Raw genomic sequence first — 143162 nt, 5'->3', positions numbered from 1 at the left:
CTAGCTCTAACAGCTCCAACGGTTTCTGTGCTCACTGCAACACGCTTTACATTTAGATGGTACCATAGGGATGAAGTGCTTCAGTAGTATTTTTTTACCTTCCATCAGTCGTAGCGACGTGCTTTCATCCGATTCCTCCATGGTGGTAGCCGTTAGCAGAGCTCTGGTGTGTGCGTCAGTGTAATCGGTGTACCAGGAAATCATGCACTGATAAAAGTTCTGCGTCATTTGGAATGAAAACAACGATTAAATGTAGTTTAACTTTGTTTAAACTGAACTCTTTGGATGCCATAATACACACCATGTTCTATTATGTCAAATATCAAATGTCTCTGCACATCACCCCAGAATCACCATAGCAACAGTGAAGCTTGGAGGTGGGGGCTGTAAGCTTCACTGTTGCTATGGTGACAGTGAAGCTTGGAGGTGTGGGCTGCTCTTCAGCATGCAGCACTGGCAACCTTCACATAACTGAAGGAAGGATGGAAAAATGCACCGAGACGTTGTTGATAGAATTCTGCTGCCATCTACCAGGATGATGAAGAGGAGACGAGGGTGAACAATGATCCTGAACACACAGCCGAGGAAATAAAGCTGCTGGAATGACCCAGCCAATCAGCTGACTGGAAACCAAGAGAAAAATCTATGGATAGAACTAAAGATCAGAGTTTATAGATGAGGACCACGTGAAGATGTTATTAAACCTGTTATTACCAACAAAGGCTTTTGGAGGAAGTATTAAATACATTTAAGTGTGTTTAATACTTATCCCTGTGTCATTCCACGTTTTAACACGTAACTTAGTTTATGGACATCTGAGGTTTGACTTCTTTGCATGTGGGTCTCATGGATTTCATGTCAGTTGCATCTTTAGAAATATATTTACTGAGAGAAACAGATAAGAGACCAGTAGAAAGAAGAGAATTAGAGAATAAAGTCTGAGAGTAGAAGAGTTCATCAGGTCTGACCAATGAAACGTCAACGGGACACTTTCAGTCAAATCATCTACTTTATATACGTAACCCTCTATCACATATACAGATAAATGTATATTAGAATCACCTTTATTCCATACTATACATCTGTAGATCTTATTTTACATCCTTGTATGCACATATTGCAGAATAACAAGTTTTCTGCAAATGGTTTTATTTGGGGTTTATAGTATAGTTATATATATCTATTAAATATTTATTAAATATATTTCTTCCTCTGTGCCTGGACTCTAATAAAGTTCTTGAATCTTGAATCACCTCAACGACTCTTCGTCTCCTCTGCCTCCGACTCAGAGCTCTGTCTGTCTGGGACTGAGCGCTGCACTTGACCTCCGACCTCCGAATCATTTTTTTTTTTCTGATGCCCGTCCCGTTGCTGAACGCAGCCTCAGGCGATGAGGCGGCGATGAGGCGGCGTCTCGCCTCGGCCATATTTGGAAACGCTGCGGCTGAGTGTGAACGTTGAGACTGTGTCAGGAATGTCACGGCCTCCAGAGAAGAGACGGTGAAAGTCTTTATGACACATCCTCCTGCCACGCTGTCCTCCACCCAGAGTCCTGGTCCTGCTGTGTGTGTGTGTGTGTGTGTGTGTGTGTGTGTGTGTGAGCCTGTGAGGGCTTGTTTAAGTTGTACACCTTATTCTGGGAAGATCATCTTTACTGTATAACCTGTCGCCTCCTGTCGGGGGGGGGGGGGGGGGGGGGGTCAGGCCCTGCAGGGCTGTCCCAGTGTCCTAGTGTCCTAGTGTCCCAGTATGTGTGTGATGTCATGCCGATGGCGTCCCTGTCACTTGGGATGTTTAAGATGTTTAAGATGCTTCTGATGCTTCTGATTGTTGCAGCTGAAACAAAAGGAATGGAAAAAATGTCACAGGTATTTGAAACATGTGAGAGGTGAAGGTCGGTTTCACTCCGAGAGAAAATGCTGGAGGAAGAAGATGCCATGCACATTTAAAGAGTGATGTGTAATAATCGGTTATGCAAAAGTTCCTTTGTTCACAGACATTCCTTCACACTAAAGGAAATAAAAACACGTTGGGTAGGTTTGGTTCCCTTGAGAACGTTGAGAACATGAAGAGATGTTTCAGTGAAGGAATATTGGCTCACAGCCACGGTCACTCTGGACGATGCATGAGAAAGTAAAGACGTTGCTGCAGGTTGTAAAGGTTCAGGTGTTCGATCAGAGCAGCTCATGGAGGTTTGTTGCAGGTCATCTGCTGCTGCTGCTGCTGCTGCTGGCCTCTTTTATTTGTCTGTGTTGGTGCTGAAGCAGCTGAGGTTCAGTTGTGTCTGATCCTCGTTGTTGAGTCTCTGTAGTTAATCTGAAGTTCAGCTGAAGATCAACTCTCTCCCGTCCTGCTCTGTGGATTTAAACAAATGTCATTTACTGTGATGCAGCTGATAACACGTCTTTTATCAGTATAATCACTTGATTGCTAGTCTTGCAGACAGACCAGTGAGCAGCGAGCGAACCAAACTCAGAGCCGTCCAAGCGTTTAAACAGTGTTTATTTACCACCGCTGTACTGTGCTGTGATGTGTTGGAGTCTCTTCCAGCAGATCAGCGAAGCGTTCACTGGCTCCGCTGGAGTTTTTCTTTCCTGACACCAGACAACAATAAGAAGAAAGAGAAACCGAATGTCTGCTCTGATTAAAAAGACTAAATGTTTGGTTTAGAGCTGGTTTGAGAATAGCTGACATGCAGACTGATGCAGACTCTGTCATCTGGAAAATACACAGAATACACATCCATAAAAAACAAGGTGAATTTATTTAGTTTTTCCAGTTAACTCCACTCAGCCCTCTTCATGTTGGTTTGTCTGTTCTGAGCAGCTGCAGAAACAAGACCCCCTCAGTAACTATTACTGTTTACACATGATTCAGAATTATTCAGTTCCTGCTAACAGATCCATCTAGTCCTTCCTACTGGAGCTCCTGATGTTGGATGAATCTCAAAAACCTCTACTTACAAAGAAAGTACTGTCTAGAAATGTTGTGGTCAAGGTTAAAGGAACGTTCTGCTGTATTTCCTGTAAGAGCCTCGTCTGTGACTCACTGGACTATTTAAAGTCTTTTGAAGAAAAGTGTCAAATGAAATGAAGAAAAAACATGTGGAATCTGTCTTTCATGTCCTTAAACCTGAACGAAAACGTTAAACTAAAAAACTTTGGAACAATATTCAGATGTAACTTTAGACTTTCTGACTCGAGGTATCTGGTCATCTGGATCTATCTCTGAATGTGGAGAAGAACCAGATTTATTTAGAGCTGAACACAATGATCCATGGACCAGAGAGACCTGGACCAGAGACACCTGGGTTAATGGTCACCGTGGAGACTACTTCCTGGACCAGAGACACCTGGACCAGAGGTCACTGTGGAGACTACTTCCTGGACCAGAGAGACCTGGGTCAGAGGTCACCGTGGAGACTACTTTATCTTTGTTTTTGACTTGCTGAAGTTTGTATTTCTTTGAGTTGTTTCATTTTACTGCAGAACAGAAGAACTGTTGTTTCCTTTGTTTTGGTTCTTGATTAAAGATCAAATAGTTTTTAATCAGAGAGGGGATCGCCCAGAGCCGTTTATCAGAGGGAAGTAAAATAAGTGGCCGGCAGCGGACACTAATGGTCTGGGATTCATTTCCTTGTATTGTTTGATTTCTTCATCGTTTTTTTTTGTTTTTTTCTTATCAAATTCTTGTGAAGAATACGTTCAGACTTCAGAGGCAACAGATCTGATATCACTGAGTGTTGATATCAGTCTGTGAGGAGTAGAAGAGGGTGGAAAAAACAGGCTTCTTCTAAAACAGAAGCTGTTTTCTCTGAAGGTGTTGACACCTTTTCGTCTGATTAAACAGATTAGATGGATCATTAGGACATTTCCGTTTCAGACAAGAGTTTCTCTGGTATTCCACCAACCTGCTGGCAGAGCTGCAAACCTTCAGGTCACATTATATAAAGATCAGAGCGTACAGTTGTTGTAATGTTTGTGATTTTATTTCAATGCATTTCCAGACCTTTACCTCATGATGGTGGTTAAATGCAGAAAACAAAGTCCTTGCATGTGCACACATTAAATAAATCTAATGTTCAGAACGAAGCGTAAACGTGAAAGCGTTTGTGTATCTGCTCTCCTCTGATACCTCGATAAGCAGGGAGCAGTGACACGTGACAAATTGTACAAATGAAGATAAGGTGGTGATTCAGAACTTCAACACAGCTAATCAGGGCACAAGGTTTCAGTGCCATGAAGGACGTTTCAGAAGCTTTTCAATGATTCTCCAGACGTCCTGACTGGTATGAGCTGGTTTAAAGCTTTAGAACCATTAGAACCACCGTACACCGCTGGAGTGTTCTTCTGATTCAGCTTACAAGAACCAGAGCATGAGAAGAAAAACAGAACGTATTCAAATAAAAAATGAAATAAACTACAGAGTTCAAAGGTCACACGGTAGGTTCTTCTTCTTCTTGTGTTTCATCTTCACCTCATCTGAACGTTTAAATTCATAAATATTTCCACATCTAGACTAGAAGTTGTTCTGGAGTCTCTCTGTTAGGAACTGATGGTTAGGGTTAGGGTTAGTTGGTCTTTGTGATTCGTTCAGAGATGAAACCCTGACAGTGAATCTGCTGTAAAATCAAATGCTGAAGCTAAAAGAAACCAGAACCGTCCATTTACTGTAACACTGCAGCTTTCACATTTACACGGAGCTCTGAAAAGAAAAATAATAATAATTCTCACGTGTATAACTCGATGCAGAATTATCTGATTGAAGTGTTTTCCTCAGAGAGAAGAATGAAAATTCTTTCAGCTGTTGCAACACAGCTTGGCAGCGTGGTGAAGTGAAACTAGGCATGTTGGTACAGAGCCACCTCAGATTCCAGCGAACCGCAGGCAGCATTTACAGACTTTCATCATGATGCTCACTGAAATCAATTATTTCAGAAGTTAAATCAAACAAAGAAGAGGAAAAATACTGAAGTCAGCCTGAGCTTAAAGAAGACGGATTCTTTTTAATTTAACATTAAACATGAACCTGATTCATGCTGTATTCACACTGTTTACACTAATTACTTCCACATTATTCTTTACACTCTTCATTTCCGAACATTCAACAACTTTTTTTCCCAACTTTTCTGTAATGAAATCAACAAAACTGTCTCTAGTTTTGTTCTTGTGAATCGGAATTTGTGTGAATCTTGTAATAAACATGCGCGGCGGTGCACGCTGCAGAGATAGATTCATGAATTACTCAGACGCTGCATCACTATGTAAGGATTTCATATGACGATATGACGTCTTCCTCTTAAAGACTTTCACAAAGTTCACGTCACCTGGTTTCATCATTCAGACCAAGCACACGGCTCAGGGAGGAGAAGAAGAAGAAGAAGAAGAAGCTAATCACATGTTGGACAAATACCAAAAGTCCCCTCCCTCTGTCCCTTCATGTCCAGTTTTAGGCAAGTGGACATATTTTTAGAGCAGATTGAGCCTGGATGGAAGATTTTGTTGTAACTGTTTGTTATGTGATAATCCTCTTTTTGACATGTTTGATATTTATACCATCCAGCAGCACAAATATTTCAGAATTTGTACATCTTACAAATTACATACCTTATGTTTCTCAGATATTTATATATATTGTTTCATACATTCTCTGGTCTGTATTTTATACTTAGTGAATTTTAAAAGTTTCCTTCTTTTCCAAACATGACCAACCTGACCCTGTTATACTGTTCTATTTCTAAGTGTGAGTCCAGCTGTGGGAGGGACGGTGCAGTTAAATGTCTTCAGCTCTGTTTATATATTTTATTCATTTCTCATCACCTGTGACACATCCAGCATCCGGCTGCAGGTGGAAGCCAAACAGGATGAGAAACACACCTGCTCATTCTGTCATTTGGTTCATGTGTTCATTCTCATGGGTCCAGGTTTAAAATAAAATAATAACTATTAAATATCAGCCTGTGGTTTATTGTCACATGTAACTGAGCACATCCTGCACCATGAGAGCAGTTTACAGTAAACTGAATGAAGCATGACAATCACATGTGAAGGTGGTGGTGGTTGGTGGTGGTGTGAGGAATTTAAAATAATAATAATAAAGAGCTAAATCAGCCACCACATTAACACTGATCTTTATCCAGATAAACATCATTTCCCACTGAGCTGAGGTTTTCTTTTCCTTCCAGCAGCTCTCTGGTGATTCAGCTTCTCTCCGCAGCCTGATCCATCCGCATTCTCTGCGGCTTCCGCAAACCACAAGAAAATATGCAAATTTTTCTGTTATTTTCCCACTTGAGCAATAAGGTGCGTTGGCTGAACTCAGGGAGTGGCCTGGTGGTTATGGGCGTTTCTAAAAAAACACACAACCTGAGCTGAAAGAGTATATAAGACAGTCTCCGAGGATCGGGACTTATCAGACTCTACAGAGCCCGCAGAGAAAACCCGCAGAGAACCACACTAAAGCCAACAAGAGAAAATGTACCCACGGTCAAACAGCATGACTCTGACTGTTCAGCAGGAGAGCTTCGCCTTCTCCAGGATGGCGGCTCGCAGGACGGAGCCGGAGGTCTTCACCTTCGAGCGGATCCCGGCTCAGGCCACCGCCGTGCGCTCCTTCGTGCCCATCCGGCCGAAGAAGCGCTGCACCCGGGTCATGTACCCCGCTAAAGTCCGCATGCACCTTCCACCACCGGAGAAGAGCCAGGCCAAGCGCTGGCTGGTCATCCTGTGCCTGGTGGTGCTTTGGCAGATCTACACCGAGGAGCCCTGCGCGGACACGCCGCTGGGAAGCTCCGAGAGCCCGATCAGCGACTACCAGGGTTTCCGCTTCCAGTCCGCGGAGGAGCAGGCTCGGCAGCTCTCAGACTCCGAGCTGCTGTCAGCCACACACAGCGGCTGCGAGGAGCACGACTCATCCAGCGAGCAGATCATCCCGAACACCACCTGCACCAAGCCCAGCCTGGACGCCGACACCACCGGCTCGTTCGAGCAGAGCGCCGGGAAGAGCTACATGGTGGCCCTGCTGGTCTACCACAGGCTGGGCAGCGACAACTAAGCGACAACACGGAGACTGGTGTAAACGCCCGAGTCTGGGCGCCAGAGATCCACGGTGAAGACGACCTGGAGCTGATCCCGAGCAGATTCTGGAGAACAGCGGTGCGCCCTGCGCGGCGCAGCCGGGGAGGGAGCTCCAGGCGCCGGCTTCTTCCAGACAGCAGCCCCTCAGAATGGAGGAGGCCCAGCAGTCTGGACTGACACTTAAAGAAAAGAAAAGAAAGAAAGAAAGAAAGAAAGAAAGAAAAGAAAGAATGAACTGTGAACTGAATCAAAAAGACTGAAACTTGAACCCTTGAAAACTTGAACTGTCCTGTGTGACCCTGACGGTCAGCTGCAGACTGGATGATCTACCAGATGAACTCTTAGAAAACTGTCACTACTGTAGACCAGCAAGCTGAAACTGACACTGTCTACTACTACTATTATTATTACTGTTGTCTCTCGTCTACATGTCTTATTTAGTTATTTATTCTATTTGCTATTTATTGAATAATGATTTTTAATAAAAAAAGAAAATGTCTCAAAGAACTTTCTGTTGCACGTCTCTTCTCTCTTTATTGTTGGTTATAAACACATCTGGACTAAATGCTTCTCAGAGTAGAACGTAAACTGCACCAGATCAATATCAGCACATGTGCATCAAAAACAAGTTTTAAATAAGTTTAAGAATTTGAAAATGAGCAAAGAAATAAATGCTACGGCTGCAAATATATCCAAAGGTTTTTTATTATTCCTCAGGAAAATAAAACGTCCAGATTCTCTGAAGCTAAATTATTTGAATAGAGTCATTTTATTTGTGGGCACCATCAGAATAAAACAATGCATTAAAATAAAAGCAGATTTAAAGATATATGAAAACGATATAAAGGTTAAAAAGATGTGTTTTGAGTCTAATAATGATTTGAATCATGAGAATTGGCCCAAATCATGACAACGTGCATGAGGTAGTGACTGAGCAGGAAACTGTGCAGGAAATATATTTTGTTTTATGGCATCTTTGATGCAGAAAGCATCGTCTGATTCCTGCAGGTGAACACAAGGAAGAAGGAAAAACCTTTAAATACACAAAGAGCCGTAGATGAGACGATGAGGCAGCTCCATACAGGAAGGATTTCCCACGTTTGAGCCAGAGTCTCTGCACACAGACACATGATAACGTGGACATGCAGCATCAGTCCAGACTCACTTCTCTCATCAAAACTTTCATTTTTTCCTCCGTTTATCCTCCGAGCCAAAGAATCTGAGTCATGAGCTCATAAGTTGCAGCGGCGGGTTGCATCACGGCTGCATCGTTCATGGATGAGCAGCGTCTGAAACGTGTGAAGACCTCCTTGTTATTCTAATGATTAATTCACAGCAACTGGTCTGGTTGTGTGTACACGGAAGATGAGCTCATGGCTGAACGTGATGAGCTTCACTGAGTTTATAGTGACTCTGCTCTCAGGCTGAGGACAAGCGTCGCCCCGGGGCTTCTGGGGAAGACCTGTTGATGTTAGTGTTGGATGTTGCCATGCAGACGTCGCCAGGTAAATGTCACGTCCTCTCCTGTAGGTAATGCATCAGGTATGAGAGGCGTGGGAACCCCTGCCGTGTTCACATGAACCACCTTCATACATCGGTCTGATCTGGTCTCTGGGTCTCGTTAGAGTCACTGTCACATCATCTAGTTTTCCCACAGACGTGGTCCAGACTGAATCTGGGCTAAACTCTCTCGTATTGTTTCTCCTTCTTTCTGGCTCTTTCTCTTTCTCCCTCTCTCTCCGGTTCAATCAGCTGACTGAGCTCGGCCTCGCTTCTTTCCAGTTCAACCAATCAAACTTTGCCACAGCCTCCAGGAACGAGGCACCGCTGTCAGAACTCATCACCCGTCCACAACTCCAATCATTCTTCTGCCCTGCTGCAGCTTTTTAACAGCTGAGAAGCTCTGAGACTGGACGGAGGCCCAGTCCAGGCGCCAACGCCCTCCTGACCTTTAAACATGTGAAATGACGTCAGTGAACGGCTGCTTGGTAGCTTTCACTAGATGACCCCTTCCACTCAGACTGTAGCTGAGATAACGTATGTACTCAACCAGTTTATGCACATTCAGTACGTATACCTAGGAACCTTTTGCAAGAACTAGATTCTTGTGGGACCTGTCACAGTGAGAACATCTGGTTAATGAATAGGACAAATTAATGTTTTAAAGTTTAGAAGGTCCTGAGTGAAAAACTTGAGCTCAGATTTAAATTAGATTATAATAGTTGGTGTTATAGTGTGTCATTTTATCATTCATGCCTGTTATTGCTAATTTGCATCACACCTAAAATTATATCTAAATGCATCAGCTTGAAAAGGCGTCAAGGATAATATGGAGAGCAGTCGATTAGAGAACGGTTGAACAACACTTAAGAAGGAAAGAATCTCCACAGATTCACAGGTGACCACCTCATAGACATGAACCAGAGACATTAGACTGAAATGAGCCAATACTACATATCAGAGAGGAGCTCCTCTAGGATCCAATCAGAGTCCATGTGTTCAGAAGTGTTTCCATCAACGTAATGAGACTCAGGTGTGGTTCAGTTCCTGGTTTAGTTTCAATAAATCAGGGATTTGTCTCAGTCTGATCTTCACAACACATGTTTGTGGACAAAGGAGCTTTCTGAGGAGCTCAGAGAAAGAGTTGTTGTTGCTCATCAGGCTGGAAAAGGTTCCAGAACCATCTCTAAAGAGTTTGGAACCCACAAATAATCCACAGTCAGACAGATTGAAGACGACTGTTCCCCTCCACAGGAGTGGTCCACCAACAAAGATCACTCCATAATAGTCTGAGAGGTCCCAAAGGAACCCAGGGGAACAAGGATGTGAACACACGTGGTCATTTAAAATGTTTAAACATCTTATACAGTATTTAATGACAGAAGAATATATTGCAAGTGTAAATATACTATATATAGATAATGTGAGATTATAAATTGTGTGTTTATGTAGAAAAATATATGATATGAAGGTGAGTTTATGAGTAAATGTGTGAAACTATACAAGATATATGAATACTGGAGTATTTAATCAATATATAATAATGCATGAAGGACAAGAGTTTGAAAAGCTAAAACATATCGTGGTTGGCTCTGATATCTCCAGTATTCATCTATGTAGAAAGTAATACTAATAAATAAATAAAGAATGAATGTGAAGGTGTGTCCTAACGTCAAAGGTCTGAGGCTGCGGACGTCGTTCAGTCTGACGACAGCTTCAGGAATGTGACCTGGGTTTATTTAAAGCTCAGAGCTCAGGTGAACCGTAGCGCTCTCTGCTTCCTGCCTCGTGTTTACAGTCAAACCTAGAACACATCAACATGTCCTCAAGTACAAGCAGCTTTGTGATGCCGCTGCATCTTCAGTCCACAACGGGTTTTTAAAAAACAAATTAGTGGAAACAGAGAGAAGAGAAGAGGAAGAAGAACTGCAGCGTCTGATCAGCATCTAATCTGCATAATCTAAATTCCTGCAGAAGGAAAACGTCTCAACCAACTGAAGGAAATGAAAACACTTAACGTTCATGTCTTTGTCCTCAGCCAGAGAGCTGTGACCGACCTTCACTTTACAAACTATAACGTTTAGTTGGAGTCCCTGCAGACGGCAGCTGCAGATGTTCTCAGTTAAGAACGTAAATCTTAATTTTCATCAACTTTATGAGTGCATGTACTTCAGTGGAGTATTTCACTAATGATGTAATGTCAAACACTAATGTGAAACACTCTCTCTGTTCCTGGAAGCTGATGGCTGGAAACTAAACGACCTTCTGCAGTTACAGTAAAACTTTTCCCTCTAAATGTTCCCGCTGATGGTGAAGAGGTGGCATTTAACAAGAAAACCACTTTAAGAGACGAGTTTTATAACTATTTAAATAAATACACTGCCTGGGGGAGAAGAAAGGTCACACTCTAATATTCATTGGACCTCCTTTATCTCTGATTCCAGCTCATTCTCTGTATCATTGTTTCTAGAATCTTCTCCAATGTCACCAGATTTATTTCCATCCAGTGTTTCATTCATTTTTCACCAAGATCTTGTATTGATGACGGAGAGTCTGACCACTGCACAAAGCCTTCTCCAGCACATCCCAAAGATTCTCAATGGGGTTAAGGTCTGGACTCTGTGGTGGCCAATCCATGTGTGAAAATGATGTCTCATGCTCCCTGAACCACTCTTTCACAATCTGAGCCCCATGAATCCTGACATTGTCATCTTGGAATATGATCCATTGATGGAATAACCTGGTCATTCAGTATATTCAGGTAGTCAGCTGACCTCATTCTTTGGACACATAATGTTGCTGAACCTAGACCTGAGCAACTGCAGCAACCCCAGATCAAAGCACTGCCCCCACAGGCTTGTTCAGTAGACCCTTCACATTGTACGTGTGGAAATGTTCTTACTTTCACTATTAAACAGCCCTGAGTTCTACTGTTGTTTTTCTTCCATCTGATTTCACCAAACGTTTAAGTGATCACAGATCACCATCAATCAGGATTTTCTTCCGACCACATTTCTTCCTGGAAGACGATGGTTCTCCACTATCCTTCCAGATTCTAATAATGCGTTGGACAGTTCTTAACCCAGTTTTAGTAGTTTCTACAATCTCCTTAGATGTTTTCTCTGCTTGATGCATGCCAATGATTTGACCCTTCTCAAACAGACTAACATCTTCTCCACGACCACAGGATGTGTCTTTAGACATGGTTGTTTAAGAAATGAGAAGCTACTCATTGCATCAGTTGGGCTTAAATAACTTGTTGTCAGCTGAAAGATAATCACCCATGCAGTAATTATCCTTGCAGGTTGTGAATGACTCCTGGTGTAAAACATCCACATGCGCCCTCGTTCAGACGTTAAATAATAAAGTCTGATCGTGTCTGAACGTGTCCGTTATCTCATCGGGTCTCATCCAGCTGTAGAGACAGTGGAAAGTTACTTTATTAACGTTGGGTGTTCAGAGCAGAGACTGTTTGTGACTTGTTTGTTAACCAGATTCCCTCAGCTGATGTCTGAGCTCCAGAAAACACCGGTTTTATTTTTAGCTCTGAAGATGATTATCGAGTCGTGTTGATGATGTGCTGCAGAGCATAAAAGAATAAAACACAAAGCCGTAACTGGAACGAATACATGTCTCCAAACTTATCTACGAATCTTTTCCATCAGACCAGATGATAAAATGATCAGATCAACATTAATCACTGTAGAACTTTATTGATGAAGAGGAGCGTCACATCTACTGGAAACAGAGCAGAAGAAGAAGAGGAAGAAGTAGTGACAGGATGAAGAGGAGGAGTACGTGTTAGTGTCTAGTCCTGAACTGATAAAGAACAAACCAAGATGTCTCCAGAGGACAAGCAGAAGAAAAAAGAGAGGACGAGGAAGAGAAAGAGGAGAAGAATAAATGGGAAGAGGACGAGATGAAGAAGGAGGAGGAGAAAGGACACAAAAGAAGAACAGAGATCAAGATGAGGATGGAAAGAGAAGAAAGAGTAGATGGAGCTTGGTTCATCTTTTCAAACACTTGTTTTTCTGCCTCCATGTTTCTGTCCCTTCCCTGATGTTTACCCTTTAACCGGCCTTAAATATAAAACGTCTAGATATCAGTGGTTTGTGACTGAAAGCATCACGTCCAGCTGGTGACTCTAAGGAGACGTTGTAGGAGACACTGTTAATTTCACTACTTGTTTGTTTGCAGAGATCAGTGTGTTTGTGCAGCCAAGGTTGAAATAGATTCAGTTTACTCAACAAACCTTTATTCACTGTGAGCCGCACTGATAACACACTGACTCACAACACTATCTGCCGCCAGGAGCCTTAAGTTATTTATGTCCTCATATACTTAACGTCCTCCACTTATCTGAATTAGTTTCTGTGTTTGTTCAAGTCCGATCTGTCCATGTAAAGAGTTCCGCTGAGTGATCAGCTCGTTGCTTTCTCTTTACTTCAGTCTAACTTCCCTGAAGTGAGGTGTGTTCATCTGGATCCAACCAGACTCAGAGAGCAGATGGTCCTGAGGCCATGCTGCTGCAGCTGAAGCTGAAGCTCAGCCAGATACCTGTTCACTCCTGCTGCTGCTCCTCAGACTTCTCTTTATTCACGTCAGTAAAACACACAAACCAAAGTTCACCTGCTGCCTTTGAAATGTGAGTAAACTGAAGGAAATGTCTGGTTCAACTCAAAAAGCTAAAAAGTTATAATTAATAATCACTTATTAAATTAAAACAATGTATTAGGTCACATTAAAACTCATTTTATTGTCTAATTAACTGACATTTCCAAGTTAAGATCAATTTAAATTCATACCAGCTGCCATTTTACATTGAGAGCCCTAATGTTTTAGTTTCTACTTTGATTTCTCATCTTGATGACTAATGATTAGTTTTAAAGTTTATGTAAACTTCAAACAGATTCATCTCACATATTGTTCATCCAGAAATTTAACTTTTGTTTTATTTAGGGAGGAGGAAATTAAAACCTGATCCACCAACAACGGCCACACCAATTTAATCCTGGTAGAGAAACCTGTTCTAATATCCACTCATCTATTCCACTAACGGTGCCAGATGTTTGCTGACGTTGTAATAACCTGATTTAGTCCTCTGTGTAGAGCCTTGTTACAGAGGTATCATCATTTTATAGTAATAGTTCTGTCTAATTAAACAATGTGAAAGCCTCTATGTTGCTCAGTATTTATATCATATCCTCCTCCATCACTTTTTACAACTCAGAACTTAAAGACATGAGTTAAATGATCATGAATGAATGAAGTCAAGACAGTGGATTACTTTAAGTTTAGAAAAACTCATTAAATTGAGTTCAGCATCAAAAACTTGTCCTGACTGTTGGAGTTAAAGAGAAGAACAACCTTCATGGTAACTTAATAACGAGGCTCTAATGTTTTACAGCGCAGAGAGAAAACAGAGCTACATAAATCACCACCAGTAAAAGTTTCTCTGTAAAGAAAGATTTCATTCATTTACAGACAAGACTCTGGATTTTAAAAGTTTTCTTTTATTTTGCCTTTTATTTAAACATTCATTATTTAGTTTCAACATTTAATCATCACATATAAAGAAAACAGTTTAACTGGCTCACGCTGGAGGAAGACGTCTCTCTTTACAAAACGCTTTAATACGACATCAGATCGTTGAGTCGTGCCTTAGCTTCCATTCATTTCTGACCAGTGGACGATCGTGTTTCATCACCTTCTAACGACAACGTTATGTTAAACTGATTCAGTTCAACCGTATTCATCAGTAACAAGTTTACAACATCTGGTCTGAAACCTCCAGAGCAAACATGAAGGCGACGCTGGCAGGAAGAACTCCCTGTTAACAGGAAGAAACCTTGAGCAGAACCTTGAGCTCATATGGAGGAACCCATCTGCCTGAGGCCGGCCGGGTAGAGAGACAGAAGTTAACATGCTAGAGAGTAGTATGACTAGTAATGGAGAGGAAATTAGAGGATAGGAGCTCAGTGCATCGTCCCCCAGCAGCCTAGGCCTATAGCAGCATCACTAAGGGATGGTTCAGTCCAGCTCCATCAGCTTGATCTAAAAGGAAAGTCTTAGTTCTGACCTTAAAAGTAGAGAAGTGTCTGTTCCTGGTTCCACAGGAGAGGAGCCTGATAGCTGAAGGATCTACCTCCCATTCTACTTTAGAACCTCTAGGAACCACAAGTAGGCCTGAACTTTGAGATGGAAGTGATCTGTTGGGATGATCTGGTACAATGAGGTCTTTAAGATACGATGGAGCTAGGCCTTTAAGGGCCTTGGATGGAAGGTAACATGATCTCTCTGGTTAACTGCTGCAGCATTTTGAATCAACTGGAGGCTTTTTAAGGAGTGTTTGAATGAATCCAGCCTGGAAGACATTAATGCATGATGAGGACTTGATGTTGTCTGAAGGGCGTCCAGCAACAAGTTGCACTCTCAGCATGAAGAAACAAATGCTGTCTATTAATAAATCTATAAATAACTCTGAGCAGTGTGTTGTAAATAAAAGGACGACTTGCAGCATCCTGAGGTTTGGTTGCAGCTGCATGAGCTCATATGGAAGATGTGTGTTGTTGTTGTTGACGATGTTCACGGCTTCGTGTTGTCGCTGTGGTTCAACTCATTGTTAGATCATCTGTGAAGTGTCTGAGTCACGGCCTGTATCTGCTGAGGGTCAACCGCGGTGGAGATAACACACTAACACACAATAACACACACCCACACACACACTCCTGCCACCAGCCCACGTGTTGTAAATGTACAACAAACAGACGTAGGGGAAAAACTCTTGGTTGCGTGACAGCAGCTTAAACACAACAAGCAGCTCCTCCAAACACACTTCATTCGTATCATCTCTAACACACACTCAGGGACATTTTTGGTTGTTTGGATTGTTGAGGCCGAAGCTCAGCGCAGGTTGAGACCTGTTCAGATTCCTGCTGCTCCTCTAATGAACATCGACACAGGAACAAAGTTAAAAACCGTGGGCGTAGCCGGATTTAACTCTTCTCAGAATCAGAGTCTGGATTTTATGACTGGACAATCCTCCAACCAATCAGAGCAAAGACGTATTAAACGGTGCTGGTTTGGAGTCTCTCTGTTGGGAACTGATTCTGCCTCAGCTATAATATCATCATATCATACACTGATCAGCCATAAGATTATGACCACCTTCCTAATATTGTGCAGGTCTCCCTTGTAGTGACTCATCAGAGAATGGACATGGACCTTCTGAGGGTGTCCTGTTGTGTTAGTGGGGGGGGGGGCCTTTGAGGGGAGGGGCCTCTGTGGATCATCCCACAGATACTTGATCAGTTTGGGATCTAGTGAATTTGGAGGCCAGGTCAACACCTTGTGCTGTAATAAAAGGACTGAAGACTATAAGTGCTGAATGAGGATATTACAAGAAGACTTGAGACGCTGAAGATGTTTCATCTAAGTGTTGGGTTCTAAGGGTTCTGAAGGACTGGTGGGGAGTTTGGACTTTAAATAACATCTGTGGGTGTTAGCCATCAGAAACTTACATGAATTTGATCTGTTAATGACAAGATAGTCACCTGTTACAACACTAGTCTATTAGAGCTGAAGACCTGGATGAAACGTCTTCAGGAATGTTCAATTACCCTTGCTTCAGCTTTTATGATAAACTATGACCTGGACAACTGAGAACCTTCACCAGGCTTGTTCCAGTGCATCCCACAGAGACTCTGGAGGCAAAGGTCAACACCTTGTGCTGTTTTTTTAGTTGTTCCTAAAGTGTTTTTGTGGCTGCATCCTGCTGGGGATGGCTGCTGCCATCAAGGAGTGTCATTGCTATGGGGTGGGGGTGCCTGGTCTGGTCTAGGTCTAGGTGGGGGTGTCTGGTCTGGTCTAGGTGGGGTGGGGGTGCCTGGTCTGGTCTAGGTGGGTGCTACATGTCTAAGTAACATCCACACCAATGAATGCCAGGTCCAGAAGTTTCCCAGCAGAACATTGGACTGTCACAGGATGGTCAATGTTATTCACTCCTCCTGTCAGTGGTCATAATGTTGTGGCTGATCGGCGTAACACGTGTTAATGGACGTCACAGTTTTAAAACCAAATAATAAACAGTTGAGTCTGTCTCAGTTGTAGTGAAGCGGATGCGTCAGTGAACTCTGTTCTTTCTATTTTAAATCCAAACAAATCAAACACGACTCGACCGTCGTTGCATAACCTGATCGTTTAGTTGCTGCTGCAGCTCTCAGCTCTCGTTTCACTCTGCAGCTTCTTCCTGTTTCAGCCACGTTGTCGACTCTGTAATGACGTGTTTCCTGAGTCCAACGTTTGAATCGCCTGCGGGCAAAACACAAAGACGACAAGAAAAGAAGAAACTGGAGAGTTTTTCTTTCTTGGACAGTAAAGTGGGAGGAGCAATGGTGACGAGGTGAATGGGATAAACAGACGGTTCTCCTCCTCCTCCTCCTCCTCCTCTCCTTCTCCTCCTCCTCTTCTTTCTGTTCATACCAACACAGTGAGTCACTGCTGGCAGGAAGCATCCAGAAACTTACTAGCTCAAACCAGAGAGCAGACGAAGGGGGGAGGGGGCTGAATCTGAGGTAGGAAAGAAAAGAGGAAGAACAGGAAGCAGGGTGTTTGGTGGGAGATTCCCTGGCTGCATCAGAGAGGGAAGAAGAAACAGGATGAGTCCGGTCTAGAACCATGAACCTGCTGGTGACACAAACAAACCTCTAAGAGAGATGAAGACAAACTCATCTGATCAGGCTCCTGCATCTTCACAATAAAGAAGAACGTCTTCATCCATGAGTAACTCCACTGTAAATCATTAATGAGTTATTTTTAAACCTCCTTTGACCTTTTAGCTCCAGAGACATAAAGGATTAGAAAAGAATGTGAGGTATTTCTGTGGTGGGTTCCACCCAGAAAGGCCCGGCCTCAGCCGGAAGTTCACACAGGTGCACAGTCATACACCTGTCCTGTGAAATCAGTCTTATACCAGACGTGGGATTGGTCGGTTCATTCAGAGATGACTTCATCATCCTCTGACACAACGGTAGGATGTTTCACATTCTGTGAGCGACAGAGAGAGAGAGAGAGTGTTTCACTCATAACAAAGGAAGGTGAGGCTCATTCTCATTCCCCGCGACGCTCCTGAACACATCACCTGCTGCTCTCACAGGATACCAGCAGCTGCTTTCTCACGGTTTGTCAAAGTAAAGACGGGAGGACACATGAGACCAGGTGAAGGAATGAGCAGAACGTCCAGTACATCAACATATCTCAGCCCATGTTTGACCTAGATACATTAATGAGGGTTGATGGTGGAGATAGATGTGAAGTCAAACCTTAACCCAGTTGACTGTTTATGACTATTATTGGTTTTATCTTTAGTAACATGTTGGATGTAAATACACAATAAAAAAATTAAATCCAAGCAGGAAAAACTCAGATTCTTCACTGTGAAAATCACAAACATGTTTAATGAAGCATTTTTATAAAGGTCTAAAGGTCACAAATCTCTCAAATCTCAAAACTCGCTTCTCTCTTTCGCCATCGTCATAATGTCATTCACAAATAAAAACTGGTTTATAGTTTAAAGTTAGAACTTTCTACACAAGTTGAAACAGAGATTCAGTCAGACTGCATCTTGCTGCTACATCGTCTTAAACTGGTCATGTGATTTGGACACGGCATGCGTCCGTCGCCTCCAGAGGGTTACATTTATAATAGAGGGGCCACGAGCAGAAACACGTCTAATGAAGTTGTTCCGTTTACTTCACACCACAAATACAACTGTTTTTAATCATTTAATGTTTGCTATTGATTATTATTATTGATTATTGATTAATGATGCAGTAAAGGACACTTAAGGATCTTTTAGAGTACAGCGGGACATAGACGCTGTAACCTATGTACGGAGCCTACGACGACACCGGCCATTGGCTCGCTCTTTAACAACGTCACCCAAACACTAGACGGCACTGTGTCTTTTTTGCCAGTCTGGTTCATTTTTGTTTCTACTTCCTGCTAGGATCTAGGGAGGGGCTTGTTTTCCCTGATTGCTGACACCTGTGACGTTCACCTATAAATACTGGGGCTGTGGTTGTTGTGGACACACAGGTCTGAAATTTCAGACAATTTCCCTGAGAATTTCAGATTCTTGTGTCGGTTCGTCGTTCTGCTAGAAAAAAATGTTGAACAACTTTTGCTAAATTCTCAGCAACAGAAAAGAGAGAAGACGTCTGAGCTGCAGAGAGATGTTGAGATCTTTGTATTTACATTTATACAACACATATCTAGCACCGGGCGGCTCAGTGGTGTGGTGGTTAGCACTGATGCCTCACAGCCAGAAGGTTCTGGGTTCTAATCCAGGCCGACTGGTTCCTTTCTGTGTGGAGTTTGCATGTTCTCCATCCAGGTACTCCAGGTTCCTCCCACCGTCCAATAACATGCTTGTTCATTAGTGATTCTGTCTCTGCCTCCTCCCCCCATGACTCTCCAGAGGACAAGCTGTTACAGAGAATAAATAAATGAATGATTTCATCTTTAACAGTGAGAGTGTCTTAAGCCTCTGTGATATTGTCATGAGAAGTGTTAAACTTGTGAACTCAGCTGAAGCTAGGCAACAAGTCACAAACCAAACATACACATGTACACCCGTCCCTCCGCCCTGACCTCCTCCCTACAGGCTCTGCTGAGCTCATGTCATGCCTCTTTTGTAGAGAAGAAATCTGGATGATGACTTTGTTCTTATCAGCATATTATAAAATGAAAAGCTTTTCCCAGGCCTCCAGTGCAGAGCTCTTAGCTCTTACTCAACGTCTTTATGTGTTTATCAGCGAGGCGTGGAGACACACCCCGCTACTCAGAGGACACACCGCACAGGAATTCAGTTTGAACGCTGAGATGAAAACGGATCTTCCCTGCTCTGATGAAACTTCCTTTTCTCTTCTCTTGTCGACATCCGCTTAGTCAGCGGAAATCAAGAATGAAGAAGAACGTGAAATTCCCACTTTCCAGTTTATTTTCTTTACGTTAATGTTTCATAATGGTCATTGTTCATTGATGATTAGTAACCCTGCAGACCCACATGTGAAACAATAGTTAGAAAAATGTACTTTTTAAAAAAAAAAATAGAAGTGCTCATAGGACCTTTAAACTAATCAATAAATAAATTTGTTTTATTTGATAGATCAGACATTTGGTTTTGACAGAACAACAGTTTCTGTCCTTGTTCAGACAAAGATGGACTGAAAACTAATGTTTGTGTCTCTGAACTGAATATATATTATATATTATATTCATGATAGTCATTTAACTGTGTCGGTGGAAACTGAGGACGTCAAAACACAATAATTACCAAGAGAACCTCTGCAACTTTAGGCTGTCTAGAAAAATCACATAAACAAAATCTAAAAAATCAATAAATGAATGCATATTTAATCTTTTAAATTTGAATTTCTTTCAAAAGAAATGGCACTGTGGCGGGTATAATGTAGACTACTTCATTATATGCATTACACTAATGCATACTGAGATAGTTTACCATTTTGTATCGTATTTTATCCACAATGATTTTACTACAGTATAATGTGTACAGTATGAAGTAATTATAGGTTGATTCAATAAAGTAAATATTCATATTGAAATATCACAAACAACATAAACTATATTCTCAAAATGTTTTTCCTGATTTTCCTGCAGAAATCTGGAACGTCCATTTTGGAAACGGCTGCCAAACGCCAACGACCACAGACAACGTATAAATCCAGCAGGGGGCAGAAGACAAGTCTCAAATAGTGTACAGCAGGTTTTTCAGGTAAGTATTGATTATGTTGGTGGAGCTGAAGGTCATGGATCAGATATGATGCACTTTATAAAGAAGCAACCGTTTGTTTTTAGTGATATCTGTTGGTCATGATTTAATTGTATGATTTGTTAATTTAATTTCTAATGGACACAAAAATGAAAAGACTGACTGAGCTCCACTCTGGGAGTCAGAACCTTTAGGAGCATCTCCATGTACATGGTTTTCTGTTATCTGTGTCTGTGCTGACACAGCTTTCTGTAAACATGAGGAAACTCCACTTCCCGTTAAACCTCCTCCTGTGGTCCCACTAAATCAACTCTTCCTCCAGCAGGAGAGCCTCCGGAGGAATGTCAGGAATGTTGGTCAAGAGTCTCGGAGGCGTTGGAGCGAGGAAGCCGGCTCACACCTTGGAGAATCAAACGGATGCAGAGTGAAGCGTGACTCTGGAGGTCGGTTTGATTCATCGGCCGCAGAGAGGGAGAGTGAGGGGATGGAAAACTACAGGAAGACGACGGGAAGGAAGTTCAGCAGTTTAAATCTGCTTAGTAATCCTGAGGATTTGTTTTTTTTTTCAATGTGAGTTACAAATGTTGGAATTTATCTTCACACGTCATCCTCCAGACTCTCACCTCAAACAATGACTCTTTATTTCAGCGTAGTACATCTGAGCTTTTTTTTACTTTTATTAAATCAGATTTTTATCTATTGTCAAAGACATATTTAAAGTTAAAGAAACCTTTTTATTTATTTTTTTTCCAGGTTTTTAAAATGCTTCCACTGACTCTGACGTTTATTTGAACACATTTATTAAACATAAGTCGTTTTTTCTCTCAACCATCTCAGTGAAGATGATTTAAATGTTTATTCAAATCACGAGTTTACACACGTCTGAGTTCATATGTCCTTTTTTAAACCCTGGGAATTCAGTTTATTTCTGGTGACTTCTGCATTCTCTAAAGTCCAGATTCAATTAAAGGCAGAAAGTAATTATTTTCTCACCTCAGGGCTTTAAAATTCTTCAAATGACTCTGTCAATCACTGAGTTTACAGCCGTCACCTTTAAAACATTTAAAAAACGTGATAAGATTCTCCAGGAATGTCTCATGACTTTTCTAATTCTAATGTGTCATTCAGATTTTTCTCTAAGATATTCTTAAAGTTACGTATGTAGTTTGTCAAGATTGTCAACCTCATGGTTCTGAGTATTTAAATCATTTTTTACTCCCTCTAGTTGATTCTTTTTAAAGATTTTCCAGGAAATCTATTTATTACGACTTCTAACTTTTAAAGTTTGATTCAGATTTCCCTCTGATGTCAGATGTCTTTAAAGTTCTAGAAAACTTTATTTCCTCTGGATGTTAAAGCCCTTTAAACGAGTTTATTTTACAACATTCATGAGAGTATTTTTTTTACACATTACAAATGTTGGGGTTTGTCTTTAAACGCCAAGTTTTCAACTCTCAACTATTTTAGATTTCCGTGGAATTTAACGTATTTCTTGTGAAGTTTTTTAAAATTTTATTCAGATTGTTCTTGAATGTTAAGATATGGGATGAATACTTTTATCACTTCAGGACTTTAAAATACCTCAAATGAAAATCCCTCTGATGAGAAATGAATGTTTATTTTTATTATTTCCTACAGTGTTTGATTTCTCTCATGACTTTAGACTCTACTGTCCTCTACTGTCAAAGATGCTTTAAAATCCTTCATTAGAATCTGAGAATAGTGAAACCTGGAAGCAGAATGGTGATGTAACGGCAGCAGAGTGAGACAAACACAAGCTGAGGCACATCTGAAGCTCATCTCCTCATCCTGTTCAGAGAAAACGTTCTTCAGAGAAACAGAGTCAGGTGGTTCCTGGAAGTCAAACCAGGAATCACCTTCTCTTTAAACTGAGTTTCGTTCAGACTGAAAACACAACAGAAACCTCAGAGCTGACAGACTAATCAGGTCTGGTCTTAAACTGTCTGGATGCTTTCTGGCAGTGGGCTGTCAAAAGATGTTTGTACTTAATATTAGGGACGTCCCGACTGGTATCAGGGCGTTTATAAAATTATCAGATCGTATCAGGCTTCAGATTCTTTAAGGTGTGCTGTAAATCCAAACCACGTCCCTGTAGCATCAAAACATTTTCTTCTCCTTGTGTTTTAATGGCGGTTGGCTAGCGTCAAAGACTTCTACATGTTCTTCTTCTCAGACTCAGACTCAGACTTAGACTTAGACAGACTTTATTCATCCACAAGGGGAATTTCTTGGGCTGGTTGGCTTGGGTCAAAGCTGCTAAAACACGAAGAAGCAGAAGAAGAAGAAGCCATGTCTGCAGTGTAAACTGAAGTCAGTCAGGCGTTAGTTAGTAAATAGTAGAGTAGTAGAGAACACAAGGTACCAGCTACCCTCTCCACACTACATTAACTTTGACAGAAAGATTTATTGGACTGAATCCAGTCCACTCTAGGAGAAGACAAGGAAGACAAGGACAGACTTTAGGAAGCTACAGGAGACCAACTCTGGGACATTTAATATACCAGCCAGAACATTTCATCTCAAAGCTTTAGTGCCTTCAGTCAGTCCTGGCTCTTGTGTTTAGATGACTGCATCGTTTGGTTCCTGACCCTCCAGTCTCTGGTCATCGTCATCCTGATCTACGATCCACACCACACCGTGATGGTGCCCATATGTGGTAGAAATAGGAGGACATGTGAGCGGGTGAAGTCATGTCGGCATGATGGCAGGGAGCAGCCACCTGTACAGGCCTCATAAGGATGGAAAACAAGCGCACCTCTGCCTACTGGATGAATCCAGATGAGCCGGGACGTCCAATCAGATACGAGTGAAGCTCTTTATCTCCTGTTTGAGAAAGAGAACGAGTCGAACGAGGTCGTGAGTGAATCAAAGTGCCCTTACATAAAAAATAAACATCAAACCTGCTGGACATATAACAGAAGAAGAAGAAGATGTATATATGCAACCAAATAATCGGTTGATGTCCTACAGTCCAGACACATGAACGTCTGGTTAACTGGGATAACCCCTCGCCTCAACCTTCTAGAGGAGGAGCACTGTTAGATAATGATGGAACCAGATAAAAGAAAAGATCGGTTCAGAACCAAATCCCAGACTCTGACACTGACGGTCTTCTACCGCCCTCAAAGAGAGAGAGGGGTGACCTCAGCTGCAGTTCCTCTAATGTCCACTAGAGGTGTCAACAATGAGTCAATCCCAATAGAGCCACATTTGGATAAAACTCGGTTTAAATCAGGGTCCCCAATACGTCAGTGGCGATTGACCGGTAGATGTGTGCCACTGACTAAATGTTTCAGATGTTACTCCATCATTTATCTGTTGCACAAACAGCCAGACAGTTCATCTACAGCCGTCACAACATCAATAACAACAATACTACCGACTTTCCTAAAGGGACAGCGCTATTTTTCAAAGGTGCAGCTTCTTCCTAGAAAAATAAAAACAAAGATGGAAGTGTGACAGGTTTGTGTCCTCACAGGCTGCTAGCTGTCTTTAGCCTCATCTCCCTCTTTGACCATTTTTTAATTAACTGGGAGATGGTGACGCTTCCAACTACTCATCAAGAAACACATGACAGTCTTTGGTGTTCTTCAGTCACTCTGCAGGACGGTTTGCATGTGATCCAGCTGGAATGTGTCCAGATAAATATGCTCCTGACCTCCTCCTCTTCCTCCTCCTCCTCCTCCTCCACCACTCTGCGTTTGTTGGAGTGAATCATGTGGTGTTTGTCTGTATTAGTGGTGATAGCAGCAGAGTGTGTTATTTCTGTGAATGAAACCAGAGGAAACATTGCGGTGTCACACTATCTCTGGGAGACTCTCCCTCCAGATAACCTCCTCCTCCTCATCCCTGCTGAATAATCACCTTATCTTCATGACTGAGGGCCTGGTACTGTAGAAATGTTGGACTTTTGGAGAAAAGGTGGATGACCTGAGGGAATTTAAAATATGACTTCTGTCTGGGTTTATCCTCGTTAGTAAAATAAAATCTCTGCAGAAAAAAGTTAGATGCAACATCTGAACGTTAAAACGGATCATTTGCAGAAGAGGAACATTTGTTCCCCTCCAACGTGAATCGTGTCTTTGTGCAAAGAGAAGAAACGAGGACAAGAACTGTGTCAGGCTGCAGCCAGCTGGACCGAGTCCTCCTGTTAGATAATGTGACCGTCCACTGGGCCGTCCTGACCCGGGACTGCAACACAACCAAACACTCTGACACTCTCTTTTAAACACAGAAACACAGCAAACCGGTCAGATGTTTCATTTCCACACTTATTTATTTTATTAAAGTGTTATTTGCTGTGTTTTCTATAGATCTGAACAACAACTGACCAAAACACAACAGTCTTATCTGGAAAACAACATTAAAAAATGCATCCTTTTCAGAATGGGTGACTCTGGAGCAGGACTTTTTGTGTATGTGCTTTAAACAAGTTCTATAACTGACTTTGGTTTGAGTCCAAGAGCACAAATCAGCAAATATCCACCTACACATGTAGAATCTGAATCTGTGGAGGATGTGAGTGTTTCCCTGCTGATCTGAGACCGCTGGCGTGACTTTGTTTGGACTCTGGATGAATGTGAGGGGGAGGAGGAGTAAACTGATGATGAAAAAAGAAAAAAAAATCAGAGATGACGTTAATGGGGCCACGTTTGGGAAAGTTTACAAATGAGTCAGGCTGTAAATGTTTGGACGGTGAGATGAAGCAGCTCTGGTCATTACCGACGACCTGCAGGAGGTCCTGTCCTCTCTGCGACAAGCACACTGATAGAAGTAGAGAACAGTTTACACCTGACAGCTGCAGCAGGGTTAAGATTCATTAAAAACCACCACAGACTGACAGATGAAAACTGGGGAACAGAATTACTGAGAAAAACATGGAAAGCACAAGATGGTCCGTAATAGGAAAAGATAACAGTGGAAAACCAACAGGAGGTCAAAGCGAAATAAAAGCTGCAGCTGACAGGCGTCTGCAGGAGGAAATGTGGAACAGTTTGCAAATTATGTGCAAATCATTGTTTTGGAAATATTCCTGAACGTAAGTCCTCAGACCGTAGTAGTGGGAGTCACCTATGAAGACTGTAGATATGTACACTAATAACTCTGATTAAGGCATTGCAATACTGTACAATATATATATATATATATACACATATATATATATGTGTGTATATATAGTCTAGCAGGGAGGCTATGAAGCTAGGATGAGCTGCTATTAGCTGGGAGGCTATGAAGCTAGGATGAGCTGCTATTAGCTGAGAAGCTATTAAGCTAGGAAGAGCTGCTATTAGCTGAGAGGTTATAAAGCTAGGAAGAGCTGCTATTAGCTGGATCCTGAGATTGAAAAGTTGACGCTCAGTGGTTGAGAGGTCAGAAAAGCTCCCTCATCATTCTGTCTGAGTCAGAGATGATCTTTGCTGTGAAGAAACATGAATCTGTGAGTAACGCTGGGCTTTTATTGTGACATCAGTGACCTCACTTCCTCCTAATGAATACACACTGTAAATCCAGACGTCACGTTACTTTAGCTCTGTTTAATTTAGTTACGTTAAACATGTTCAAGACAAATATTAAGGATTTAAAGAGACGAACAAATAGAAAGAAAATATTAAGAACTTCCTGTTACATAAACACTTCAATTTTGACGTCTCCATGTGACCAGTTAGAGGTCAGCGTCCTCAGAAGTGATGGAAACATGAGTGTGTGTGTGCTTCAGTGTATGTTTCAGTGATTTTCAGTGTTTCTTTGTGTTTGAGTGTGTATACATGTGTGTTTGTGTTTGAGTGTGTATACGTGTGTGAGTGTGTGTCATCTTTGTTGTAGTGTACACACCACTGAGGCCTGTTGCGTCATCGCTCTGAGGGGGACTCTCTGGACGAATGAGAAGAACTGGAGGAAGAGGAAGTGATGAAAAGCTACGGTTAGAATCCGGGGGATCTTCCTCGTGTCCAGTGTTGACGGAAAGGTTCTAAAAAAAGAAAAGAACACACAACATCCAGATTTTATCGTCTCGATTGTGAATCAAAAACCAGGAAGAGACGAGTGAATGATGTTGTTGAACAGGTCTGAGGTTTCACTTTGACTCTTAATCAGTTCATAAAGAAATAAATAAAAATAAACCTGTAGTATTAATGCATGAATACTTAGAAACTGCAGGAATAATGTTGAACTTTCAACTATGTTTGGACTTTGCTGAAGTTAAAGTCTTGACTGGTGTGAAACTCTGCTGCCACCTGCTGGATAAAACACTCACACACACTCTGTACATTCAGTCAACACTCAGTGACCTTTCCTCTGACCTCAAGTACTTCATCTCAGTTTTACTAAAAGGCAGTGAAATAACATCCATGTTGTTTATTTATTTATTTACAGTTTTATTGTGAAAAACAGGTCTTTTACTGTGGAAATATTTAACAACATCACATGTCCAGGACGTCCTGTTTGCCGCCTCCTTTTCCATCAGTGTGTGACAAACATTTACAGAGTGTCAGTTTTTTCATTTAAACCAATTATTGTGTTAAAGGTTTATTATTTGAAGCTTTAATTAATTAATTAATTAATTAATTAATTGAGTTCCATTTGCACTAAACTACTCTGAGACTATGTTTATGAGTTATTAGATTTAAAAAGGAAAAGTCAGTAAAGTCAGTAAACACTAAATTTTTACAGAGGTTAATATTTTGAAGATACTCTACAGGTGGAAATCAGACTCAGACATTTATTCTAGTTCATATCAGACAGTCGTTCTCATCCAGGTGAGTATCTGCTCGTTAACAGACTCTAATCATCTGAACTGAACAAGCTGCTAAACGTCTTCTAGAAAGTCTAAAAGCTTCCTTGGAACCATCTTAAGAACAGATTTTATTCCAGTTATCATTGTGAAAAATACAAAAATACAAGTTAGATTATAAAAATAGAATAAGGTCAGTATATAAAACTAAATATACTGAAGGTATAAAGCGTATTTCCAGTCGCTGTACCAAGCTTAAGCTACAAACTAACTACAGTTTTGCGGAAACTAATTAAAGTTAATAAAGTAGAGTTAAGTGAATAAAAGGTTGATATAAAATATATAGTAAAATACCTGATATACATGTACTGCACTTGAGAAAACACAAAATATATTGCACTTTTTGCTGTTTGGTACTATATTTAGTTAGCTAATTTTATTCTATATTTATACTTTTTACTTATGGCTTGAATCGGGACCAGAGAAACAAATTTTGTTCCATCCCATGTACCAACATGTGTTGTAATGACAATAAAGAATCCTTGAATCCTTGAATATAATGAAATGATAAATAAAATATAAATAGATATATTGACTAGATGGAAGACTTTTTTACTTTTTTTTTTACTCACCTAGTCCTGAATGTGGACTAGACCAAGGAGCTGGTCTTTGACTTCAGGAGGAAGAGGACACCAGCAGAGACCATCACCATCCAGAACCTGGAGGTGGAAGTAGTGGACCAATATAAGAACCTGGGAGTCCACATGAACAGCAGACTGGACTGGAGGGACAACAGTGATGCTGTGGACAAGAAGGACCTGAGTAGACTCTAGTTCCTGAGGAGGCTCAGGTCTCTTTATTCTACCAGTCTGTACTTTGCTGTGGTTTGTTGGGGGAGCAGCACCAGGAGATAGGACATAAGTAGGATGGAGAAGCTGATCTGAAATGCTGAGAGGACACTGGACAAACGTCTCTCCATCATGGACAGTCCATCTGATCCACTCCACCAGACTATAGAGGGACAGTGGAGCTCATTCTCCATCAGACTGATCCAGATCCACTCCCACAGTGAACGCTACAGGACGTCATTCATCCTCTACTCTATCCAGCTGGACAACAACAACAGAACTCCATGTTATTCATGTACCTTATTAATCATCCCTATGGATAGAAGATATATTCTAACGTCTCTATTTATTCTACATTTGTTCATACTACTAATTAAACCCAGGCCTGTGGATAGGAGCTGTCTACAAACACCCATCCTCACCAATAGGTGGCGCCATTTCATTCCTATCTGTGTCCTAAGTTCATGAGCTGTCCCGGGACAGACCAGGCCAAACCTAGAAGCAGGTATCTCTGACTTTAAGCTGCTTTAAACTAGTCAGGGTCCCAGTGTCTCTGCTTCTACTGAAAGATGACTCATCCTCTACATGAGACCAGAGGACAGACTCTTCTACGCATGGAGACGCACTTTAAACTATATTATTATATTATTGTTTCTTAATGTTCATAAAAACAGCTGTGACACATTTTCTTTCTCTCTCTATATAAACTCATGGTGCTTTATTTTAAATCCACTGGACGTCCCAACAAAGATCAGAAGTCTGAACCAGTTTAAATATTTAAACCAGTGTAAACATGAAGATAAATTAATAAAACTGAATTATAAAGGCGTCCTGAGAATCATATGTCAAACTGTAATAGACTGTAAATAGGTTTTATTATAATTAATAGAATAAATAATCAAGATGTTTAGGACTTTAAGGTTTAAAAACAGTTTATAAGTATAATTTTGGTCTATTCCCAGTGTCGCTGCTCAGCTGCTCATCAATGAAGAATCATCTCATCTATTATATTTTTATAGTTTTAATTATTTGCATGATTAATTGAATTAATTTGCATAAAATAAAAGTAAAGTAAAGGCCCCTTTAAGGCACATGTCAGTTTGTTTTCTCAGCTGTTTAATTTAGACAAATCATTAATCCAGCATTAAAATAAAAAGACTTCTATAAAGTTGAATTTACTGTCTCTAAGTGTCATTTTATCCATGAATCCAGATTAATCAGACTTTATTAAGACTTTAAACGGGTTGAACATTTAATACTTTTAGTCAGTGGATGGATCTGTGCTGAGCAGAGAACTGAAGAGTTTAAAATAAATTAATTTGAATGATTTAATAATTAATCAAACAATCTTTAAGCTTCCAGATCCAGTCTGCACCTCCTCCAGCCTCTCACATGTCAGCCCCTCACTGGGCTCATATTGCCTTCCTCCTCCTCTTCCTCCTCCTCTTCGGAAACGGGATGTGATGTAAATACACAGAAAGTTTTTTTTTTTTTTTGTCTCCGTCTCTTTGGTGAGTTCAGATCTGCTCCAAGCAAAACTCTAACGGAGAAAACGAAAAGAGGAACAAGAGGAGGAGGAGGATTAATAAAGGAGAGGGACTTAGAACCGGGTGGAGAAGAAGGAGAAGAAGAAGGAGAAGGAGAAGGGAGCGTTTGTTTTCTCCACCATGAACCTCTGAGCTCCTCCGTCTAGTCTCCGTCGACCAGGACCCGAGCTGCGGACGGGACGCCGACAAACAGCGGACCAGAGCGGGGAGAAGGAGGAAGGAGGGTCGGAGGTGCTGCTGAGGATCCGGAGGAACAGTAGGACAGGTAAGCAGCTGGGTTAGTGTGGGTGTGTGTGTTAGTGTGTGTTTGTTATTAGTGTGTGTTGGAGGAGTGCATGACGACAGAGCTGGAGACTGAGGCCTCCTCTGATCTGGTCTGATCTGATCTGGTCTGCTGCAGGAGGAGGAGGAGGAGGAGGAGGAGGAGGCTGAGCTCCTCTTTTCACTTTAACATCTTTAAGTTTTATTTTAGACCAAATGGAGCCGGTGATTGGTTGATGTGGTCTAGATGAAGGATGAAGGTTGGTCTGGTCTGATGGTCTCTGTGAGTTTCTGTGTTGAGAAGTGAAACGTGGTGACATGAACGTCATCCAGCTGGTTCCTCCTCTGAGGATCAGATTAAAACCTTCTCCTGATGGATGAGGAGTAGAGGTGGTAACCATGGTAACCTTGAGGGACAGAAACATGGAGGTAGAAAAACAAGATGAACCAAGATGGAATCAATGTGGACAGAGACCATGGAGATGTGGAGACATCTTGGTCGTCTTCTAAGACTCTAGACATTCAGGACTGGAGGAGGACATGGAGGAGGACATGGAGGAGGACATGGAGGAGGACATGGAGGAGGAGGACATGGAGGAAGAGATACAGTTCTTATTCTCCTTCCTTTTCCTCCTTGTCCTCCCCCCTTCTTGTCCTCCTTCTTCTCTTCCTCTTGATCATCCTTCTTTCTTCTCCTCTGCCTTCTTCGTCTTCATCCTCCTCTTTTTTCTCCTCCTCCTCCTCCTTCTTATCCTCATCTTTCTTTCTTCTCCTCTACCTTCTTCTTGTTCACCACCTCCTACTATGTCTTTTTCTTCCTCCTCCTCCTGCTCTTCTCCTTTTCCTCTTCCTCATATTTCTTTCTCCTCTTCTTCTCCTACTCTTTCTCCATCTTCCTCCTCCTTTTTCTCTTCGTCATCATTCTTCTCCTCCTCCTCTTCCTCATCTTTCTTTCTTCTCCTCTTCTTCTCTTCCTACTCTTTCTATTTCTTCTCCTCCTCGTTCTTCTTCTCCTCTTCTTCATCTTTCTTTCTTCTCCTCTTCCTCCTTCTCCCCCATCTTCTTCTTCTTCTGTTCTATATCCAGTAGCTGTGATGCTCCTCTTCATCAGTAATCGTCTCTGATGTGAACTCCTGAATCTCATCTCGTCATTTTATTATTTAGTCTCCATGGTAACGGCTCATTGATCAGGTCTGAATCTGATGAATCTAAAGTCGTCTAAAGTCGTCTGAGCCTGAAGCATCCCTCGCGTTGCTATGGTTACTTACAAATGAACTGACAGTGTGATTAAAGGAGAGGCCTCTCAGCCAATCAGAGAGCAGCGTTTCCATGTGGCTGCATGGTAGAGTTTGTCTGTCAGCGAGCTGCTGACCTGCAGCGAGGTGCCTTCAGGATCATGTTTGGGTTATTTTTAAGCTCAGAGCTCGGACCGCTCACTTTACAAGGACTCAGCAGAAATTTAAAGATTTAAAGATTTAAAAAGTCCTCCTGACTGAATCTGTCTCATTTATCATCACTGAGTCAAGTCAATAAAGTATTTGATTAGAAATAATCTTGAGATAAAAACAGAAAGTGTCATTTTCTTGACATTTCTCTCTCAGCTCTTTTTTCTGCGTCTGTGACATAAACCATATATTCCATGTAGATGCTTGTGACGCCAGGTGACCCGTCCTGCAGGTACATGTCAGCAGCCTGTAGTTGTGGCTGTGCGGCAGTAAGAGGCCGATGGTGTCTCGTAGGACAGCGGCCTGCAGCTCCAGACTCTCCCAGTGATTTCACAACAGAGTTTGGCTCAGACGGTGAGAGCCGACAGATCGGTTCACTCACGGAGCGAAGCCGCCCGGACGACATGTTGTCTCCCAGCGCTGCCTCGCGTTCAGGCCGCGGCCGCCCAGCCTGCCTGGCGGTGTGATTACTCTGTTTGTGTGCTGAGGACGGCGTGACTCCAGACCCAGGACTCTCCTCCTCCTCCTCCTCCTCCTCCTCCTCCTGCTGCTTCAGATTTCTTCTCGAGCTCTGATGGTGTCTATTGTTCCTCGTCTGTTTGTCTTTGAGCAAACTGAGGTGAATCACAGCAGGTTTGTTCTGGTGTTGGTGGAAAACAAAAGTCCTCTGAGGACAGAGATTCTTGTAGAATCGTTTCTAGTTTCGTAGTTCTAAGCCTGAAACACTTTCAGGCTTCTGCAGTTTCGTGTTTTGCCTAAATAAAAACTTAGAGTGTGGAAAGTTCAACCTGTAGCAGAGCCACCTCTCACCTGAAACCACCCAGGGTTGGATGTTTGTTCACCTCCTTTTTCCTCTGAAGACCAAACTCCTTGGGGATATTTGTTTAGTGGACATAGTGCTACAGTCACCGTCCTAGAATAAAGTCAGGAGTCATTGTTGCTTTGTAGTCATATTTTATAAAGGTTTACATTCAGGGAAATGTCCGGTTCTGTCATTTCAAAAGTTGCATAGTCTGTAAAATAAACTGACTTAGTGGTTTGTTAAAAATAATGAAACTGAATCTGTATGACATTATTATTTCACTCTTTGTGGTTTTCTTAGATGTTTTCTCAGTAGGTAACTGTTTTATTTGCTCAGCCCAAAACTAAATTATTAAAAGTGATGGAAATAGACCCAATATGATCAAGTTCAGTCCCGTTATTCCAGTTCTTTATCAATTCCTCATAGGTTTTCTGTGTGTTGAAAAGAAGTCCTGCATCTGTCTGAACCCAGTCTGGATGGATACGATGGAAATGTGATGAAATTAATTAAACGTACTGGATGTGGTAGCAGCGTTGGTTTGATTCAGACTGAAACAGTTCTTTGGTTTAACTGAGACGTGTGAAACTATTTCCAAGTCGATGAATTTATGAGATCGGAGCAGCAAAGAGTAGAAGACCTGAACATTCAGACTCCTTCAGATGAATCCCTCAGACGTTCAGAAGAAGAACTGTTCCACTCTTTGACCTTCTCGTCGACCTTCTCCTAAAGCTTTTTATAGAAAGGCCACTTCAGCCACGCTGACTGCTGCAAACAAACACTTGTGCAGATGTGTGTGCAGATAGGAGGCTGTGGTTGGAGTGATCACTGAGGAGTTTCCATCAGCTGATCTTCAACCAGCAGCTCATCAAACTGTTAGGACGACGCCCGCGAGATCTTCCAGTAGTGTGTTGAGTGTGGTGCTGCTGGAGTGGACGCACTAGATTCAGACTGAAACCATCTGCTCCGACGGCTTTTATGTATCACCATGTCATCCTGGAGGTCAGAGGTCAGAGGTCGGCTGAAGCAGGGTTCATGTAGTTTTTTTCCACTTCACTTGAGTTAAAGTTATTCCTTAAGATCCTCCTTAAAGCCTCTTCATTGTGTTTAGTTGGGGATCTCCAGATCAAGTATTTCTGGCTTTGCTCCACAGGTCTGGTTCAGAGAAACAATAAATGGTAGTGTTCAACAGGCTCATTCTCCACGTTACGTGTCTTAAAAAGACTCTTTTAAGGTTAATTTCTCAACGGTTTGCATCCTGGTGCAGAAAATAATAGCAGCAAACTCATAGATGGTCACAAACCTCACAGCACATTAATAAGTCCTCAGTGGAAGGTCACAAGCATTGTCCAGATCAAGTGATATTTGCCCCCAGATCTGATCCTAAATGTCCTAGAGTTGGTCTCCTGTGTCTTCCTAAAGTCTGTCCTTGTCTTCCTTGTCTTCTCTTAGAGTTGGTCTCCTGTAGCTTCCTAAAGTCTCTCCTTGTCTTCCTTGTCTTCTCCTAGAGTTGGTCTCCTGTGTCTTCCTAAAGTCTGTCCTTGTCTTCCTTGTCTTCTCCTAGAGTGGACTGGATTCAGTCCAATAAATCTTTCAGTCAAAGTTAATGTAGTGTGGAGAGGGTAGCTGGTACCTTGTGTTCTCTACTCCAGAAATGTTCTGGTCATCCAACGCTGCCATAAACTCCCTAACCCTCTCTGGAAGATGTTTCTCCTTGACGCTGTCTCCAGGAAACTTTTCTCTTCTTTTAAACGTTCAGTGTTTGTTGTTGTTGTTTGGGTGCAGCCTTTGACTGAGTGGACTCCATGGATTCTGTTTAGATGATCAGCTACTACCACCTTACCAACTCAGATTCATCCACAATTTGGTTCCTTTTCTTCTACTTCGATTTCTCGCAGCTTTGACGCCAACTGCTGTTAAAACGGGAGAAGAAGAAGTCGTCTTCTTCATTTTTATTGTTTATTTTTGCAGCTTTGATGCTAGGCTATGAAGAAGCATGGGACGTTTTGATGCTACGGTGGCGTGAAGCCCGATACCGACCAGGACTACCTTATTTTTTGGTCTTGTAAGTTTCCTAATGAAACTCTATAGTTTGCTGGATGTTCTGTTTAAAATAGCGTTCATATTTCTACACAGTGACACACTAGCATTGCAGCAGTAGCATGTTTCTGTTGTTTCTTACTTTCAGGCCACGATGACAGCAGCTGGTTTAAAAACAACAACTATCCATCCCTGGAGACAGTAGAGTAGGAGAGAAATCTGATTCATATTCCAGTTTGTTTTGGTCAAATAAGACCACACATATGAAGCAGACTCAGAATGAAAGCTGTCTGGAGCTGGACCTCCTGTCATCAGCTGATTCTGTGATGACTCAGCACATCAAACCTTTTTATGAACTTGTTTTTCATACAGTAAATGATGATTTACTGAATCACTGGTGACGTCTTTCAGAAGCGTAGCTCGCCTGTAAAAATCATAAAAAGCCGAACTGGAAAGCAACTTTGTCGTGTGCAGAACGCTTGGAGTGTTTCTGCAGAGTTAACTGCTCTTACAGCTGCTTTAGTTGATTTTATTAAATACTGCTTATTAAGAAATCGCTCTCTTGTCTGAGCTTGTAAGAAAAACGAGCGTATATGGACATATTTAAAGGGGGAATGTGTAATCAGCAGCGTTGCATTAACCTGGTGAGGTTATGATGATGATGGCGAGGCCTCAGATCTCAAGCCGACTTATCAGTAGCTTCAGAGTGTCAACATCTCAAGTTCATCCTCAGATATAGTTCGCGGATGGATGGATCCTAGAAACCCATCTCAATCTGAATCAGAATCAGCTGATTGCATCTTCCATCAACTGATGAAGTGATGAAGTTTACACTCTCTACTCGCTGCAGACGCTGAGGTCTCACCAATAAAGCTTATTGAGTGTGTTACGTTAGAGTCCTTCAGCTTCAGGTGGTGTCTGCTTGGTGATAACTCCACCTCCACCTCCACCTCCACCCACCGCTGACAGAACTGTGACGGCCTGCATACCTGTGTCTGTGTGTGTCTGTGTGTGTCTGCGTGTGTCTATGTGTGTGTGTGTACTGTCGACATGTAGGTGCATGCATGTGAACAAAATGGATGGATTCTGTTGAGTGGGATTTTTAAATGGCTCCAGGTGAAAGCTCTCTGATTGGCTGATCGGCTTAGAGCACACGACGAGAAACAGGAAGTGATGAAAGTAAACAAACTGTGATGTCTGCTCTAATCGTTTTAAAATCTTTATAATTATAAGCCACAAATATCTCTACAACAACATGATGATCTAGAATGATTAAAGTGTAGAACAACTCATCAGCTGAGTCAGAAGATCATCCTAGCTTCGCAGCTAATAGTAGCTCTTCCTAGCCTCCCAGCTAATAGTAGCTCTTCCTAGCTTTCTAGCCTCCCAGCTAATAGTAGCTCTTCCTAGCCTCCCAGCTAATAGTAGCTCATCCTAGCTTCCTAGCCTCCCAGCTAATAGTAGCTCTTCCTAGCTTTCTAGCCTCCCAGCTAATAGTAGCTCTTCCTAGCTTCCTAGCCTCCCAGCTAATAGTAGCTCATCCTAGCTTCCAAGCCTCCCAGCTAATAGTAGCTCTTCCTTGTGTCTCAGCTTCCCAGCCAATAGTAGCTCATTCTAGCCTCCAAGCTAGTAGCTCCTAGCCTCCCAGCTAATAGTAGCTTCCTAGCTAAAAGTAGGCTAATGGACTCTTGCCACATGCTGATATGAAGAGGTATTTTCTCTCAGGTGCAGAGTATGTACCTGCTGGTTGTTGGCTGTAGTCTTTGTGGTGCTTGCAAGTGCAACTTGACACGTGAGGCAATGTCGGAGTTGGCCTTCATTGCAGATACCAATGGAGATGCTAATGGCAATGCTAACAGTTAGCATGTCAGTGCTACTTTCCAGTAGTAGTGTGTTTCTGCTCATATAGATCTGTAGAACTAAACCAGGTAGATTCATATGAGTGCTTTGCTCTAAGTGGGTGTTAGCAACTGTTAGCAGTGGTTAGCATCACAGTATGAAGGGTGTGGGTTCTCATCTGATGGCTGGCTGGGGTCTTTCCACGTTCTCCCTGTGTCTTCTTTATGTGAATGTATATAAAACAAAGCTAGCTGACTCCTGTGGCTAATGTTAGCAAGAATCACCGGGAGTTTCTCCACCTGGTCTAATAGTCCACATGGTCCTCCGTTCACCCCTCCAGGTGGGTCTGATTGTGTTCACCTTGACTCCGATGTCTTCTGTCGGTTCCCTGCATGTTAAATCAAGTGCTTCTCACATTCTCCACATGCCAGCACCTCCGTCCTGACCAGCTGCTGCTCTGCTCCAGTTCAGACCCGGAGGTTAGCATGCTAAACATTCTGCTGATGCTCACGTTGGCTTTGACGCTGCGAGACGAGCGAAAGCTGAAACTTAAGACGGCAAATAGTCCAAATTCCACAGATTTAATAGTTAATTTACTCACCACGGTTAGAACGGCTCGGCCTCTGCAGTTATAAGAGATTCAGTTTTAGGTCTAGACGTCTTGTGACCCGTGTTATCACCAATCATAGCTGGTAATCAGCAGGCGGCTAAAAGATGGTCGCCAGTCAGTGGCTTTGTTTATGGACACAGAATAATCAGACCTCATGAGATGACCTCAGTGACTGTAGAAGGTCTGGTGATAATGTTGTTGAACCAAGATGGAGTCCATGTGAACAGAGACGCTGGAGACGTGGAGACATCTTGGTCGTCTTCTAAGGCATTCAGGACTGGAGGAGGAACAAAGCTTTTCTTCCTTTGTCTTTCTCCTCCATCTCCACTTTCTTCTTCTTCATCTCCCTCTCCACCTCTTTGTTCTCTTCCTCCCTTTATTCCCTTTATCTCCTCTTCCTCTCCCCTCCTCTTTCTTCTCCCTTTTCTCGTCTTCCACCTCCTCCTTCTTATCCTCTTGTTCGTCATTGTTATTTCTTCTCCTCTACCTTCTTCTTCTTCTCCCTCTCCTCCTCCTCCTCCTCCTCCTTCTGTTCTATTTCCAGTAGATGTGATGCTTTTGTTCTCCTTCACAATCACATGACTTCTACTCTTCCTCCTCTTTCTTCTTCTCCTTCTTCCACCTCTACTTTCTTTCTTTCCTTCTCCCCCTGCTTGGTCCTCCTTCTGCTTTCCCTCTGCCTTTTTCTACATCTACTCATTCTCCCCCCTTTTTCCTTCTTCTTCTACTGTTCTATTTCCAGTAGATGTGATGCTACACAGCAGCAGAACCACTTCATCAGTAAAGTTCTACAGAGATTGATGTTTTGTTGATGTATTTGATTCGGTCTCCATGGAAACAGCCATTGATGAAGTTGGAGACGTGTTTCATCAGGAGGTTTCATAACAGATTCTCTTCTGTTTCCTCCAGCCAGCTGGGAGTCTTTAGTGTCTCTCTCTCTCTCCAGTTGTTTATTGTGTTGCATAATCTCAGATGCAGGAAGGATTTACAGCAGCAGCAGCAGCAGCAGCAGCAGCAGCACGTTACAAACACATGAGGCTACAGCTGTGTTCCTTCTATGTTCAGACCAGCAGTGAGGCTGGAGTTTCCCTCTAGACCGACTCTGACTGTGAGAAGCACTTCAGGCCTTTTCCTTTCTCTCGACAGAAACTGAAGGAATGACTTGATCCAAAAAATAAGTTTTCTTTCTAAAACCCTCTGCAGTAACGAAAGCCACGTGTACACTAGCAATAAAAGTAAAGCTGTTAGGTTTGTAGGAAACCTACAGGACTTTTTCTGTAGTTCACCAAAAAAAGTAGAATAACGCTCATCTCTTGGCACAGCGACGTCTTTAAATGACTAACACCCAAAGATGTTCAGGGTAAAGGTAGCCAGGCTCATTAACGGATGTGTTTCTGTGGCGTCTGAGAGAGCTTTAACGCTGTAACTGAAGATACACGGCACATATCCAGCAAAATCAATCACATGGTTTATCCAAAAAAGCCTTTAAAAAGGCAACTGGACCTGTAGAACATCTACAAGTCAAATAACAACACTAGTCATTCACAGATTGACGGCATTAATAAGATTTAATCATTTATTCTCAGAATTCTCATCACTTTTTGGGTAGCACATGTTTTATTGAGAGGTTTTCTTTAATTTGCTTGTGTTAAAAATACATCTGCATCAACTGGATAGTCCTACAACCAATCACAGACATTTAGTTGTGAACTAATTAAACACTACTGTTGCTCTTATTCAGAAACTTTAAAGAAAGGCAACTGGTCTTCTTCAGTTCTAAAGGAGTGGTAGGGATTTGAGATTTAAATAGGAACATCTGTGGCTGTAGCCTGTAGACTGTATAAAGATGGACAACAGAACTAGTAGAGCTCCCCCTGGTGGCTGGCTGCAGTATGGGTCATAAGCTCCACCCCCTCCATGTTAGTGGGCGGGACTTGGGCCAAAGTAAAACACTAAAATACATGTCAAATAAAGTTTTCAAGGACTGTTGATGCACGTTCAAGTGTCAAGTTTAGTTTTAGTTATTTTGGCGCTATAGAAACAGGATGTGACGTCATGATGGCTACCAGTTGCCATGCCAACCACTCCGTAAAGGGGTCCAGTGGGACCGTTAGAGTTGTAAAATAAAAAATGTGCAGTGTATAATTCAACATTTCCTTGTAACAGGTGGAGGTAGAGCAGAGCGTAGTATTTATTAAACTAAAACGTGAGTGAGTCTGGAGGAAGTGTGGGCGGGGCATCAATATCACGGCTCCACGTGGCTCCGCCCTCAGACCGTACTGATCAGACTCTGCCTCCGAACTTGTCCATATTTATATACAGTCTATGTTTGAACCCAACAGCCCAAATGTTACTCCTCTGTCCATCACCACATTAAGCCCCGCCCTAGCGATCTGATTGGCCAGGTGGACCATTGCAGGAGCAGAATCCGTCCAGAACCACTTTGGTTTGTCTTCCAGGTTGAAGAAAAGCAACTTTTTGTTCCCACAGTTGTTTTAAAATGAAGTAAAGCTTTAGTTTTTAGTCACTGACTCATAGCTGTGCTTTTGTGTTTGTTTAAATCAGATTTTTAAACATTTACTTGTTAATTATTACCGCTTTTACTTTGTGGTTTATACATTTTTGTTCCATGAGCGGTAACGGTTTGTGAACAGGGCATTTTCTTTCTGAAAAACCGATAAAGATAAAAAAAAAAAGGTGCCTCGACAGAGAAGTTTGACCTGAACTACATGTGTTCGATTGGCCAGGAGGAGGTTTTGTTTCTGTTCTGCTGATTCCTTACTGTGTCCTCTGCTGTTCTGTTTTGTTCTCAGTGAACTCTGTCTCATTCACCCCGTCCACCAGAAAGACAGAAAGAGAGAGAGAGAGACTTGGAGAAAGGCATGTGGATTCCTGTGTGAGCGAAAGACATAGACTCAGACTGAGAGAGAGAGAGAGAGAGAGAGAGGAGGGGGGAGACTCTGGGTTGCGTTGAATGTTAGGAATGTTGAGGCTTTTGGCTTCGGTTTGTTCTGACGGAGGAGGGAGGAGGGGAAGGAAAATAGAGGGAGAGTCGGTGAGAGAGGGGAAGCAAAGATGGAGGTGAACTCTGTACATTATGTCTTAATTAATCATTTAAACAAATAAAAGCAGATTTCTTTGAGTTCGGTTGGTTTGGAGGAAGAAGGTTTTTAGTTTGACGGTTTCATGCAGCCGCTGTCGTCTTTAACTCGGAGGTTAAAGACGATGAGCGGACGCCAACAAACATCCTGCTTTATTGTCTAGAGACGAGGACTAGATTACATGATGTGTGCTCTGTAGTGACGCATGCACAGCTGCAAACGTCTCTAAACTCATTTAACTCAGGAATAGGTTTTAGCTTTAAGACTGAAGGAAAAAAGTCAGATCTGACTTTTTCTAGCTGAATTTATTGCAGAAAGTTTTTCTTATGTGTCCTTGCTTGAATCGTTTTTGCCGTCTCTGTGTTTCCCCCCCCCCCCCCTCTCTCTCTCTCTCTCTCTCTCTCTCTCTCTCTCTCTCTCTCTCTCTCTCTCTCTCGGGTCATGTGATTGTTCTGTAGAGATGAGCAACGTTGCAGGAATCTCCGCTGCAGCCAACACATTACATAAAGCGCTCCTTCTTTCCCCATCGATCTAAGAAGTGGAGCACTTCTCCTCGTCCTCCTCCTCCTCTCAGCGAGGTGAATGAACTCACTTCCTGAAGGATTTACTTCAGGAACAAAAAATAAAAAATAAAATAAAATACAGAGAAGGAGGATATGGTTTAAGGACAGTCTGTATGTGGAGAAGAGCATGTGACCGTCTGGACTCTGCTGCGTCTGCAGACTCATTCAGGATCATTTCCATCCCGTGTAGTCTGCAGACTGTGAGCTGCTGTTAGCTTAGCTTCACGCTACGACACTTAGCACATGATGGTGGCTGTTATGAACGTGAGATGTTCATGATGATCTTCAGCTCTGGACGTTCTGGTATTTCTAGTTTGGGTTTGATTTGATTTGATTTTCAATTACGAAAAAACACAAAAGAAAGAGAAGTAAAGTAGAAACGGTTAATAGAGTCATGTAAAAGCAGAAGTTTTTGTAGAAGAACAAGAAGAAGAAGAAGACCGGGACCTGTGGTCACCATGGAGACTACTTCCTGGAGCAGTGGTCACCATGGACACAACTTCCTGGTTCAGTCAAGGACTGAATACTTTTAGTTCTTTCTTCCTTTGTTTTTAGATTCAAAAATAAAAATCTAATAACTGGAAACTGTTTTTCCAGTTATTTGTTGTTGTTGTTCCTGGTTTACTTCCTGGTTTACTTCCTGGTTAGGCCACTGCTGCACATGCACATTAGCGTTTCCCCAGCTGGCCCCTGATCGTTGAGCTCTCAGTAGGCCACAACTAAAATAAATTAGGCCTACTTTTAGAAATATGAACTATCCAAAGATTAAGACATCCAACTGATCTGAAGTTGGTTCTTTATGATCAAAGTTTCTTACAGATGTTAAAGACAGACGTCCTAAATGAAGCTTAAAACTTTAACTTTCTCTCTCTCTCTTCCGTCCATTGTTCTCCTCTCCACCTCGTATCTCTCTCTCTCTTTCCTCTCCAGCCTGAACTCTATCTCCTCCTCCTCCTCCTCCTTCTCCTCTTCCTCCTCCTCCTCCTCTTCCTCCTCCGCCTCCTCCTCCTGTCTTTGTGTTTAATGTAGGCCTACTTTCTTATCGGCCTCACCCCGTCTCTCTGCCTTTCTTGTTCCTCTCTTTGTCCATTTCCTCTGCTCGTCTCTTTCTGTCTCACCCCCTCTCTCTGCTGTCCAGCTGTTCTCTCCTGAGACTTGATGTTCGTCACTGAAACAGAAACAAACCAGAGACTCTGCTCATGTTTGATACGTGGAGTGAATCTGGGATGTATGTTCTTGGTTTATTAGGTGGGGACTGATTATGTTATTGTTGTTGTTGAGATCTTCAAGCTAATAGTAGCTGCCTAGCCATCCATTTAGTAGTAGCTCTTCTTGGCTTTCTAGCTTCCCAGCTAATAGTAGCTCTTCATAGACTTCTAGCTAACAGCTAATAGTAGCTATTAATAACCTTCTAGTTAATAGTAGCTCTTCCTAGCCCCCCAGCGAACAGCTAATAGTAGCTCTTCCTAGCCCCCCGGCTAACAGGTAATAGTAGCTCTTCCTAGCCCCCTCAGCTAACAGCTAATAATAGCTCTTAATAGCTGTCTAGCTTACAGTAGCTCTTTATAGCTTCCTAGCTAACAGCTAATAGTAGCTATTAATAGCCTCCCAGCTAACAACTAATAGTAGCTCTCAATAATCTTCTAGCTAACAGTAGCTCATCTTAGCTTCCTAGCCTCCCAGCTAACAGTAGCTCCTCCTAGCTCCATAGCCCCAAGCTAATGTTAGCTCCTCCTATCTTCCTAGCCTCCCAGCTAGGAGTAGGTCAAGCTGTAGTCTTTGTGGTGCCTCCTCATGCAACCCTTTGGCCCAGCAGAGTCCTCAGATGTTTTATATTTTGTGTGACTACCAGAGAAAATTGCTTAATATTTCAACTTCTTTCCTGTAATTGTTTGTCATATTTCCCTCATAATGAACTCCTATCTCTCTCCTATATTAGAGATGTAGCATGTGTGTTGGTGTGACCGGCGGACCATCATGCACCTCTTCTTCCTGCTGATCCTTCAAGCCACAGCAGCCATCGGACAGGTCGACCCAGGTACGTGGACATACACAAACGCCTTCATGACAAACACCCTAAAACCCGTAAATTCAACCAAGTTTCAGATCAGACGGTTAAAGGTCCCTGTGTGTTTTCAGTACACTGTCGCTATGCTTTGGGCATGGAGGATGGACGCATCCCTGACGACGCCATCACAGCGTCCAGCCAATGGTACGAGACCACGGGGCCACAGTACGCCAGGTCAGTGTGACGCAAACAGAAAGTCTGAATGAGGCGGGGCTTGTATGACCTATGCTTATACAGTCTTTGAATTCAATGCACATGAAGAAAAATGTACTTTTCAAGATATTCATAGCAACAGAAGTTTCATTCGTTCTCTGCAAAGTCTGTTTTCAATCCTGACTCAGATATCGTGAGCGGGAACATTTTCATTTGTTGATCTGCATCAACTTTGTGTTTGCAGGTTGCACCGTGAGGAGGGAGAAGGCGCCTGGTGTCCTGAAGGACAGCTGGAGCCCTCAGACAATCCTAAGCAGTACCTGCAGGTCGGTGTCGTTTTTAGACACTTTTATTTTTTTTATTTAAACGTAACATGGTCGTTCTCTGTCACTGTGAGGATCCCATAGAACATCAACAACAGTTCTGCAGCAGGTCCCATTTGACTGTGCTTAAATTAGGAGGAGGAGGAGGAGGAGGAGGAGGAGGAGGTGTAACAGGAGAAAGTGTTGAGAGGTCAGAGTGAAGAGCAGGGAGGTCGCAGGTTAAAGTTTCACAGTGTAATGGAATATTTCAGGTCTGTGTTCTTTTTCAAGTTTGGTCCGTGTCGGTGTGAACGGAGCACGGACATGACTCTGGAACAATGTTGGTTTGGTGAATCTGGAGGAGCACCAGGTTCATTTTGTGCTTTTTTAAATTGAAAATCGAGTCTAAAGCCAAACTAAAAACACCAAAGAGTACACAGACCATCCAAAATCATTTTAAAAACGTGTCAGATAATCAAAGATGAAGGTTTGGAGTCATCCTCACGTCTGACTCTGACAGGAAAGGTTCCTAAACACTATAAATTCTCATTATCTTTCATCCAGGTCATGGTTTATCCAAGACACCTGGGCTCATAGCGTTTCTCAAAGACGCTTCATCCAAGTGGCTTCTTCGGTTTTTTACAGCTGCTCACAACCTGACACTGGTTAAAGTAGAAAACAGGAACTATTCCACACACTTTTGATAGACATAGTTGACTTCTTTGCATTTTTAGTCCGTTGAAAATGAACTTTTATGCTTTATTATGAAGTAGCGTGCCCATAAACTGTTATGATTCAACAGAAATGTTTTGATTGTTCCTCAGGTGGACCTGGGCAGGCTCACCTTCCTGACCGTGGTCGGCACTCAGGGACGATACGCCAGGAACTCTGGGAACGAGTTTGCCCGAGCGTACCGGGTCAACTACAGCCGAGACGGCCTGGTGTGGAAGTCCTGGAAGAACCGGCTGGGAAACCCGGTGAGTGACCCCGGACAGGTCGGTGCAGGAAGAGAGCGTTAGCCGTGCAGAGAATAGACGAGAGGTCTGCAGAGGAAACGTGTGACAGAGAGATGGAGGGAAGAATGACCGAGACAGGAAGAAAAAGAAAAGGGGTTTTCATTCTGAGCTGCTTCTGGTCATTCATAGTCATATCACAGGAAATGACATTTACACGCCGGCTTCCTGTCGACCTTCAAGGCTCCTGGCTGCTACAGCAACGTGGTTAGGACCAACACCAGAGTTATGTTTTCACTCAGAGACTGAACACACAGTCACACCAAGAAATTCCCAGCAGCAACAGATTCCTGCTGACTCCCTGCCAGGACGCTTTTTATTTTTATTTTAGGACATTAAGCTTGAAAACATCTTCTAATTAGATTAAGTCAAAAGAAGCCTTCTGCCACAATGAAGGCCTTCCTGCCTCGCCCCGATTGATCTTTGCTTCCTGGAATGTGATTTATTTTAGTGTCTTTATTGTTTTGAACAAGAAACATTAACAGTAGATATGGAAGTGCACAGGTTATATGATAAATAGCTAGAGGTAATGGTATATAGCCCAGGTCTTTCAGCAGATCTGTTGATGGGATCACAAACTGTTGTGTGCTAATGTCGCCCCTTTCCCTGCTGCTTGTTTCCAGGTGATGGAGGGCAACACGAACGCCTACGAGTCCGTCATCAAAGACCTCTACCCCCCGATCATCACTCGCCACGTCCGTCTGATCCCGGTCACCATGGTGTCCACCACCGTCTGCATGAGGGTGGAGTTGTACGGCTGTCCATGGGACGGTAAATGAGTGGATATTCTTTAGCTCTGCTGTCATTAGGAGTCATTTCTAACCTCCCTCAAATGGGTCGTGTCATTTCAGTCAATATTAGCTTTAGCTACTATTAGTTGGTTGGCTATGAATCTAGGAAGGGCTACTGTTAGCTGGGATGCTAGGAACCTAGAAAGGGCTACTGTTAGCTGGGAGGCTAGGAAGCTAGGAGGAGATACTGTTATTTAGGATGATAGGAAGCTAGGAAGAACTACTATTAACTGGGAAGCTAGGAAGAGTTACTGTTAGCTGGGAAGATAGGAAGAGCTACTGTTAGCTGAGAGGCTAGGAAGCTAGGAGGAGATACTGTTATTTAGGATGCTAGGAAGCTAGGAAGAACTACTATTAGCTGGGAAGCTAGGAAGAACTACTATTAGCCGGGAGGCTAGGAAGAACTACTATTAGCTGGGAAGCTAGGAAAAAAAAATCTTTCTCACAAATGTTTTTCAACCTCTCCGTAGACGGTCTGATCTCCTACAGCGCTCCGGAGGGTCAGCTCATGATGCCCCCTGGTTATCCCATCGCTAGCCTCAACGACTCCACCTACGACGGAGTGCATGAAAGGAGGCGAGTCATTCTCACGCGATCGTCACACGTCGGTGCCTCTCGTTTCCAAGCTCTCTGTGATTGACGGCTGTCTCGTCCAATAGGAAGCTGTCTGGCGGCCTGGGTCAGCTGACGGACGGAGTGATCGGCCTGGACGACTTCCTGCTGACCCGGCAGCACAACGTGTGGCCGGGCTACGACTACCTGGGCTGGAGGAACGACTCGCTGGGAACTCAGGGACACGTGGAGATGGAGTTTGTGTTCGACAGGCAGAGGAACTTCACCTCCATGAAGGTTGTTTACTTTACTCCTGTTTCCTGATTTTACAAAAATAAATCAAGAGTTGAGTTTTGACTTTGCATCATCACGCCTCCCGTCCAGGTTCACAGTAACAACATGTTCTCCCGCGGCGTGAAGATCTTCTCCTCCGTCTCCTGTTGGTTTAAGCCCCGCCTCATTGCTGGCTGGGAGGCGGAGCCTGTGGTGTTCAACACGGTGCTGGACGACAGGAACCCGAGCGCCCGCTACGTCACCGTGCCGCTGAACCGCCGCGGCGCCAAATCCCTTCGCTGCCGTTTTTACTTCGCTGACGTCTGGATGATGTTCAGCGAGATCTCCTTCCAGTCAGGTAGCACGCACACATGTTGGGGTAGTTGTCTTTGTAAGGACATTCACTGACATACTTTAATTCCTAGCCCGTTATCTTAACTCTAACCCCAACTGTAACCTCTACCCTAGAACATGTGAAGACGTGAGGACCTCATTTTGATGATTTTAGTCTCTGGTCCTCAGGAAGACAGGTGTACAAGAACACACACAGAAAACTAAATTAACTTCCTGTCTCTTGTTCGTCAGAGGACACCATACTCCCGACTCAGATGACGCTGGTTGTGACCTCCACTCCTCCAGCAGACGTAGGCGGCACCGCCACAACAGCACCACAGACAGGTGTGACCTTTGACCCTTTCACCTTAGATGCTTTAAAGGTGGACATTGAATCTTTGCATATCTTAATCTTATTTGTTAAGAAGAAAACTGGGACGTCCTGATTGGTATCGGGCCGATCAAGGCGTTTTTAAAATAATCGGATCAGTATCTGGCAGCGGTAAAGTCATTTTTCATTAAAGCCGATGTCAACCTCCCTCCATCGTCCGTTGCAGCTAACCCATCAGCCAGTGACCCGCCAGACGACGGGAACACGCCCATCCTGATTGGCTGTCTGGTGACCATCATCCTGCTGCTGGTCATCATCATCTTCCTCATCCTCTGGTGCCAGTACGTCTGCAAGGTTCTGGAGAAGGTGAGGAGACAAACGCCGTAGGACGGCACCAGACAGGGTTCTATCAGTGAGAGCGGGGTTATCAAAGTACTTTTATTTTGATACTTCCTGTACCCAAATGTAGTTTGGAACTGTACACTTTAAATATGTGTCAGTAAAAAGTACTTAGATGAGACTTCTTTAACTTCATAGTACTTAGATAGTACTAGGATGAGACTTTTTAACTTCATGGTAACTTCATAGCACTTAGATAGTACTAGGATGAGACTTTTTAACTTCATAGTACTTAGATGAGACTTCTTTAACTCCATAATTAGCTTACTGACCATGATGGAGGCTGCATACAGGTAGCAACATAGCCTAGTGTAGCTGTTTAGATTTCATTATGAGATGTGTTTCAATTGGACAGTCCTCCAACCAATCAGAGCCCTTTAGTTATAAACTAATTAAACTCCCTGGTGCTCAGATGTTTGAGTACAGTTACAGCTCCTCAGACGATACGACAGAACTAAAGTCTGTACTTTTCTACTCCATCTTCTTGTAAATCAGATCCTACATGTAGTAATGTTCATTTCATCTCCTCCTCCAGGCGCCGCGTCACATCCTTGACGAGGAGATGACAGTTCGTCTGTCGTCCTGCAGCGACACCATCATCCTGCAGACGCCCCCGGTGCCTCCTCGCACGGGTACGTTTTCCTAGATTAGAATTAACTCTCACAGTATTCACACAGAAATCTGGAATATGGACTTTATACGTTAATGTATTTCCCTGTAGATGTTGTTCAGTAAGAGCACTTGATGGATAACTGACAACTAGACACTTGATTCATTTTGACTTGCAGCCTTACAGACGAGCCTTGAGGAGGATGGACGGAGTGTAATGACTTATCGTCTTAACTTAATGAAGTTAAATGACTGTGTGGATTGGTTTAGTCAGTCTCTGGTTTTATTGTCTCAGTGAGGGAAGAACAACACAAATGTTTTCCTGTTAAATCTTCATTTACAGTAAAAAAAAGAATCGTTACATGTTCTCAGATCAGCAGCAGAAAGGAGCTCAGGGTTTCTACAAGAGGAAATAAGAAACTCAACTCTACGCTGATGATCACATGAGGAATTATTGTTTAACTGTTGGTTATTATAGTCATTCTACCTTTAGGCTCTCATTACTAATGAACAGACATCACTGATTCATGTGATCATTTCTACTAGTGGTTGAATGAATGAGTTAAACTCCTCTTTGACCCATACCAGGACTCATTGTGTGTACACACTGCTAAAGGAAGGAGGTCACATGTATCCCAGACCACCTCCACATGTGGACTGACACCAGATCAGTGTTCACACCTGGACTCTTGAGATCTGATTCCCCAGGACGGATGTTGATGCAAAGTCTGAACAGGGCCTGTAATTTATAGTCGTCAGCTTTAATATCCAGCTGCAACTTACTGGAGCCTCTTATCAGTGATGGATAATGACGCAGTTTTCAGACTGTAGTTCTGCTCCAGATGCTGCAGACCCAGGGGGTGGGTCCTAATTATCTGCACATTGAAATAAACCTTCAGCAGCCTATTTATATATTTTATAGAGTTGGTGTCGCTGCACACTTTGCATTGACGTGGTTTGGTCCAGACTCCTGCAGGACGTTGAGATGATTGGTTTTTGTGTCGTCTTGTCTCAGGCCCCGTCAACGCTGACCCTCACTATGAGAGAGTCTTCCTGTTGGACCCACAGTACCAGAACCCGGCGGTGCTGAGGAACAAGCTGCCTGAGCTGTCTCAGAGCGCAGAGGCCTCTGGTAAACACATACATGGAGACATTTGTCCCTTTAAAATGACCTCATCCTGTTTTATTGACCATGTTTGTAGATTATTGTTTGGACATGGCTTCAGACAGAAAGAGGAAGAGCTGCCCCCTGCTGGCCGTTTCACCACCTGCTCTCCTGTCACTAACAGCTCTTTATCCGTTCTTTCTTTCTTCTCTTTCCTCCAGAACATGTTGAACCGTCTGTCTCTGCTCTCTTTATATTTTTTCGGTGATGCTGAATGTGCATGCTCGTTCATTCTCTCCTCCACCTCCCAGTCCTCTCTGCCTCTGTCCATGTTTCCTCTTCTTCCTCTTCCTCCAGCTCTCCTCCTCGGTAATCCTCTCTACGACCTCCTCCTGCTGACTTCCTGTCACATGACGCCAGGCTGGCTGCGTGGTAAGAGCTGAAAGGTGTGACTTCCTGAGACATTTATACGTCCGTCAGATACAGTTGACCCGGTAAAACGATGATAGGACAAAAACACTGTTGATGAAAGTTCATCTAAAAACCTTCTTTACTACCACAGCTCCGTCTCACCTACCTAAGGCTTCAATCATCCACTTTAGAAAACTTTAAATAGCTCCTCTTAGCCTCCCAGCTAATAGTAGCTCCTCCTGGTTTCCCAGCTAGTAGTAGCTACTCCTAGCTTCCCAGCCTTCCAGCTAATAGTAGCTCCAACTAGCTTCCCAGCTAATAGTAGCTCCTCCTGGTTTCCTAGCCTCCAAGCTAAAATCAGCTCTTCCTAGCCTCTCAGGTCTTCCTAGCTTCCTGGTCTAACAGTAGCTCCTCCTAGCATCCTAGAATCCCATCAAATAGTAGGTTCTCCTAGTTTCTTAGCTCTGCAGCTAATCGTAGCTCCTCCCAACTTCCTAGCGTCCTAGCATCCCATCAAATAGTAGCTCCTCCTAGCATTCTAGCATCCCATTAAATAGTAGGTCCTCCTAGCTTCTTATCCCTGCAGCTAATCATAACTCCTCACAACTTTCTAACCTCCCAGCTAATATAACTCTTCCTAATTTCTTAACCTCCATGCTAATAGTAGCTCTTGTTAGCTTTCTAACCTCCAAGCTAGCTCTTACTTGCTTCCTAGTCTCCCAACTAACAGTAGCGCTTCCTAGCTTCCCAGCTAATTGTAACGTTTTACTTTCTGGCCTCCCGGCTAACAATAGCCTTTCCTAGCTTCCTAGCTAACATTAGCTCTTATTAGCTTCCTAGCCTCTCAGTGCAACTTTTTGCACTTGAACTCAAAGTATAACATGTGCTAGTACTTCAAACTGGCTTCACCTCAGCCAACACCACCCGTGTTAATGAATATTAACTAATAATTAAACAAGAACCTCTGTCCACCAGCCTGCGGAGGAGGCTACGCTGAGCCGGACATCACCCAGTGCACGCCGCACCAGTGTTTCCATAGTAACGCGCCTCACTACGCCGAGACGGACATCGTGCGGCTGCAGGGCGTCACCGGCAGCAACATGTACGCCGTCCCCGCCCTCACCGTGGACTCCCTGACCAGGAAGGACATCTCTGCCGCCGAGTTCCCACGGCAACAACTGATTTTCAGGGAGAAGCTTGGGGAGGGGCAGTTTGGAGAGGTGAGCTGGGCAGGTGTCAGCGGGGGTGGGGTGGGGTGGGGTCAGTGAAGGTGTCCTAGAAAAGTCCCAGTAATAAAAATGAATTCCCCTTCTGCTCCGTCAGGTGCATCTGTGTGAGGCTGAAGGACTCCCAGAATTCCTTGGGGAAGGGTCGCCCCTCCCTGACAGAGACGGCCACTCGGTGCTGGTGGCGGTCAAACAGCTGAGGGCCGACGCCACCAGCCAAGCCAGGTAGACTCAGTCAAGACATGAAGAAACTCATTTATGGACAATTTTAGTTAAATGCTAAATGCTAAATGTTAATCCGTCATCCAGTCTACTGTCCACTTTAAACATGTGTCAGTAAAAAGTCAGATAACTTCATGTAGCGTAAACAGCAACTAAAGTAAAGTACTCAGATTAACAGGGAGCTGTAAAGACTGGGACACTCAGGAACGAGGCTCCTGGTGAGAACGGGTCTGACTGACTCTCCTTTCATCTGTCCGTCCATCAGGAACGACTTTCTGAAGGAAATAAAGATCATGTCTCGTCTGAACGACCCCAACATCATCCGGCTGCTGTGCGTGTGCGTGTCGTCCGACCCGCTGTGCATGGTGACCGAGTACATGGAGAACGGGGACCTCAACATGTTCCTGTCTCAGCGGGAGATCGAGAGCACGCTAACGCACGCCAACAACATCCCCTCCGTCAGGTTAGTGCATTCAAACCACCACCCCACCACCCCCACCCAACCATCTGATCCATGTGAAACAGACTGACCCGTCCCGTTCCCTCCCTCCAGCCTGTCCGACCTCCTCCACATGTCGGTACAGATCTCGTCGGGGATGAGGTACCTGGCATCTCTGAACTTCGTCCACCGTGACCTGGCCACCAGGAACTGCCTGCTGGACCGCCGCCTCACCATAAAAATCGCCGACTTCGGGATGAGCCGGAACCTGTACAGCAGCGACTATTACCGCATCCAGGGCCGGGCCGTGCTTCCCATACGGTGGATGGCCTGGGAGAGCATCCTGCTGGTGAGGCCAGGGAGCACGCAGATGGGAGTAGATAGGAATAATTTACACTTGGTTTATGTTAGCTGTTGTTTCAGGACACCTCCACCTTCTCCTGGTGATTTTAAAGTAAAACTAAAAGCATTTTTCTACCAAAAGAACAATTGCAAGAAACTTTCCCACTGCTGAAGCTTCCTACAGCTGGAAGATGAAGCAACTTAGTCCTGTGGTTTTAGTTGCAGACATAACAACAACACTGAGACCCAAAACTAAACAGCAGATGCATCAATGGGCAAAATATGCATTTGAATATTGTTCCAGAAACAAAGGGAAAGTTATTATTTTAATCTGGTATTGGTCCGTCCTGCTGTATGTGGCCCCTAAACTAAAAGGACACCCCTGCCTTAAATGATCAGGTCAGACAGCTCCAGTCTTTTATTGTGAGGTGCAGTTTTTCATTTGTCTGACGGTAACAACATGTTTTGTTTGGTGTCATCTTGTCTTAACCCTGAAAACGTCTCCTCAGGGTAAGTTCACCACAGCCAGTGACGTCTGGGCGTTCGGGGTCACCCTGTGGGAGATCTTCACTCTGTGCAAGGAGCAGCCCTACAGCCTGCTGTCCGACGAACAGGTCATAGAGAACACTGGCGAGTTCTTCAGGAACCAGGGGAGACAGGTGAGACGAAACGAACGCACCCACACAGGACAGAGTGTAATTCTGCTTCCATCGACGGGTCAAATCCTGATCCTCTGAACTCTTGTGTCCACATGGAGCAGCTCACGGTTCCTCCACATAGAGGAGCTGTTTGCTCATTTTATGGCAACGCTTTCAAACCTAATCCACAGCAGCGTTCTGGGGATTTACTGAATCAGGACCTGTGGACTGGTCTCACCCTGGGACCCACATTATCCTATGGTCATTACGTCGTGACCCACTTTTTAAGAATTCAGTACAAGCACACATATCTTTTTTTTTTCTTTAACATAAATACACAGAGTTTCAAACTACTTTTCATGTTAATAAGAGAAGCTGAGGTAGACCCTGACACCTGCACATTAGTTAAATGAGACCCTTTCACCTGATCTGTCATTTCTGGAAGTTAATGAGACAGTTTGGTTTGTGTTTTAGTTTTTTAAAGTTTTGGGCTGACAGTAGACGGAGCCGCTCTCAGATCATGATCACTGTCCAACACATCTCTGTGTAATAAGCTCTTTGAGCTACGAGGTCAGGCGCCTGGAGACTCTGTTCTCCTTCAAAACAAGTCCGACACTTTTATGATGTCCACAGCTCCTGGAGTCGTCTCTGGAATTGTCTTTTAAAACCAGAAGCAAAAATCTGAATCAGAAAAACAACTGTTTTTTAATTTTAAATCCAACAAAAAAAGTTAATTAAAATAATAATAATTACAAAAATAATATTAGACTTAATTTTCTTTCCACTAACGTGATTTAAAAAATAAAAATGCAACAATCAAAAAACTGAAATATTACCAAGCTATATTGTCCTTGACTGAAGCAGGAAGTAGTCTACATGGTGACCACTGGTCCAGGTCTCTCTGGTCCAGGAAGTAGTCCTCATGGTGACCACTGGTCCAGGTCTCTCTGGTCCATGGATCATTGTGTTCAGCTCTAAATAAACCTGGTTCTTCTCCAGATTCAGAGATAAATTCAGATGACCAGGTACCTTGAGTCAGAAAGTCTAAAATTCCGTCTGAATATTGTCCCAGAGTCATGTCCATGCTCCGTTTAGACCAACAGAAAAGATCTGAAGACTTCACTGACTGATGGAAACATCTTTTCACTCTCCTCCACCAGATCTTCCTCTACGCTCCTCCACTCTGCCCGCCGTCTCTGTTTGAGCTCATGATGCGTTGCTGGAGTCGTGACATCCCCGACCGACCCTCCTTCGAGGGACTCTACCGAGCCCTGAGACCCCACGTCAACCAGTGAACTGGGGCGGACGGCCGGGGGGGGGGTGTGCCAGTCGCCAGCGGGACTTTTGTTGGAAGACGGACTGACACAAAAAAGACAGAGGACTGGAATTATACGGCGAGTTACTGACGGAGAAACCGTCAGAGCTGTGGTCAGAAGGTTGGTTAAAGCGACTCTCTTAGGAGACGAGGTTCAAGATGACGGAAGAAACTCAGAGGAGAAACATTTTGCCAGATCCAATCTGAACGGTCTTTAGTGGATTATTATTTCTAAGCTTTCTAGTTCTTTTAAAGCCTCTTTGGACAAGATGTCTCATCGGACCTTCTTTGTGCCAAAGATTTCCTTTAAACTTTTCCTCCACTCTTTTGTTTTTATACGCACCAGAAGCTGAGCAGATGTTTCAGTCGCGGTAGTTTCTCCTGCCCCTGTGGTTTTTATTTTTATTGGAAAGCACTGTGTCTGTGTCTCTCAGTTATTCATGTTCATATATTAACCCACACTGGAGCTAGGGCTAGGGTCAAAAACGTAGTGTAGGATTTTTATTGTTATTTTTTATTCTATTTTATTTTCTTGTTTTTATAGTTGTTGTTGTTTTGTTTTTGTTTTTTACTTTTTGTTGGCGTGTATTTGCGGATGCGAATGTTGATCAGCTGAGGTTCACGTCACGGCGCCGAGAGGCTGCGTTGAAACAAACCTGTGTGGTTCATAGACTGAATATTAGTCGGTGGGAAACTGTGGAGGAATGAAGTTCAACTGGAGATGCATCGAAACCACATAAAAAACTAAAAGGTAGAGGTGTGCTGGTTGGTTGCCAAAGAGAAAGTGTTAAAACAACCTCAAACCTTCGCAATAAACTAGTGAAAGTGACATCTGGCTGACATTTGCTGCAGGAGTGGCACCACAGGGTCCACTTAGCAGAACAAGTTCAGATTCTGGATCTAAAGCAGGAGAAAGGTAGAGCGAGGACATCACGTGGCATTCAAAGAAATGTTTTAGATGTTAGTGTATCATCTATTTTCACTGTGGCGTGTCACGCTTGGTTGACATACAATACAATAACGGACTGACGGACGGCCAGTCTGAGATCTCCCCACGTATGGAGAGATGCTGCAAAACTCTAGCGAGCTAAGTCGTTAGCTAAGGAAGGAGAATAAAAGTGAGCGGAAGTGCTGGACCAAGAAAGAAATCAAAAACCTACTACTTGTGAGGAGGACTCTTTTTTTGTGATCTGCCAATCAAGGGAAATGTGGAGGAGCACTTTTGAACATTTCATAAAAACTACGACAGTGACTTCCCTTCACAAAGCAATCGGAGAAAGAGAAAGGTGAGGGAACTAACATCCCAGTTATTCAGTGTTAAATCGTATTGTGCCTTTTGGACTTTTAGTTGTTGTTAAAGTAGCTTGCAAGCCAAAAATAATGGGGTGTGGGCACCCCCTGATCTAAAGTAAAGACTAAATGGTGGAGCCTTTAAAACATTTGTCCACCCTAGACCAGGAGGTGTTGGTGTACATCTCCAAAGACTGGTCAGCTAGCCATGGCAGGTTGAATTCAGGTTTAAACGGTTCAGATCAAGACAGAAACTAGTCTGTTGCATCAACTCCAACTTGGTTTAGATCTACCGTACTGTTTGCTGACTAAAAAGTGTTGTAGCCCGACTAAGACCTTGAGAAGAGCAGCCTCTGTAGATGCTAGTTAGCTTACTGACTAGCTAGCTAAACCATGCGCTGGAGTAAATGCGAGCTAACTATACTCTTTGCTTGCACAACGTTAGCAAATATGCAAGGAGTATGTTCAAACCAGTCCAACAACTGCACAGGCGTTGGCGAGATTTCTGCACGGTGAATTTGTCAAATGTTTCGTAGCCAAGTCAGTCCACATCAAGGAAAAGGCTCAGCAACTGTGTTAGCAGATGGAGGCTATGACCTCGGACAGATGGGTTCATCAATGTGAGCCCTGAAAGCTGCAGGTTCATCCGTCACCACTGGTGTCGGATATTTGATTAGCTGCTGTTTGGTTATTTTCAACACTAAAGCACAATTTAACTCCTCCTCTAACGGTTAATTATATAAGTTAGAGAGCTACACAGGCTCCTCGTAGTCTCAAATAAAGTTGTGTTCACGACCAAATACATATGGAGTTGAGTTTCAGCAGCTCTGAGGCAGCAGGGTTAATATTCAGAGGGCAGAAGGAAGCAGCTCAATTTAATCCAACCTCACTCCTTCAAAGAGCCAGTCAGAGTAGAGCATTTACTAATGTCATCAAAAATGTTCTGTCTTTAATACGGATACATACACATTTTGTTTTTGCATTGCATTCTAGTGGCTCTACAGTGGAAAGATGGACGTGCAGGAAGCTAGGTGACGTGAAGATGCATTGTTTTTGAATTTTTATCTTAAAGATTGTGAGATTGATCTTAAACCAAAGAAAAGCAAAGATCAGTCCTCCTGTTTGATTCTTTAAAAGAGCAATGACACATTTTCTCACCAAACCTGGTTAATTTAAACGGATCAGTACGATAAGATTGATCTTTCATGACGAATTTAGGGACGTAACGACACCAGAAGTTTGATAGTTTGCACCATTAGCACAAGAAATTCAACCAGATCCCAACTGCACAGCTCCCTCCTGTTGGCCCCTGATCCTTTGACTCAAACGCTAAATATTACATGTTGCACGTTTTCTAAAAAAAAAAAAAAAAAACTGCAAAAGTGTAGAAAAAAAACAACATCGTCTATAATACTCTCACAGCTCTTTACTTAGAAACTGGGCTAGAATCAGCTAGCATGCTAAGTGACAGATAGCTAACAGTGCCCACGTGGCTAGCCTGTTAGCATTAGCACTAGTCACTTTGTCCCCAAGCTTTGAGCGCCCCCTCTTTTTAACGACTGTCCCCGTGTCAACATAATTGTCTAATAAAGTGTAAAGAAGTAAAATTTAATTTCATCTCTCTCTTCATGTCAGTGTGTGTTAAATGGACGCAGTATCAGTTTAAATCCACCCTGAAAACAAACTGGCGCACACGGAGGAAGACCAAATACGTTCATTTGTTGTTTTTGTCTCGTCACGGTCGTGTCGTGTCGTGTTGTCTGTACTGTATCTCGTTCATCGGTGAGTGCGTCTGAGAGGAAAATGGTGTTTTCAACATTCCTTTGAGCTCTGGGAGCTAGCTGGGATTAACGTGGTTAGCTGCTCTGTTGTGCCAAATTATGAGATTAAAATAAGTGAGGGAGGGAGGGAGGAGGGCGTTTCGTTTTTAAAGCGAGAACTAGAAGGAAACCACTAAAACTCAATCTCCCAGAATCCTTTGCTACAGTGAGCCTGTGTATTTTTGTTCTGGTTTCATTGGAGAGATCTTGTAGTTTGATAGTGTACAGTAAAAAAATAAAAAAATAAATAAATAAAAAGTGATTGCTAATATCTCAGTGTGTGAATGCAGATTAGGTGTGGTAATTGTTATTGATGATTGATTATCTATCAGAATTTATAGTCTTATTCCTGATTCTTTCTAATGTGGGAAGGTGTTGGTGTTTTTTTTTTTCAGGTTGAGCAGATGTGGACTTTTTTTTTCCTGCTGTGTTCAGTCCAGTTTCACGTCCACACTGATTTTCACTCCAGTCTTCAGTATCAATTCAGACATATATTGTACATAGGCTAGTAGCTGTGTATATTAATATATTGGGAGCTGGGACCTTTGTGTCCTGTGGTCCCAAGTCATTTTCACTCTGTACTCTCCCATGTCTCGGTTTGTTTTTCTTATAATAAAGAGTAAAAGTTGTCAAACCAAAGAGCTGACATTGTGTCTTATGTTTTTTTAAAAAACACTTTGTGACTTTGTGATATGTTTGAATGAACATATAACCTTTTTTAAAAGCTGTAATTCAGTGAGGAATGTGCATGGTGGTGTACCAGCAGGGGGCAGCAGAGAAACAGAAACCACCTCAAACTGTGGACTGTAAACTGCTGAGGCTGCTAAAAGCTTATGAATGATAATAAGTCTTTTCCGGTAATAAATAACAGAATTAATATTGTTCATTTTTCTTAATCCTCAAGATTATAAGAAAACTCCGTTATAGATTGACAAGACATCTGTAAACAGCAAACATTCACTCTCCTATACTTCTGGTTGGGTCTCCACCGACTCTTACAAACTCTTAAAAGTACAGACGCACCAAAACCTAATACTGGTGAGCAAAAGCTGTGACTTTTCTGCACCATAGTCTGTATATAAATATGGACAATGCATCCTCTCTTCCTCTCATTGGTCAAACTCTTATTTTCTCGGGGATACGGGCGGCGCCATCTTGTGACTTTGGAGCCAGAGTCTGATCAGTACGGTCTGAGGGCGGAGCCATGTGGAGCCGTGATACTGATGCCCCGCCCACACTTCGCATTTTTATTTAATTAATACTACGCTCTGCTCTCCCTCCAACAGTCACAAAGAAATGTTGGATTATACACTGGATTTATTCATTATTTTTTACGACTCAGTCTCTCTGGACTGCTTTACTGAGCGGTTGGCATGGCAACTGGCGGTTACCATTACGTTACATCCTGTTTCTATAGCGTCAAATAATAAACAACTGAGACTTGAACATTCATCAACATTATATTAACTACATAAAATGACAGAAACCATCCTTGAAAAAAAGTGTTTTACTTTGGCACAAGTCCCGCCCACTAACATAGAGGGGGCGGTGCTTCTGACCTATACTTCAGCCAGCCACCAGGGGGAGCTCTACTTGTCTACTTGCTTTGGCTTCACTTTAGAGGAACATACATACTGTCTATGATCTGGATCAAAATGCTGCATTTGAACACACCACTAAGACTACAACAAAGGAAGGAGGCTAGGATGCTTGGAGGGGCTGCTATTAGCTAATGAGCTAAGTGGCCCAGTGGTTAGAGAAGCAGTGGTTCAATTCTCCATATGTCCATGGCCAAGGTGCCTTGAGAACTCAGCTAAAGACACAGAACTGAAGTGGTTCTGTTCTGAGGAATGGGCTAAAATTCCTCCAAGCTGCTGTAGACCACTGATCAGCAGTTACCAGAAACATTTAGTGACAAGGAGGTCACAGCAGAGACTGGAGACATGGAGGACATGACTTTAGCACCTCACTGATATGAACAAATGATTAATGTTCTTCAATAGATAAAGGCACAGGTATAATATTTGTGTTTCATGGATTCTCTTTGTCTAGTTTCAGGACTTTCGTTGATGTTTTGAGTCGTTTTTATGCAGAAATGTAGAAAATCCTGAATGGTGGTGCAAAAACCTTTAAGCAGCACTCTGCATGGCCTGTAAATCTTTTCTTATGCTTTATATGTGTATATATGTCTATCAGTTGTGTGAGTATCACAGCTTGTGTAACTGTCCACGCTGTACACGAAGCTAAGCAGAGGTTTTGTTTGCTGATGTGGGCCCAGTGACCACAGCTTTCATAAGGACGCTTCAGTGGACGTTCAGAGCCAAACTGGAGTCACAGGGAGACAAACAAGCTCCAGGTTTCATTCTGATAGAAGCACAAAGACGGTTTAACGCTGCCAACGACCAATGAATGCAGCAGGTATGAAGACTAAATGACTCTTAGTTAGTTGGAGGGTTTAGAGTTTAAAATTACACAAAAAGACGTGTGAAAGTTTACACAACACCGGGCGAGGAGACAACAGCTTTTATAAGAGCTTGGCCTGGCCAAACCCAACCTGGCTGTAATTGTTGGTGCTGCTGTCCTCCTGAATGTGAGAGGAGGTTTGGTCACAGGGAGGAATATTTTTATCTCGTTGGTGTGAGATCTGTCACGTCCACAAATGCGTGGATGTGACATTTTCTTTAGTTTTTCTTCAGTGGCTCCAACGTGTTGAATGTGTTGGGAATAACAGGAGGTGATCAGATATACATGACCTAAAACCATCAGTCACTACAGAACTTTATTAGAAATAGAACAGAAGAAGAAGAAGTATGTCCTCCTACATGTCCTGAATGTGTAGAGTCTTAGAAGACAACCAAGATGTCTCCACGTCTCCATGTTCTCTGTCCACATTGATTCCATCTTGGTTCATCTTGTTTTTCTACCTCCATGTTTCTGTCCCTCACCTGATGTTTACCCCACGTGGAGCAGACATGCTCAGAGAGAATGGATTTATTCCACCACGTCTTTTTTGTGTCAGTGTGTCAGAGAATATGTTTTAGATTTTATTTTCTATCCATATTCTCTCCATGATGTGAGCTAGCTCTTCTCCACTGCTGCTCATTAATCCTCTAATCACAGTCACTCTAAACCACAGCTAAACTAGCCGTAAGCTAAGTGACAGAGCATCTGTCCCGGGACGTTCTTAGCCGACTAAACCCTGTAATGTAAAGCTGAAGGAGGACGGTTGGCTTCTGATCTCACTGCTGCAAATCAGACGAGAACAATAAAAAATAAAATTAAACCACTCTGTACGAGGACCAATCACAGAAGCTAAAACAAGTCACAGGTCAGGGGTCGGCTGGTTTTATTGTTCTTTGTAGAGTTTTTTATTGAGTCTGGATTCTATTAGCTTCTGTTACAGCAGCTTTACGGGGAGACGAGGAGACGATTGGTTCTGACCCATGGATGCATTGACGGGCTGGTTCAGTGCTTCAGACAATAATCTGTGCCTGTGCTGGACATCAAGACTCATTGGATCTTTTTAAGGTGGCTGGTTTCAGTTGGTAGAGGGGGTTGTCAACGAACTAGAGGGCTAGCGTTTCAATATGCAACACACTGAACCCAGAGTTGTGTGAACAAGTGGTTAGATAACTTACCTTCTTATATTCTTATAAGTTTTCCGCCTCAGCAAAACCTAAAATATGATGAAATACTTCAATACAGAAACAATGTTCCTGCATCATTGATTTGTTGGTGACAGTTTCCAATAAACAAAAGCAATCATCCATCCATCATCCGGGGGTTGGTGACTGGTGCATCATGGACAGGTCTTGCAAGTCCATCACACAGAGATACCCAAACATCCACTTAGTATGTTTTTACTGTATATAGCACCTTTCTGCTGTTTGGTCCTCAAAGCACTTTATAGTCTCAATGACACACTTGAGATCCATGTTCCTGGGACTGATCTGCTTCTGGTATGCATCAGGACGAGTTTAGGCTGTTGTTTACATAGATGCAGCACGCTAACCATCAAACCGGCAACAAAGACCGACTGTGACATTGTTTGGTCAGGGGCTGTGGCCTATGTGGTGCGTTCAAGTGCAACTTTATGGTCCAGAAATGTTGGTGACATGTACTTTAGTGTTTTAGTTTGTCCAATCCAACCACCACGGGGAGCTCCACATGCTTTGGCTTCTCTTTAGACTCTTTAGAGTGGCTGTCATGGCGTCTAAGCTAAATCTTTTAGAGTTGGTGGAGACCAAACCAGAGCTTTGAGAAAGTGAACGTTGGATTATGTTGTTCACAGATATTTGTTGGCCTGTAATGGAGCTTTCTCCAAGATTATTGTTGATAGTAGCTTGATGTCAGTTTGTAGCGTCCACACTTTTAGCCTCTGGATCCCCTGTGTTGTGTTCAAGGACCAACCGTGCATACTGTACTTGGACACATGGTTGGGTTTAAGTACAGTCACGTGTGTCACGTGTCTAAGTTGCTGAGTGCAGGTGTGACATTCATCAGCATCACTGCATCAAGTCTTTAACACCTTTTTACAGGCAGCACTGGGGATCTCTTTAACATCATCATCATCAAAACACTTAATATCACTCACGTGTTTTCTCTCTGAATAATATTTAGCTGATAGCTAGGCTGCAACAAGCTACGTGTTTGTGAGGCGTTGCTTTTTCTTCCTTTGTCTTCAACATACACTGTAAAGGTGATGATGATGATGATGCTGGTGGTGATGAAGGCCGTGCTATTGTGTCTGATGTTTCCATGGCTCTTTATGTGTCCTGTGTGCAGGAGGCCCCTGCAGGTGGCCGGCCCTCATTATGAAGCTGTTTTTAAATGCTCAGATTGGGGCCGACACCTGCTTCTCATTGGAAGCAGCGGCTCCTGCTGCCTGGTCTTCATGAAAGGGAAGTGCAGAGCGCTGCGATAAAGCCAGCCTGCCTTTGATCTTTATACAAACGTCGTAAAAGGGAAAACAGCTCTTGTTCAGCTAGATCGCTTTTTCCTTCTGCGGTGGAAGAATCGGTTAAAGCTGGTACACGTGTTGCTATAGCTGCCGTGCGGCTACCTGTGCAAGCGTTTCTCCTGCAACACAAACCCTGATGGAGCTTGGTCAGGCGTTACATCCATTATTATCTCAGTTATATTGTATTAAAAGCTGCACACTAAAGGTAAATAAACAACAAAATGACTCAAAAATAAGTCAAACTTTATTTACAGAGAATATTTCATACTGGCCACTGAAATTCAAAGTGATTCACAGATAATCTGATGACACCAAATTTATTACAACACAAGTGATTCATACATAGATTCAGTGAATCATTAAAAAAATAAATAAAATAACAGCCAGGTCCTGGGTCTATGACTGAATGTTGGAAACAGAGAGTAAATGAAGAAACAGCAACCACCACAACTGAGTGCTGAATTCAACAGGTGCAGTTCATCCAACAGCCACTAGAGACACTCTTGAGGAATTGACCCTTTGTTGGACTTTTGATTGGTCTGTTCGCCAACAATCAGAGGACTCACAGCCTTTGTCAAGTCCCTGACTTCCTGTGTTACTGTTGCTAGGTTAGACAAACAATACCAACGGTCCATGTCCAAAGAAACAAGTTTAAAACATAGTGTAAATCTTTTAAACTTTTAAACTTGAAAACCATGAAGAACATACAGTTGAGTGTTTGGAACTTTGTGGGTATGAAATAACTAAACATAAAAACTGTCTGCCAACATTAGCATGGTCGCTATCTTACCTCTGGATGCTACTATTACATGTTTTAAATGTTCTTCTGTGGAAATGAAAACCTGCAACAGTAACACAGGCCGTGGGGACAGTGATCAGAGCATTTAGAGTGAGTAATCATTGCTGACATGGTTGTTGATGTTGCATTAAGGTTGTTCCAGCATCTGAATGCTAGGAGCCCTCTGGTTGGTGGTCAGCTGACCAATCAAAGCATCAATTATCCCCAAGGAAAGTAGGAAGTGAATTTTGTATGACATAACAGGAAGTCTGGTTCAGTCACCTCTACGTCTCTGATGTGTTTGATTGGATGGAAGAGAATCAAAGATGCTTAGTACGGATGAATTACTGCAGATCAAACTAATATAATATTTACCCTGAGGTTTGTCTGGTGGACAAAAAAACAAATCCACCTTCCTGTGCTGATCTGGACACACTCAATAACAGCTGGTTACTGACAGATCATCACCGTGGATGAAGCAGCTGATAGCTAGCAGATGCTCCAGCTGTTCCTTCAGGGGACAATGAACGGATTAATTACAGAGTAGTGGAAACAAAATGAGTCCAAAGTCTGTACATTTAGCAACAAGAACAACAAACTGTAAACAATGTCCACACACGGGCAGAATCTCAGTTTTAAATCACTGCAGACGAAGCTAAGGATTCAGCCAAGGATCGATAAATATTGGAAACTCGTATGTGAAAGGGAATTGTCTCCAACTCTGCAGCTGTGCCGAGACTTTTAGCCTCTTTTAGCTCCTTAGCTTGTTGTAGCTTTACATCAAACCATAACTAGCAGCAGTGGAGACCAAACACAGAGCTGAAAAAAACAAAAGTACACAAAGTCTTTGGAGTTCAAGTGGTAACTTCCTCTGTAAGGCCTCGTTCAGACCTTTCATTAACATCCATCCTGGTTGAGCTGACCTCAACCGTCCAGGTTAAAGTCCAGGTGTGAACACTGATCTGGTCTCTAGTGTTCAGGTGTGAACACTGACCTGGCCTCTAGTGTCCAGTTTAGAGTCCAGGTGTGAACAGTGATCTGGTCTCTAGTGTCCAGGTGTGAACACTGATCTGGTCAAGAAACAAATCTAAACTAGAATCAATTCAGGAAATGATTCAATATGAGGAGGCAAATTTAGTGCGGGTCTAACAAACGTCAGGTTCAGATCAGTAAATAATAACTTAATAAAACAGCTGTTCTTGGTTCTGAAACAGCAGTCGACAACAGCTGTTGAAAATATTCTTCTGTGCCTCAAATTAAGTTTATTTGCATACTGAGATCAGATCTGAATTGAAGGCTGGGAACACTAGTGGAGACATTATAATTCTTTGAAATCCATGCCCCATAGATTTATTCTAAATTAATACAGCTGATAATTTTGCACATATATATTTAATTTTAAAGCAACAAACAACAAAAGCATGTTCTTTAGAAATCGTTGCAAATGTATCATCCACTGTGTTGTAAGAAAATAATTTCTTGCATTTTTAAAGACGTTCAAGCAGCTGGTAATATAGTTTTGTATTGACCTCATTAACTTTCCATCTTAGTGCATCATAGTAGAAGTGTAGCATAATTACACTGGGGTCTTATCTGCAAGATCTGTGCTATAGGACGAAAGAAGAGAAACCTAAAAACAGTTTTCTCAGTTTTCTTTCTCCCCACAATCTGAATCTGACATGTTGAACAGAACAGAAGTACAGCACCTTATGTCATGTACCGTCCATGCTGGGTCTCCGTGGGTGGTAGCTTGGGTGTGTTTTACAGTGCTCAGAGAAGAGGAAACTTCTCAGCTGGTAAGTACCTTAATTTTCAGCTTTTTCTAAAGCATCCTGAGCTCCCAGCAGGACACAGTGGGTCCTTTTTCCAGTAAAACCAAACAAAAAGCATCTTGAACTGTTCCTACTGTACCTCTGGAAAAGAACAGTAGCAGCAGAGGGTCTGTTAGCTCATTAACCTGCTACACAGCCACGGAAAACAACAAGACATCAGGCAGCAAATGCTTATTTTAACCCGTGGACCCTCTAGAGTTTGAAGTCAGAGTTCAGAGTTCAGTTAAATTAGAGAGCAGCTCTGACCACAGACATAATTAGACTGACAGAAGACAGTTATGAAGCCAGAGCATCACTTTAATTACACCTCGTCCTGAAGAAAGGAGACAATGGAGCTGGATTTTAAGAGGAAAGGGACTGTTTTCAGGTTCAGGTTCAGTTTTTAAAGCTCGATCATCTTCTTGTCTGACTCATGATTTCCTTTATTCCAGGCAGCTGCAGGTTTCTGTTCATGTGCTTCAGCGTTTAGTCTCCACCGAGCTGCACCTTGAATCACTCTGACATCTGATATGAATCTGGTTTTAGTCGCTCAAGACGTCCGGCCTTCAAACTTTGTGTCACCAAGCAGCAGCAGCAGCAGCAGCTTCCTCTGGTTCCTGATCTCCAGCTGCAGCTTTGGTTTGGCTGCAGCCTCAACTATAATTGTGTTTGGCCTCAGTGAAAAAACAGGGACAATGTGTGAAACCACGTGTTCAGTCCTGCATCTGTTCAGGTGCAGTTTTTCAAACCAGAACTTACTCTCTGTAAGTTCTGCTTTAGTCTGATCAGTCTTATATGTTTTTTTCCTGCATCGGTTCTTAAGAGAGAAATAATGGCAGAGAAACTAATGGGACAAATCCCAAAGACAAACAATCTGAAACAAGGACAACTGTACTCTCAGGGTTTCTTGAAGACGTTCACCACTCGTCTCAGATGGACACCACCCACAGATGTTCCTATTTAAAGCCCAACTCTCCAGCAGTCTCCTAGAACTCAACACGTGGATGAAACGTCTTCGTCAAACCGACACAGGTCCAGTTGTTTCAGCTTTGTTTAGATAAATCATGACCTGGATTTAACTGAGAACCTTCACAGAGACCAAATCACAGCTTCAGCTACAAATGAGATCTGATTAAAAGAGTGAGGGTCACACCTAAAGCCACATTCAGCTTTAAAAAAAAGACTTCTCACTCCTCCTCCTCCTCCACCTCCTCCTCCTCCTCCTCCCTCCTCTCTCTCAGCAGTAGTAGGAGCAGCTGAGCTCCAACATTTCAGAGGAACTCTTCAGATGAGCAGCTGTGCCCTCAAAAGGAGAAACTAGCATCTTTTTACAGCTCATTAGAGACATAATAATTTATTGGAGCCATGAAGGAGCTCTCTGTTGACGTCTTGCTGCTCTCTTTTGCGCATTTATGTTTCCTCTGCACTTTTCTGGATAAGGTTCGCGCTCAGGAAGCTGCTGCCGCTGGTGATGGTGATGATGATGCGCTCCGGCGGGGGTTGACATGGCAACACAACGGGCAGGTTTTCAGCATCCTGAGCCGCGGCTCTCAGTACAGGCCGTCGGCGAGGAGGCAAACCGGCCGTCACCCCGTGGTCGTCCTCAGCAGCCCTAACGACACGGTCTCCGCCGCGCCCCGGGGCTCCCCGCGGGTCCCGGCCTCCAGTGGCTCCGCGCAATTACGCGCCCTGATGCGCCAGCAGCAGCAGCCTCCGTCCGGCAGTGACGGTGAGTCTGCTCCGGTCAGACGGGAGGACATGATGGTGGGAGATGATCCCTACGATCCGTACAAATCCTCCAACTACAACCCTTATTACAACTACTACAACTCCTACTACAGACCGAGACCCCCGCCTCAGCCTCGGCCCGGATATGGCACCAGCTTCCACCAGAACGGTACGGAAATGTTGGCTTTTGTATGATATCACTTCATTTTCAGGAAAAAATCTGACAGTTAAGACCAAACAATTATTAAAACTTCATGAAAATACTGAGAATGTTCCTCATGTTTCTCTGGTTACTCTAAAAGTTTGACTCTTCTCTTTGTTCAGTCTGAATTCATAGTGTATCCTCCATCACACTGGGGAAATGGTCTAAATGTTTATTTTTCCTGCTTCTCTTGGAAGCAAATTAAAAGGATGTTTCAGTTTCTGGATCTTCTAGTTGGATGATGTTTGAAAAGGTCAGATAGAGCATAGGGTGGGTTTGCTGTGTTCCTGGTCCTCAGTTTAAAGGAGAACTCTGCTTTGAGTCATTCATCTCCACAGGGTGTGTTTGTGAGCCCTGACCTCGCCCCTGTACAAACTGGAGACCACACCCCGGAACCTGTGAGGTCATCATCATGGACGGATGCAAAGACGTCTCTTTTCAGGTGGCATTGATCCCAGATCTCTGGCTCCACCATGGCTTACGTGCCTGATGTAACGAGGGCCTGTACCAGTTCCCGCATAGGAAGTGATTCAAGTTTCTCGGAACAGTTTGCTCAACTGATTGAACCGAAGACTCAGAAAGAAAATAAAGTGGACCTGAATGAATAAACCAAGTCCCTAACACGACCATCAGCAGCCAGAGAAGCACCTTCAACGAGAGGCTGCTCCTCCCAAAGTACAGGACAAATAGACTGAGGAACTCCTTTGTCCCCCGTGCCATCAAACTGTTATTATTCTTTTTCTGGGTGTTGGGTATTTATAAAGTATAAAGTTGTCTATCTATTTATCTATCGATCAATAACTCTGTCCGAATCTGCTGTGTCATCATCGCAGGTCTCCCTGATCTGGTACCTGATCCGTACTACATCCAGATCGCCACCTACGTCCAGAGGTTGCCCATGTACAACCTGCGCTGTGCTGCTGAGGAGAACTGCCTCGCCACGTAAGAAAACTCTCTGGAGGTTTAAGTCCTGCCCTAAACTAACCAAGCCCAGATAGGCAGATTAATGAAGAGGCATCTCAAACGATACAAAGACCAAAATACCTCTGCATCAACTCAATAGTCCTCCAACCAACCAGAGACATTTAGCTGGAAACTGAATCATCTCCACATTAACACAGTTCTATTAGCCAGTGTCCTAGATCTAGACCACAATCAGTTCCCAACCGAGAGACTCTAGAACAACTTTACACCACAAAAATAACTGGTGGCTTTTTTTTTTTTTTTTTAGACCTATTTAAAAATCCTCCTCATTGGGTTCATTGGGTTAATTTTTATGTACAAGCAACACGAGTTAAACAACAAGCCTCTAACTGCAGCGCCCCCTGGTGTGTGGAGGCCGGTGACATAGAACAAACTCAAGGTCTGCATCATAAACATGCAGCTCTCACAAACTAGAAGCTATAAAACAGCATATTTGTAACCTGCTTCAAATTAAACATGGAAATTTTCTCTTTTATATTTTACAAAAAAAAAGGTATATTGACTTTTTTAATGCTGCTGAACCATAGACTGTGTATAAATATAGACACCACGTCTCCTCTTCCTCTCATTGGTCAAACTGACACTATTTTCTCTGGGATACGCGCAGCGCCATCTTGTGAGTTTTAAGCCAGAATCTGATCAGTACGGTCTGAGGGTGGAGCCTCGTGGCAACTGGTGGTCACCATTATGTCACATCCTGTTTCTATAGCAAAACATCTCAGAAAAATTGACACTTGAACATTCATCTTAACTACCTAAAATGACAGAAAACATCCTTTATAAATTTTATTTGAGGTGTATTTTAGTGTTTTAGTTTGGCACAAGTCCCGCCCACCAACATGGAGGAGGTGGAGTTTATGACCTATACTGCAGCCAGCCACCAGGGGGAGCCTAACTTGCTTTGACATCACTTTAGAGGAGCTGTTCCGCCGTCTATCTTTATACTGTCTGTGTGTTAAACATATCATTTATGCTTATAAATTAGAAAATTTCAATTGCAGCTTCATTGTCTTTATTACATTTTCTGTCTCTAATCTGTCAAATATTGAAGCCTTTTCTGCATCTGATTTCACTTTCCTGCATTTAATGCCACATAACATCTCATGCAAACGTCACAGAGAATGTGATTAACTCCCTTGTCGGAAAGAATGGAATCTTATGCAAACGCAGCTAAATGCAGATTAAATATAATAAAGTGCATTTGCATTAAAAGCAAACTACTGACCTGTTAGTTCTGTGTTTGTGCTGGTACCATGGAAGAGTTAACCACGATCTCTTGTGTCTTTGCTTCCTCCCTTCCTGCAGTTCCTCGAGTTACGCTCACGATTACGACACCAGAGTTTTGCTGAGGTTTCCTCAGAGGGTGAAGAACCAGGGAACGGCCGACTTCCTGCCCAGCAAACCTCGATATGCCTGGGAGTGGCACAGCTGTCACAAGTAGGTAGCAGGAAGAAGGTATCCGACACAAACCTGCTTTATTGATTCATGTCTTAAGGCCACCATATCTGCTACTTCCTGCTTCCCCACCGCTACATGTCAGAGTTAATATTCTACCTTTTGTACCTGAACATGACATGATGAGACTGTATTTCTGTTCTACCTGTCAGTATTTAAATCAACTTTTCGGTAATTTGAGGTGTGATTTACAAATTACAGACACAGACGATTTGCACAGGATTAAAATCAGAGACGACCTCTGACATTATCACACATTATTACCAAAGGTCTCCAGGTAAAATTAGTCCCATGTGAATCAGACTTAAGATACATTAAAGAAGTGACCTAACCTCTTCCCAGATGCGTTTCAATGGTTTTGTCGAAATAATTTGCAATTATCTCAAATTTTATTAAAAAACAAAAACAAGTCAATAAAGAAGAGAAGAATCACGTAATTCCTAACCCCAGCCCATCAGATTTATCACTTGATCCATCTGAGAGTTATCCTAGATTCAGTGGAAGGTATAATAGTGTATTGTCATCGGCGTAATGACGAAGGATGACGCCTAAAACAAGCAAAAACAGAACCAGGCCCTAAAATAGAACCCTGAGGTACTCCACAAGTGACTTGGACAGATCAGAGAGTCAAAGGGGATATTTTAATGCTGAATGTGCTTTTACTTTGATGAATTCAAGCTGATGACTTGCCGACTTGCTGACCTGCTTCAGAATGGTCTTAAACTACAGAAATGTTTACTTTAAGAATCTTTTTTGTGTCGTTCAGTCACTTCCACAGCATGAACGAGTTCAGCCTGTATGAGTTACTGGACGCCCAGACTTACAGACAGGTGGCTGAGGGCCACAAGGCCAGCTTCTGCCTGGAGGACACTTCCTGTGACCCGGGATACTACCGCCGCTTCGCCTGCACCTCCCACACTCAGGTATAAAACAAAAGCAGATTAACCTAAACTACTTCCACCAATAATATGTGTTGACGTGATCATTTAGCCTGATTTTTCTCCTCTGTGCTCAGGGTTTGAGTCCAGGCTGCTACGACACCTACAACGCTGACATCGACTGTCAGTGGATCGACATCACTGATGTCTCTCCTGGAAAATACATCCTCAAGGTCTGACTATAAAAAGATCGTTAAATATCTTCAGAAAAATAGTCCCAAATAAATGCACCACGTCCTCTTGCATGAATAAAGTTTGATAAAAACAAGGGTAAGCAGGAATTTAGGAAATCACTCAGCTTTTATAAATGAAATGATTAATTTTTTGAGTTAGAGATGCGGATAGGACAATGAAGTGAGACAATTCTTCTTCGTTGGTTCTACTCTGTACAACTCTGATCATTGTGTAATGTGTTGCGCTGTGGCTGCAGGTGACGGTGAACCCCAGGCAGCAGGTTCCAGAGTCCAACTTCAACAACAACATTGTTCGATGTGACGTCCAGTACACCGGCACCGCTGCACACGTCTCTGGATGCGCCATGTCCAGGTAAGAAATATTCAGACTGACGAGACACTGGTCTGGTCTCAGGTTTAACTTCATTGCAGGTTGGTTTTCTGCAAAAGTTCCATGGATGATTAATAAGAGACTGGAAGATGTTTATGGACCTACCAATACATGATCTTTAAGACACCAGCTTTGTCTACACCCTTATACTCCAAAGGACTCCAAATGGTTCATGTTTTCATGTTTTTGATTTTGATATTTAGTGCTTCCTTTTCTATGGATTCTTTCAAATACCCTTTGTTCTAAGGAAAACCCAATAAACACTAAAGCATAAAAACCACCTGACCAAGTACAGTCCAAATACCATCGGGGGGTAACTTCTGCAGTTATTACAAATTCCTCGAGGTCTCCTGGTGGTACTGATCCCGTGTGAATGGGGCTGAAGATACATTAAACATGTATTCTCACTAAAACGACCGATTCATCCACCCCTACCCCTACCATAGCTTTTTCCTGTCGATCTAATTAAAGGTAAAGATGACAACATGTAGAGCCCTGGTTGTAGTAGAAGGGTGCATACAAAGCTGATATATCGGTAGGACCATAAACATCTTGCACTTTGTTATGAATCAAAAATTTCTTTAATTTTTTAAGAAAAAACTGCAAAAGAGTCCACTTTAATATCAGATAAATCACATTTTACCAGAGGTGTTCTTGTTTTAATGTGCACTCTGTTCAAATTCAAACCAAATATCATCTGTCAGTCATCAATATGTTTGTTTTGTTGGTTCTTCTTGCAGCTACTGAGATGGATCCTCAGATAAGAGCCTGTAGAAGAACACAGGAGCTAAAGATACAGACTTGAAGAGTTCATCATTAACAGGTGGAAGCAGGAAACAAGTCCTGATATCTGGATTTCTTACTAACACATGTTTAACGTTCCTGCTGCAGGTGAGTTAATAACGGAGAGTTGGATTTTCATTACACGAGTACTGTACGTCCATCCTGAGAGACTTTAACCTCCATACAACTACATTTATCTGAAGCTGGAGTTTGTTTGTTTCTTTTTTGTTTGTTTGTTTTGCAGATTGAGCTTTTAAATTCATCATAAATCAACAGGCTGTTAGATAAAGAGATGGAATTTGTAGATTTTTATGTATTTTGTTTTATTTTTGGTTTAATAATACGGACGAGGATTAAGGCCACTGTAAAAGAAATGAGGAAGAAATGTTTGACTTTTATCAGAATTTTGAACAGAAGGACAGTTTGATTGAGAACTGAGACAAGTCTGACTCCAAGAATTAGGCTTTTCACAAAATTGAGTAATCTGGTGATTCAGTTTTAGTTTTACTGAATCTAAGAAATAAACTCAGAATTGATTTTTCTCAAAATTCTGACAAAAAATTACATATTCTGACTCTTTCCCTCATAATTAGAACTATTCTCAGGTTATTGACAATCTCTTTTTTAGACAAAATTTTGAGACAAAAGTCTGAATTATGAGGAAAACGGAATATATCAGAAAGACCCGGTGACTTTTCTCAGGTTTCTGACTTTTTCTTCAGATTTCTTACTTGGCTTTTTCTCAAAACTCTGACTTTTTTGTACGAATTTTGAAGAGAAAAAAAAAATTATCTTCTCAGAATTTTGAGAAAAAAGTCTGAATTCAGAGTAAAACTTCTAAGATATAAAAAGTCAAAAAACCAAAAAAGTACAAATTCTGACTTTTTTCCCTCATAACTTTTGTTATGTTATTGAGGAAAAAAGTCAGAAATGTAACTTTGTGGCTTTTTCTTGGAATTTTGACTTTTTGTCAGAATTCTGAGAAAAACATGATATAAAAAGTCTACATGACTTTTTCAGGTTTCTGACTTTTTCTCAGAATTCTAACTGGACTTTGAGATTTCTGACTTGATGCTTGACGAATATAAACTGTCTCAGAAATGTTTTTTTCCAGTGGCCCTGATCCTCTTCCTTATCGTTACTATTTTCTAGATGCTCAGGAAGTGTTACCGTCATTATTTTATGACAGAGTCATCTTGAGTTTTTACTGTTTTCTAATCTAAGCTAACAAAACCTCTTCTTCACTAATGACTTAACGAAGAGAAACATTTATGTAGCTGCATGTTCTCTGTACATTTATACTTGGCTTTTATAAAATGGAATGCAGTCATTTTACATTCAGTGTTGATTTAAACAGTCACTGATCTGACTTCACTGATGCTGTAGAGTAGATGTTTGGTTTTTGTTGCTAAGGGAAAACGTTTGAAGTGTTTCTGTTGTATAGAGTGTGTATAGAGCTCATGTTATCATCCTGCTTCACTGCTTCATATCACATTAATAAAGTTTGCTTCAGTGTGACCTCATGTGTGACTGAACTGTTCAATCCTTCTGCTTTCGTGAATATTTTAGATAATTTTAATACTGAATAAAACTCAGAGACAACACTCGTCTCCTGCGGTTTCTTCTTGTTCTTACTGAGTTCCTGGATGATCAGGTCTTTGCCTGAAGGTTCAGACTGAAATGAAGCCGTTCACGTCCACATCTAGTAAAAGAAGTGTAGAGAAGACAGAAGTGAGTCTCTATTTAGTCTTTTCAAATAAAAATGTCTTTAGTTTCTTTGTAGAGATTTTTTCACAGTTTGTTAAAAGGAACTCGAGCTTTCAGGAAATAAAACTTCTTTACTGAGCAATCATTTTATTATCAAGGAGAAGAACTGCCCAGAAGTTCAGAGCTGTCTTGTCTAACCACAGTCTTCTGAATTAATGTGTCTATTAACCCTTGGGCACTCACTGAAATTGAGAATGTTCTCTGATTGGCTGGATGAAAACCACATTCTTCTCAAACTCACTGAAATTTAAAATGTGTGCTGAAGTCACCATACATGGTTCCTCGCCCCATAAAGGGTTAAAGGCCTCGCTATGAGGACTGACATCCTGCAGGCTGGTTCATGAGGAGAGTGGGTGGAGCTCAGAGTACACCTGTAAACTTACCTCATGTGGCAAAACTAAGCTTTCAAGAAAGCAAAGAGATAAAAGAACCATCCATGATAAAAGCCCAGAAGATCTCCTGGACCTGGACGAGCCCCATGCATGCTACGCCTCGGCTCAAGGGCTGCAGCATCAAGTGGAGATAGATGATAGAGTTACAACAATAAAAGGCAAAAAGATGATGGGTGAGACTCTGCAGCTGTGAAGTCTTCAGGGACCTTTCCAGCCATGCACTTCAGTCCACACCTCCTCAGGATAATTAAGCCCAGGGACCATCCACTGGAAGGCCGGTGGAGGTGCAGAGAGACGTAATACTTGTTGTAAAATTCTACTTTTCGAAACTCTAAGATCCACAAGTACACCTGCACTTGGAGATTAAAGTCATCCAGAGTTTTTGAAGCCTGGAGCAAAGACATTGAACGCACCAGACTCTTCCCTGAAGTTGTTCTTGTCCTTCTCCTCCTTCTGGTTTTCTTCAGCTCAGTCTCTGCTGGTGTGAAATCTCTTCTTTCTTTCTCATTTAGCCACTAGATGTCATGGCCGAGCTTCAAACTGATCTGAGCTCAGAATCATGTTACATGTAGAAACCATGCAGAAGAGTTCTTCAAGTTATCTGACTAAAGCCGTGAAGTCGAATGTCTGATTCAAGGATGAAAATTGAGGCTGCTGACAAAAGAAATCAGAAAGGAAATAATATCAGTTCATTAAAACGTTACAGGTGAGAAAAACATTTTGCTTTAATTAAATAAAGTCCTCATGTCAGATGTTTATTTAATTTTATTTAATCTAATTTTCTTTTTCGTGACCAATTGTTAACCCCAAGAACAAACATTTCTAAACAAAGACACTAATTTAACATTAATTTAACACTAATTTGACTTTATTATTATTATTATTATTATTACTATTATTATTATTGTTGTTGTTGTTGTTGTTATTATTTTTATTTTTATTATTTGACTTTCTATAGTGACTTTCTAATGAGAATCTCCAGGTTTTTATTCTAAGGATAACGGACCTATGTAACGGATCCGCTTCCTTTTCAAAGATCGTCTATTAAATCGATGACTCATCAGTTAGAGAAAAACGGAGAAGACACTGCAGCCAGGAATGTAAATATTCATTAACAAAAATTAAATAATAAAAAACTGAAGGTGCTTTTGTCTTTGCAAAGAAACTGAAGAAATAATAATAAAAAAATAAAACACAGGACAATGATCAGTTTCAGAGGATAAACACATCTGATCATGTTTCCAAATATTTAATCACAGTTCACGCTGGAAACAATTAGATGTTTACATTTTATTAAATTGTCACCATGACACTCATTTCAGATTAGACCGGTGTCACTGGACAGTTTTACTGATTTTATTTTATTTGTTTATTACTATTTCTGAACATTTCTTTAAGCCTGTTATAATAAACAGTTGTTTCTGTAATATTATTAATATATACGTTTAAACACAAAAATATTCAGTAAATGACCAATTTCTTGTAACTTGTTTAATTTCACTTGAAAATTCTAATTTTTTTCTTTATTTTTTATTTTCTGACAGAAATTTGAGACCATTTATATTTACTGCTCTTTACTTTTAGTTTCCTTTATTCTAATCTTTATAGTTATTGATAAGTCTGTAAATAAACACAAGACAAAACATGAACCGTAGTTTTTAAAGGTTATTATTAGAGAATTAAAGGTAACTAGTGTTTCTGGTCGGACCGACGTGGTCCTCTGAAACGTGCTCAGAGTGAGCCCTCTCGTCGCTCGCTCCTCTCTGCGCTGCCCATATGTCAAAGTCTTTGTGCTTTTCAAGACAGAAGGAAAAAAACAGCTGGATCCGAGGAGCACCTCAGCTAGCGGCTCTGCTAGCTCACCCAGCTCCCCAAACCGGCTCAGTCCCCTCGGCTGCCTGCCTACCGTAAGGTACCGTATCACAAAACTGTCCGTTAACCGAGAGCTAACGGCTCCCCGGTCCGTCTTTTTTTTTTCTTTACCGGAGCCTTGTGTTTGACCCAATTTTCCAACTGCCTGCCAGTTAGCCGGGCTAGCATCCACAGCTAGCATCCACATTAGCCTGTGCTGATGCTCATTAGCCAGCTAGCTTAGCTAATTAGCCTCCTGCTGCTCCTTGAGCAGGTATGAGAGGATTAGAGGAGCTGTCAGGGAGGAGGAGGCTCCACGGCTTCTCCTCTCATTTACAAAAACACAATTATTCAGCTTCTCTAGCGTCTGGGAGGATGTTTGCTTCTAATTATTATCTAGTAACTGAACTAATCCTTTAAAATGTGGAAAAATAAGTAGATTTATGTGTTTTTTCCTTCTTTTCTTTCACTATAACTAAAATATTGTGTCTCAATCATCCACTGTGAGTCAGTTTGCTTCTTATTCTCATCTAGTCACCACTCAAAGGTCAAATATTTCTCTTAATTATATAAAAATAAACATAAATAAACATTGATTCTGCTTTTAAACCTTATTTTATTTGACTTTTATCCCACAAAATGCAATATTTCCCATATTTCTACCATTAAAGCTTAAATATTGTTTCTTAATTAGCTGCTAAAGTAAATCTGTTTGCTTCTAATTGTTATCTAGTTACTGGACACATCCTTTACAATGTAGAACAGTGAATATAGCTCTCAAATGTTCTTTTATTTAGTTTTTATTAACCTGTTTGTGTGTTTTTCTTGTCATAATTAACTCTGTACGTCTGTTTACTTCTTATTCTTATCAAGCAGCTACTCAAAGTTCATAAACTGATAAATTCTGCTCTTAAATGTCGTTTAATTTTCCTTTACTCAGCCTTCAGAGGATTTCTTTATTACCCCCAAATATTTACCACTAAAGCTCAGACAGTGTGTCTTAATTAGCTCCTCCAAGTCTGTTTGCTCCTAATTATTATAATTAATGAAGATAATTGCAGCTTGTTGTTACGTCAGAACCACAAATGTGCAAAACAAAGCTTCAAAGATCTGATTTAGTTCATTTAGATCGCTGTGGTATTCACAGTTTGATTTTAAAACCAGAAATGAAAACTGGAAAAAGAAAAACCCTACTGTTATTTGAGTTTTATTTTTAAATCCAAAACAAGAAAACTCTTTTATTGTTTTGCTTGAAAAGAGAAAGTCCAAACCCAAACTGTGCCGTCATGTGTTCCTGGTGGTTTCTATTTTTACTCTGGTTCAACAAACAGCGTTTAAACCAGAGAGACTCTGAGCTCAACCAACGTTTATTTCAAACCTTCTTCACGTTTCTTCAACCGACCGGAGACTTTATGTGACTCTGGTTCATTTTTACATCGTTTATCAGATTTGTTAGATGTAAACAGACTCACTGCAGCTAATTCAATTACAAAACTTGACTTTTAATGATAAAAATCTGGAGAAAAAATCACGTTTTGTTTGGAAAACTCCTCAGCAGGCTGGAGAAAGTTAGATAAAATAAGATTTAAGAGCAGCACTTATGTGTATTAATGTTAATTTCTCTGTAATTTAAAGAAACACATTCTCTTTTAGTATTTTCTAGATAAGAATAAGAAGTAAGATGCTTAAATTGGGTTTTTATGTGGTAAAAATATGTAGAAAATTATATTTGACAAGGAAAAAAGACTTATCGGCTAATAAAAGTAAAGTGAAAGAACATTTAAAGCATTATTTCTGCTTATTTTTTCTATAATTTAAAGTATTTGAGCAGCTACTAGATGAGAATTAGAAGCAAACAGACTTACAGGAGCTAATTAAGACCCAACATTTGAGATTTTGTGGTAAAAATCTAGGGGAAAAGTCACATTTAGTTTGGAAAAATCCTCTGCAGGCTGAAGAAAGATGGATAAAATAAGATTTCTTTACTTATTTTTTGTATAATTTAAAGGATTTGAGAAGCTACTAGAAAAGAATTAGAAGCAAACAGACTTACAGGAGCTAATTAAGACACAACATTTGAGGTTTTGTGGTACAAATCTGGAAAGAAATCCTCTGCCAGCTGATAAAAGTTGAATAAAATGACATTGGACAGAGAAAAAAAGACTTATCGGCTAATAGAAGTAAAGTAAAAGAACATTTAAAGCATTATTTCTGCTTATTTCTTCTGTAATTTAAAGGATTTGAGCAGCTACTAGATGATAATTAGAAACAAACAGACTTACAGGAGCTAATTAAGACCCAACATTTGAGGTTTTGTGGTTACAATCTGGGTAAGTCACATTTAGTTTGGAAAACCCCTCTGCAGGCTGAAGAAAGATGAATAAAATAAGATTTTTTTTGCGTATTTTTCATATAATTTAAAGGATTTGAGAAGCTACTACAAAAGAATTAGAAGCAAACAGACTTACAGGAGCTAATTAAGACGCTTAAATTGAGTTGTAGTGGTAAAAATATGTGGAAAATGACATTTGACAAGGAAAAAAGACTTACAGGCTAATAAAAGTAAAGTAAAAGAACATTATTCTGCTTATTTTTTCTATAATTTAAAGGATTTGAAGTTACTAGAAGCAAACAGACTTCCAGGAGCTAATTAAGACACAACATTTGAGGTTTTGTGGTACAAATATGTGAAGAAATCATCTGCCGGCTGATAAAAGTTGAATAAAATGACATTTAAGAGCAGAATTTATGTAAATGTTAGTCTTTAATTAAAAGAAAGGCAGAGGGAACAGATCTCTATTAAAACTCCAGAACAACGTTTCATCTCGTTGGTTGTTCTCCTGCTGCCTGGAAGGATTTGGACTCGTCAGCTGTTCACGTAAACAGAGCGAGCAGAACCTCCTCCTCCTCCTCCTCCTCTTCCTCCTCCTCTCTCCAGTTTTATTTTCTGATGTGGACGTTCTGACCTAAACTGTTGTTATCAAGGTTTTTAGGCGCGACTGTTTCTCAAAGCTGCAATCAGAGGTTTTTTACTCCCACGCAGTCTGAAAACAGCTCGGCTCCAAAACACGGAACCGATGGTTTCAGGACGTCCCAAGGCCACGAAGAGACGTTTGTTCCTTTCACTAAGGGACAGAAAATAAGATCAACAGAAAGACGTTTCATGGTTAGATAATAGCAGTAGCATGCTAGCTAACATTAGCGTAGAGGCACCGTCAGCTGCTCCATGGATCTTCGTAATGATCCAGGTTTTAAATCCTGTTCACGCAGTTTTAAATCTGCAGCAGAAAAGGATTTGTCCGTTTCAGCCTCCTGCTTCTGGCTGAGAAACTAGAAAATCCTCCTTAAAATAGAAGTGACCTGTTATTTCCACAGTTTCCTTTTTATTTCGCCGTGCAGCAGTTTGTCGTCGCAGCGAGAAAGAGACGAACAAAAACCGTAGAAAAACACTTAAAGGCAGCTTTTCAGCGCGACTGTTCTGGGTTTCCTGCAGCCGCTTCCTGTGTTTTATTCCTGCTGATTGTATCGCCTCAACAATGGCACCCTGAGGTGGCTTTTCTTCACCGTGCTCATGGATGTGATGCCACATTAAACTTCTATTCAGAGCATTTCTATGGATTTATCCTGTTCCATCTTTGAAATGAGAAACGAAAATAAAGAAACGATTCAAGCGTTTGTTGTCTTTCTTTTCCAGCTGCTCGTGAGGCTGATGATGTGGTGTGAAGATGGAGGCTCCTGAATACCTGGACCTGGACGAGATCGACTTCTCTGATGACTCAGTGGTCAGTACTGACGTGAACTCTCTGATAAAGACTTTAAGGTTTATTATCGGTCGCTGTTCTGCCTGAATTAGTCTGATGTGTGACCGCTGAGACGGGCCGGCGTCCTCCTGCTCCAGATAACATCCCAGCTGCTGCTCCAGCCGTCTTATTTATTTTAGCTTGGCCTTGAACCAAAACCACATCCCTGTAGCGTCGAAACGTCTTCTTCTTCTGTTTTAATGGCGGTTTGCAAGCATCAAAGCTGCCAAAAAATTAAAGAAGAAGAAGAAGAAGACACTCAGTCAAACAACAACAACAAACACTGAACGTTTAGAAGAAGAGAAAAGTTTCCTGGAGACAGCGTCAAGGAGAAACATCTTCCAGAGAGGGTTAGGGAGTTTATGGCAGCGTTGGACAAGGAAGACAAGGACAGACTTTAGGAAGCTACAGGAGACCAACTCTAGGAGAAGACAAGGAAGACAAGGACAGACTTTAGGAAGATACAGGAGACCAACTCTAGGAGAAGACAAGGAAGACGAGGACAGACTTTAGGAAGCTACAGGAGACCAACTCTAGGAGAAGACAAGGAAGACAAGGACAGACTTTAGGAAGCTACAGGAGACCAACTCTAGGAGAAGACAAGGAAGACGAGGACAGACTTTAGGAAGATACAGGAGACCAACTCTAGGAGAAGACAAGGAAGACAAGGACAGACTTTAGGAAGATACAGGAGACCAACTCTAGGAGAAGACAAGGAAGACGAGGACAGACTTTAGGAAGATACAGGAGACCAACTCTAGGAGAAGACAAGGAAGACAAGGACAGACTTTAGGAAGACACAGGAGACCAACTCTAGGAGAAGACAAGGAAGACAAGGACAGACTTTAGGAAGCTACAGGAGACCAACTCTAGGAGAAGACAAGGAGGACAAGGACAGACTTTAGGACGCTACAGGAGACCAACTCTAGGAGAAGACAAGGAAGACAAGGACAGACTTTAGGAAGCTACAGGAGACCAACTCTTAGAGAAGACAAGGACAGACTTTAGGAAGCTACAGGAGACCAACTCTAGGAGAAGACAAGGACAGACTTTAGGAAGCTACAGGAGACCAACTCTAGGAGAAGACAAGGAAGACAAGGACAGACTTTAGGAAGCTACAGGAGACCAACTCTTAGAGAAGACAAGGAAGACAAGGACAGACTTTAGGAAGATACAGGAGACCAACTCTAGGAGAAGACAAGGAAGACAAGGACAGACTTTAGGAAGATACAGGAGACCAACTCTAGGAGAAGACAAGGAAGACGAGGACAGACTTTAGGAAGCTACAGGAGACCAACTCTAGGAGAAGACAAGGAAGACAAGGACAGACTTTAGGAAGCTACAGGAGACCAACTCTAGGAGAAGACAAGGAAGACGAGGACAGACTTTAGGAAGATACAGGAGACCAACTCTAGGAGAAGACAAGGAAGACAAGGACAGACTTTAGGAAGATACAGGAGACCAACTCTAGGAGAAGACAAGGAAGACGAGGACAGACTTTAGGAAGATACAGGAGACCAACTCTAGGAGAAGACAAGGAAGACAAGGACAGACTTTAGGAAGACACAGGAGACCAACTCTAGGAGAAGACAAGGAAGACAAGGACAGACTTTAGGAAGCTACAGGAGACCAACTCTAGGAGAAGACAAGGAGGACAAGGACAGACTTTAGGACGCTACAGGAGACCAACTCTAGGAGAAGACAAGGAAGACAAGGACAGACTTTAGGAAGCTACAGGAGACCAACTCTTAGAGAAGACAAGGACAGACTTTAGGAAGCTACAGGAGACCAACTCTAGGAGAAGACAAGGACAGACTTTAGGAAGCTACAGGAGACCAACTCTAGGAGAAGACAAGGAAGACAAGGACAGACTTTAGGAAGCTACAGGAGACCAACTCTTAGAGAAGACAAGGAAGACAAGGACAGACTTTAGGAAGCTACAGGAGACCAACTCTAGGAGAAGACAAGGACAGACTTTAGGAAGCTACAGGAGACCAACTCTAGACTCATGACGTCTGCTCAGAATAATCCCGTCCCTCCAGACTTGTCCTCCTCGTAGCATGTGAAACCGTGGACGGAGCGTTTTAATTACACATCTGTAACTGCTTCATGTTCTACGTGGAGCAACAGAACTACTGCTGCTGTAATTAATATCTAAATATAACTGCTGTGCTCAGCTGCTGCCTTCAGCTTCCTCTCTCTTTGTCTCTTAATCTTCTCGGCTGCAGTATTCCGTCACGTCTCTGAAGAGCATCCCAGAGTTGTCCAGGAGGAGCGATGGCCCGGCCGAGGAGAGACCAGGTAACTGAGGACGTAATAAAAATACACTTTAGTTTAGTTCACGTCTCTAATCACCTCCTCCTCCTCCTCCTCCTCCTCCTTCATCAGTTCCAGCCATCAACTGGAGCCGTGGCGTTTCCTCCCACGGCGGTGGGGGAATCAAACCCACGGGCCTCGCCGAGGTTCACAGTAAGTTCCGGCCGGTGAAGAGGGTCTCGCCCCTGAAGCACCAACCAGAGACCACCGACTCAGACTCTGATGGAAAGGTCCAGGGTCAGGGTCTGGTCCAGGGGGAGCCGGGGGAAGGCAGCAAGGACGACCCCGGCTCAGACAAACCGACCAACGCCTCCACCTCCTCCGACGAGCCGCCGGGAGGGAAGGTGAAGAGCATGGGGGGCGGCGGCGTTGGTGGTGGCGGCGTTGGGAACAACCCTCAGGCTCTGTTCGGGGAGCTGGAGCACTACGACCTGGACATGGACGAGATCCTGGACGTGCCTTACATCAAGTCTAGCCAGCAGATGTCCACGCTGCCTCGCGTCCCCCACGACAAGCGGTCGGTGACGGGGAGTAATCTGGGCGGAGGCACCCTGGAGAGGAACCGGGGAGGAGGACTGAAGGGCTCCGCTTTGCCCCACAACGAGGCCCTGAGCCTGGGCAGCAGCAGCTCACAGACGCCGGTGAGGGAACCAGAAACCTTCATGTGTCTTTGTCCAGGTTGTCCTCCTGTCCTCCTGGAGACGACTCTGATCTCCTGTGGTTCATGTGTCTCCTCCAGTACTGTGTCCTGTCTCCTGTGAAGTGGTCCGACCTGAGGAAGTCCAAGTCCATGGATCCAGACCTCCACCACCTCCACCGCTCCCCAGGAGGAGGAGGAGGTTACCAGCCGGAGCTGCTGTCCTCTGGCCTCCTCAGCTGCTCCTCCTCCGTCTCCTCTTTCTCTGACGCAGGTACGATCTTAAACTCCCTCTCTGCTTTTATTTTCCTCCTCTTCTGTACTAAACGGACGGTTTTTGTTTTCCAGACAAGCTGCTGTCTGCTCGCGTCTACCCAGACTCCCAGAGCCAGAGGCCCGGCGTGGAGCCTCCAGGGGGCCCGGGGCTCATGTTCCCCCTGCCAGGGTGCGGCGTGGGCAGGCAGGACGCCTCCAAGCCCTGGGCCCCTGGGACGGGAGGAGCGGGATGTGGGCCGAGGGCGTTCGGAGGAGGTGGGGGAGCAGGAGGAGTGGAGGTGGTGGATGAGGAGTCCAAGAAGAACCAGAACATCATCAACATCGTCAGGGAGGGACAGATCTCACTGCTGGTGAGTGTGTTATAGCCTCCTCCTCCTCCTCCTCCTCTTCCTCTTGGTACACCTCTACCTTTGTCCTTCCTTACTCCTCCTCCTCCTCCTCCTATGTCCAACAAAGGTTCAAAAAAGGCAACTGGACTTGTAGAGTTTTTTGAGAAGACGTTTGGTGAAACGTCTTCTCAAAAAACTCTACAAGTCCAGTTGCCTTTGTTGAACCTTTGTTGGACATACCATGACCTCCTCCTCTTCCTCCTGCAGCCTCACCTGGCCGCCGACAACCTGGAGCTGATCAGAGACGAGGACGGGAACAACCTGCTCCACATCTCGGCCGCTCAGGGCCACGCCGACTGTCTGCAGCACCTCACCTCTCTGATGGGGGAGGACGGCCTCAACGAGCGCAACAACCAGCAGCTCACCCCCGCTGGACTCGGGGTCAAGGTCAGCGTCTCTCATTCTTACCTGACGGTTAGATGTCAGACAAACCTCGACCCAGCTCTCTGCAGACGTTTGATTGGCTGCTGGTCAGTGAGGTCATGACATGCAGGTTTCTGATAATGTACAGTTTTATATCCGCACCCTGAACTCAAACTGAGGAAAGTTACCAACACTGAGGAGCTCCTGTTTTGGAAACCAGGCTCTTGATTGGCTGCCAGACAGGAAGTGTGTTATCTGGAGACAAGCTGGGCCGCTGTGTGCTGATCCCTGATTGGCTCTTATCAACAAGACGCTTGTTTATTCACCGTGATTAACAGGACGACAGATTTCCAACCACCTGGTCCTTGTTCTAGCTGCGTACTCAGGCCATAAATCTGTTCACACAGTCGTACGGTGGAGACCTGCCGACCATCTGGGGACAAGAAAAGACAAGTTCCCACAACGTGAAACATGAAACGTTAGTTAGAAGATTAATTTGTTGGTCAGGAAAGTTTTATTGTTTTATGATTAGGGAAAGTCTGTAGGGAATATGGCTGGGTTTAAAAAATATAATTAAATAAATAAATAAAAACAGCTAAATAAATAAAAGCATTAAAGAATTACAAAAAATAAAATAAAATTAAAATATATAAAAATTAGGAAAAGGAAATACAGTAGAAAGAGTCAAAAAATAAATATACAATAATGAGAAAAAATAAATACAATAGAAAAATACATTAGAAATGGACACAAGGAAAAAATAGAAATGGGCAATGAGAAAAAAAAATACAATAGAAACTGAATAAATTTAAAATAATGAATAAAAAAGAAAATAATTAAATAATTTAAAAAATAAATACAGTAGAAATGGACAAAGTGTCAAAATTAATATATTAGAAATAGATAAAATATTTAAAAAAAAATAAATACAATAGACATTTACAAAAATGTGAAAACATAAATACAATAAAAATAGATGTAAATACATATAATAAAATCTTGAACATTTTTAAATAAAATACAGTAGAAATCGTTAAAAAAATTGAATATACAATAATGAGAAAAAATAAAATACAATATAAAATAACAAAAATGTGAAAAACATGAATACAATAAAAAAAATATATTAGAAAAGGACAAAAGGAAAAAAAATAGAAATGGGCAACGAGAAAAAAAAAATACAATAGAAACTGAATAAATAAGAAAATGAATAAATAAGAAAATAATAAATGAATTAAAATAATAAATACAGTAGAAATGGATTAAGTGTCAAAATTAATATTATTGGAAATAGATAAAATATTTAAAAAAATAAGTACAATAGACATTTACAAAAAATTTGAATAAAAATAATATAAAATAGATTATAATAATGAGAAAAAACAATAATGAGAAAAAATAAATACAACAAAAATAGACAAAAATAAATATACTGCAATGTCCGGCCTGAAAGTTGATGTCTAGCTTCTGTTTAAGATTCAAAAAGTCTCACAACAGAGAAAAACTGCACTAAAGACACATTAAAGTTGATAAAGTTATGAACCAGAATCAACATGAGTGTGTGTTTGTTGCAGAACGGTCACCTGGAGTGTGTCAGGTGGATGGTGAGTGAGACGGAGGCCATCGCTGAACTGAGCTGCACCAGAGAACATCCCAGTCTGATCCACTACGCTGCCCGCTATGGACAGGTAACACACACCTTAGTACTCTATTAATACTCTATTAATATTCTATTAGTACTCTTACAGGAGGGGCAGGAAGCTGATTGATGCCCCGGGACAGTAGACAGTAGGGAGTAGGGAGTAGGGAGCAACTCAGGTCTCAGTCTATTGGTCCAGTCGTTCTGTTATTAACTGAGTTCTGTGGGACACAGGTTCAGTTCAGTCTGGCTGTAGATCCTAGACCCTAGACCGTGTCTATGTGCTGTATGATGGATCCTCCATCTGCTCTGTCTGCAGGAGAAGGTCTTGCTGTGGTTGCTTCAGTTCATGCAGGAGCAGGCGATCTCTCTGGACGAAGTCGACCAGAACGGGAACACGGCCGTCCACGTAGCGGCTCAGTACGGACACCTCACCTGTATACAGGTAATAACCTGCAGCTTGGGTCTGTGGGCCGCGCTCAGACTGATCTGGTCTCAGTCCACGTCTCAGACCGGACTGATCAGACTCTGGGTCCAAACTCACAAGATGGCGCCGCCCGGGTGTGGATCAGTAGAGTCAGTTTGACCAATGAGAGGAAGAGGAGATGTGGTGTCCATATTTATATACAGACTATGCTTCAACACACAGTGAGAATAAAGAAAAACCTTCAGGTGCTCAGCTCCTGGTTAATCTGATAAAACACTGATTTATTATAATAAAGTAATAAAATCATGTTTTACTGTATGAAGCTCATTTAGTCTCAGTAGAAGCTGTGTGTTGTTTTCTTCTGGTGGCTGCTCAGGGAGAGGCGGATGTTATCAGTCTTGTCTGCTTCCTGTTGGCTGGCTGAGCCGACAGTCACAACACCGACCACTAATGATGTGTTTTAAATAAAACTAAATATAAAACAGCAGATCTGACGTGTGCAGTTAACTTTACAGACGTTATAAACTAATGTTGTTGTGTCTGAACTCTGAGAACCAGGACTCAGGCCTGCTGTGTGTTGGTTCTGTGTCCAGACTCTGGTGGAGTACGGCTCCAACGTGACCGTCCAGAACCAGCAGGGGGAGCGGCCGTCCCAGAGCGCCGAGCGGCAGGGACACACCACCTGCGCCCGCTACCTGGTCGTCGTGGAAACCTGCATGTCTCTGGCCTCGCAGGTTGTCAAGCTCACCAAGCAGCTCAACGAGTAAGTGACAGACTCAGATGAACGATGAGTTAGAGGAAAACAAACCGTCTGAACCGTGTGTGTTTGATGTGCAGACAGGCAGCAGAGAGGATAGCTCTACAGAAACACATGCAGAGACTGATGGACCCCAACAAGGGAGAGGGGACGCCCTCTAGGTCGCCTAGGTAACGCACACTCTACATACACCTGCCTCAGAACACACAATGAGTCCTGGGTCACATTAAAGACCACCTACTCAACAGGGCTGATCTGAGGAAGAGGAGTTTAACTCCTTCATTCAACCACTAGTAGAAATGATCACATGAATCAGTGATGTCTGTTCATTAGTAATGAGAGCCTTTTAAAAGATTCTGAGAACCAAACTAAACTAGAAACTAATCCTTCCTTCTTTCCTTTCTTACCTCCTTCGGTCTTACCTTCTTTCCTTCCTTCCTTCGTTCTTTCTTTCTTTTCCTTCTTTCCCTCCTTCCTTCCCTTCTTCTCTCCCTCCTTCCCTCCTCCCCTCCTCCCTTCCCTCATTCCAACTTTTCCTCTTTCTTTCCTTGTTTCCTTCCTTCCCTCTTCCCCACCTCCCCTCCTTTCTTTCCTTCTTTCTTTCTTTCTTTCTTTCTTCCTTTCCTTCCTTCCTTCCTTCCTTCCTTCCTTCCTTCTTTCTTTCCTTCCCTCCTTCTTTCTTTCCTTCCTTCCTTCCTTAAGCTTTCTTCCATCCTTCCTTCGTTCCTTCCTTCATTCCTTCTTTCTTTCCTTCTTTCCTTCCTTCTTTCCTTCCTTCCCTCCTTCCTTCCCTCCTTCCTTCTTTCCTTCCCTCCTTCCTTCCCTCCTTCCTTCTTTCCTTCCTTCCTTCCCTCTTTCTTTCTTTCTTTCTTTCTTTCCTTCTTTCTTTCCTTCCTTCCCTCCTTCCTTCCTTCCTTCCTTCCTTCCTTCTCTAAAATAACTACCATCATAAATAAATCAGATCTTAACATGTGAGAGTCTTTCCATCTGGTTCCAACATCTGGATCATGTCTCCAAGTCAACCAGCAGCTGTTGATGGTTCTGATCCAGCGGTAGGTAGAGATCCATTAGAGACAGCAGCTGTGACCACATGATGGCGCTGCTGATTTACAGACACACAAACTGAGATCAGATCTCAAGTGCTGGCTGGGGACGCATGTGGAGACACATTTAGATTAAGACCAGGTGGATGGACAGGTGAGACCAGGTGAGACCAGGTGGGACCAGGTGAGACCAGGTGAGATCAGGTGATGATGTGAAGGTCTGAACAGGGCATCTGATAAAATGTTTCCACAGAATAAGACCAGATATCAGTTTATAAGAGGTTGAGGTCCCGTAGCTCAGAGTAAGAACAAGAATAAAGTCTGAGTAGATCTTGATGAGAGGCCGTGAGAACTGATCTGATGTCAGGTGAAGCAGCAGCAGCAGCATTTGACAGTGATGACAGGAGATTTACAGGTGAGCAGCACACAGCCATAATACAACAGGTGTGTTACACATATAATATCCTGCAGCTGTGTAAGTCTAGGTAGACAGGTGATGAGTGTAACGCTTATTGTCATATCAGCATCACTAATATTAGCTAGTGTAGCATTAGCATTTGATTAGTGATTGTTATCTGCTGAGGATCTGTTTGATTGGTTGTTTATGTGTTTGGTTGTTTTAGGTTAATGAAACATGGTGTTATTATTTTAAATGTTATATTTAGATTTAAACTCTAATCAGTGATGATAGTAGTAGCAGCAGCACTGTACTAGTAGCAACCAGGTACTATTATCAGAGGTAATGGTTGTAGTAGTAGTAGTAGTAGATATAAATCAGTGTAATGATGATTTCTGTGTCTCTCTCTGACTCCAGCTCCCATCAGCCCTCAGTGGAGGCGTGGCCAGAGATGATGCTGACAGCAGAGGGGACCCCCGGTGACGGTCAGTGGTTGGTCCGTCAGGGAGGGGTGGCTCCAGACTCGGTGCTGAGGCAGCTCCTGGGGAAGGACATGTCTGAGACGCTCTGTCCCAGGGAGAGGCTTCCCCCGGCGGCAGGTGGTCTCAGCAGGGACGGCCCCGGGGCCTCTGGGGCCTCTGGGGCCCGCAGGACGGGGCTGGTGGAGAGAAGAGAGCTCAAACTCGCTAGACTCAAACAGATCATGCAGCGGTCTCTGAGTGAATCCGATTCGGACGGTTACCCACCAGAGGAAGGTAAGAACCAAGGAGCTCCGCCCCCAACCACTCTGCGACCTGATAGGCCGTCCCACCTCCCCATCGCAGAGGAGGAGCCAGTGTCCAACCACCTCAACGTGATGATGAAGAAGCACCTCCCCACCTCCTCTTCGTCCTCCGCCACAGTCGAGAGGAAGCTGGCCTTTACTCTCAGCGGGTCAAAGTCGGTGGACAGCATCGGTTACAACCCCTCCCCCACCTCCAGCGACCCCGAGGCCGTAGACGGCAAAACGCCGGACGCTTCCGCCGACTCCCACGACGCCACCAACGGCCAAAAAGTCGCAACCAGCCCCAAAAGTGCCCTGAAGTCCCCCTCGTCCCGCAGGAAGACGTCCCAGAACCTCAAACTGAGGGTCACCTTTGACGAGCAGGTCCACAAGAGCTCCACCCAGGAGCCGGAGCCGACCAAAGGACACCAGGGGAAGGAGAGGACTCCAACGGGGAGCTCTGAAAGCAAGCGTCCATTCGGGGCGTTCCGCTCCATCATGGAGACGCTGAGCGGGAACACAAACCACAACAACAACAACAGCAGCAGCGGGGGTCAGTCGGGCTCTGCCGTTAAACTGTCCACCTGTCAGAACTCACCTGGCAGGAAGTCGGAGAGCAAAAGCAGCCCAGGAGGCGGAGCCAAGGGCAAGAGCAAAAGCAGTAACGTTTAACCAGCGAGTGCCTGAACCGGAGGGCAGAGAGCACAGAGACGACCATCGAACGGAACGAGGCGGAGAACGTGAGGAACAGATTCAGATGATTTCAAACAGAGAACAGATAATGTTTGAGCAGAACATCCAGTGGTATCAGCCATGAGTCATCCTCCAAAGACATCATATAAAAAACATAAAGGCTTTAAAGAGTTCAGGTGTTTCCTAAACAGATTGACGGTTGGAAAACCAGTCATCAGGGAGCGTTACTGCCTCCTACTGGACTGGAGTGGAGCGTAACTTAAGATTGTTACATACTCCATGAGAAGTGAGAAATTAGTTCTTGTTCTCAAGGTGAGCAAGAACAAGAACAAAATCCGTGCATTGGTCAAACTAATGCACTGATTTTGTTCTTGTTCTTGCAAGTGGTAATCCATATTTACATACAGTCTATGTTACATCCACAACTCAAATTAGATCACTATTTACTTTTACTGAAAAATTACAGCTAGTTTCTAATTTGTAAAATTTGCACCTTGCAGATTCGTCCATCGTATAGTGTTAGCTTCACCGTCTACTGGGGATGTGCAATATTTCATCGTTTAAGATATATCGTCAAAAACATTCCCCACGGTAAGAATATGTCACGCCGCGATAAAAACGATAAATTCTCATAGATGACGTATATATGTGCGCGACACACTCGCAGCCCAACACGTGTGGAATATTGACAAACTGACAACGGCGGAAGGCGGAGCAGATACGCCGGGCAGCGAGGAGCTCGTTCCTAATCGAGGCTCCACCTCCATTATCTGGTTTGGTTTTAACCCCTTAACGCCTGAATTGATTTTTCAATTATATAAAGAAATTAAATATTTGTATTTTTGCTTACCACTCCGGACGGTCCTACGAGAAACTATTACTTGCAAAAGGTTCCTAGGGAATTTTTTGAATGTGCACAAACCAACATTGGAGCATTACATGCGTTATTTCAGCTGCAGTCTGAACGGAAACAGTGCGTCGCGAATTCGCGACACTAGGCATGAAGGGGTTAAAAAGTCTGATGCGGAGCAGAAAATTACAAGATACAAGGTTTGCAAACAAATAGTGCATAAAAAGGACAGTAACACCACTAACTTGTTCCACCACCTCAAACACAAGCACAAACCAGAATATGAAGAAAGACAGAAAATGAGCAAGGATGCAGAAGCAGCGTCGACTTCATCCAAAGAGTCCGGTAAAAAAACAACAACTCAGATAAAACTTACCGATGCATTATAGTCAAAAAGATTAGGCTGAATTGGTGTTTATTTATCGTTACCGTGATAAATACCAGAAATTATCGGTCCATATCGCCCATCTCTAGCGTCTATAAACTGGTTGGATTCGTTTCCAGCTCCAGAAAAAGTCAAACTTTAATTAATTCAGATGATTTTCCTCAAAGTTTCTCACGTTCTCTGCCTCAGAACGTTCGGTGTTTTCCACAGAACAGAAACGTTTCAGCTCTTATTCGTCTGTTAATAATGAAGGAACCTGTTTATTGATGAACTGATTTTTCAACTTTTCCTACTTTTTTTATTTTTCACTTTTACTTTGGTTTAAATCATTTGTACAAAGAAATCTTCCTGAACGGAGAGTCATTACTGAACCACGCTACAGATGAAGTATTTATGTTTATGCACACAGTTATATGATTTGAATTCTTTTTTTTTTTTTTTTTTTAATGTGGTTATAATCATGCACAACAAATACTTTAAAAACCACTGTATATATATATTAGTATTTAATTCATTGTTGTTGTTTCTTCTCTTTGCATCATATTCCACACATTGTTTTTAATCATTTTGTTTTTTATTACCTATGCAGTATTTTTCTTTCGGGGCATGAAGTAGACGTTTTAGATGTGATGTGATTTTGAGACGGGGAGGTTTAACGATGCACCTTCTACAGCGCCTGACAGGCTGAGATTTATTACAGCTTCCATCAGATTGTCAACGTTTATTTACGCTCGAGGCTTGAAAACCGAGAGACTCTTGTTCAGTGTTTGGATTTGAATGACTGAATGTCACGTTCAGAAGGAATTTTATTGGGTTTTCTTCATTGGAGCTAAAGAAAATAATCAAGAGCTATTAGAATAATTCAACAAACGGTTTTGTTGCGTCTCTTGCCAGAAGTCCACACAACCTATTTGCAGTAATTAATGTCCAGGAGTTTTCCAGGTCATTAAAAGGTTCCTTCAGTCCTGAGAAATGTAGGTAAACTCCTTTAAATGACGACGCCCTCCACTTTTTTCATTGCACATCTCCATGTCCAGTGTCCGCTGGATGTCTTCCTTCAAATAAATGATTGAGAACTTGTTCTTTGTGTCTGTTGTAGGATTTATTCTGCAGAGAGATGATCAGCGATGATCAGAGACTCTTCAGATAGATATGTGAGTCAAAAGATGTTCATGTTTTTACTTTGCAAAAGTGAAAGTATTTAAATTTATTATCCTGGAAGGCCCAGCCCAACTCACTGAAGTTTTAAGTGGTTGAAAGTTTATCTTGAGTTTCTGCTCCAGCAAAGATCTGCCGGGCCAATCAGATCATTTAGGGGCGGGGCTTAATGTGGGAGTAGTAGTAGTTTTGTGTAATTTTCTCCTTAATACAAACTTTAAAGCCAAATTTATGCTTCAGTGCCAGACATGTGTTGTAGAAATGTAAATGCAAAGATCTCAGCTTCTCTCAGACGTCTTCTCTCTTTTCTGTCGCAGAGATTTTAGTAAAAATTGTTCAAATTTTTTTTCTAGCAGCGTAATTAAAGAACGATTCAGACGAGCCGACACAAGTCTACGTGCTAACATGCTAACACCAGGCTACAGCGTAGTACGTGGATTCATGTCAGATGTTTAAACCAAAGTTAAAGCCTCACTAGCAGCCCCTAGAGGCTGAAGGGTTCATTACAGGGCTGCAGTTTCTTCGACTCTGTCCAGATGTTGTCATCGTATCTTGTCTTTTTGGAAAGAAAAACTCTCGACGTGTTTAACCTGAAGCTTAGCTGTTTTTATCCTTTAAGTTTCTGCTTTATCGTCTGTAGAAACAGACACAGATCAAAGTCTGAACCCAGTTTTATTTGTGTGTAGTTTGGATTAATGGGATGCTTGCTTTACTTCCCTCTGGTTTACCGTCAGCTCGCTGCAGTTTAGCATTTCGTCTTTGTCCAATGCCGTTCTTGAATGTGCAATGTCCTTTATAAATAAGAAAATAAATAAATATAAAACCTTCAAAGTACAAAATATTTAAAAAACAGAACAAGGTACAAGAGAAATCTGTTAAATTAGTCGTTAATGTTAGTTAATGATTCTTTATTGATTGTTAATAAGTTCATTAAATGTTCCTTTAATCACTGAGTGGATTAAAATGTCCATTATTAATACTGTTAATCATTATAACATTAAAATAACTTCTGATAAACCTGATTAAACCAAGCAGTTGCTAAGACCAACTCCTCCTCCTCCTCCTCCTCCTCCTCCTCCTCCTCCTCCTCCTCTCAGAGGCCCCCTCCAGGTCCCAGGACCCCACTTTTGAGCACCGTTGATCGAGATGAATGTGTTGTGTGAATTGTTGCTCGCTGGTAATTTAATGGACGATACATAACGGAGCGTGTATTTGTTTCAGCGCCATCAGAAACAGTCGTTTAATCGGAAGGAGGGGAGGGGGGTGGAGGAGGAGGGGGGGTCAGGATTTATGGTGTTTGTGAAGCAAATTGGCCTTTGATGGTTCCCACGCAGGGCCCGCCACTTCCCCACGGAGCCTAATGGGGTCGGCCCTAATGGCGTCCCTCAATCATGGCGGGCGAATATGAAACATGAGCTCGCCGGCTGACAATTAGCAAAACAGTGAGAGATGTGAGGGAACGTGATACGAGCTGGATTTATCAGGCTTCTCCAAAACACTCCAGTTCATGTGGCAAAAAAACAAGAGCTATTTGTTTTCTGTTTCCCAGCCTCCCTCTTCCTCCTTCCTCCTGTTCATGGAGGGGGGAGGAAGGGGAGTGGGGGGGAGTTAAACTGATAAATTAGACCTCATTTATTGGACAACAGTTTGAGTCAATACCTCCGGGGCCTCAGCTCTGCAGAGTGGAGGCTCCAGAGCCGCTAATTGGTTTGCTGTGTGGACGGAGGGGGGGGCGGTGGTGTTTAAAGGGGGCGGGCGGACGGGTGGACGGGCGGGACACACACATACACACATTAACAGTTGTCTTGCGGCGAACGTCCTCGGCACACGCCACGAAAACGGACGAGACGAGCGCTTGATTTGACAGCCGGGGTGGAGAGGCGGAGGGTGGGGTTGGGGGGCGTGATGGAGGGGGGGTGATGCGGAGTCATGTATAGATTTTTGTGTCTTGTTGTTTGGGCCTATTTGTGTGCTTCTTTTACTCAGTCAATCAAATTTAATTGACACCGCTGGGCTGTGGACGGAGGGCCCCCGCGGCATGCTGGGATGACAGGCCTTTAATGCCAAAGAGAAGGAGAGGAGGTTCTTCTGCCTGTGAAGGATGGAGGAGGAGGAGGAGGAGGAGGAGGAGGGTGACAATTCCTCAGCCTCCGTCAAACGGCATTAATTGATGTAACGACAGCGATGATGGATACTAATAAATACAACCTTTAAGAAAGAAAAAACGGTAATTAGACGGCGTCCTGAGCTGATTCCAGACCCGCTGATATATAAACACCATTCGTCTTCCTCAGAGGCCTCGGGACGGACACAGACGTCCTCCACATGCAGATCAAACTCCAACATTTGCATTTTGGGTTTCGCTGAGAACATCACGAGACCTCGAAGAACCAAACTTGACTTTCAGGTTTTGTTTCTTCTCTGATTCTCCTTCATCGTCCAGAAACTGGATGAAATAAATAAACCTTTTATTCTGTTGTCTGAAAAAGAGAAAGTTCATATTAGACATGAGGAACCTGGTGGGTCCGTGTCCCTCTTGGGTGTTTCAAGTTTGGTTTTAAACTGTAAAATAGAACATTAATAAATAAGAGTTGATTTCAAAACGTTTTTTTTTTTTTTTAAATAAAATAAAAAAATGCAAAACAAGTAAAATTCACCTTTGTAAGGTGAGTTAGTAAAGAAGAAACCAGTGTTTATTAGATTCATATGAAACCAGAAAGTTTTGAAGGTGAGGAGGAAGACGAAGAAGATGATGATGAAAAAGATGAAGAACATGGAGAAGAAGAAAGAGAAGCAGATGATGAAGAAAAACACGAGAAGGAGAAGATGATGAAGATGAAGAAGGAGAAACAAGATAATGAAGAAGAAGAAGATGACTAAGAAGGAGAACATGAAGATGATAAAGAAGATGAAGAAGAGAAGATGATGAATAAGAAGAACACAAAGGAGATGATGAAAACCACAAAAAAAGAAGGAGAACATGAAGATTATGAAGAACATGATGAAGGAGAAGATGAAGAACATGAAAAAGGATAAACAAGATGATGAAGAAGAACACAAAGAAGAATGAGAAGCAGAAGATGACTAAGAAGGAGAACATGAAGAAGAAGATGATGATGATAAAGAAGATGAAGAAGAAGAGAGAGAAGAAGAAGATGAAGAATAAGAAGAACATGATGAAGGACAAGAAGAAGATGAAAACCACACAAAAGGGGAACATGATGATGTTGAAGAAGATGAGTATGATGAAGAACATGAAGCAGAAGTAGTCTCCATCAGTGATTTCAGATCTGTTCTTTTGGTCTAAAGGAGCATCATGACTCCGGAACAATATTCAGATGTACTTTTAGACTTTCTGACTCAAGGTATCTGGTCATCTGGATTTATCTCCCAGCGTTAAGATCAGTGGGAGCAAAGAGGAAGAGGAGCGTTTCTGCTGCTGATGAAGAAGTCTGAGTCGATCTGGAAACATCCTGACAGAGTTGGATCAGATTACCTGACGTTCAGATCTCCTCAGAAAGCAGCTACAGAGAGTAATGACTGTAGCTCAACAGTGTGTTCCTGTTCAGACCTTCATCGTTCTGTAGGTCAACTACAACATCAACCATCATCCTGTCAGTCAGAGTCTGATGTAGATCTGATGTGGATTGATTCAGGCCTTTTAATTCCATTCAGGTGAACACTTGTAGAAAAACATGGACGCCTCTGTCTCCCATTGGTCAAACTGATGCTGGTATCCCAGGGATACGGGCGGCGCCAGCTTCTGAGTTTGAATCCAGACTGTGATCAGTGACTCACTGGTGATTGGTCAGTACTGCTCTTTGAGAGAATGTTGCATGGATCCAGACTTTGTAAATGCTAATCACCACAGAGCTAACGTTGGAGCGTTGTTTTCATTAATTCACAGATAATCTCACTAAACTAAAGTTTAACTGACAGAAAAACTAAATGCAAGATCCCTCAGATCCTTGAGATGGGTTAGCAATTAGCAGCTGTCAATCATGACGTCATATCCTGTTTCTATATCGAAAAATAATTATATTAACTGCCTAAAATGACAGAAACCATTCTTGAAAAAATGAAAAAAATGTTTGTTTGATGTGCCCCCCTCCACTAACATGGAGGGGGGCGGGGCTCATGTGAGCAATACTGCAGCCAACCACCAGGGGGCGCTCCACGTGCTTTGGCTTCACTTGTCATGGCGTCCACTTTTACTACAGTCTTATGTTTCAGACCATAACTAGTTGAAGTGATGTTTCATGAAGGAGCTGGTTAAAGAATCCTAAATAAGTGATGATTGTCTGTTTAAATATAATTAAACATAAAGAGAATGCTCAGCTGAAAAGCCACGGTCAGTTTCTAAACATAATAAAAAATAATAATAATAAACTTATAATAAAAAAAACTATTTTTTCTGCCTACATTTTCCAGATGTGGTAGACTAAACGAAAAGGCAACAAAAACTTAAGTTAAGCAAAATTTAAATTAAACACAATCGCCTCCATTTTCATTGTCTTTAAATTTTAATTCATTTTCAAAACGTGCTTTTGTTTTAACTACAGTTAAGTTAAATCTTAAGTTAATGTTAAGCCTTTAAAATTTTATAAATTGTTTTATATAAAAAAAACTATTTCACTGTTTCCAAAGCCATGAATAGACTATAGGAGCTCCAGCTTATGTTTTTGTATTTTTACAATTGATATAATTTAACCTTGAGGTATGTCTGTAAGCGTCTCTGATGTATTTTGCGTTAAACACTAGTTTCCCAGATATTAACCAGATGTTTTACTCCTCCTGCTGGTCTGTAGTTCCGCCGCAGGGTCAGCAGGGGGCACCATTGTAGTGTTTAATCTCCAGCCTCAGACTCAAACCTCCAGCAGCAGCAGCAGCAGCAGCAGCATCTTTTTTGCTCCTCAGCAGCCGTTTGGCATTTAGCTCCTCTGTCACGCGGTCGATTTTGTTGATTCCGAGCATGAAAACAGCAGCGGCGCCTTGTTAAAGTGTTTGTTCGGCCTTCAGACCGCTCGTCCCCGGAGGACGGACGCACTCAGAGCACATATCGTGAATAACCTGCAGTAAACCGGTGTCTTATTTTAATTTTCCTGCCTCTGTAATTGACAGTGGGCTCTATTTTTTTTACCCTCCTGGTTCCAGAGGCGGTTTGTGACCCCCGGAGACGAGGCCGATCGTTGATGATGTTCTGTAAAATGTCAGAAATACACGAGTCTTACACTCAAACTGATGATTGATTTTTTTTTTCTTCTTTTCCCCAATTTCTTAAAAGTTGTGAAGGCGGGAGATGTACGGGCCTGAAATAACAACAGGGCAGTTAACATTTCTCTGCTGTTTTCAGAAGCCAGATTGGTCGAAAAATGTCCCAGGAGAGCCGTCAGATAAAAGCCTCGGGCCTTCATCTGTATTTCTACCTTTAGAGTGATAAATATAACTGGATCCTAATATTCTGAGATAAACCAGAGACGATGTAAAGAGGAGATGTAACTCGTCTGTGAAGGTTCTCGGTCATCCAGGTCAGAAAATACAACAGAACAAACAGAAAGTGGACGTTTCATCCACGTCTCCAGCTCTAACAGACTGGTTTGAAGTTTAAGTTTGGTTTCCTCCAGTTCCAGGTTAATATCAGGCCGTTAACCGACCACTGTCATGTGACTTTCAGGTGCACAACACCCACAGATGTTCCTATTTAAACCCTAAACTCCTCCACCAGTCCTTTAGAGCTGTGTTTTGTAAAGTGTCCTTGTGTGTCTTGAAAGGCGCTTATAAATTAAATGTATTATTATTATTATTATTATTAAGACTTGGATGAAATGCCTTCAAGAAACTCTACGAGTCCAGTTGCCCTTCAGCTTGTTTTAGGATATAAAGTAAGTGTAGAAGTGTAGAAGCATAGCCATGCTGCTGGCATCCAGGTGAACCTGATGTTTTTGCAGCCTCAAGCAGACGAGCTTAAGGTTCTGCACGAGGTTCCTGGTAAAAGGAGAGTTTAGTTGTCTTAGTGCTGCTCTGGAGGTTTCAGGCCTGGTTCTGAAAAGAGTCTGTATTGTTTTTAAACGCTGTATAAATAAAATTGACATGAACTGAACAGAAAAGACAGAGGACATTTGAGTGGACGTTGGGTGGGACAAGGAAATGTTACTCGACCGAGATCTGACACAGTTTCATAAAACCTGCAGCGTGAAGTCAGTGCAAGAAAAAAGAAAAAAACCAAACCATTACTTTAAATCGTTTTCTTTCAAGAACTTAAACAGAAAATAAATACTGCAGGTTTGCCAGCCACGGCGAAGTAAAAGAAAATCAACTTTACTGTTTCTAAAAAATAACTCAAATGAGCTCTGACAAACAAACTCAGCAACAACTTTTCCTTTAAACTAAATCAGCTGTTATCTCCTCCTGAATGAAATAATAGTCAAATAAAACTCCCTCATTTTGCCGACGGGGTCCCCTGAGAGCTTCTTAAGCCCCCCCGCCCCCCCTCGAGGGTCCCCAGGCCCCACTTTGGGAGCGGATGGTCGGGGGCCCACGTTTACAGGTCTGTGGTAATGATGCTTGTTTGTCCAGCGGTCTGTAAATCACACCGACATTAGAGCTGTCACAGGATCCACTGGAGACACAGCAGACCATCACTAATACCCCCCCACCTCCGTCCCCCCACCCCGAACCCCAACCCTGGAGACGCTCGCAACGGATCTATAACACACACACACACACACACACACACTCTACAACCAGGCTGCACAGGAGATAAAAGTTATTTAAACATTTAACAGGAGCCCCTAGAGGTCTGACTGTGAACTGCAGCCACGCAATAGATTTAAATGTAAACGTGTTTATAATGTGGTGGAGTTAAATACCATTAATTGTGTGTTTATTTAATTAATTAATCCGTTTTAATCTGCTGTGGGATGAATCTTATTAAAACAGTGAGACAACAGTGAACAAACTGTGAACTACAACAATATCCAGAAGCAATAAAACATAGACTGTATATAAATATGGACTACACGTCTCCACTTCCTCTCATTGGCCAAACTGACGCTATTTTCCAGGGGATACAGGCGGCGCCATCTTGTAATTCTATATTTATATATTATTATTATAATTTATAAATTATAATCTCTTTAAAAATAGATAGAAATTATGGAGGCAGTGACAGGAGCCTGGATGCAGTGAATGCTATAAACGTTTAATTTTGTATTTACAGTTTGTTGATATTCAAAGTGCAAGTTAATGGGTTTACCTTTTTAAAATGATTTTTTTAACAGTTTAACTACGCAGGAGAGACATTTGAATTAAATCACTTCTACTAGCATCAAATTATTCGTTCTTTCTTTGATGGTTAGCATTAGAGAACTAAGCTAGCGGAGCAGTGCCGACTTGTTAGCTTAGCTAGGAGGTTTAAACAACGTGACTAAGCGAGTTGTTGACGTTTTAACATTTAATAATAAGTTAACTCGGGTAGTTTTACTGGAATAATCAAGGTGTCTTGTTGGTTTTATATACAACATGTTAGCTAACCGCTAACTGGAGGCCCAAATAGATTCTAGAAGAACTACTCAACGTCTTTCACTGGAGTTAATTACGTCTGACTTTAAATTAATCACAGGTGCTGTTCCCATTAGTAACCACAGGTGTCGCCAAAGCTACCAAAACTAAAATGTTAAATGTTAAACATGTTTTCTTGGATCTTTGAGGACAGTAAATGTCTTCCCTCTCCCAGGACAGAGAGCCGTCTCTCCGATCCCAACCCTAACAGCCTCTCCAGCCCTCAGCTGCATTTTGTCTTTATTTTCCGCTGCGTTCTTCCTTCATTACGGCGGCGTTACCGGGAGACGAGCAGCTCTTATTGGCGCCGCTGCCTGTAAAATCGGTCCGAGAGACTAACCTTTAAAACGAGAAACGTTTGTTAGAGGGAAGACGGACGTTCAGACAGTAAACAAATACACACTCTGTCATTATTTCATACACAGGACACATCCTCAGCCGTGTGTGTGTGTTTGTGTTTGTGTTGTGATATTTATTGGGACGGGACGGCTCCTTTAACCTCGCCCATCGACCGCCCAGAGCTCCCATTAAGGCTGACTGGGACGTCCGCAGGGAGAGAGGATATGAGGGAGAGTGAGTGTTTGTGTTGGAGGCGAGTCTTTAAAAGGCAATAGGTTGTTTGTTGGAGTGTTTATAGGCTGATATCTCTGTCTGAGTGTTTGGATGTGAGTTTAATAGAGAGCACATCATCTCTAGAGAAACCAGCTCTCTGGTTCAGTCTATAATTAATATTATATATGTTATATTTTAGGAAGAAGAAGCTTCTTTTCTGATGTTTAAATGCATTTATTTCCTTTTGACACACAAATGGTGTTAAGCTGTAGTTAGCCTAGCTTAGCATGTAGACGGATGAGGGGGAGTTTGAACAGCAGTATAGACTGAGTATAGAGTTTGATTTGAGGTTTATTATGCTAAATGCTAACTTTAGCATGTTAACGCAACCGTGAGCAACTTGCACGGATGAGCTACGTTGCTGCAAACTAGCTTCAGGTCTAAAATGAACCGTAGACTCTTAAGATTCTTGTTTTCTGTGTGAAAGCAGTGCTGCTAGCCATATTAGCCATGCTAGCCATGCTAGCCATATTAGCCATGCTAGCTATGCAGGTTATGTTTACAACCCTTTTCATTAGGTGCCATCTTGAGACTCCAGTTCCTGCAACACCACAGCCTGACTCTAGATGGATGAACCCTCCGTGTTTCCTGGTGTGATGGTTTTGAAGCTCAGAGTTGCGTCTCCATCTTGGCCTGACTCCATCCAACTCCCAGCTGATTCAAAAATGGTCAAAGAGGTGGAGCGTGAGTGGAGCTGAGGCTAAAGACGGCCGGCAGCCTGTGACGACTTTAATCCGTTATTTAAACTGGTGAGTTCGCTACAGTTGTCATTAGTGAAGAAATTATCTCTAGAAACCAAACATGTTTACTTCTGCTTTTAAGTTTTAAACATGGACGTCTACAGGGACTAATTCACTGCTGGAGCCTCTAGTGGACCTTAGAGGAACTACAATTTGTTGTGAACTTCAGACATTCATGTTTGTTAGAGGATTATTATATCTGTGATCGTCCTCTAGCAACATACATACTCTATTTTATGGTCAAATATCTGCAAAGCTAGTGATATATACACGTTTTTCTCCATTTAATGCTAGTTTTAGCATATTTTAGCATGCTAACATGCTCTAGCTGTAGACCAAAGATCCCGTTCATGCCTAACTCGTGTTTGACTTGTTTATGCTGGCTTTTTCTTTTAATACTGCCACAATCTAAACTAAAATCAGCTGGAAAACAATAATAATATATTTAATGGTGTCTTCAGACAGAGCTGTGATGTTTGCACGAGAAGAATTACCTGAATTAGCTTCAGAGACCAGAACAGTTTTAGTTCCAGGCTGTAAACATGGAGGTCTCAGCCTCTAGTGGACGTTAGAGGAACTGCAGTTTTTATCTCTTCTATGTTGCTTCAGTACTTCAGGAGGTTTCTATAATCTGTATTATTATATAGACACATTAATCCCTGCCCTCCTGCTTCAGGGCAGATTGTGTCGATAAATTTGACCCTCCCCAGTGCAACATTTGCAACGTTAGCGTGTCAACATTAGCACTAAGCCGTAGTTTCAGACCTCGACACGGGACGCACTGAAAAGATCTGTTTGTTTTGATGAATTTAGCGATAATTAGAATATCTGTGAACATGAATCAGACTCTGTTTATTCACTTTATTGTAGAACAGACAGACAGACATAGCTGCTCAACAGTAAACACTCATTTTAACCAACAGACGGTCAAAAGCACGAGGCACTAATTGTACAAATGTCCCAGTTTGTGGTCCCGTCACTTCCCGGGACAGAAGGGGCAGGAGTTGTTCTTGCTGGACTGCAGCCACACCTGGATGCAGTCTTTGTGGATGGTGTGTGAGCAGCTGAGCGGGTGGCGGCTCTCCGGGTCCACGTGGTTCTGACACATCAGGCAGAGTTTACGGGCCTGAGCGCCGCCCGGTGGTGGCACCGCCCCGGCTCTCTGCTGCTGGGGTGTCGTCGGTCTTCTGATGGGGCCCGGCGGCATGGGCCGGCTGATGGGCCCCGGCGCCGACCTCTCGCTTTGGGCCAGCTTGAAGCCGACCTGCTCGATGACCTCGTCCATGGACATGCCAGCCAAGGTGCCCCGAGAGCTCTTCACCTGCTGGAGCAGTGACGTCAGCTGGGCCCTGTTGCATTGTGGGAACCTCGCCCCGAGCTTCTCCAGGACCTTGTCCAGTTTGCCGGCAGATGCCGAGGGGGCGGCGGCCGGAGCGGCAACAACAGCAGGGGGAGGTGGAGAAGGAACCACTGGGGGAGACGGGGACAGGCTGAGAGGGGGGGTCACCATCACGGTCGATCTCATGTGGGGCTGGGGCGGAGGCTGGAAGAACTGTGGGTGGGACGGGTGGTGTTGTGGGTGGTGGTGGTGGTGGTGGTAGGGGACGTGTTGGTGCATGGGGTGAGGGGGAGGGGGGCGGGGCCGCGGCTGGTAGAAGTGTGGGTGCCTCTGTGGTGGGAGGGGCTGGTTCACTGGGTGAGGAGGGGGAGGCATGAACTGAGGACGAACCACCAACTTCATCACCTGTTTGAATCTGAGGTCGGCCTGTGGGACGAGACATGGAACGATTTTAGCCTGCTGTAGCCGTCGACAAGCATGAGCTACTGTTAGCTAGGAGGCTAGGAAGCTAGGAAGAGCTACTGTTAGCTAGGAAGAGCTACTGTTAGCTAGGAGGCTAGGAAGAGCTACTATTAGCTAGGAAGAGCTACTATTAGCTAGGAAGCTAGGAAGAGCTACTATTAGCTAGGAAGAGCTACTATTAGCTAGGAGGCTAGGAAGCTAGGAAGAGCTACTGTTAGGTGGGAGGCTAGGAAGAGCCAATACTAGCTAGGAGGCTAAGAAGAGCTACTGTTAGCTAGGAGGCTAGGAAGCTAGGAAGAGCTACTGTTAGGTGGGAGGCTAGGAAGAGCTACTGTTAGCTGGGAGGCTAGGAAGCTAGGAAGAGCTACTATTAGCTAGGAGGCTAGAAAGCTAGGAAGAGCTACGGTTAGCTAGGAGGCTAGGAAGCTAGGAAGAGCTACTGTTAGCTGGGAGGCTAGGAAGAGCTACTATTAGCTAGGAGGCTAGGAAGCTAGGAAGAGCTGCTGTTAGCTGGGAGGCTAGGAAGAGCTACTGTTAGCTAGGAGGCTAAGAAGAGCTACTGTTAGCTGGGAGGCTAGGAAGAGCTACTGTTAGCTAGGAGGCTAAGAGCTACTGTTAGCTAGGAGGCTAGGAAGAGCTACTGTTAGGTGGGAGGCTAGGAAGCTAGGAAGAGCTACTATTAGCTAGGAGGCTAGAAAGCTAGGAAGAGCTACGGTTAGCTAGGAGGCTAGGAAGCTAGGAAGAGCTACTGTTAGCTGGGAGGCTAGGAAGAGCTACTGTTAGCTAGGAGGCTAAGAAGCTAGGAAAAGCTACTATTAGCTAGGAAGCGCTTCTATTAGTTAGAACGCTTGGAAGAGCTACTGTTAGCTGGGAGGCTAGTAAGCTAGTAAGCTAGGAAGCGTCTACTGTATCCATCTACACTCATATCAGACATGTCTCACCATGGGGACCGGGGGCAGGGTGGGCACATTAATCCTGGGAAGGGACTCCAGCTCTCGACCCTGTTTCAGCTGCTGCAGGACGTCCTGGAAGCGGCTCTGGAGCTCAGTCTGGTTCCTCCGGACCACACCCTCTTTCTTCTCCCACTGGAGCCTCTCGTGAGGATACTGCTGAGGAAACTCCACCCTGAGAGCTTTCAGATACTGTCCCACCTGGGACAGGTGCTCATGTTAAAGGACACAATGAATCATTACGTCACAGGTGAGTAGAAAAATGAACCTGGCTCTGATGTCAGTACCTCCCCCACCCAGGCCTCGATGTGGGACATGGCCACGTCCCTCTGCTTCTCCACAGCCGTGATCTCGTCCTGCAGCGCCCTCAGCTGGCCCTCCTCCGCCTCCTTCCTCACTCGCTCCATCTCCTTCCTCAGCTCCTCCAGCTCCTCCAGCCACCTCCGTCGCTCCTCGCCCTGCTCCTCCGTGAGCGCCGCCAACCTCCTCTCGCTGTCCTCCAGCTCCTTGGCCAACCTGATCCACAGAACAGAGAGTTGGGTGTTCAATGTTAGCTGGGAGGCTAGAAAGAGCTACTGTTAGCTGGGAGGCTAGGAAGAGCTACTGTTAGCTGGGAGGCTAGGAAGCTAGGAGGTGCTACTAATAGCTGGGAGGCTAGGAAGAGCTACTATTAGCTGGATGGCTAGGAAGCTAGGAGGAGCTAGCCTGGCCTCTATTGAATCAGCTGATCAGTTGTTGATTCTCGATCACCATGTATGTTGTGTATTTGAATGCTCAGATGAAAAGTCTTTGGTTTTTAAAAATGTAACCGTCTTCAGTAGTTTTATTTTTTATTTGTCTTTTTATTTTCTCAGCTGTAACTCACAGATAAAGTCGTCATATATCAACGTCACCACGACATCCTGGAGCTTCTGCTTCTGAACCACGGACTGGAAACTTAGGAGCTGCTTCGTTACGTATGTCATCAACAAAGACTTCCTGATCGACGGTTATAGACGCACCAAGGCTTGTAGACGCGTGTAGCTAGTTACGTAAACGCATACGTGTTCTTCATTCATTCCTCACGACGTCTCAACGCAGGTCGTCACTGTGTAAACGCATCGATCTGTGATTGCAACGCGAACACACAAGACTGCAATGAGTTGTTACGTCGTTCCATGTTAACTCTCTGCGTGTTCTTGTTGCATGTGAGCGACAGAAACGATAAAATACGTCCGAGTGGATGGCACAAGACATGGAACCGCTTTACAGACCAATCACGGTGACTGTCGTCTGCAATGAGTCATCGCGACATGGCGTGCACCACAGGGTACGACGCAGGTTCGGCCCAAGTCAGACGTGACGGGCGACTCTAAATCTGGCTTTTTGTAGCGGCTGGAACTGAGTCGGTCACGATGGAGTAAGAACGAAGACATCTGTGTGGACGAGGTAATGCTTTGTCCAACCAATCACGGTTGACTGTAGTCTACATCATCATGATGTGACATGTGGTTACATTTTGGCGGAGGTGCGTATCAGGTTACACCGTACGGAACAGGTTGCTTTACTTGTTCCTCTCGTCCTTCACTTTATTTTTCTCTGACGTCATTTCCTGTTTCTTTGCCAAGAAGTTCTTCCTCATGGCCTTGGAGTTGTTCAGCTGCAGCTTCACCCGCAGAGAATCCATCTTCTCCATAAGCGCCTGAAAACACACAAAGCCTCCGTCAGTTATCGACCACAACACCTGGAGCCTCCGCCCTGGGTTCACCCCGTGTGTCAGCGCCACCTGGTGCTGCCGCATGGCCTCCTCCTTCTTCTTCTGCAGCTGCTGCTTGTGCTTCTCGTGCTCCACCTCCTCCTCGTTCTGCTTCTTCGTCAGATTGTCGTGCTGCTCCGTCAGGGTGGAGGTGTACTCCAACATGGCCGCCACCTGGCTCTCCCAGTCGGGCTCCGTGTTGACGCTGCAGTCGAGCGAAACGCTGTCCGTCTGCACAGCCTGGACGTTCTGGGTCCCATCTACGAGAGGAGGAGATTTAACGTTTATCTAGTCACCATCACAACAAAAATAAAGAGTAAATAAAACAGGACGAGTTTAAAGCAAAAAAAATAATTAATAAAACAATAAAAACAGGTCAGGAAACATAAAAATTAAAGAGTCAAGGCACAAACAAACATAATAAATAAAAACAAATCAAATATAATTTATTTAGAAAAATAGAAAAAATATAATAATAATAATAATACATTAATAAACCAATGAACTTACAATAAGTACTAGACAGGAAATAAAATAAAAAATAAGAGTCTAAATAAACAAACCCATAAACAAAGAAAATAAATAAAAATAAATAAATAAAATATTTAAAAAAAAACATTTAAAGAATAAAGAAAATTTAATAATAACAATAATAATAATAATAGAAAAATATAGTCAAGGGACATATTTACCTTCTAGTGTCATGTTAGCTAACTCCTGCTCCAGCTGTAGGTCCAGGTCTTCCTCCTCCTCCTCCTCTTCATCCACCCACTCTACCACCTCCTCACCCTCACCCTCCTCCTCCTCCTCCTCCTCCTCTTCCTCCTCTGTTAGATGTTGGACTTCGCATTCTTCTTCCTCTGAGCCCACCTTAGCCGTTTCCAAGCTAGCATCCATGCTAACAGAACTACAGAAACGAAACTTAAGTCAAAACACTGCTCGTTCAAGGTTTCAGTCGTAAACACAGCGCGTTAGCTAAACACTTACCCAGCTAACGATGACAGAGTCAGAGCTCCCTCGACTCTTTTAAGGTCCTTTAAATAAACAAATCTCTGTTTTAGCTGATATTAAACTGGTTTACTTTCTAAATCAGAGACCTGGTGGTAAACTACACGGAAACGATGGTGCGCCCATAAATATGGTCCGGCGGAAACGCTTCACCTTTTCCAGCGTCCCCGCCATAGCCTTCGCTGCAAAGATCGTATATGAAAGCGGAAGTTGTTCTTCTTCTTTGGTTTTTAATCGGCAGTTGTCACGGAGACGGAATGTAATGTGTGTTAATATTAATATTTATTATTCAAAGTGGAATATTTATTAATTTAAAGTCCAATAAAAAAACATAACATGGATAAAAGTTGTAACTAAAACCGATATTTGTTTTAGCAATTAGCATAAATTGCTAAATTACGCATTATTTTTTTTTTCTTGCATGTTCTCTGATGTATCTAACTATTTACTGTTGAGAATTAAATAAAAACAGAACTTGTTATAGTTGCTGATTTATTTCTGTAAGGAGAGAAAAAATAATAAATGAATAAACTCACAATGTGTAAAACAAATATAATACAAAAAAAGTATGTTTTAAAAAACATCTAATAATTATATCTCTGATGATATCAACAATAATAATAATATAACAATAGTAACAATAAAAAAACTAATAAACCAACAATATATAATTGTCAAGAAATAAAAATATTATTAATATCCCGGAGGCGTTAAAGTGGTCGGAGTGATCCCTCGTCTCTTTCCGCTCCTCTCTGGCTCTCATCCACAGCCTGGCAGTCACATGACAGAGCTGGGTAAACCTCCTGACTCCCCGCTCCTCCTCTGTCCTCCTCTCTCCTCCTCTCCTCCTCCTCTCGCCCTGTCAGTCGACTGTTTCCTCGCTTGTCAGTGGCTGTGTTGTGTGTGTGTATGTGTGTGTGTGTGTGTCTGTCGGCTAGCCGTTAGCCTTCGTCACAATCAGCCGCAGAAACGACGCGAACATGGCGGACACAGCCAGGGACCCTCCGCCGGAGCACACCGACTTCCATGAGGTGGAGGACGGGGAGGACCTGTTCCCGGATCCGGCCGACACACAGGAGGTAAGGAGGAGGAGGAGGAGGAGGAGGAGGTGATGATGAAAGGAGGCCGAAGGGGAGCTTTGCAGGCAGGGCGTGATGCCCCCAGCTGACAACAGATGGAAACTTAGAGGAGGGGCAGTGTGCGCAGAAGAGACCCTTAAATCCGTTATTTTCTGAATGGGGTTTGGTGCGTGCGGAGAAGCGTTTGTTTTATTCATCTTTTCGCGGCCGTTGCGGAGATAAACAGACGTTTAAACGGTTAAAACTGTTGTGTACACAAACACAGCGGTGGCCTTCGAGGCGACACTTACAGGAGCCGAGGAGGGTCAATCTGCGCTGAGGGGGAAAAAAACGCAGAGTAGGTGTTTGCTCCTCAGTCAGGTGACAGTCACACAGGTGTGGGTGGTGCGTTCAGGGCCGACTGGGACAAACTGGGGGGAAAAAAACAGCCGGAAGACACGTTACAGCAGTTAAAGTTGTTTATACAATAATAATCATTTAATAATGGAATAAAAAGACAAATTAATTTAACACACAACTTTGAAAAATACTAGAGCTTCATGCTTTGGTTGGATCACGTGATTATTTAGACAATTAATCATAAACTAGCATCGCAAACGTCTGTAAACACATTAAAGTGAAGATGTTCTGAGTTTTAAACTGTTGCTTTAGGCAAAACAACATTTATGTTTGAAGTTAGAACAGTTTTAATTTAACAGACAAAGCTCTAATGGATTAACTAACCTGTCTTCATCTCTGCTACGCTCATGTAGAGTTGACGTTTTGCAGGATTCTTCTCTGTCCCGTGTGAATGAATGCAGCATGAAATAACCTGCAGTCAAACAGCTGATGTATTTAAATACACGAATTATTAGATAAACACCTGGACAGGTAACTGCTCGCTCTGTGTCCTTTACTCCTCGTCTTCCATCTCATATTGAATCATCTCCTGAGTTGATTCTAGTTCAGATCAGTTTCTAGTTTAGTTTGGTTCTCAGCTCCAAGACCAGAATCTTCTAAAAGGCTCTCATTACTAATGAACAGACATGACTGATTCATGTGATCATTTCTACTAGTGGTTGAATGAAGAAGTTAAACTCCTCTTCCTCAGATCAGCCCTGTTGAGTAGGTGGTCTTTAATGTGACCCAGGACTCATTGTGTGTTCACACTACCAAAGGAAGGAGGTCACATGTGTCCCAGACCACCTCCACATGTGGACTGACACCAGATCAGTGTTCACACCTGGACCTGTTTAACCTGGACTCTAGAGACCAGATCAGTGTTCACACCTGGACCTGTTTAACCTGGACTCTAGAGACCAGATCAGTGTTCACACCTGGACCTGTTTAACCTGGACACTAGAGACCAGATCAGTGTTCACACCTGGACCTGTTTAACCTGGACACTAGAGACCAGATCAGTGTTCACACCTGGACCTGTTTAACCTGGACGCTAGAGATCAGATCAGTGTTCACACCTGGACCTGTTTAACCTGGACTCTAGAGACCAGATCAGCGTTCACACCTGGACCTGTTTAAACTGGACTCTAGACACCAGATCAGTGTTCACACCTGGACCTGTTTAACCTGGACACTAGAGACCAGATCAGTGTTCACACCTGGACTCTAGAGACCAGATCAGTGTTCACACCTGGACCTGTTTAACCTGGACACTAGAGACCAGATCAGTGTTCACACCTGGACCTGTTTAACCTGGACTCTAGAGACCAGATCAGTGTTCACACCTGGACTCTAGAGACCAGATCAGTGTTCACACCTGGACCTGTTTAACCTGGACTCTAGAGACCAGATCAGTGTTCACACCTGGACTCTAGAGACCAGATCAGTGTTCACACCTGGACCTGATTCTCTGATGCTGATGTCAGGTCTGAACGGGGCCAGAACCAATCAGCTGATATCATCATATTTCTGGTGTTTTGATCCATAAATGCTGCTAATTAGCTTCAGACTCAGCTTCAAATAAAAGACGACAAACATCTGTGGTGACAGTGAAAAAGAAAAAAGGCAGCGCTGCTTCTTGAAAGTGATTAACGCTGTTTTACCATGAGAACTAAAACCTTAAATTAACCAGGCCCATGAAGGCAGCGTCTGGATCCTCTCACTGTTAGCTGGTGGTTCCTAAAGTAAGGTCAGGGCCCTCTAAAGGGTCGCCTCATAGGTCTGAAGGGTCGTGAGGTGATTAAAAACATTATTTTTATTTTCTTTAACATATTAAACCAGAATGTTTCTTTATCTTTATGTCGGTTTTAAACGGTTTTTATTAGAAAAACTTTCTTCCTCGTTGTGTCGCAACTTCAGCTCAGAAAGAAACTTTCACACAGACAGAGACAGAGACAGAGAGAGGTCTGTCTTTGTCTCTGTCTGTGTGAAAGTTTCTGTTTTTGTCTTGTCAGCGTTCTGGGTTTCATTCCTGGTGATGATTCTCCTCCTCGAGTGTCACAACAGCCTCGCGTCACAAGGACCAATAAACCGACGCTGAACCACTTTTTAAAGGTGGACTGAGGTCAAGTGGAGAGTTTAACAGCCTCCTCCTCCTCCTCTGTCCTCCTTTAGTGTTAGGTTTAAGCTCAGTTTGCAGGAAGGTGAAGAAGCGGCGTCTTTATTTTAGATTCAACAGGATTGTTGGAGACTCTAGTTGCTGGTGTCAGCATTGAATTTCCTGGAGGTTTCCTCCTGTTGCATTTTCCAACGACTACTTCCTGCACATTTCTGTCATTTAAAAAGTGTCACAGAATAAACCAGAAACTAGAATGAACTATCATTTGTCTCTCAGATAGTTTTCAGTCTTAGCTTTGACGACTAAATGTGAGACATGAAGCCTCTCTGGTCGTCCATCTCTCTGCAGCTGATGGTTGTCGTATGTATTTACCAGTGAAACAGTCAGAACATTAGTTGACTCATCATGGTGGACGTGGTGTCAGGAACCAAAATGGTGGACGTGTTTCCTTCATTTAAGAACTAGATTCTCCAAAAAAAATCACAGTTGCATCTAAAAGCAAGACAGAGGGAGGACGTCCTGCTTCACCTCCCTCCAGACTGAGACCCTACAGGAGGAGACAGGAGGAGACAGGAGGAGACAGGAGGAGAAAGGGGGAGACAGGAGGAGACAGGAGGAGACAGGAGGAGACAGAGGTTGTTATTCTGTCTTTTCCTCGTCTGGGATGTTGAAGGGTTTTAGCCTCTTGTTGTCGTCCTGAGCTGTTTCCTCTGACCCCTCTGCTCCTGCTGAGTAAGGAAGGAGGAAGCCCCTCGCTATCATTTCCTCCTCCTCCTCCTCCTCCTCCTCTTCTTTTCTGTCCTGTCAGCTAAAAATCTCTCCATCTTCCTCCTCCTCCTCCTCCTCCTCCTCCTCCTCCTCCTCCTCCTCCTCTCTTTCCTGGACTCCAGCTGTGATCAGAGCTGACCTCCTAGAAACTCTCCCAGCAGCAAAGAGAATCAAATCTTCTTCTCCTCATTCTTTTCTTACTCCTCATCCTCCCTCATTGTCTTCTTCTTCTTCTCCTCCTCCTCCTCCTTACTTCTCCCTTCTTCTGTCTCCACATGACTCACCTTCTCATCCTCCCTCTAGCTACCTTCTCTGCTCCTCCTCCTTCTTCTCTTAACTGTTCTTCTCAACTCTTTCTTCTTCTTCACCTCCTCCTCCTCCTCCTCCTTCTATCTCTAAAACCTAACTCCACTGGAGCTGCACAGCTGACACGTTGTAAACTAGAAGCTGAACAAATAATAAAAACTCCAGAGTCCATAAAGAAGTAAAGTTGCGACACTCTGCTCATGTGACTCAGTAACCGGCGACGGCTTCGTGCACATGTGCAGAACGAAGCTACAAATACAAGATTTTAAAACTAGAGCTAGCGTCAGAACCAGTTCCTCAGGTTACCTCCATCTAGTGGCCACGTGGTGCTACTGCAGGTGACAGACGTTGATGCCTCTTGTTTCCACTCAGACCTTTACAACAATGTGTAACATGCTGTAGTGACGTGTGTGTAACAGTCGTACGGAGGAAGTATTTTTATGGATTCTATAACGTGCACAATGGTAGAATTTGATGATGTACAGCCTAATGATGACGGCCATTTTGGGGATTTAGCTTGTGATGACATCTGATCGGCCGCTATAGAGGTCACAGATTAAACTATGAGGATTATTGGCCAATAGAGCAGACGTTATAGTATAAATGCTGACACTAAGGTTTGTGTCTGGTCTGTAGTCCAGCGTGAGTCAGTGGTTCCTCTGCTGCTGATGGATCAGTTTTAGAGCTGGTGGAGCAGCTGGAGGCAGGAAGCTGAGCTTCAGCAGGATGGATGACACAACGCTGCTTCCTCCTCAGAATGTGTTGAGTCTGCAGAGCTACCGTCCAGATGTGACTGACCCTCTGCTCCCTGTGTCCTCTCTGTCCTCTGCTCCCTGTGTCCTCTCTGTCCTCTGCTCCCTGTGTCCTCTGCTCCCTGTGTCCTCTGCTCCCTGTGTCCTCTGCTCCCTCTGTCCTCTGCTCCCTGTGTTCTCTGCTCCCTCTGTCCTCTCTGTCCTCTGCTCCCTGTGTCCTCTGCTCCCTCTGTCCTCTGCTGAGAGGCTGGACAAGGTTTACTGGGACAGTGAAGGTGTTCACATGGAGTCTGGTTCCTCCTCTAATGATCTGATTAAAACCTCTGATGGTGGATGAGGAGGAGAGGTGGAGGTGGTGGTGGTAACCATGGTAACCTTTACTAATCATCTAGTAACCTCAGATGAGGAGTTTTCACTTTTTCACCCTTTTCTCCACCTGCTCCTTCTCCTTCTATCTTACTACGTCTTCTTCTTCTTCTTCTCATCCTCCCTCTCCTCCTTCATCTCCTCCTCCCCCTCTTATCTCTTGCTTCTTCTCCATTTTCTCCTTCAACCTGCTCCTTCTCCTTCTCTTCTCCTTTTGCTTCTCCTCATCCTCCCTCTTCTTCTTCCTCATCTGCTAATTTGCCTTCTGCTCATCCTCTTCTACCTCTTCTTCTCCTCCTTCTACTTTCTTACTACTACTTCTTCATCCTTTCCTCCTTTTCCTCCTCCTCATTCTCCCTCTCCTCCTCCTATCTCTTACTACTACTTCTTCTCCTTTTTCTACCTCCACCTTCTCCTTCTCCTTCTCCTAACTCTTCTTTTTTCCCATCTCCTCATCCTCCCTTGTCTTCTTCCTCCTCTTCACCAGCTAAATTTTCTTCTCCTTCTCCTTCTCCTCCTCCTTCTCTTCTTCTGACGTTAACTTGTGTTTCTGATCAAATGTCAAATATCAAGTGAAGACTCACGTGTCTCTGTCTCTGTCTCTGTCTCTGTCTTTGTCTCTGTCTTTGTCTCTGTCTTTGTCTCTTGTGGACAGTCACAGCCAGCCAGTCTACCAGCTGAGGACATCAGCACCAACTCCAACGGACCCAAACAAGACTCACTGTTTGATGACGACCCTGAAGATCTGTTCGCTGGTATGAAGACACCTTAGATAGAAATACTTGTTAATACGTAGAAATATACTTATAATACTTGTTAATATATAATAATATACGTATAATACTTATTAATATATAATAATATACGTATAATACTGAGGACACATCTACATCTAACTGTCTCTCTCTCGTGTCTTAGAGGCGACAGAGGAGGTTTCGTTGGACAGTCCAGAGAGAGACGTCCTGCTGTCCGACGGCCCGTCACCCGCCATCACGCCCATCACCCCTCCCACCTCCGTCATCACCCCTCGCATCGGCCACGCCCACGACGACATGTTCACACACTCCTCATTTGACGAGGTGACCACACTCACCACTTAGAATTAAAGGACGGGACGTCCCGATCAGGTTTATGGATTCTGTTTAGATGATCAACTACTACAACTACTACCACCTCACTACACATCATCATCACACTAGTCACTGACTAACAGAGGACGACCTTCGTGGTAGAACCAGGGTTCTAGTTCTTCTTCTCTTGATAGGGTTAGAGTCTTCTTCTCCTTCTTCGTCTTCATCATCATTTTCTTCTTCTTCTTCTTTCTTTTCTTCTTCTTTTGCTTCCTCTTTCTCCACATCCTTATCTTCTACCCCTTCTTCGTCCTTGGTTGTCTTCCTTTTCTTTCTTCTTCTCCTCTTCTTCTTCCTTTTCTTCATCCTTGTCTTCTTTCTTTTCTTCTTCTTTCTCTTGATTCTTCCTCTTCTCCTCTTCTTCTTATTCATCATTCTCTTCTTCTTCTTATTATTTCTCTTCTTTCTCTTCTTTCTTCTTCTTCTCTTCTTCCTTCTCTTCTTTCTCTTCTTCTGAGAGATTGAGTGTCGTCCTCTAATCTGTAATCTCCGTTATGCTGATGATACTCAGCTCTATATCTCTGTTAGGCAGATTACACAGATTTTTTTAATTTAATTTAATTTGAATAGTTGCAGAAATACAACAAAGTTCCAGTTGGAGGAAGGGTTTTAGACTCTGGGCTGAATTTTATTGGACACTTTAAATTCTTGTTCGTCTTTTTAACTGATACCTGATTTTATTGCTTTACTGCTGCTCCTACGATGTTGATTACAGCAGCAGAAAGGATTTTAAAGGATCCAGGACAATCCTCTCTGTCAGAAGGGACGTAGCAGTAGCTCACAGGATCAGTAACAACATAAATATGACCGGATTAATTAATAACTTCTGCAGCGTTGGGTTGATATTACACAGTGTAGGTGTGACTGGACATTCAGCTATAAAGGCTGTGGTGGTTTTAAAGTCCTTTACTTGTCTATAAAACCTTATATAACTTTCATTTTATGCTCCAATCAGATTCTCTGCTCACTTTTACTTCCTAACGTTCAGGTGACCCAGATCTTAAAACCACACGAGGCATTTTCACAAAGATATTTCAGATTTTTATGTGTGCTCTAAATTGGGCCTAATTTCATTTTAATGTTAGAGCTCTTTGGGTTAGGGTTAGGGTTTTATGGCACATATCCCTGGTTAATATTCTACCTTTTATACGTCTACGCTTCCTGATAGCTTCAGTCACTTTGCAGACTCAAGTTAATAATAAGAATATATTTTTAAAAATAAAACCTGATGTGATGAGACTGTTTATAATCTACCTGTCAGTATTTAACCTTCAGGCATCAGTTTAATTTACTGCCCTCTTGAGTTTAGGGACAAAAATATCCACAAAACTGCTACAAAAACTTCACTGATTAATATTCTTTCTGCTTTTTTCTGCATAAATCTCTTCAGCACTTTACAAAACCATCAAACACACACACACACCTTAAAATATCCTGCTAAGATCAATAACACAAAAACTAATGACTGAAAATGACAAATTTAACCATTTTTCTCAAACATGAAACCCAGATATTACAGAATGAATGTTTATATTGTTTCATGGCTGATAGATTAAAACATGTGGTTATAATGGGAGTCAATGGGACATGAAATTTTAAATCTGATGCTACACATAAACTAATGATGCAATCACGTCAATATTTTAGATAAACTTGATCATATCTGAGACTGATCTGAAAAACATGCCCCAGCCTCCACATATTAGATTTATGGAAAATAACTAATGTTTTGTGTTTTTTTTCGTAAATAACAGTAGTGACTTTAAGTAATCTGGCAGGGTTAAACTCAACAAAATGGTTGAGTTTTTGGTAGTTTTATAAAGTGCTGAAGTGGTTTAAGAGATTTATGCAGAAAAAATATTAATCAGTAAAGTTTTTATAGCAGTTTTTTGGACATGGACATTTTTGTCCTTTATGACTCAAGATGTTTGGATTTCAAACTTTGTGTCGAGAGAGACTTTGTGCCACATGCATTAACACAGCCAAAATGATAATGATGACGATGATTATGGTCAGATGAAGAGGAAAAACTTGTCCCTAATGATGCCCGATGGTTATTAAGCTCCACCTTTTAATGAACACATTAATTCAACGCTAAATAAAATCCAACACATCTAAGGATTTTATTCGTTTTTTAACTTTTTTCTCTACATGCTGTGCAGCCTCATCTTGACTTTGCACCCAAACCTCTGTCCAGACTGTGATTACTAACACAGATTTTATCATTAATGAGAGAAAAGAGCTAGAAAAAAAAAGCTGAGAATCAAACTAAACCGTTTAAAAAGAAATAAAATGAAGTCTAGAAGTGGATTAGTTTTATCACAGGACCTCTGTGTTAAGCCCTATTCTCACGGATTTAGTTTTATCTGGGACCTCTGGTAATTTGTAATAATCTCTGAAGTCATCTGTGATCTTAGTCCCGTGTAAATCGTCCATGTCTGTAATTTGTAAAGTAAAGATTACACCACATATTATCTCCCCTATTTCTCCTAACACAGAGGTCCTGAGGTAAAACTAATCCAGTGTGAATCAGCATCTCTGTGATTTTACTCTTGTCTCTTAAGAATCATGAAGGATGATCTGTAAATCAAAGTCTGGACAGATGTTAGGGAGCAGAGTCCAGATGTCTCTGACCCATTCACCCATTTAGAACGGATGAAATCATTAAACCAAGCATTAATGTGTTCATCTGTAAAGGTAGGGCTGGTTTAGATACTGACAGGTCGTTGGGATATTTTTAAAAATAATTTTTCTTTGTTGTCCATCAGAATAAAAGGAAAGTAGTTAAAGCTGTTAAAGTGTCCTCTGACCTGTAGTGAAGAGAAAAGCAGCAGAGACGTCGTTTGTTTATCCTCATGAACGTCGTGGGGTCGTTTCTGAATCACATGACGTCCGCTGGTAAAACTAGTCCTGAACAAACAGGGAGTTTCCATGAAAAGTTGCCTAAACGTTCTGCTTTGGGAAGGGTGATATATTTCCCTTGTTTGGGTCTTAAACGTGTCCAAAAGTTTCAAAATACTCTGATGTTCATAAAACAAACACTTCTCTTTTGTAACCCCGAGAGAATTTATTCTAAAGTCTTAAAATGTGCAGTAAACATCTGGTAAAGCTGATGTTTTGTCCCCGTTCTCTGCAGATTGAAGAGGAGGAGGGCGGCGATTCTTTCGACATTCACATAAACGTGTCTGACCCTGAGAAAGTTGGTGAGTAGACGGGTTTCACGTAAACCCTGTAAATCCAGGATTTATCTCAGAAGACGAGGAGCAGTGAGAGGTGAAGAGTCAGAGCGTCTGAATGATCTTTGTTGGTTTTCTCACATTTTAGAAGAGTTTTAATAACTGAACTCACTCTGCTGTCACAAACACAAAGGTCAAAGAAGAGACGTTAAATAAAAGAAGTTAAACACATAAAACCTGTTTCACCAGTTTGACTGCTCTGTTCAGAGTTTAGTCAAACAACACACACTTTAGTTTTAAAATGTGAATCCTGAAGAGTTCATGTCGTCATTAACTTTCTGTGTGTCTGTTTTCAGGTGACGGCATGAATGCATACATGGCCTATAAAGTGACAACCAAGGTGAGACGCTCTGTCCAATTAAAACTGTTTAAATGACTGTGACGTTGACAAAACTAAAACTGGAACAGAACAGAATCTTTAAGCATCTAAATACCAATAAACTGTCTTATAATAACTGTGATGCTATCCCAGCTGTTAAAAATAATTCATACAGTACATGAAATGTTTGCACATAGACTGTTTTAATAATCATTAAATTACCGTAATGATGCTAAATCCAATAATAGCATCATTGCGGTAATTTAATGATTAGCAGCAGCCTGTGAAGTTTATATACATGACAGCTAAACATAATGCTGACGAGATGATGATGAATGTATGTAAGATTAGTTAGAGTCGCTAATGAAGTATTAGCGACTCTAACTTTGCTATAAAATTAAGCTAGTTCTTGTTACGTCTGGAGTCGTTTCCTTCAAGATGGTTTCAGGAGCGATAGGAAAAAAACACAAGTACAACGTTGTTTGAGACATGCAAAAATATTTCTAATTTGTTATGAGATGCTGGCAGAGTAAATTAGCTCCCATAGTGTTAGCATTTTGCAGGAAACACTGATGCTATTAGTGACGTTACTACTCACTTTGACCCGAGCTCCACTGACCTCTGTGGGTAAAGCTGATCGCTGTCGACCACTACTTCAACTAAAAATGACTTCCATGCAAGCAACATTAGCATTCTGAGATGTTTCTGAGCCTGAAATCTGTTGCACTGTTGTTTCTCATATCAAAGCTAACAGTAGCATGTTAGCCACACTCCAGACGCCTGTAGGTGGTGATAACGTACCTGCAGGCTGATTTTACAACCGCCTGTCAAACCATCATATAATTATTGTTTTAGAGTTAATTGGTTGATGGAGATAAAAAAATACTGGTGGTATCAAACTGAAGCTCAGTTGAGGAAGGTTATGTCAGCATTTAGTCTCCAGCTCTGCTAATGCTTCAGTTATTGTCTCAGTATAAAACCATGTCCTTCCTGTCTCTCCGTCTCTTGTCCAGACGTCCATGGCTCTGTTTAAAACGAAGGACTTCTCAGTAAAAAGGCGTTTCAGTGACTTTCTTGGGCTGCACAGTAAACTGGCCTCCAAGTACCTGCACATAGGCTACATCGTCCCCCCCGCTCCAGAGAAAAGCCTTGTGGGTAAGTAGAGCCACCAACACACCTCCTGGACTCCTGGGGAGTTACTCCAGACAACAGGAGTATTCAAAACCTCCAGAGTTGACTTTATTTCCAGAAGATGAGATCTGTTAGACTCTAGAGTTGGTTACTGAGGTAACTTTAGTTCTAAACACAACAATCTTTAATGAATTCGTATTTCCTGTCAAACGCTGAAGACACGTCTTCCATGTGAACCTGTTTCTTAGTCGGTTATGCTAATGAGCGTCCACTCCTCTGCAGGGATGACCAAGGTGAAGGTGGGGAAGGAGGACCAGTCCTCCAACGAGTTCGTGGAGAAGAGGAGGTCGGCGTTGGAGAGGTACGACGAGAAGAAAACACAATAAAACACAGTCAGAGGTTGTTTAATCTGTCGGGTCGTCACTGCTTTCACTTCATCTCAGATATGGACAAATAATCCAGAACAGGCAACATGAAGGTGTGGTTTTGTTCTGTGGTTGTGCAGCTGTGATCAGTTTCAGATTCAACTCGTGGTGCGTGCTCTGTGAATTTTAAATGTGAAGCCAGGAGATGCTACTGTTAGCTGGGAGGCTAGGAAGAGCTACGGTTAGCTGGGAGGCTAGGAAGAGCTACTGTTAGCTGGGAGGCTAGGAAGAGCTAGTATTAGCTGGGAGGCTAGGAAGAGCTAATGTTAGCTGGGAGGCTAGGAAGAGCTACTGTTAGCTGGGAGGCTAGGAAGAGCTAGTATTAGCTGGGAGGCTAGGAAGAGCTAATGTTAGCTGGGAGGCTAGGAAGAGCTACTGTTAGCAGGGAGGCTAGGAAGAGCTACTGTTAGCTGGGAGGCTAGCAAGAGCAAGAGCTGGCCAATGACTGACGACCAGCTAGGTGTGTCACAGCAGTATATATATATGTTTGTTTTGGAGGGTGTAACTTATTATGCTGTCAGGCAGCAGGTAGAAGGTTTGTTGGTGTTTTTTGAGCCCTCAGGTTGTTTCATGCTGTTAGAAGAACATATCAGAGGCTTGTTTTATATTTAAGGTGTCCCTGCTCACCACAGCCGGCGGCTAACGAGAAGCTAAGGCGACTGAATCGGTAAAGATCGTCCTGCTCAGAGCTTTACAGGCTGAAAGGTTAAACCACAAATATTAGATACATCATTATCACAACACTCGTCATCTTGTGAGCGTCGGCCTGCGTTGAATACTGAGGAGGCGCAGAGGAGGCGCAGAGGAGGCGGGGCTGACATTCTGCTGCCCTTTTACTGATGGCGTTTGATTGACAGGAAGGTCAGCCAGTGACAGCTGATGGAGCTCAGAGCTGCAGAACTCCACGCTGATGGACACACAAGGTTAATGAGAACAGATATTTACACTCGTGGACGTTTTGAACGTTAATAACAAACACATGTTTTTGATTTCACCTTCATTCTTACGCCGACATGCAGACGACAGCGTCAGGCCCATTCTGGTTAACGTCATGTCTCAGGAGCAGCTAGCCAGCTAATATGGTGCCTTCATCGTTATCCAGATACAGTTTCAAATAAGAGTAGATATCAGACGACTGAAAAGCTTGAAACTGTGACGTCAAATGTCTGAAAAGTCAGTACAGGAGCAAATACAGACCTTCAAGCTTTTAAAATAAAGTTTTGTCCAACACATAGTATGTTTATAATAACACGGTGCAAACAGAGGCTAGTTTGAAACTCTGTAAAGCTCTGAGGAAGGAAAAATCAAATATGAACGATATTTAGAGAGATTAGAAAGACTTTCAGGACGTTATGCTGATTAGATTTGTTAGATTTCAGTCTTTGAAGTTGGAGTAGAAGTTTAAAATTCTGGTTTCTTGAAGAAAGAGGTTTTAAAAGGTACAAAAACAGAGAGACATGAACTGATTTAGTTGATATTGACAAGAAATTAAGAATAGATTTTCAGATGTATACTGTTCTATGTGCAGCAGTGAAGAGTCTGAGGAGATGGTACGATGCACGTCTCCGTGATTAGCTGCAGTTTAAAGGGTTGAGGCAGGAAATGATTCAAAGCATTTCAAGCGTAGACCAGTCAGGGCTCCCAGGAACGTTAAAGTTATGGGCTAATGTGGTTGCTGACGATGTGTGAGGTTCTTCTTTCAAAGGTAGAAAAGTCAGAAGGGATGATTAATTCATTTATTAGGAAATGTCCCACGTACGGGAAAGTCATAATGGAGCTCCCAGTAACTAGATGCTGAGGTTAGACTGGAAATGACTCTCATTCAGTGGAAGGATCCAGTGGTTAGGAGTCAACTGCCACGGTTAAGACAGGGAGGAAGTGGAACCCAAAGGAGTCAGAGCAGCAATCACAGGCAGCCGTTCTTTTGTAGAACCACTTGTGTTCTTGGTTCTCGTTGTCTTGCTGCATGACCCAGTTTCTCTTCACATTCAGCTCATGGACAGATGTCCTGACATTTTCTTTTAGAGTTCACTGGTAGAATTCAGGATTCATTGGTCCATCAATGAGGACAAGCCGTCCTGGTCCAGATGCAGCAGAACAGGCCCAAACCAGGACATTAGCACCCCCATGTTTGATGGAGGGATGAGGTTCTGATGCTGGAATGATGCAGTGTTGTTTCATCTCATTTAAACCAAACTATTCTACTTTGGTCTCATCTGTCCACTAAACATTGTCCCAATAGTCTTCTGTCTTGTCCACGTGATGTTTAGAAATGTTCTTCTTGGAGAGCAGTGTCTTTGTCCATCACACCATGGTTGTTCAGTGGATTCATCAACATTAACATCAGCCAATGAGAGAGAGGCCTTTAGCTGCTTAGAAGTTCCCCTGGGTTCCTTTGGGACCTCTCAGACTATTATGGAGGGATCTTTGTTGGTGGACCACTCCTGTGGAGGGGGACAGTCGTCTTCAATCTGTCTGACTGTGGATTATTTGTGGATTCCAAACTCTTTAGAGATGGTTCTGGAACCTTTTCCAGCCTGATGAGCAACAACAACTCTTTCTCTGATAACATTGATGGAATCTGAACAGATGAACTCACTTTTTCCTCAGCAACAACCAGAATGGTCTAAGCCAGGTATGGTCTTCAGTAATGAGTGGAGTCCTGTCTAAAGCTCGCATGTCTTCTGATGTGTTTCAGGTATCTGATGAGGACAGTGAAGCATCCCATCCTGCTGAAGGATCCTGACGTGCTGCAGTTTCTGGAGAGCTCGGAGGTAAATGAGAAAACCCCACGTTTTAAAGCGGAGCTACTGAACTCATCAGATCCTCAGCAGACCTGTTCGTTATCATCTCATCTCTGAGCCGACTCGTTTCCCTGCAGCTGGTTTTATTTTAACAGCGCTTCCTCTTTAGTTCACGGTTTAGCTGCAGCGCTGCTCCACGCTCTGCGTCGTCGTTATTTACAAACTGCTTCAACGCTTCGCTGCAGAAAATCGACAAAACCTGCGAACCGCGTTCCTGCTCTGTCTGTTCTATTTCTGGAGTTTCATTCTCACCTCAACTCTAAGCGTGAAGTCACAGCTGCACGTTTAGAGAAGCGCTTTGTTTGCACAGAAACTTTATCTCTGCTGGAGGGTGACGATAGATTCAAATATTTAATCGGGATTAAACACATGATGTAAATTTATGGCACTTTTTCCCTCAAATTCAAATTCAAAAAATATCTCTTCCAGGTATAATTAAAACATAATTAAAACATCTGTTTTAATTATGTTTTAATTATACCTGGAAGAGATATTTTATTAATTACTCTTATTGCTCAAAAAGCTGCTCAGTTTACATCAAATGTAAATGAAGATAAGTTGTCTAGAGAAACATCTTTATGTTTTTTGTTCCGTTTGTTTTTATATTTCTGCTAGTTTGTTTCTGATTGCTTTCTTCTTCTTCTTCTTCTTCTGGGGTTTTTGCTACAGGATGTATTACTGTCCTCTGCAGGGTAAAAATATTTACTACAACCAACCACACTTCAGATTCTGCTTGCTTTCCACTTCCTTACCACTACAGCAACACCGTAACAGATCTTTTTTTTTTTTACTATTTCACTTAAGAATTACGAAGGCAGTTAAAAGTCAAAGTTTAGACGGATGTTTGGGTGTAAAGCAGACCCATCCACAGAAAAAAATAAAGCTTAAAACCTTCTTCTTCTTCTTCTAAAACTATTTACTACGACCACACTTCAGATTCTGCTTGCTTTCCACTTCATTACCACTGCGGTAACACCATAGTAGATCTTCTTTTTTTACTATTTGACTTAAGAATTTTGAAGGCAGTTGTAAGTAAAAGTGTGGACATATGTTCACAGACAAAAAATAAGCTTAAATTCTTCTTCTTCTCCTTTTTCTTCTTCTGGGGTATTTGCTACTGAGCGTATTACTGCCCTCTGTAGGGTAGAACTATTTACTACGACCACACTTCAGATTCTGCTTGCTTTCCACCTCATTACCACTACGGTAACGCCATAGTAGATCTGTTTTTACTATTTCACTTAAGAATTTTGAAGGTTGTTATAAGTCAAAGTTTGGACAGATGTTCACAGAAAAGAAAAGTAAGCTAAAAATATCCTTCTTCTTCCTCTCCTTTTTCTTCCCTTGGGAATGTTGCTACCCAGCATAATACTGCCCTCTGGAGGGTAAAACTATTTACTACGACCACACTTCAGACTCTGCTTGCTTTCCGAGGTCTAACAGAACGTGCTGCATTAATGAGTCTCTAGCACGTTAACATTGACAGCCATATTCTCAACACAGCCAAACTAGATGATGATGATTTTTATTGAAGTTTCAACCTTTATCTTGTGTGTTTGATTCATCGTCTTCATGTTGGGTTGACAAGGTGACATCATAGTAAAGATGATAGAACTAGATATTTCCCTCTTTGTACCAGAGGGTCGGCCCAGCAGAGAGAACAAATGAGACAAAAACAAACACAAAAGGTAAAAAACTCGTTTTCCCTCCAAACATCCCGACAAGGTCAAACCAGCGAGCGGCGTCTCCTGAAACTGCCTCAGGGTTTAAGGGCCCGTGGCGTTTTATTTGTCCACTCCGACTAAATCCTCTGGAACATTTGGTCTCCTCGTCTCTCCGCCGCCACCACCCACCCACCTCCACCACCCACCTCAACCTAACGCTGTGAAACAGAATAAATGGCTTCGTGTCACAGATTTAACAGATGAATCGCTCGGACGCTTGACCGAGCGTGTCGGCGCGTCCGGCCCGCTTAATGAAACACAACCAGAAGAAGGAGGAGGGGGGCGGTGGGGGTGGAGGCCTCCACTCATTCACTGAGGGGCCCCGGGGACCAGCCTCCGTCCCCTGGCTGCTGCCGCTCCTGTTAAATGAGATTGGAGAGGAGGAGGAGGAGGTGGAGGAGGTGGTAACTATCACAGGAAAACCCCCGTACGTCCGCCAGAAAAGTAAACTTTCCCAAAATGAAGAAAAATGAGGCAATTTTCAGTAGGGGGCGTTTCCAGAGCGACGGCGTCGGTCCTGAGTCGGTTTTTGTTTCCGTTAAAGTTGCTCGTTAAAGTGGACGCATTAAATCTGGATGGGACTGGGACGTGGGACACATTCCAATCAGAGCTGGGACCGAGTGGGCCGAGAGATGGAGGGAAAGAGAAAGAAAGAAAGAAAGAAAGAAAGAAAGAAAAGAAAGGAGGTGAAGAAAGATGAAGCATGGAGGTGGAAGAAGACAATTACAGTGCAGAAGAAAAAAGAAGGGAATGAGTAGGGGAAGAAAGGAATAAATTAATGACTAGAAAGAAACTAAAGGAAGTGAAGAGAAAGATGATGATGAAGGTGGAAGAAGATGAACCAGGAGAGAAAACAGAGAAGATGTGAAATGAACAGAAGGTGAGAAACAGGAAGTGACTGATTCTGTCTCTATGTCTCTGTCTCTCTGTCTCTGTCCGTCTCCGTCTCTCGTCTAGTTGCCGCGGGCCGTCAGCACTCAGGCTCTGAGCAGCGCTGGACTCCTGCGGATGGTCAACAAAGCGGCCGACGCCGTCAACAAGATGACCATCAAGATGAACGAGTCAGACGCCGTGAGTGGAGGAGGGAGGGAGGAGGAGATGGGGGGAGATAAGAGGGGAGGAAGGAGGAGGATCTCAGTTTTACTAAACGTCAGCGACATAAAATCCATGTTTTTACTGATTTATTGTGAAATTAGGTCTTTTATTTTGAAAGTACAGATATTTGTCCAGGAAGTCCTGTTTGTCTTTCTCATCAACACGTGACAGAAACCAACAAATTCTTCAGTGTTTGGGAAGAACTGACTTTAAACCAGTTATCATGTGACGAGGTTATTGTAAAATGATAAGAATGAGTTTGTTGCCATGGCAACAGTCTACCCAAGTAGTTAATGGTGAAAACACGTTAAAACACTTTCATAGTTAAGTAATAATTAATGAAATAGAGGGAGAAGGAAGGAAGGAAAGAATGGGGGAAGACTGTGTCTGAATGATGACGTCTGTGTTTGTTTCAGTGGTTCGAGGAGAAGCAGCAGCACTTTGAGAATCTGGACGTCCAGCTGAGGAAACTTCACATCAGCGTCGAGTCTCTGGTCTGTCACAGGAAAGGTACGTCCCAGCAGAGAGTCTCCAGACCGGTCTGGATTCTGTGGGGCTGCAGCGGTCCGATCAGATCTGTAACGTCTTCTATCCTCCGTCCCGTCTCTCCAGAGCTCTCCGTCAACACGGCTCAGTTCGCCAAGTCGGCGGCCATGCTGGGGAACAGCGAGGACCACACGGCTCTGTCCCGGGCCCTGTCCCAGCTGGCCGAGGTGGAGGAGAAGATCGACCAGCTGCACCAGGACCAGGCCAACGCAGACTTCCACCTGTTCTCTGAGCTGCTGGGAGACTACGTCCGTCTGATCACCGCCGTCAAGGTACGCCTGGCTGTGACCTTTGACCTTTAGCCTTCAACAGTCAGATACATGAGAGAGAGAAATAAGTTTTATCAAAGACTAGGACCTTAAATCAAATGAATGTATTCACCTTAAACAGGTCTGACTCATGTTAATTATATTATTACAAATGATTAATAATTAATATTTGGTTTAGTTTTAATATGAGGAAATATTACATTTACGATAAAATTCCTTAACTTTTATGACATTTTTATATTATGTGTTTTATATATCATACTTCTAATTAAGAATTTCTTAAATATAGTTGTTTATTTAAATTTAATAAAATAAAATAAAAAATAAAATAAAAATAACTAAGGATGCACTCACATCATGTCACAGATTCAATGTTTAAAAAATATTTAATATTTAAATATATAATATGTTAGAGGCTTCTGAAGGAATCATTAATATAAAATAATCTACAAATAACTTTTACAAATTAATTGATACATTTATTATTTAATCTTTTTACCAGTTTATGGTGAATTTTGCTTTTAAATATTTAAAAATATCTCAGTAATAACATTTATTTATTTATTTTTAATGGGTATTAGATTTCTGTGTAGATTTAAGTCAATTCAAAAAACTGTAGATGTTGTTTTAAGATAAGATAATTTTTTAATGTATCCCAGAGTGATGAAATGTGCAGCATTACAGCCGCGTATAGTAAAGATTAAATTAAATTAAATTAAATAAATTTACCAGTTGTGTGTGTGTGTGTGTGTGTGTGTGTGTGTGTGTGTGTGTTCAGGGTGTGTTTGACCATCGGATGAAGACGTGGCAGAAGTGGCAGGACAGTCAGATGCTGCTGCAGAAGAAACGAGAAGCTGAAGCCAAACTACAGTTCACCAACAAACCAGACAAGCTGCAGCAGGCCAAGGACGAGATCAAGGAGGTAAGAGGGACACGTCCAGGACCAGAGTCATCACTGAGTAGTCATCACCTGTCTCTGCTGTCTCCTACTGACAGGAACAAACTGTAATGAACCAAACCAGCAAATACAGCAAAAAGTCTAGAGACTAAGACGTCCCTCTCTGATACTAAATGTCCTAGAGTTGGTCTCCTGTAGCTTCCTGAAGTCTGTCCTTGTCTTCCTTGTCTTCTCCTAGAGTTGGTCTCCTGTAGCTTCCTGAAGTCTGTCCTTGTCTTCCTTGTCTTCTCCTAGAGTTGGTCTCCTGTAGCTTCCTAAAGTCTGTCCTTGTCTTCCTTGTCTTCTCCTAGAGTTGGTCTCCTGTAGCTTCCTAAAGTCTGTCCTTGTCTTCCTCGTCTTCTCCTAGAGTTGGTCTCCTGTGTCTTCCTAAAGTCTGTCCTTGTCTTCCTTGTCTTCTCCTAGAGTTGGTCTCCTGTAGCTTCCTAAAGTCTGTCCTTGTCTTCCTTGTCTTCTCCTAGAGTTGGTCTCCTGTGTCTTCCTAAAGTCTGTCCTTGTCTTCCTTGTCTTCCTTGTCTTCTCCTAGAGTTGGTCTCCTGTGTCTTCCTAAAGTCTGTCCTTGTCTTCCTTGTCTTCTCCTAGAGTTGGTCTCCTGTGTCTTCCTAAAGTCTGTCCTTGTCTTCCTTGTCTTCTCCTAGAGTTGGTCTCCTGTGTCTTCCTAAAGTCTGTCCTTGTCTTCCTTGTCTTCTCCTAGAGTTGGTCTCCTGTAGCTTCCTAAAGTCTGTCCTTGTCTTCCTTGTCTTCTCCTAGAGTTGGTCTCCTGTAGCTTCCTAAAGTCTGTCCTTGTCTTCCTTGTCTTCTCCTAGAGTGGACTGGATTCAGTCCAATAAATCTTTCAGTCAAAGTTAATGTAGTGTGGAGAGGGTAGCTGGTACCTTGTGTTCTCTACTCCAGAAATGTTCTGGTCATCCAACGCTGCCATAAACTCCCTAACCCTCTCTGGAAGATGTTTCTCCTTGACGCTGTCTCCAGGAAACTTTTCTCTTCTTTTAAACGTTCAGTGTTTGTTGTTGTTGTTTGGGTGCAGCCTTTGACTGAGTGGACTCCATGGATTCTGTTTAGATGATCAACTACTACCACCTCACCACACATCCACATCACACTAGTTACTGACTAACAGAGGACGACCTTCATTTTACACAGCAGACATGGTTAGAGCATAGTCTGTATATAAATATGGACACCACGTCTCCTCTTCCTCTCATTGGTCAAACTGACTCTATTTTCCCGGGGATACGGGCGGCGCCATCTTGTGAGTTTGTAGCTAGAGTCTGATCAGTACGGTCTGAGGGCGGAGCCACGTGGAGCCGTGATATTGATGCCCCGCCCACACTTCATCCAGACTCACTCATGTTTTAGTTTAATTAATACTACGCTCTGCTCTACCTCCACCTTCTGGAGGATTCTGGTTCTTCTTCTGTGATCATTTGCAGCTTTGACGTTAACCAACCACCATTAAAACAGAAGAAGAAGAAGAAGACGTTTTGACGCTACAGGGACATGGTTTTGGTTTTGTTCGGAGCTTGATATCGATCCGGTCATTTTAAAAATTATTTTACGCAAACTCTTTTAGAATAATTAGTTAATAACATGTGAATACTGAGCATGACGTAGCATGGCTCAGCATGGCTCAGCATGGCTCAGCATGTCTCAGCTTGGCTCAGCATGGCATGATTCTCCTCTCTGCTGCTGTCGGTTTGTCCAGTTGTGTAAAACAAACGCACCTTCACGGTTCAGTCATGTGAAAACTTTTTCTTTTGTTTTTTTCAGGACGACAAACCAGAGTAGAAAAGTATTTTATTAGAGAGTCTGTTGAAGCTGTCACTGCACAAATTCACCCTCAGCGCCGTCTGTCAGGATTCACACTCGCTCAGTGGGGGAGGCGGAGGGAGGCGGCGTGGTCGGGGGTCTACGCATTAGAGCCCAGCAGCTGTCAGATGTGGGGTTTTAGGAGGCGAACGGGGGAGTTTTTTTGGGGGAGAGAGGGAGGCGGGTGAGGCTGTCAGAAGCTTCAGACGAGGACAGATCGCAGTAGAGTTACAACCAAGATTTATTTGGAGCCGACGAGCGTTTCTTTTCTTTTTTATTTTATTTTTTTTACCGCTGCCTGTCAGGAGTCGGGGTTTTGGTTCACGCCTTGATAGCAGCAACAGAAAACACAGAGAGACAGAGTTTTACTTCACATTACTGCTGCTGCTGCTGCTGCTGGAGGAGGAAGAAGAAGAAGAAGAAGAAGAAGACCTCCTCCTCCTCCTCCTCCTCCTCCTCCTGAAATTGTTATTTACCCAGTGTTTACATCTCATGCATCTCATCTCGTTACACAGATTCTAACATTTAAACCGTCTGGTTTGGATGTGTAGTGAGGTGGTAGTAGTTGATCATCTAAACAGAATCCATGGAGTCCACTCAGTCAAAGGCTGCACCCAAACAACAACAACAAACACTGAACGTTTAAAAGAAGAGAAAAGTTTCCTGGAGACAGCGAAGACAAGGAAAGACTTTAGGAAGACACAAGGGACCAACTCAAGGACATTTAACCTTAGGACACCTCTAATCAGTTTACTTATATATTAGATATTTCCGTTTCAAAACAAGTTCATTTAGTTATTAAAGAGAATCTGATGTCGTCATTGGTTCCAGAGGTTTGTGGCGTCTCCTCCATCTTCTCCTTCTAGTTGCTCATCGTTTATGTCGTCAGACTTTTTAAATCCTGACTCTGCTCTCAGACTTAGAGCTTCTGTCATGTTCTGGATCTCCGTCAGAAGTCGACTAATTCTGTCGTGTGAAACCAGTCTTGTGAGATTTGTTTTGGTTTTAGACTCTAAAACAAAAAAGTTATACCTCTGCATCCTTCTTAATTAATGGATTAATAAGTATAAAGTGACACATATGACCTTTGTTAACTTAAATATCTTTTTATGAAAGGATTCAGACGGAAACCTTTGGATTAAATGTTGAATGAACGGTTGTGCAGCCTGATGCTGGTCAGAGGATGAGGAGGGAACTGACCTTCACTCTGCTTCATGTTATACAGTGTGTTGTTTGTATTTATATTGTTTTAACTTCATCACCATGACTTCATCATTAAGCTTTATTTCCAGAGAGAGCAAGAGTCTGGTTTCATGTCTCTGTGACTCAGTAAATGAAACAGGAAAGTGTTTAATTGGCTTCATTTCAGTCAGTGTTGTCAGATTATTAACCTCCGCTGCCCCCTGTGGGCGACAAACAGCTACAGCAGTCAGTCTCTCACTGGATTTTATTTTTCTAAAATTATTTTATTTAAAATGTTAATGTTGCATCAGTTTTCATTTTAAAATCTGCATCAAACTTTCAATTTGTTCCCAAATAATCAAAGTCAAAAAGCTCTTTGACTCACTGGGTTTGCATCATTTAATTATTTATTTGTTTATTTTTGCAATTTTGCAGAATTATTCTTTGTTTCCTTCATTAACAGACGCATCACGTTTGTTTTCAGACATTTTATGTCATATTTTGTCATTTAAAGACAATTAACAGACTCCTCAGTATTTCTAGGCTGAGGTTTCAGGGAGAAGTTACAGACATTTTACAAGAAGTTGTGCAACTACAGACAACTTTATTTGATTGTTGATCTGCAGAAGAAATCCAAAGTCAAACTCCAGACGTGGTTCAGCTTTTCTGCAGAGGAAGATAGGAACTTAAACTTAGTGTTCTTGAGACGCCAATCTGCAGTGTGAAGCTCTACCTGACGTCTTTTATTTACATCTTTTCTTAGCCTTGAAGGAAGGAATATACTTTTACTTTTTGAAGTGTCAGCTGACTAGAGCTCAACAGTTCATCCCAGCGCTTTAGACAAGGAACCTTTGAAGGAATCTCTTTGTTCCTTTGCAAGTTCCTGGACATCAGTTCCCATTTTTAGTGGAAACGTTGGAGACTATCTGTTGGTGGAATTTGAGACTTTCTCACTTTCATACATTAGTGAAGATAATTTGGTTTAATCTCCCTGGAGGCTCTGACCTGAAGAACCTTTACACCTGGGAAGGTTCCTGGACAGAAGTGACAAAGCTTTCTGGAAAAGATTGTAACCCTAAGTACCAAGACTTGCCCTCTTTATTAAAAACCAAATATAAGAAAGAATGAAAATCTGTTTTCAGGCTTATGCTAAGCTAAGCTAACCTTGTCCCGACTCCAGCTCCATACTGGAGTCATCCCTCTCATAAATGTCCCTTTAGCTTCCTGACTTTTATTAATCTAACGTGTTGATTGTAGATAGTAAATATCTCATCACTGAACTTGTGTCACAGCAAATATTACTGTACATTTTTAAATTAATATTTAGTATTCTGTAAAACATCTGTAGAACATCTGTAGAACATCTGCAGAACATCTCCAGCTGCTTCTCTATTCTCAGTGTTTGGTTTTTGAGGGAGGACTTTCTTTCCCTTCAGTGGTTTTGTTTCTCCTCAGTCTTTGCTCATGTCTCTGGATCTTCCTCTATGATTTTGGAAGCTCTGAATGTTTTTTTTCCAGCCTCTTTAAAATTTTGTTGCATTTTCCCTGCCATGCCTTCCCGCAACCAGGAGATTGAGGAGGTAGGACCTGCCCTGTGTTTCTGTACGTCTTGTCTCCAGCTCCGTGTCCACCCGCCTGATTCCCACCTTTTATTTGCCCCATCGTACCGTTTAGTTCTCATGTTTGTCATCGTTCTGTTGGATCATCATCACGGCCTCATGTGTTTGTTTGGTTCTTGTGTTGTGTTAGCGTTCCCTCTGCCAAACTGTGCAGAGTTACATGAATTAGTTTGTCAGTGTTGATGAAATCTTCTTGCATTTAAATCCGCAGATAAATTCCTGAGGGTCAAAGTTGAAATTTCTCTCTTAGGAAACAAATTTGATTTTAAAGCTTAAAATAAAATAAAAGACAAACTCTTTCATGTGACAATGTAGATTATGTAATCCAATGATTCCCAACACATCGTCTTTGTAACCCAGTGGAAAATGTTTAATCTGGATTTAAAGGTAAATGGACTGGAGAAGAAATAAGAATAAATAAATAAATAAATCCTCATGGATAAATGGTTAAAAATTATAGTAAAAGATAATAGATAAATGGATAGCTAAAATAAACACCCAGGTAAAAGTCATGGCTACAGTGTTAGCTACATGTAATACCTAGCCAAAACAGTTAGCTAAAGTAATAGCTTGCTAAAACTCTGGTTAGCTTTAATTTATACATGACTTTTGGCTAGGTATTACTTTTAGCTAACAAAGTAATACATAGCAGCATAGCAAAAGTCATGTATAGCTAAAAGTAATACTTAGCTAAAAGTCATGTATAAATTGGTTAGCTAAAAGTTATGTCTAGCTAAATATCCTGGATAAATGGTTAACTAGAAGTAATACCCAGTTAAAATGCATGGATATAGGATTAGCTAAAAAATAATACTTAGCTAAAAGTCATGGCTATATGGTTAGCCAAACGTAGTGCCAAGCTAAAGCCATATAGAGTTAGCTAGATAACACCTAGCTAAAATCATAGAGGATTAGCTCAGAAAAAATACCCTGCTAAATTTTGTGTATACATAGCTAGCTAATAGCAATGGCTAGCTAAATGTTCTGGATATAAGGTTTAGCTAAAAGTAATTTATAGTTTGCTTAAAGTAATAAATAGGTAAACATTATAGCCTACACGTCATGGATAAACAGTTAGCAGCTAAAAACACTTTGCAGTCATCAGTTTAGTACTTTTCATCATACCTGTGTTGAATCTGACTGTAGAGGTTGGGAATCATGGATCTAGATCTAACTGTTGACTTGCATGCACGCCGCTTATAATATATAATAATAGAGCGTAGCTTTGTTCAGCTTTGGTGTTTTATTTTTAAGTTTTTAATTTAATTTTTTTCTCTTGGACAACTTCACATAACGAGCAGATTAAATTCCACCATTAATTCAGCCTTTAAAGACTCATTTAACCAGGCTGTTGTTGTTGTAGTTCAGTCAATAACTAATTAATTAATTAATTAATTAATCACCTTCATCTAAACTACAAATATCAACTTACACCTTTAAAACTTTATTTTACTGTTCCTCAGTTAAGTCCAGCCACTTTAATGGATTCAGCTCCTTGGGTAACAAGATTATTTATATATCAGTGTTAGAGATGAGCAGATACGGTGTTAACTGTTTAACCTACAGACATTACATCTGTGGACAACTAAACGGTTTGTTCCTCTTGTATTTGTTTGGCAACTTCATAGCTGCCATGTTTTGAGCCGTGTGAGTCAACAGGACGAGGTTTAGGTGGATCTGGTCTAAGATTTTATTCTGGTTCATATAAACTGGTGCTCATAAGTCTGACACCTTTAAAAGTCTTAATTAAAGTACAGAAGACGTTCCGGTCTCCTTCCATGACTGAAACATATTAAAGGATGATCTCATGTTTATGCTCTTCCTGTGGTTTGATGTGTGTGTTCCAGCTGGAGGGGAAGGTCCAGCAGGGCGAGAGAGACTTTGAGCAAATCTCCAAAACCATCCGCAAAGAAGTCAGCCGGTTTGAGGTGAGGAGACATGACGGAGGCTGGAGAGAGGAGAGGCGGGATGAATTTACTTTAAAATAAATGAAATGATGCTCAAGAAAAATGTTATTTTCATTTGTCAACAGAAAGAGAGAGTGAAGGACTTTAAAACGATCATAATTAAATACCTGGAGTCTCTGGTTCAGACACAACAACAGGTAAACATCACCATCGTTATTATTCACTAATTCATTGGTTTAGACTCTTGGTTCAGTATCAGTGGCTTGTTTTTCTCCAGCTATAAAGTATTAAACTTTAATTTAATCATCAGAAGCTGACTTTTCGAATAGTTTGTTGTTATTTCTGTTTACGTCATATTTTACATCTAAACGTTTAAATAAAACTCATTTTCATTTGATCATTTTCTCTTTTTCTCCTGCAGCTGATAAAATACTGGGAGGCCTTCTTACCCGAGGCCAAGGCCATCTCGTAGAGTCACACAACAGACTCCCGTCAAACTACACTACCCACAATGCACCTGTCTCCCTGGATCTCCCTCCTCCTCCTCCTGTTGAAGCCAGAGTGAAGAAGAAGAAGAGACGTGTGGCAGCCAATCAGCTCAGAGTGACTTTTCTGAAATTATAAAAAACAAAACAAAAAAAAACCTACCAAATTCATTTTCATTTCCTCTTTTTGTTTGTTTTTTATTTTGTCTGACCTCTGTGCTGCGTTCATGTCCCATCAATGCTGTGGGAATTTAAGAAGTTAGTTGACTGTCTCAATCTACAGCGTCTGAAGTTGACGTTCCGTCTGTAATCTCTCAGATTGAGTCTCAACTGAACCCAGCACAGATTCTAACCTGGTGTCGGTTCTTTTACTCGACGGGACACGAGGTGAACGGGTGAACGGGTGAACGGTGAAGGTGGTGGAGGAAACTCACTTCATTGTAATTGGTTTTTTATATTTAAGGTTTCTTTTAACGGACAATCTCAACAAAGACGACGTTCACACCTCAAGGTAAACTTCTGTTGTTTTCATCAGTTTAGTCTCAGAGGGTATGGAAGCCCGGTCCCGCCAAAAAACAAAAACAAAATGATCTAAAATGATTTGTTAGTTATTTGTTGTCTGTTTTTACACAACTCTCCCGTCTAATAAAACATTTTGCGTAATTTTTACTGCAGACAAAACAGAAACAGGTGAAAGAGAAGTTGTCCTGAAGCTGTTAGCATGTTAGCATGTTAGCATTTAAAAACGGTATATAAACAATTTACAAATTCTTAATGACAAACTCAAATCTAGTCAGAACCAAATATGTTTAGTGTTCAGTTATTTAGATTTGATGACAGTCTTTAAAGGACAAATCAATTCTTTCATAATATTTCCGTAAAACTTTATTATAGTTTGTATTTTCACAGTTTAATTGACAGTTTAGTAGTTTTAAAAAGAATCATTGAGGGGTTTTAAAATATTAACCACAAACAACAAACATGAAACAAATAAAAATAAAACCAAATCACGAAAATAACAGATTAAACGGTTTAATAAATATTTGAGTTAAAGGATTTAAACTTCTTTTCTTCTACATGTTTTCTTGGCGGGACAGGGCTTCCATACATTGTCTCTAAAAACTACATTACCCATGAGCATCAAGGAATCAGAGTTATAAAAAAAAAATTAAAAGAATTAAAAGTAAATAGATCCAGAAGTTTTTAAAGTCCTACACCTTCAACTTCACTCCACTACTTCCTGAATGCTTTCTGATTGGATGTTTTCCTGCTGCAGTGGATTATGGGAATCGTAGTTGAACGTTTTAGAGTTGAATTATTCTCTGGAGAGTTGGTTTTGATCTGGAGCTGTGAAGCTGATCTTCTTGCGTCCTCGTCCTGTCTTGTACTTCCTGTCACCTCCTGTCACTTCCTGTCCAGCGCGCTCACTTCCTCTAAACGCCTTTCAAAACAAGAGCCTTTTTCTTTTCCGTTGCTGTATGATCGTTGAGTGAAGGCAACACTTCTGGTTCCTCTGGTTCCTCTGAGTGACTCAGTGTGAACAGAACCTTTAATTCAGTTTAACCTGAACTGGATCGGCTTCTTCTCGTCCTCAGCGTTTTATTTTTTATCTTTTATTTTTTTGGCTGATGCTGCAGATGAAGAATAAATGTGAAGCTCAGAGCGTCGTTAGCGTTCGGCTGGCAGTCAGTTAATCAGGTGACAGAGCGATCGGTTTGCAGAGCCAAACCTTTAACTAACTAAAGCACGTTCTACTGAATCTCTTCTTGCTTTTCTGTTTTATTGAAAGAACATTAAACCTTCAGAGTAAAATCCAAACGTCCTGAATCACAGAATCTGAAATATTTTCCATCTTTTACTTGATTAAACCTAAAACCTTTTGAACTGGAAGTATTTTTGATTTTGTTCCTGAGAATCATTTAACACTGTGGTGATTGCTTCCCTTTTTCCTTTTTGTATTTTATTCTATGTTGGATTCCACTTCTTCTTTGTTTTGCTGCTGAATGATGTGCAATGGTTGAGATTTATTTTGCAGATGATGAAATGCTTTATCTGAGATTTTTTTAAAATCTTTTGTTTTGATGTGACATTCCAGCAGCAGCGCGGCAACGCAGACGTTTTAATTACAATAAAGGAATCTATCTGATCTGTGGCTGGACTGGCTTTAATCAGAGGGTTATTGGTTCACACGTCACTTTAACTTAGTTTAAGTTTAGGCGTTTTAGTTTTTATAAGATGATATATGGTTTTATTCTTTCAACAAACGTCTCAACAAGATAATCATTATTTAAAGTTAAAGTTATTTTTTTCCAGGTATCTTTTTTACATATTAGCATCAGAAACAATTTTTCAACTATATTAATTAATTAATTAATTAATTAATTAAGTTTTATTTATTATAATTTCATTGTTAAATTACTTCAGTTTCAAAAAGAAAATCCTGATTTAATTATTTTTTATTAATTTGAACGTTTTTCTAAGTATATTTATTCTAATATTTTTTCTAAATTTATTGAATGCAATATTTAAGCATATTAAGTATTTAATACATTTATTTATTTATTTATTTGTATGATCTACTAAAAGATTTAATTTCAGGCTTTCAGCAGTTTATTATAAAAAGATTTTTAAAACAGGATGAAGAAGAACGTGTCAAATTCAGTTTCAACATGATCATTTTAATCACATATTTATTAATTTAAGGCAGACATATTTTAACTTCTCTAAAATAAACTGACTTACTAAATATGTTGTTTATATTAGGATTATTTTAAGTACATAATTAAGTTAATAAATTCATGAAAATTAATAGAAAAATAGAAAGACCATTATTAATATAGTTAATTTGTAATTTTGTGGACATTAATATAGATTCTTATGATCTTTGTATATTACAGCATATCCATCCTCTATCTCTCTGTCCCTGTGTCCCTGTGTCTGTCTCTCATCCAGATCTAGTTTCTCCTCCTCAGACCGGTCTGAGTCAGGACGCGTCCTGTCAGCTCTGAGGACACTGAGGCTGCAGGACAGAGTCACTCTACATCGACTAGCTGTCTTTGTCTTTATCATATTCACGCTGCAGCTTTCTGCACAATTTTACATCTGACTTTATTAAGAGACTCAGAGCTGCGTTCAACGAGCTCCAGACCTCACCTCTGATTTTAATACGTGGCGCATCATTTAAACATTTAAACATTTAAACGTCATTTAAACATTTAAACGTCATTTACAACCAGCGCACATCAATGTGTCTTATTCCTAAAGTTCTCATGTTTCATATTGATGAAAATAACATTAGATCATTAACACACATCAGTCTGAAGCTTCCTGCACAGTGGTCCATGTTACTTTGTTCATGAGGAACCTCAGACATCCAGATCTTTCCTTCCCTCCTCCTTCCTCCCTTCCTTCCTTTCTTCTCTCCTCCCTCCTTCTGTCATTCCTTCTGTCTGTCCTTCCTTCCCTCCCTTCCTTCCTTCCTTCTCTCCATAAATAAATCAGATCTTAACATGCGAGAGTCTTTCCATCTTGTTCCAACATCTGGATCATGTCTCCAAGTCAACCAGCAGCTGTTGATGGTTCTGATCCAGCGGTAGGTAGAGATCCATTAGAGACAGCAGCTGCTACAATATTCTACTGACCACATGATGGCGCTGCTGATTTACAGACACACAAACTGAGATCAGATCTCAAGTGCTGGCTGGGGACGCATGTGGAGACACATTTAGATTAAGACCAGGTAGATGGACAGGTGAGACCAGGTGAGACCAGGTGAGACCAGGTAGATGATGTGATGTCTTAATGGAGCTAAAAAATGTAAATCATGTTAAAAACTCGTATATTCATTTATTAATTTGTGTGTGATTTGATTATATCTCTATTAATCTTTGGCTCACAGCTGTTAGCTCTGCTAGTCAGATCTGTGGAGGCGCCACTACAGATGTGAGCTAGCATTAGCTTTAGCTTTAGCTTTAGCTGGAGTGAGTTTTTCTCTTTGACGTATTCTTTATTTTTCTACGATAACATGTTTGTAGGTCAGACTCGTTTATGTTCCCTTCATATTAATCCTCTGATCTTCTTACGTTCCCGTTCAGGACGGTTCCTCTCTCAGGTTGAGAGTAATGTAGGTAAAGGAGCATCCTTAACCTCCCGCTATCACGTTAGCTCAAGACGGATGGCACATCCAGTTTTCCTGCTTCACCTCCACCTCGGAAAATTTCACTTTGACTCCAGAATAATGCGTCTGCATCTGTTTTCCTAACCTCTCGCTCTCACGCGACTCCAGAATAATGTAGATGTGTTTATTTTTTGCCCTCCCCGCCGTGACCCCCGCCCCCCCCCCCCCCCCCCCCCCCCTCCGCTGCTATCAATCTGCCTTTAGAATAATGTAGGCGCATCTGTTCCGCTCACCCTCCTAACCCCTCCATTTTCACCGCCACTTCAGGATAATGTAGGTGCATCTATTATCTGCGCTCACACCGGCGCCGCTGTCTGCTGCGACCTGTTTTTAGAATAATGTAGCTGCATTTACAGCCTCCACCCTCCACCCTCCGCCCTCCACCCTCCACCGCTGGCCTGGTGTTATCTGAGCTAGGAGTTAGGAAGTAAAATAAAAAGCAGCTGAACGTGCAGCATCTCGACTTAAATCGTCAAACTCCTGCAGAGATATTTATTATTCCTGCTGGTGGCTAACACTAAATCATTAAGGGTTCCATGTTCTCTTCGTCGGACGCTTTAACTTTCTCCTCTTTCCTCTGGAGGAGCAGCAGCGATGGGGGGAAGAGGATGGAACAAAAAAAAAAAAGCACTCAGGAGCAAGATAACAGTGTTGTTACCGACTTTTATTTATCATATCTCCAAATGGCGGTGTAGCTGTTGTGCTGTGGTCAGGATACAGTGACCTTAGTTGATCAACTACCCCCTCAGCAGCCTGATAAGAGGGCTAATATAACAGCTAGCCGGGGCGGGGTAGGGAGGGAGGGGGAGGGAGGGGGGAGGTTGTACTGTAATTATTTCTGCGCTGTCAGAAGGAGGAACGGACCGAGGCCCTACTGCCGATTCAAATCTGAGAGGAAACTAAAACGAGGAGGAGGAGGAGGAGGAGGAGGAGGAAGGCCCACTACTACGACAACAACAACAACCACGGCGGCGGCGGTGGCGGCGGCAGCGAGACAAATATCAGCCTGGAGCAACGACACGCCTGAAATTGGACCAGTTTGTCATGTACACCCACCCACACACATCGGACAGACCTTAGAGGACTTAATACAAAGTTTAACACAAACACTCACAGGTAGACGACACAGAAGTTCAAAGGTTTTACTCTAAAACGGCTCTGAACTCTTTCACTGGTTGATAATCAACAAAAACTAGCAGAAAAAATACAAGACTGAAGGTTCTCACTCGTTCAGGTTGTGATAAATATACCGTAATATATATATAAAATAAAAAGCAAAGAAAAGCAGTAGAGGGAAATACATGAGAATATGGACATTAACTGGAAGCTAGGAAGAGCTACTGTTAGCTGGAATGCTAGGAAGCTAAGAAGAGCTGCTATTAGCTGGGAGGCTAACTAAAGCCATTATTAGCTGGGAGGTTATGAAGCTAAGAAGAGCTACTATTAGCTAGAAGGCTAGGAAGAGCTAGTATTAGCTGGAGGCTAGGAGGCGCTATTGCTAGCAGGTTAGGGCTATATTCAATATTAAGCTGTAAATTGTGACGTCAACAGTATTAACAACTGGTAATTACAGAAACTCTTGCGTCACCTGAACACATCATCAACTTTCCTTCCTGCTGTTTGTTGCCTGTTCTTCTTTATTGTTGTTTTCTACTGCGGCCTCATGTTCATGCAGACGTGTAAATGTTTAATTTCTCTTCCTCCTCCAGTAAACCGTCATGTAATCAGCTGAGTGATTCAAATCTGGAAACTCCTGGAGTTAGTTTGACCTTGAACACAACAAACCCAGAGGTCTGTGTCCAGTAGAACTGTAGAAACAAACAAACAAACAAACAAAAGTGTCAGTTGTGGCTTTTATTGTGAAGGCGTGAGGATGAATGGGCGCCGTCGCTCCGTGATAGATGACACACAGATACACAGCTTTCCTGATTTCGCAAATTTCTATGAAATGTGTCCTGAGTTGATGAAGGCGAGGAGATAAGAGGCTGGAGGAGGCCGGCGCCGGCCAATGGGATTCATCCATTTCTGCCTCTTATCTGCTGATGGAGGAGGACCCTCACTCCCCTCCTCTTCCTCTGCTTCTTCATCACTTTCCTTTTCCTCTCCTTCTCACTTCTCTCGTCTTCCTCTTTTTGTCTCTTCTCTCCATCTCCTCTGTTTTATCTCACATCTGTTCTTTCATCTCACCTCTCTTTCTTTTCCTCCTCCTACTCTTGTTTTTTGTTTTCTTTTTTGTTCTTTTCCACATTTTGTCTTTTTCCCTCTTGTCGTCTTCTTCTGCTCGTTTCATTTTTATTTCTATTTGTTTCTCATCTTTTCTTTTTTTAAAAAACCTCCTACACAGTGATTCTAGTGTTTACTGGGTCTGAACTAAAGTTAACGTCAAACACCGGAAGTTATTTTTATTTTTAATTCAGTTTGCTCTTTAGTTTCATTATCTGCTTCTCTCACCACTGTCTAACTTTCTCATCTACTGTTTTTCTTTTTCCACTCTCAGAACAATAAATTCTAATCCTTTTTCTTCATCTTTAGGTTAAAATATTTAATCATGATTAATATCATGAACAAAATAAACCAAAAAAAGGCCTCACTACCAAATAAATATACCTCAACTGCAATAAATAAACACTTTAAAACGTCAAACAAAGTTCTGACATTACCCTTATTTCTGACATTTAATGGAATAAATATATTTAGTATTTTTAGTATCAGATATGTTTAGGTGAAACTAAACAGTAGGAACGATGTCTGCAAATACTCCACTGCTCATATCACAATGGTTACGACATGATAAAATAATGCAAATTATCAAAACTGTACAGAAAAACTTACAAGTTTCTCTAAAATACCCTCACTGCATCTCATTTTTTTTTCTTAATCTATTCTAAATGTTCCTTAAAGGGACATTCTTTATATTGTTATATTCTTATCAACATGTCTGTTGTTATTGTTATTATTATTGTAATAATCCAAATCAGTGACAAACAATGTCGAGAAGATTTTTTTTCCAGACGTCTCATTTAAACGATCTTTCCTGGAGCACGATCAGTTCCTAACGTTGAGACCCCAGAACATTTTTTTGTGGTTGGAGGAAGTCGGACCAGCTAGTCTTCAGGGTACAACTTCTTTGATCACTTCCTGGTTTACTAAACGACGGGTTGGGCCTGGATAGTAACAACAGAACGTGTGCAGGTTAATCGCACAGTAAAAATGTTTTGTTGCGTTTATTAGCATGTGAACTTTGACAGAACCTAAGAAAAATCAACTTGTGTGAAGAGGAATGAATTGACAGAAAGATGTTTTTGCAGAGGCTAGAGTTTAGGCAAAGCTAAATACAGTGATTCCCTAGCTAGCTAGTGATTCCCTCACTGACTAGCTAGCTAGGGAATCACTGTATTTAGCTAGCTAGCTAGCTAGGGAATCACTGTCTTTCTAGTTGGCTAGCTTATAACGTTTATGCAGCATGTAGTTTGTATGGATGTTAACGTTACACTTGCTTTATGGGCTGAATAGAAAACACTCTAGTTTCTGACTAATCATGTTTAGCCAGTTAGCTTAGCACACAGACTCGTCAGCTTTGATTTTGTTGACCATCTTCCTTCATTTATATTGGGAAAAGTTTAACGATTTGTTCTGTCTGACCATAGACTTAAAGATGGATGGAGGAACTGATCCTCTAAAGTGAAGCTAAATCAAGTAGAGCTCCCCCTGGTGGCTGGCTGCAGTATAGGTCATAAGCTCCGCCCCCTCCATGTTAGTGGGCGGGACTTGGGCCAAACTAAAACACTAAAATACACGTCAAATCATTTATTTCAAGGATGGTTTCTGTCATTTTAGGTCGTTAATATAACGTTGATGAATGTTCAAGTGTCAGTTGTTTTGATAAGTTTTGTTTTAGTTATTTGATGCTATAGAAACAGGAAGTGACATAATTCAACTATGCCAATTCATGACAACCGCTTCCACTTCAGGAAGGAAGTGTCGACACGTTGTCCATATTTATATACAGTCTATGTGTCTGACATACAGCACACCGTAAAAAAAAGTGTTTAATTTTCCATCTCTAGAGATTAAACATCAGACGAGGATTATGATGTGAAGCAGCAGCAGATGAGTCCAGCTCTGCAGTATTTCTTGGCACAGCTGATTCACTCGGTGTGTTTCTACTGAAAAACAGTTTGGTCTCTAAAAACCTCTGAGACTTCCGGTAAAACTGCCAGCGCTGCCGTTCACCGGGGCCGAGACACTAGATCTTCTTTAAAACACTTCACGCCTTTTCTGTTGTTCTTTTTTTTTTTTTTTTTTAGAGGACTCTTAAAACAACATTGATTGTTTCCCAGAATGACTTTCTGTCGCCGTGGTAATGATTATGCAGATGTGGCACAACCTTTCCGTTTGACGGGACGTTCCCACGGGGGAGGCGGTGACACGGTGGCTGTTGCCACGCCGACAACCGACCCGACATGCCACCGCCTCTTCTCCGCCCACCTGACCCCTTCTCCTTGGGCTTCCCTTATCTTTAACCTGAACGATAACACGTCAGCTGGAATTATCATTTTATAACTTTGTTATTTTACCAGTTTTATTATTTAATACCAGAATATGTGACACATGAGTGAGGCTCCTCACACCCAGAGTCATTAATACCTTCTAATACTGATGAATTATCTAAACATATGATGGGATTTTATCAAATAACTGATTTATCCTTCACTATTGCTGCTCTTTCCATAAAAACAGTACAATAAATAGCAGAATATAATTATTTATAGTTAAATTATCTATTAAAACAATGCTTTAATGCTAAATCTGTCACAGCATCTGTTCAGTTATACTGCAATGTTAAAAAATATTATTTATTTTACAGGCCTGCTGTCAAAAATACTATTTTTAAGACTATTATTTAAATAGATAAATCTGTTTTCTATGATATACCATGTATATGTGTATCATGTCAATATCATCTTATTTTTTTTGTAATTTTGTAAATTTGTAAGTAATATATTTAAATTCCCTTTTGTAATAACAACTATATAATATAATATAATATAATATAATATAATATAATATAATAATCTTCTATATCTTTATCAAATCATGTTAAAAAAAAAAATAATTCAGACCTGCAGTCAAAAATATTATTTTATCAAATGTGATTATTTTCTCAATTACATTATTAACAAATAGATAAATATCACGTAAAAACAACGTGTATTTCTTTTCTAAATGTGTTAATTTACCAGATTATGTAAATTTCCAAATAATATATTTTCGTTTCCTGGAGCCTGTGTTATATCTGACGTATGTGATTTGATGTGTAACTGTGTAAAACCTCTCTCCTCTCCACCAATGACAGCCCTGCACTGATTTATTCTCTCTGATGATTGGCCGTCTGCCGTCTCCTTGACAGCGAGCCTTCTTCATCATATCTTCACTTTTCCTCTCTTCTTCTTCAGATCATTTTTCCTTTCATATTAAGTTTTTTTTATTTTTTTTCCCTCCTCTCCCTCTCTTCAGCTCCGGCGCTGGATTTTATTTGACAGGAAATATTCCAGGCGATGCAGCGCTGGTTGTAGATCTCGGGCTGTGGCAGACGCTATCGACCGGGCTCATTTGCATACATAAATCTATTGGCTATCTGACACTTGCCAATATTCTGGGCAGCAGGGAGCGGCGGTGCTGAGTCGGCCGGGTCACATTATCATTGGTGATGGAGCTTTGATGAAGTGTGACAGCGCTGCACAGCTGCTGACCGACTGGCTCAGAGACTGCACTGTAAAAAAAAGTCAGGATGCTAACAACACCTTCACGTGAATTCCTCTTAATGCTGTAAAGTTTTTGGCTTTCACAGAAGAAGTCTGAGTAGATGGTTTGTAGGAAGCTGAACACTGTGGAACTTTCTGTGCTTGTTCATGTGAACGTTTTGAGCATTTTGGACCAATCACGGTTGTCCATGCGTCTTTGCGTAGTTACGTCTCTTTTGGGAGGAGGCGTACCTACGATGTATAAGTGAATCACTTCTATAAACTTTAGATTTATTATGACCTCAGCACAAATTGTAGTTTAGGAAATCAGGAGGAAAGCAAGCAGAGTCTAAAGTGCAGTTTTAGTAAAGAACTTCCTCCTGCAGAGGGCAGTAATAAGCTCTTACAGAATCCCAAAAGAAGAAGAACTGAAAAAGACTTCTGAACAGAAAGATGCCTCTCTTGACAACTTATCTCGATGTTAACCCAGTTATCGCCACCATGAGGGAATAAAGTTTGACTCTGGATATATTTACCGTGAGATGGAGCTGATCAAAGTTTGTTCAGATGTTCACGTCTCGAGAAGACTGAATCTCAACCACCAATATAATTTTCAGTGTGTCCACTAACAGCGCCCTCTAGTGAAGAAACATCAGAAATACAATGTTCCCTCATTTAAAGTGAAAAGCCGCGAAGCAGCGACCACCCTTCCAACACTCTTATTAATCTTATTATTCCCCGTACGATATAAAATTAGATATGTTTGAATTAAAAACCCGCAAAGTAGTGAGTCCGTGAAAAGTGAACGGCGAAGTGGTGAGGGAGCACTGTACTCAAGAGATGGAGATGAAGATGTGCAGACTGAAGCTGATTCTCAGTGATTCTCAGTCAACACTAGTGACAGTCATAGAAATTAACGTTTAGATTTATATCAGATGGGTTGTAGTGGGTTAAATAATAGTCTCCATCATTAATTAACAAGGAAAATGCTCTCCAGTTGCATTCTGTAAAATCTGAATTTTCGAGTAAAGGGACTAAAGATGTCAGGCTGTATTTAGGTTTTATGCAAATACCAGTTTTAAATTCATCAAAAAACCCAGAGTGTTGTTGATCTGTAGTAAACTCGAGCTGTGGTAAAGTTTATCTGGAGTCTCTCCGTTGAGAATTGATTCTGCTCCTGCCAAAATCTGCTGGGCCAATCAGACTGTTGGGGGACGGGGCTTAATGTGATGATGGACAGAAGAGTAGCAGTGGTCGTACACATCATCTGAGAGACGTGGAGTTGAATTAGTTCACAACTAAATGTCTCTGATTGGTTGGAGGACTGTCCAGTTGAACTCCAGATAGAGAGTGATCCGGACTCATGTGATCGGTGTCTTTAAATCGTAGAAAGTCATTTTTCAGATTCGTGCATTCAGACTCTGATGGGAAAATGTCGGTAAACTTTGTGTTTCTTCTGTATTTGTGTGTGTGAAGCCGAGCGGACGCTAGTTTCTTTGTTTCTGTCGGAGGAGAAAGGTCAAAGCAGCAGAAAGAATTAACTGAAGAGTGAGAGAGAGAACGGTTAGCGTTGTTAGAGCAGCCAGGCGTCTGTTTGTTTGTGTGTGTTTGTGCAGGTTTCTCTTTTTTTAGAGAAGTCATCTTCAACTTATTATAAAATGTAAAATATTTTTGTCTGTGTGTTCACTGAGGTTGTGAATAGATTTACATCCTCCTTCCTTCATCCCAGCAGGTGGCAGTGGTCTGTATTAATTATTCAAAAGAGGAAACGGGAAGAGCTACTGTTAGCTGGGAGGCTATGAAAAGCTACTATTAGCTTTGCAGGATAGGAAGCTAGGAAGAGCTACTATTAGCTAGGAGAGTATGAAGCTAGGAAGAGCTACTGTTAGCTAGGAGAGTATGAAGTTAGGAAGAGCTACTGTTAGCTAGGAGAGTATGAAGTTAGGAAGAGCTACTGTTAGCTAGGAGAGTATGAAGCTAGGAAGAGCTACTGTTAGCTAGGAGAGTATGAAGCTAGGAAGAGCTACTGTTAGCTAGGAGAGTATGAAGTTAGGAAGAGCTACTGTATGCTAGGAGAGTATGAAGCTAGGAAGAGCTACTATTAGCTTGGAGGATAGGAAGCTAGGAAGAGCTACTATTAGCTGGGAGAGTATGAAGCTAGGAAGAGCTACGGTTATTAGCTTGGAGAGTAGGAAGCTAGGAAGAGCTACGATTAGCTGGGAGAGTATGAAGCTAGGAAGACCTATTATTAGCTAGGAGGCTAGGAAGAGCTACTATTAGCTGAGATGCTGGGAAGCAAGGTTACTATTAGCTGGGATGCTAGGAAATTAGGAAGAACTACTGTTTGCTAGCAGGCTAGGAAGAGTTACTATTAGCTTGGCGACTACGAAGCTCGGAAGCTCCTATTAGTTTGTAGGATAGGAATGAATGAGTGTGTAGACCAAACTGTATCTGAAGATAGATAGATAGATAGATAGACAGATAGATAGACAGACAGATGAAGTGTTTCATTAGCTCAGCTG

The 143162-nt window shown here is 42.3% G+C and overlaps 6 protein-coding genes across 7 annotated transcripts; 5 read left to right on the top strand and 1 right to left on the bottom strand.

Moving 5' to 3' along the window:
• Positions 1-6259: 6259 nt before the first annotated feature.
• Positions 6260-7613, top strand: ier3 (immediate early response 3). The gene has a single exon (XM_084552141.1). The coding sequence runs from the start codon at positions 6475-6477 to the stop codon at positions 7051-7053; it is 579 nt and encodes a 192-aa protein (XP_084408267.1). The 5' UTR covers positions 6260-6474; the 3' UTR covers positions 7054-7613.
• A 21795-nt stretch (positions 7614-29408) lies between these two features.
• ddr2l (discoidin domain receptor family, member 2, like) lies at positions 29409-56647 on the top strand. Its single transcript, XM_084551461.1, has 19 exons — positions 29409-29778; positions 42111-42209; positions 42311-42413; positions 42637-42718; positions 43519-43671; positions 44331-44478; positions 44969-45074; positions 45158-45347; positions 45435-45681; positions 45909-46001; positions 46214-46353; positions 46922-47018; positions 48011-48127; positions 49487-49731; positions 49835-49962; positions 50225-50422; positions 50513-50747; positions 51250-51399; positions 52539-56647. The coding sequence occupies exons 2-19, from the start codon at positions 42149-42151 to the stop codon at positions 52671-52673; spliced, it is 2628 nt and encodes an 875-aa protein (XP_084407587.1). The 5' UTR covers positions 29409-29778; positions 42111-42148; the 3' UTR covers positions 52674-56647.
• Positions 56648-64337: 7690 nt separating this feature from the next.
• On the top strand, positions 64338-71524 carry lox (lysyl oxidase). Its single transcript, XM_084551233.1, has 7 exons — positions 64338-65249; positions 66116-66224; positions 67572-67703; positions 68488-68644; positions 68737-68832; positions 69090-69205; positions 69964-71524. Exons 1-7 carry the CDS (start codon positions 64718-64720, stop codon positions 69968-69970), a joined length of 1149 nt encoding a protein of 382 aa, XP_084407359.1. The 5' UTR covers positions 64338-64717; the 3' UTR covers positions 69971-71524.
• A 2454-nt stretch (positions 71525-73978) lies between these two features.
• Positions 73979-89900, top strand: sncaip (synuclein, alpha interacting protein). Of its 2 annotated transcripts, XM_084550956.1 has the most exons (12): positions 73979-74077; positions 77711-77798; positions 80045-80117; positions 80205-80773; positions 80872-81043; positions 81118-81395; positions 81642-81821; positions 83372-83485; positions 83756-83881; positions 84457-84626; positions 84701-84790; positions 86478-89900. In XM_084550956.1, the coding sequence occupies exons 2-12, from the start codon at positions 77742-77744 to the stop codon at positions 87493-87495; spliced, it is 2847 nt and encodes a 948-aa protein (XP_084407082.1). In that variant the 5' UTR covers positions 73979-74077; positions 77711-77741; the 3' UTR covers positions 87496-89900. The 2 variants fall into 2 exon arrangements, with proteins under 2 accessions (XP_084407082.1, XP_084407081.1); XM_084550955.1 differs by lacking the exon at positions 73979-74077 and having other exon boundaries at positions 77616-77798.
• A 9727-nt stretch (positions 89901-99627) lies between these two features.
• On the bottom strand, positions 99628-104431 carry rnf214 (ring finger protein 214). The gene is made up of 7 exons (XM_084552323.1): positions 104295-104431; positions 104000-104214; positions 103338-103567; positions 103120-103253; positions 101860-102088; positions 101564-101773; positions 99628-100586 (listed from the first exon to the last, which is right to left on the bottom strand). Exons 2-7 carry the CDS (start codon positions 104202-104204, stop codon positions 99798-99800), a joined length of 1797 nt encoding a protein of 598 aa, XP_084408449.1. The 5' UTR covers positions 104205-104214; positions 104295-104431; the 3' UTR covers positions 99628-99797.
• Positions 104432-104999: 568 nt separating this feature from the next.
• On the top strand, positions 105000-132865 carry snx2 (sorting nexin 2). Its single transcript, XM_084550954.1, has 15 exons — positions 105000-105394; positions 110739-110838; positions 111002-111162; positions 114350-114416; positions 114746-114789; positions 115782-115923; positions 116182-116260; positions 119023-119098; positions 121810-121923; positions 122364-122457; positions 122560-122765; positions 123541-123684; positions 130175-130255; positions 130360-130431; positions 130656-132865. Exons 1-15 carry the CDS (start codon positions 105296-105298, stop codon positions 130704-130706), a joined length of 1530 nt encoding a protein of 509 aa, XP_084407080.1. The 5' UTR covers positions 105000-105295; the 3' UTR covers positions 130707-132865.
• The last annotated feature ends 10297 nt before the right edge of the window (positions 132866-143162 follow it).

This window comes from Chelon labrosus, assembly GCF_963514085.1.
Source record: "Chelon labrosus genome assembly, chromosome: 9".
Classification (NCBI taxonomy): Eukaryota; Metazoa; Chordata; class Actinopteri; order Mugiliformes; family Mugilidae; genus Chelon; species Chelon labrosus.
This window is presented reverse-complemented; position numbering and strand designations above follow the sequence as displayed.

Excerpts from the sequence above, each read along its gene's own strand:
- ier3 (XM_084552141.1), top strand. The coding sequence starts at position 6,475 with ATGTACCCACGGTCAAACAGCATGACTCTGACTGTTCAGCAGGAGAGC.
- ddr2l (XM_084551461.1), top strand. The coding sequence starts at position 42,149 with ATGCACCTCTTCTTCCTGCTGATCCTTCAAGCCACAGCAGCCATCGGA. Across the intron at positions 47,019-48,010 it reads CCCGGTGCCTCCTCGCACGG|GCCCCGTCAACGCTGACCCT; the intron begins GTACGTTTTCCT and ends GTCTTGTCTCAG. Across the intron at positions 49,963-50,224 it reads GACGCCACCAGCCAAGCCAG|GAACGACTTTCTGAAGGAAA; the intron begins GTAGACTCAGTC and ends TCCGTCCATCAG.
- lox (XM_084551233.1), top strand. The coding sequence starts at position 64,718 with ATGAAGGAGCTCTCTGTTGACGTCTTGCTGCTCTCTTTTGCGCATTTA. Across the intron at positions 66,225-67,571 it reads GAGGAGAACTGCCTCGCCAC|TTCCTCGAGTTACGCTCACG; the intron begins GTAAGAAAACTC and ends CCCTTCCTGCAG. Across the intron at positions 68,645-68,736 it reads CCTGCACCTCCCACACTCAG|GGTTTGAGTCCAGGCTGCTA; the intron begins GTATAAAACAAA and ends CTCTGTGCTCAG.
- sncaip (XM_084550956.1), top strand. The coding sequence starts at position 77,742 with ATGGAGGCTCCTGAATACCTGGACCTGGACGAGATCGACTTCTCTGAT. Across the intron at positions 81,044-81,117 it reads CTCCTCTTTCTCTGACGCAG|ACAAGCTGCTGTCTGCTCGC; the intron begins GTACGATCTTAA and ends TTTGTTTTCCAG. Across the intron at positions 81,822-83,371 it reads CCGCTGGACTCGGGGTCAAG|AACGGTCACCTGGAGTGTGT; the intron begins GTCAGCGTCTCT and ends TGTTTGTTGCAG.
- rnf214 (XM_084552323.1), bottom strand. The coding sequence starts at position 104,204 with ATGGATGCTAGCTTGGAAACGGCTAAGGTGGGCTCAGAGGAAGAAGAA. Across the intron at positions 103,254-103,337 it reads AGGCCATGCGGCAGCACCAG|GCGCTTATGGAGAAGATGGA; the intron begins GTGGCGCTGACA and ends GTGTGTTTTCAG. Across the intron at positions 101,774-101,859 it reads TCGAGGCCTGGGTGGGGGAG|GTGGGACAGTATCTGAAAGC; the intron begins GTACTGACATCA and ends CACCTGTCCCAG.
- snx2 (XM_084550954.1), top strand. The coding sequence starts at position 105,296 with ATGGCGGACACAGCCAGGGACCCTCCGCCGGAGCACACCGACTTCCAT. Across the intron at positions 123,685-130,174 it reads CCAAGGACGAGATCAAGGAG|CTGGAGGGGAAGGTCCAGCA; the intron begins GTAAGAGGGACA and ends TGTGTGTTCCAG. Across the intron at positions 130,432-130,655 it reads TGGTTCAGACACAACAACAG|CTGATAAAATACTGGGAGGC; the intron begins GTAAACATCACC and ends TTTCTCCTGCAG.